Below are 144,179 nucleotides of genomic sequence, written 5' to 3'. Positions count from 1 at the left end.
AAAAAGATGAATAGCTTTTTATTTACTTTTGCTTCTAAGAAATCAGGAAAAGAAGTGTCTACGGTGTCACTTTCTGGATGGGTATAATACTGCATTTCATTTATTTGTACAATTAACACCAAAACTCTGGCAAACCAAGAGCTCAAATCTGCTAGAACTATTGCAATCTCTACATCTTCGTCATGGCCTCTTCAGGCGATATTTTTGAGGTGATATCTGGTCTTCCATGCACACTTTTATTAAATGTTATTGGACTGCACCTCCAGGGCAAGGGCATCCCTTGGTGCTTCTGTCCCGAAGGGTCTCCTGCCATAAGGCCACCCGGGATGCATCTTAGATGGGGATTCTAACCATATGTCAGATCAGACTGAATAAATAGGATATAAGTTATGCACTTATCATACTGATGGGTCCTTTCATTCCTGTCATCTGATGTGACAGTCCTTGCTTCACCCCCCTTGCCTGTTTTGTAAGACTTGAAGGATCATTTGGTTATAAGTCATTTTGTTCTTATTCAGGAAATGTCTCTCCACTTAGGTCATAAGATGCCAAACAAGATTTGTGGAAAATAAGGGAAGTGGCACATTATGGAAGAGAAATCTCTTAGAGGATCAAAGCGGGAGCACGGATATTGCACTGTCTAATCCAACAAACGCTCAAGGATCCACGTCGTATCAGAATGAAAGGATCTAACATTGTGTTAAGTACGTAACATTACTTTTCATTTATGATCCAAGAAAGCATTGCTAGCAAACGCGTTCTCATCCTCTTGGTAAATGGAACTACTTATGCTTTTTTCAAATTCCAAAGGTACTAAAGGGCCGACTAGACAAAAGCATTGACCTATTGACCTTGTACTAGTTCCTTTGTGCCCAACACAGTCATAGGTCAACTAGCTTGTCTGACTGTATGAAGAAAAACCTAGACCACAGAGCTTCACCTTCTTGATCCAGAAAGAAGGGCATTGATATATCCAAACCAACAGATGCTCATATTAAATGATCTGTGGCCAAGTCCAGTATCTGAAATACATTTTTAGAGCTGAGCTCCCATCTCCTGTTTCTGGGATGGTTTCACTTTGCTTCTGCCATATGCACATACCTGTGAAATAGGTGATGTCCTTCCACAGCCTCTCCAGTTCTTCTTGCCATGTTATATGGTTGCAGCAAGAGTATGTATCACAATGTGGCATCAGTCCAGGCCTGTGATTAGACAGGTGATTCATGGAGGAATATTTTATACCCTTTGATTCTTAAATTGTTTAGCTTGTATTTGTTTTTGAGAGAGATATCTGGTAAGCTAACCACCATACATGGAGGTATAAAAAGCAAACTGGTAAATCTGCAGATGTCACATAACCACATAAGCATTGCCAGAGCTATTGCCTGAATTGTTCAGCACCAGAACATGACATGGATGTCTACCAAGCTTGTCATTTGAAGAAATTAAAGAAAAGACAGGAAGCCCTTCAGGCCTCCCAACCTAAATGGGGAGTTGCAGCCTTGTTAGATTAGCCTGCTGATGCACAGCAAAGTAGTCTGGATGCCCCCCCCTAAAAAATAACAGCCATCAGGAAAAAGTCTCTGAAAAGATTCGATATTTAAAGTCAAACAATAATTTGGACTCTGTGCCTCACTGGATAATTGTTTTCAACAAGGTTTTGATGCAATAGTTTGAGATCTTAATGGCCTCCTCATGTTATGATGTAAAATGTTTTTGGGTTATAAAGGCATTGATTCCATTATTAAAACAATCAAGGAGCCAGTCAATTCACAAATAGTTGACAAACTGACTAGGAAGAAGAAAATATTGGATGAGGACTGGATTAAGGATAAGAATGCAGTTACACTTAACCAACCCATCTGTGTGCATGTGTGTGTTGGGAGACCAATTAGCCCCTGATAAAGGACACCTTTTTATTTATTTTACATTTCTTTATTGGGTATGTCCGACTGAGCCAGTGACCCTTTTTCAGTGGAGGCCTGTGGAGAAAAGCTCCTTTCCAAAAATGCATCACAAGCAATATAAATACAATGCCAAAAAACACATTACAGAATAATACAAGAAATATGGGTAATAAACTAAAATAAACAAATAAGTGACCCAAAAAAAAATCTAACAAAAATACATAATTAAAGAGTATTTACCTAAAAATGTCTGTCTAAAAAATCAGTAACTAGCAAACTGACAACCAGGCATGAAATAGTTTGTGCCATCATAGAGAAATGGTTGATCTGTAGGTAAATATGGCATAGGTAGTAAATATTTATGAGACGCATGTATGGTATAAAAACAAAAAGAAATGAGTTGGTCCTTATATTGGAGTTACTTATTGTAAACAGTCATAGCTAAGGCAATATAGATGTGAAGTACATGAAGGAAGAGTAATATGATCCATTGTAAGAGACTTGAGATAGGTGCTTAGGGATAAAAGGCATAGTGAACTAGAGGTACGCAGAGGGCATTTGGGATTCAGTCATAGCTGGGATAAACAGCATGTTTACAATATAGTAAGAGAAAAGATATGGTTGTAAGAGCTAGGAAGGACAGAATGGATCAGCCTGGGTTAGTGCAGAAGCAAAGCCATTTGTTGCTTAGGTGTTCCTTAAGCAGTAGTTTAAATTTGGATGTATTATTAGTGCTTAGTATAGGGCAGTCATGGTGGTGCAACGGTTAGCATTGCTGCCTCACAGCAAGAGGTTCTCCGGTTCGATCCTCTGCTGGGGTGCCTTCTGTGCGGAGTCTGCATGTCCTCCCTGTGGTTGCGTGGGTTTCCTCCGGGTGCTCCGGTTTCCTCCCACATCCCAAAGACATGCTGTAGGTGGATTGGACACTAAAGGACTAACGTTCATTCCCTCACAGGGAAGTTATTTAAATGATACTCTCATAGAACTGAGAATGTTTACAAGATCCGTAGCTTTGAAACTACATTTTGCTAACAAACCTGAAGTTGAATGTAATGCTAGTGATTTTGTTAACTTTAAAAAGAAAAGTGTTTATACACCCACTTTACCATCACATATAGAGTGTTTCTTAAAAGTCTGTGAACAGAATATTTATGAATACTTTTTTAAGGGTGATAAGAAATGCAGTTATTTCAATTTGAGCCGCAGAGAATATCACTCTTTAAGAACATTATGCAATGATACCACCCTCAATTTTAAACCAGCTGATAAAGGGGGTGGAATTGTAATATTTAATGTGGAGGAATACAATCAACTTATGCTTAATATGTTGAGTAACACACAGACTTATTTAGAAATAACACAGGACACCCTTCACAAGATTTGTAGAGATATAGCTGACAATCTCTATGATATGTTAATGTGCCAACAGATTGGAAAAAATCTATATGATTATTTCTCTAGTGAATATCCCAGAATACCAATAATTAAAGGTCTACCCAAAATCCACAAAGGAGTAGAACCCCCACCTATGAGGCCCATAGTGGCAGGAGAGTTCTGGGCTACAGAGAATATTTCCATCTTTTTGGAAAAAACATTAAGACCTTTGGTTAACGATATTCCCACGATTCTAAAAGATACATACACATTGTTAAAATATATAGAACTACTGAAAGAACCTATATTTGCAGATACACATTTATTGATTACATTGGACGTATGCAATCTGTTCACTTGCATTCCAAATGACCATGGAATCCAGGCAATCAGGGAGTTGATTTCATCTAGAGGGAATTTTAGTAGGAATCAACAGATACTCATCTGCCAACTACTGGATATTGTCCTGTCCAACAATGTCTTTCTATATGGTGAAATCTTATACCATCAGAAATGGGGGGTTGCAATGGGAACTCCATGCGCCAACACGTATGCAAATCTTGTGGTCTTTCAGTGGGAACAAACATTTCTATTTAACCACCCACTATTTAGTAAAATTATACTATACGAAAGATTTGTTGATGACATACTTATTGTATGGAAAGGTACTCTAACAGAGTTTAAAATGTTCTTAGACTACCTCAACACTACCACCTCTTTCCTACATTTTACTATGGAAGCATCTAATGACACCATCAGCTTCCTAGATATAAATTTAAGTATTAAAGATGGACGCTTAGTTTCCAGTCTCTACAGAAAGACTTGCTGGAAAAACACTATCCTTGACTTTAACAGCATGCATCCACGGCATGTGTTTCCAGCAATTATAAAGAGTCAATTTGTAAGAATCAATAGACTGTGTAGTGAACAAGAAATAAAATACAATGAAATAGAAAAAATGGAAAAACTGTTTATTGAAAGAGGCTACAATAGAGAGTTGGTACAACTAGTTAAAGGACAAGTTTTCCCTTCAACCCCCATAGAAGAATCAACCAAAAGGCAAAATAAGAATTATATTAAGACCTATAATATAGAGATTGGACAACATATAACTAGCATTAAGGATAAACAAATAACTAAGAATGGATTAACAGTAGTAAGCTATATAATGACTTATACCAACGATAGTCAAGCTATCAAACGCATTATCCAAAACAACTGGAAAATTTTGATTACAGATGAGATGACTATGAAGATAGTAGGCGCCTACCCGAGATTCACATATAAAAATAGCAGAAATTTAAAACAGTTATTATGTGGAGATTTCAAGGCAGATATAAATTTAGAAAAGGAAGGAATAATGAGATTTGGGACGTACCCATGTGGAAGTTGTAACGTGTTGTTATATAACTAGTGAACGAGATTTTTTACATCCAGTATTTAACTTTAAATTTGTTCCTAAATTTGAGGCAACGTGCATAATGGAAAATATTATCTATTTAGCAAATTGTGAAAAGTGCTCAGCTTTTTATGTGGGAATGACAAAGAGAAAATTAAAGAATAGAGTCTATGACCATACCTATGATATAAGGCGTTCAAATGAACAAAACGCCTTAGCAAAACACATTTTAGAACATAGAGAACATCTTTTTAAATTTAGAGTTTTAGAAATAGTCAAATTTAATAAGAGAGAGAAGGAAAACCCCAATTCATTCGAATCCAGAGAGTTATACTGGATTTTTAAGCTGAGAGCACACCAACATCCAGGAATCAATCAATATGTATCTATAAAGCCAGCACTCAGAAAAAGAAGATAGCCTTATACTTTCTAAGGCTAAGAGTACATACATACATATACACAATAGCTAATTTACTTTTTAACTATTTCTAGGCATTAGGTCTTACAAACTATACTTTATTTATATTCCCACATGAAATTTGATACTCATGCACTATGGTGAAGCATTAGATGCCTTATATTATACAGGGTATGATATTTAATAAAGAGATTCAAGATTTTATACTGATGCATATATACATTTTATTTTGATATATGTTACCAGTGTATATTTAAGAATTGTTTTATATATTATAAATTATCTTGTATATTTATTATTACATAGAATCAATTTTATATAAATATTAATCAAATTATGCGTTGAACATGGATCATTCCCCTTTTCTCTACATCAGCAGCATTGATATATTTCATATTATTACATTTGTTCTTAACAAATGCCTATTTTACCATTACTAATTTATTATGTTAATTTATGTTCATATTTGTATTTTTAATTTTGAAATGACTTAATATATAGTATTACCTATATATTTTTTATATATTTGAAGCGCTATAAAAGCTAAATAGTTTCAGTATCATAGTTCTCTATTGTTATAACTTAACTATATGCCTTGCAGTGAAAAGCTATGCAGTTCCTGCAACTATCAGTTTAAAAGGCTAAGTGATCAGTTAATTAGTTTATTGAATAACTGATTCTAATTAACTGATGGGTATAGAGTATTTAAATGTGTGGTAAACTCATAAGAATCAGGATCTGAAGAAGCATACATAGTGTATGTGAAAGCGCTTATCCAGTTCGTTTGTTCTATGTGAATAAAAGCTACGTTTTGAAGAAATTTTGTCTGCTGCTGCTTTAGTTTGGAATCTTTGGAACCATTGGAATAGACTGTTTCCGTGTTTGCTTACCAGTTTATATACTTCTTCATTTTTACAGACTGTAACTGGTAAGCTAATTTGAGTAGCAAGTGATTTATATACCACGATAGTAAGAGAAAAGATATGGTTGTAAGAGCAAGGAAGGACAGAATGGATCAGCCTGGGTTAGTGCAGAAGCAAAGCCATTTGTTGCTTAGGTGTTCCTTAAGCAGTAGTTTAAATTTGGATGTATTATTAGTGCTTAGTATAGGGCAGCCATGGTGGTGCAGCGGTTAGCGTTGCTGCCTCACAGCAAGAGGTTCTCCGGTTCAATCCTCTGCTGGGGTGCCTTCTGTGCGGAGTCTGCATGTCCTCCCTGTGGTTGTGTGGGTTTCCTCCGGGTGCTCCGGTTTCCTCCCACATCCCAAAGACATGCTGTAGGTGGATTGGACACTAAATTGGCCCTAGGTGTGTGTGTGTGTGTGTGTGTGTGTGTGTGTGTGTGTGTTCCTTCTGTGGAAGGTTGGGCGCCAGGCTGGCAACTCGACACTGTAAAACTCCACTGCCAATCTTGAGCGGACAGGTGATCCGCTGTGGCGACCCCTAACCAGGAAAAGCCGAAAGAAGAAGATTAGTGCTTAGTATAGTTTGTGGTGTGGAATTCCAGGACTTGGATATTTGGTGGGAGAATAGAGAGTTACCAAAGTAATTACTGGGTTTAGTTACTTTGTGTAGTAGTTGGAGGATCTTGGTGGTCTGTTGTTTGAGTAGGGCTGCACTAAGCTCTTGAGTGATGGACAGTTGTCTGGATGGTGGAAGATAGAATGAATGAAAGTTAGTTGGTTGAGGGACAGGAGATGAGGTAGTTTGATCCAATTTAGTTTACGAAATGCTGTGATCTGTAAGGGAGGTTAGTAGCAAATCTTGTGGTTTTGTTATAACAGGACTCCAGTTTGTTAAAATCAGATTTTCTGAGGTTTGTGAGTATTGGTGAGGCATAAAGAAGGGTAGAGAGAAGATGGGTCCTAGCTACGGAATGTCTAGTGGTATTGATTAGGTATGGCTTGACTCTGTATAATGAGCCTAACTTAATGTGGATCTTTTTGATAGAATGAGGTGTTTGTAAAATTTTAAGTTGTCAATTGTGATTCAAAGGAGTTTGGTGTGTTGCACAGGTTCACTTTTAGTATTATTGGTGGAGTAGTTGGTGAATGATACTTTGTTACTGAAAAACATAAGCTTTGTTTTATTAGAGTTGAGAGTCAGAGTATTTTTCAGTGTGTTGGAAAGATTGCTGGATTGTTTGTAGGAGTTCTGGTAAGGAGGAAGCTGAACATATGAGGGAGAAATCATCTGTGTATTGAATGATGGTTGCCTGCTGGGTAGCTCCGTTGAGCTTGTTCGTGAATATGGTGAAGAGCAATGGACCAAGAATTGAGCCTTGGGGTACTCTTCCTGAGACCGATAATAGGGTGGAGAGTTCATTTTGCCACTTAACTGACTGTTGGTGGTTAGTTAAATAGCTGAGAAGCCAGAGGAGGTCCAGCTGGGTTAGGTTTTAGGCAGCAAGCTCATTTAGTAGCCTTTGGTGTGTTACTATATCAAGGGTCTTACACATATCAAGAAAGATAGAAGAGATGAGCCGGTTGGCATTTCTAAGATGGTTGTCTGTAAAATAAGGGCAGTGGTTGTACTGTGTTTAGTTCTGAAGCCATGTTGGGATGCAGATAGGAGATTATTACTTAGTAGGTAGTTGAGCTATCTGTGTAAGCATTTTTTCAATAATTTTGGCTATGGGAGGAGGATGACAACTGGCCTGTAGTTTGAGAACTCAGGAGAGGTGCCGCCTTTGTGGAGAGGGATGATGCAGGAAACTTTCCATTGTTTGGAGATGTACTACTTAGCAATGGACCGATTTATTAGGAGAGATATAGGGTAGGGGATGGCATGTGCTGCTAGTTTTAAAAATTCATTGGGGAATTGGTTGGCTGCAAGGAGGAATGCTTTTTTGACGGTCTCAAAACTTAAATTCTATCAGGTAGATCACATAATTTCTGGGAGTTTGTCAGCTGGGACTTGTATGAAGTTATAAAATGTCTGTTTCAGGCTGCTGGGATTTATTTTACAAGTGTATTAAGAGATACATATGTCCTTTGGGGAAGGCTTGAGAGGCACTGTAATTGAAAAAAAAAACATGGTGAACCTCAAAGTTGGAAAGACTTGAAAGAAAAAAATGGCTGTATAAGAGTGTAAACCACCAACGACCAGCAAAGAATGATAGTGAACACGCAGTAATGAAGAAATAATGATTATTTATTTATAATTCCTTCAAATCCAGACTGGTTTCGGCTATTCAGCCTTTATCAATGAATACAATAAAGTTTTTTTGAATGAAATGAAACAGCCTGCATTTATACTAGTCTCTGATTACCTGGAAGCAATATTACAGCACCACCCAGTGGCTGGAGTAACAAAGTGCATGTTCCATTCTTGATTAAAGCATATGACCAGTGACATAAAAATGCCAGAGGTGTAGATATTAAGTCATATTTTTAAAGATAAAAATCAAAGCTCTGGAAGTAAGCCATTATATGACATCCATATTACAAGGTAATAGACCAATACCATAGTCACTATTTGTTAATGCATATCATAGTGTAAAAAAGCAGAAAATATATACCACTAGTATATATATATTTTGAAGGGTGATAACCACAAGTTCAAAAGAGCTGAATAATAATGAACCAAGTACTGATCCTATAATATATTACAAAATAAGGCAAAAAGAGTATAGTGGCCTCATTCTCAGCTATATTATAGATTATAATAAACTGAAATAATATGCTTGTAGATAATACAAGTTCAACATTGTAATTGTACAATACTCAATGTTTAACGCCAACATACCAGATACGAATACCAAACCATACACATACATATTCGTATCCTGATCAATTTTTTATCATGTTATATAGAGTATAATATGAGCATTGGTAGGCCTAACCACCACTGAATGATTCGTACTAATTCTTGATCTATATGAATGTTTGTTGTTGTAACCATGATTATGAAATCCTCCAGTGTTCAGTGAAACTCACAGATGGTCATTCAGACCTGGGGGGAATAAACATCCAAGGTTGGTTATCCAATATTGTTCCTTGTGGTTTAAAATGGTGTGCCAACCCTGTTGGTTGTTCCTATCTCCCTGAATTTTGTCAATGATCATGAACATAAACTGGGCATTGGGATGTTGTATCATGTGTCTATATAAAGCATTTGTTTCTTTTTTGTTCCTTATATGTCACTACGATGTTCTGTCATCCTTATTCTAAGAGACCTAGAGGTTTGACCAACATAAAAAGCTTTACATTGGCAGGTAGCTAAGTAAATAACCCATGTACTGCTGCAATTACCAAACACCCTGGTTTTAAATACCCGATTGGTGTTGGCACTGGTGAATTCTTTTAGTGTACTAACTTGTAAACAGGAGCAGCAGTGACCACATGGAAAAGTACCAATTAGTTTATCACCACTGATAGTGGTCTGATGATATATTGCACCTCCCCCTTCTCTGTTTTTGTAATGTGAAAATAGCCCTCCCAAATTCTTGCCTCTTCTGTATGACATTTGACATTGAGGGCCTAGTATTGACCTTAAAGTGACATTAGCCAAAATAATTTTCCAGTTGCAATTAAGTATATCCCTGACAATAGGTTGGTTCCTGCCATATGTGGTGACAAATCTCAAGATAGAATCCTGATGAGCATGCTCTGATTTTTGTATTGTAACAATGTTCTCCTGTCTATGGTTTTGCTCCATGAACTAGCTTGATATATATCTATGTCTCTATATCCTCTGTCCTGAAATCTATGGTATAAATCAAGTCTGGCATGTTCAAATTCATCATGAGATGAACAAATGCGTCTGATACGCATAAATTGAGACTTAGGGATGTTGCGGATGGTGTGGTTCGGGTGCATACTGGAGGCGTGTCACAAGGTATTGTATTGAGGGTATTTTCTAAATGTTTTGGTACTTTGAGTATCATCTGCGTTACGGTAAACAGTAACATCCAAAAAATCTATGGTACTCCTGTTACATGTAACCGTAAACTCAATACCCCAAATGTTACCATTCAGGTGCTCCATAAATTCCTTTAGATATGCTTCATCCATCTTCCACACCATCCAGCAATCATCCAAATATCGTCACCAGATATCGATTTCCACCATGTAAATAATGTGTGATTTGTCATATATCATACATTCTTCAAAATAGGCCATGAATAAGTCAGCATAAATGGGTGCAAAGGAAGCTCCCATTGCTGTCCCTTGTAGCTGCCAAAAGCATTCTCCATGGAAATAAAAGACATTTTTGTTTAATACATGTTCCATCATGCAGACAAGTAAGGTGTTGAAGCCCGGAGGATATAAGTTTGTTCTCTCAAGCCAGTATTGCAGGGATTGTAATCCCGCCCAGTGTGGAATACTTGTGCATAAAGATTTAACATCCAACGTGCACATTAACCAGTCTGGTTCTAGCTGTGTATCCTCCAAAATTTGTAAAAAGTGCGTGGTGTCCTGTAGTCGGGCCCTAACTGATGTTAAAAGGGGTTTGAGATACTGTGTTAGAAATGCTGATAGTGGTTCCGTCAAGGGTCTACCTGGGGATTTTGAAATGGACTTATGTATTTTTGGGAGAAGATACAAGATTTGTTTCTGTGGGTCTTTTACAGCAAGATGTTTAACAGTATTTTTTGTTATGATACCCTCATCCTCAGCTAGTTTCAGAAAAGAGCCTGTTTCTTTTTTAAAACCCCCAGTCGGGTCAATGTACATTTGCATATAACATCTAGTATCAGCTAACTGTCTTTTCCCCTCATCAAGGTATTCCCCAATGTTCATAACCACCACGGCACCACCCTTGTCTGCAGGTAGAATGGCGATGTCGCGATTATGCTTTAATTCCTCCAAGGCTGCCTTTTCCATGGGTGACATATTCTGGCCCAGAATGTATGATTCATTATGATGAAAATGTAAATCCCTGAGAACAGATTGTTGGAAAATAGAAACATGTTTGTTCATGAGCGGTTGAAAGTCTGATTTCAAAAATTTGAAATCAAGTGATCTTTGGGAGGTGTTGTCTGAAAAGAATAATTTCAAATTCAGGTTGCGACAGAAAGACAAAACATCCTTAACAATGCTATGTTCATTAATAAAAAAACTAGGAATAAAACCAAGTCCTTTATTAAGTAGTTTTGTTTGTACATCTGTCAGTTGAACATTAGAAAGGTTCAAAACATTATGAAACTCAAATTCCATCAACTCAACATTGTTTGTAACAGCCCTTCCATGGAATTGGATCTTATTCCTATATTTGTGCTTGCGACCCCTCGCCGCTTGTTTGTATGTCTAAAGGGTACTGAACATTAGTTTTTGCTTCTGGGTGAGTCTGGATAGTTATGAGAGTCATTGTCTGTGCAAGATGAGTCATCGCCTGAGGTACTAGCTAAAGTCTTGTCAGAGGATTTTAGAATAGACCTAGGCCTTTTCTTGGGTTTGTTTCCTGGTGTTTTTTGACCAAAATCATAGAATCTCACAGTTTTTAATGTATCAAAAGGACGGCCTCTTTGGTAATCAGTACAGTCCCTATTGAACTTACGTATTTTCCTATCTTTAGTTAGTTGGTCAAAATTAGCCAGATCTTTGGATAATTTACTAACCAAAGTGGCATATATTGGTTGTGATTCATATTTCTTACATTCTTCACATGAAGCTTTAACTTCCATTAAACAAATGTCCACCATTCTCTCATAATAAGATGCAAGGATCTTGACAAAAGTCATTGATGATTGTTGGAGAGCTTGGTTCTATTCGTTGGTCAGCCTGTCCTCCGACCTACTGACCAAAGGCTGTAACTTAACTCTGTCCTCTTGGTGTGATATCCTTATTAATATATGCCTTAAAAAGTCTGAGGTGCCATATATTGGCAAGTAAGTTTTTAAGATCCTTGTTGAATTGGTTGAAGGCCATTTCACAGCCATTGTTAATGTTAATATTTGAGCCACTCTGATTACTGCTTGACATGTTATTCATACCAAACACCCCAATATCATGTCGATCAGCACATAATCCCATTAGTAGTTGCTCCAAATCCATTTTTCCAATGTATTTATGAATTTTGACCAACTAGAGACCAAATCTGTTTCAATCAATATGTCCACATTAGTAATAGTTCAACAGGGACTGCACTGAGAACCTAGGTGTCAATAAAAAATATATAAATATTTTTCAACAGTTAAACTATAATATATTTGGTCAAAGAACATCACTTAGAAAAAACCTTGCTCATGAACCCTGACATCAACACTTGTCTATATATGTGTCTATCAGTATATCTGTATTATGCTTGGCACATATATATTTATGAACACAATGTATACTTTATATTCAAAATGCAATGCTGAAAAGGCTTGTAATTCTTGTTAAAGAGTATGCAAAGATGTATTATTATTTGTCACCTGATATCTGGCAATAAAACTTTTGAAACCCCTTAGCACATATTGCCTTTGCCAAAGATTTCAACACTGGGTTGCCCTCGTAGTACATGTAGCAACCTAGTCCAACTGTGAACTGACAATACAATTTTCAAGCGATGGTTTTGCACACATAAAATGATTACAACACATATAGTTGTTAATACACAAGATAAAAATAAAAATAAAGGTGTTATTCCCTCCTACACTTACATTAAGCTGTTATAAATATGATTCACTTATCATTCACCCAAGTCAACTGTACTGTTATGGATCAATTCCTGTTGTTATATATCCTAGACCAACTATGGCATAAATAGTTTGTCAATATACATGCATACTAAGTAACTGTGGTGAATGAGACACTTCAATATGATATCAAATTCTGTAACAAAGAATGTATCCCACTTGGTTGACAAACCTATCCCAACATATAGCTGATGTTATTGTATGTATATCAGATATTTAAAGAATATAGCATTTGGAGTCAACCATTCACTAATACATTTTGAGATCAAATAAATCTCAAAAGTTAAAGTCAATATGATGTTTTCACCAGTTCTAATCCATCAACGATAGTCCAAATACCTTCCATTAATTTCCGATTTATCAGCCTGTAATCCATCAGTATTAACGACCTCTAACAGCACAAATGCAAAAAAGATCGCAAAATGTACAAAAATGGTTAATATATAATGAAGCTGAAAATTTAGATTTATGTCCTGCCACTAGTCACAGTACCTGAGTTATTCGTGTTGTTCGTGGGTTTATAGGCTTCTGATCCATAAAATGTTGAATGCCATGGATGAATCTATGAACACCAATTTGCACAGAAAGGAGTTGTTAAACAGATGCCACAAAGTAGTAGAATAAACCACCATACATGATTTTAGGCCCCCAAGCTTATCCGCATGTAAACCAAAGCAATTCCAAGGTAATTCTTCCCTGGTCAAAATGTTAATTCCCCATCCACTTTGAACTAAACAATTCACCAATGTGGTAAGTGCTGGACAAGAAATATGACATCCACTGCTTCATGACCAGAAAGCGACTAAAAAATATACCAAAATGTTGCAAAAAAACAGCTGCCAACACAGAAATGCTGTGTCACTATCAAGAACCACCAGCGAAGCCAAAAACGTCAGCAAACAACCATACGCTCCGCAAGGATGGCATGCAGGGTCAAGCCAACAATGTAAACCACCAACGACCAGCAAAGAATGATAGTGAACATGCAGTAATGAAGAAATAATGATTATTTATTTATAATTCCTTCAAATCCAGACCGGTTTCGGCTATTCAGCCTTTATCAATGAATACAATAAAGTTGTTTTGAATGAAATGAAGCAGCCTGCATTTATACTAGTCTCTGATTACCTGGAAGCAATATTACAGCACCACCCAGTGGCTGGAGTAACAAAGTGCATGTTCCATTCTTGATTAAAGCATATGACCAGTGACATAAAAATGCCAGAGGTGTAGATATTAAGTCATATTTTTAAAGATAAAAATCAAAGCTCTGGAAGTAAGCCATTATATGACATCCATATTACAAGGTAATAGACCAATACCATAGTCACTATTTGTGAATGCATATCATAGTGTAAAAAAGCAGAATTTATTTTCAGTTATTCCACCTAAAGTAGGGTTAGACTGGTTTGAAAAAAATGATAGTCGAGATGCAACTTTTAACACCAGATGATTTTAAATTAGTTTTAGAAAACCTGGAACGTGTATTGAAATACAATTATATTTATTTCCAAGGGGACTTATACCATCAAATAGGTGGTGTGGCCATGGGATCAGCATGTGCACCCATTTATGCAAACATCATTATGTTATTTTGGGAAAAACAATTTATTTTTAATTCTACATTCCATCAATTTATTACTGGCTATTACAGATTTTTGGATGATATTTTTATTTTATGGGACGGACCAGAAGAGGAAATTATTAAATTTATAGATTATATCAACAATAGTACAGAATTCCTTAAATTTACATTTGAAATGGGTGTAGAGGAAACCCACTACCTTGATGTGAAACTTACAAAAGACCGTGTCAACAACAAATATAAATCCAGAATTTATAGGAAGGATTGTTACTCTAATTCTTATTTACACTTTATGACTGACCATCCTTACCATCCCAAAAAGAATATAATAAAAGGCCAAATGATTAGAGTAGCCAGGATGACCTCGGACAGAACAGACTTAATTTATGAGATGGAGATACTCCAAAAAATGTTTAAGGAGAGAGGATACCCCGATGACATGATTGAGTCCAACACAAAACTAGTACTGGATAAATGGGACACAGTTTACAAACCTCTACTTACCAATACAGGCATTATTGGTGTAGAAAAAAGGAAAAGTTGTAATAAAGGTAATGAAGACAGGTCGCTCTATTTGATTTTGACGCACTTTAACAGTGTTGGATGGATAAAAAAATGCATTAATAACACTTGGGAAATGTTCAACAAAATGCCTACAAAAGTAGATGTGTTCCAACAACCACTTTGGTACGTTTTTAGAAAGAATAAGAATCTGAAAAATATCTTTGAGAGAAAGAAAAATGCTACAAGGGCGATAGGTGGAACATGCACTAAATATGGTACATTTAAATGTGGTAGATGTGCACAATGCCCATTTATAGCAGGAACAAAAGATTTAGATATTCCCAGTATAAATATGAGATTGACAGGAAACAAATATTATAGTTGCTACACCGAAGGTGTGGTATATTTATGTTACTGTAAGAAGTGTTGGAAATATTATATTGGAAAAATAGAACGTAACCTAAGGACACGTATATATGAACACATAAGAGATATTATTAAAAAGAATGACAACAATGCATTATTCAGACACACCCGAATATGCAGTGATGCAGATTTTAAATTTTGGATACTTGAAGAGGTAGTTCTGCAGGAAAGAGATGGGGACTGGGAAACTAAACTAGAATTTAGAGAGATGATTTGGCAGTTAAGGTTAGACTCGTGGGAATTACGGGTTAAATGACCACATTTCCATTAACCCTGCCCTTAAGATTCTCGCAGAAGACCCCAAAATACATCATTAGGGTCACTATTTTTTTTACTAGGTGGATAAAACATATATATTTCTTAACACAAATGAATGTATATTAACAGGAATATAAAACAAATTAATACATCTTATTAATTTTTTAGAGATTGTATATATACTTTTCTAACATTCAATACATAAATCGATATTTTACATGACATTTTTTTTATATATGAGCATTATTTATTATGTATTTATTTTATATCTTAACATTAATTCACATATAAATAATTTATGATTTTAGAATTTGTGGGCCAGTTTCCTTTTTGTTATACATATACATATATTTTTTTAACAAAATGTTTTTAAATTGTCTGCATATCATACCAGCAATGGTTAAAATTTGTATTAATTAATGGCCAGCCAATAAGAATTTAAAAACAATCAATTGAACAACTTGTTTAAATGGATATGGTATTTAAACGGAGGTTGTACTTGTTAAAGTAGATTCTGATGAAGTCTCCGTACTGGAGATGAAAGCGCTCAATCTGGTTGTTTTTAGTATTTTGTTTCATTAGTTCTATTACAATAAACTTTGATTTACCGTCAGTTTGGATTTTTGGCATGCTGTTTATCACAAGGGAATTATTGTGTTCCAGGATAGGAGGAAAGCCTTTATTGCTACTGGATTGCGCCTTGGTTTTTATTTGTGACATCCTAACTGACCGTAACAAACTAGTTACTGTGGTTCAGTATGACATTGTTAACTGACTGTCACTAGTTGCTGTACATGCAGGGAAATGTTCGGCTTTGTCTAAGTGTTCTTTGAATCAATATGTGAATGTACTAATTTATGCCCCACTGTTTCACTTGGTGTGTTGTGGAATCACTAAAAGCAGTTAAACCCATTACAGATGCAGGGCCTCATAACAAATGGATTTTGTCTTTGTTATTTTTGAGCCTTTGGTTCCTTGTAGCCAGCAACTTTTTTCACTTGACTCTGCAGTCATGGTATGTCCTGCAAATATTGAAGACTGCTGCAACTGTTGCCATACAAAGACGGGAGATAACATTTGGCCAATCATTTTCATATTACTAGAAACTCTCTTGAACTGGGGTCCTTTATAAATGAATGAATGTGGAGTTAAGAACAGATTTAACTTTTTTCCAACACTGGTTCATTGAAGGAAGAGTCTTTATAACAAATCTGATTAGCTTTCTTCAGGATATTTGGGAAGCTGTAAGTATGAGTTTCTCAATGAGTATGGCAACCTTCGCTGTCTCTACAAGGCTTTTAACTTTGTTCTCCACAGTGTGATCAATAAAATAATATACAATATAAATGTTAATAGGTACATTATATTAATTAGTAATTGGTTTCCATAACCTTTGAAGTTGAAGATATCATTTCAGAGAATTCATTATTTACTGTGAGAATTCCCCAAAGAGTCTGTTCTTGGGTCTGTTTGATTTTCAATAGAAGACGCATGGGTCAACAGGTTTGCTGATGATTCTAAAATTGGGTCAGTGTGAATTCTGTTAATAATCAAGCAAGAATTCAGGGTTGGTGGAGATCTGCCTTTGCTTAAAGAGCAAATCTGTGGGATTTGTCAATAAATCAAGGTACAGTAAAGAGTCCAGTTATCCAAACATCGATTATCTGATGTCAATTATCTGGACACAGTCTTCCAAAGTTTTTGGGTAGGAAAACTCATAAAGTCTGAATCTGTAAATGTTGTACGTATTCACTTGTGTATGTTTTTTGAGCTTGTAGCCGGCTCATGTGAAAAATATTCTTTATTGTCCACTAGAAACACTGAATGGTTGAAAACTGTATTCACTGTGTGCAGAAAAAACAAGATTTTAGAAGTTTTTAAAAATCCGGTTCAATGTATGTTTGAATATCCGAGCTACCCTAGGTCCCAATAAGTTTGGATAATCAACTCAGTACTGTATCCACTTTGTAACTCATGTTACCCATATCCTGTGAATAACATTATCTTGTGTGGAGAGTGTAAGATCAGAGACTCTTGAGTTGTGGCTTTTCTTATGTGGACATTTTACATATCATTAGAAATGTTACTCTGCAATGAAGGGATATAATGTGTATATTGCCAGTGGAAATGAAGAGTTCTTCCACTTGATAGCAGTTAGACCTTGGTATGGCTTGTGTATATAACAGTTCAGTTACTGGAAAGAATCCAGATTTTTTTTTCTTGGCAGATCAGAAGAGTTAAACATTTGAGTTACTCAGACAGGTTAGCAGAGCTGGCACAGTTTTCATCCGAAATGATCCTGTAACTAATTTATCTTGTTCTAATTATAAATGTTTGACAAATGCTCCTTTGGCAGCCAGTTTAGGTATTGAGTTGAGGTCAAATCATTTTGGAACCGGAAACTTTGGCCTATATGTTAGTACTCCAGCTTATAAAACTGTTATGGGGAGAAGGTTATTCCATGGAAGAGTAGGTAATTTATAGAGTGGGTTAGGACTATGATTTAGAAGGGCTGAAAGTCTGGAGAAGTTAAGGGTGAGTGGATTATCATTTTGGTGGGGTATTTACTTCCCCAGTAGTTGTTAGCAAACCTACGCAAGGTTGTCTAGAAGGCTTTGAGTTTGACATGCCCATACATTGAAAGGAAAACCCTGTAAATGTTTTTTTCTTTTTAAATCCCAATGTCTGATGGGGATCATCTGTGCATAGGCACTTAACCAGCCCTTGGCCATGATGCCTATTACTACTGAAGCCCCTGTAATTTCCACTTTGAAAGCCATCATACTCTCAGCCCCTAGCATATGCCATCAGTTTCAAGACCAAATTCCACTAGCCTGTGTTAGATGTTAGTCCTAGACGCCCAATCTGGAACAGTTTTTATTAAGGAAGAGGGGAGTGGAATCTCCACAGTTATGGTGAAACAGGTTGTCTGAGCCAGGGATGGCCCCACTTAAGTTCACAAATTCCTGTTAGTCTCCCCCCTCTCACAAAAACCCAACACCCAAGATCAAGGTACCTACTGTGGCTAAACAATTGCCTTCTGCTGTCTTTTTTTGTCCATGCCACTAGCCAGTATCACTTCAGAGATTTAGCTTAGTTGGTTCAGGGTTTGTTCAGATCTTGTGTAGCCTTCAACCCTGTGTCTGGAGTCTACTCACCCAAGAAGGAAGGAGGTGGTCTCACAAGTTAGAGATTTTTGACTTTTCTGATGTTGATGAGGAGGAACTGGTCTACAGACCAAAGCTTTGCTATCCACTGGCTTGTGACAGTGAGGACACTTTGGGCTCTTGACTCTTCAACTGAGAACATGTCATTTGTGGATCTCTTCTTAATCATGAGTGAACACTACCAGTGCTTCCCAGAAGCGATATCTGGACCACAGTTGTCTGAGATTCAAAACTAGTGTTTATCCTTCCAGGCCAGGAAAACTCTGTTGTATCTTTGAAATGACATCTTTGAAGTCAGACTTCCAACATCCTGTCTATAGAGAGACTTGACACTTTTTACAGGATGCAGGATTCTCATAGTATAAAAACTCTGTTGTAAATCCAGATAGTGTCTGGAAACTGGTAAGGAATATTGCATGGCACCAGGATGCAATACTTTTCCCAATGTTAAGGAAAACAGATTTTTTATTATCAATATGTGAAAAATGTACACACTTAAGTAGTCCTGGTCTTTGGGGCACTGAGCTGTGAGACTCGCATCCTGAAGTACTTAAAGCGTACTCTTAACTCCAGGATGGTTTGGCAGAGTACAAGCTGAAATTCTTAAGGCAGCTCTGATCAGCTATACCTAGACTTATTTACAGATGAGAAAATTGTGTCATTGAAAGAAGTAATTATTTTATTTATTCCATTTGTTTACAGGAAAGCCGGACTGTGCAGACAGGTTGAACAAGATTAGGCCTAATATTGGCGGACTCCTGCAGATGTGGGTAGGTATTCATTTTGCCATATTTTATTTTAGTAGGTTTCTCCTACTAAATGCCAAAAAAACAAAACTCCTCCTCTTCTCCCCCACCACTCGGTCCCCCCCCCTTTAAACTTTACCATTTCTTCTAATAATGGCACTATCATCTCACCTGATCCAACTACTAAACTCTTAGGAATAACCATTGACAATAATCTTTCCTTCGATCAGCACATTAACAACACCATCAAGATTGTTAACAGAAAAATTGGATCCCTATATCGTATCAAACCTTTTCTAACCCCAGCAACTAGAACCAGAATTGCACAATCTCATCTCCTATATGCTTCCCCCATTTATACTAACCTCAAGAAAAACAGTCTTAACAAACTAACAAACTTGCAACTTGCTATAATAACATAGCTCGCTTCGCCACTAGTAACCCCTTTAGGACCCACCATTGTATAAATCTAAAACAACTTGGCTGGCTCGAATTTCAAAACTACCTTATAATTCCTCAACTCACTATAGCCCACAACATATTACACCTACCTGACAACACCCCAATACTCTCTCAACTTCTAATCCCTTACAACAATCTTAACTCACTTCGCTCCTCTAGTAAACTCATGACAAAATCAATAAAGGTAAACAACACAGCAGGTGGTTCTCTATTCACTAACACTATAGGTAGAAGTTGGAATCTCTTACCTAGTGACATAACTCTGACTACATCCCTGCCACAATTCAAACAGAAAATTAAACTGTACTACCTAAATCATTGGCTTTGTTCCTGCAGTACACCTGACTAACCTTTTTCTCGTACTCTATTTTCTCCTTCACTCTTCTCATCTCTACCTGTCTCATTTCTCCTCCTTTTACTGTTCTAATCTAACTATGTACATTTTATGTACAATTGCTAATATGTAATGAACTGCATATTGTAAACTTGTTTCTCTTTGAAATTATCTTTCATTCTGTGTGTTGTTATGACTTCCAATTTTTGCTATTTCTGAGAATAATGATTTTTTTGTAATGTACTTAGTATTTAGTGGAGCTTTTCTCCTCGGGCCTCTGCTGAAAATGGACATGTATCCAGCCAGACTAGCCCGGTCAACAAATGTAAAATAAAAATAAAATAAATAAAATAAATAAATTTTGTAGCTTGGCGCCCCTCCAGGAGGTAATTCAAACCAGTGTAGAAAGGTACTAGCCAGACCTACAGAGGATAGTTAATGTGATACGTTTTGATGGTTGACTATATTAAACGATTTTAATAAGTCAAGAAAAACTGCAGGTTGGTTGAGTTTCTGAGCCATGCTGTACTGGTGCTGCAGTGGGGTTGAACCCATGTTGAGTAAGGTAGAGTAGGTTATGTGCAAGGAAGACATTTAGCATTTGAGATTGGATACATGTCTCAAGGATTTTTGATAGAAGTCGGAGAATAGCTAAAACTGGAACTGGGATCATCAGAAAAGAGCAGGAGCAAATTACATAGGAAAAATGGGAATTGTGGGAATAATACATGCATAGGAGGAACAAGCATTAAAAGAAGGCAGAATTTAAATGAGCTATCTAATGTCTGACTGACAACAATTGGGTAGATTATAAGTGATTATGTTTGCAACTAAAACTATGTCAATATGGTTTGTGATGTATAGTGCTTGCAGCTAAGATTGTCAATATGGTTTGTTTTCATTTGCATAAATGTATTATTGCCCTATGTCATAAGTGAGAATTTAATAAAGATGTTTCTTGTTTATAAAAAAAAAAAGAGAGAGAACAGCCATTGGATTATAGTTAGAGATTTCTCCTGAAGGGACTCCTTTATGTAGTATAACAAAGAGGAGTTACGACTGAATGATTTATTAAGATTGGCACAGGGTATGCTAGTATGTCAGCAACTGTTTTGGTGGGATTCTGAAGGCAGGTTAACATGGGCCTAAGGTAGTAGGTTTTAACCCTCAGATGTATTTTTAAATGGTAGGTGTGGGGGACTGGTGTGAATGAAAAGTGGCTTCCTGATGGTGATAGAAATGAGTTGTCACATTAAGAATGTGCTTTGGTTTCGGTAAGGTTAGACTGGAGGAAGTGATGACTAAATTCTGTGCTATGTTATCTTGGTAGGAGGAGGGTTGGTGGAGGTTAAATGCCTTTAATTAATTTCAAATGGTTTCTTATTGAAGTCCTGGTTGTTTAGACTGTAGTTTGGTGCATTTTTTTAATCAGTTTTAAATTATTTGACCTGTTTTTTGTCTAAGCTGTTGCAGATTAGCAGGATCTGTATTGTGTATCCATGTTTTCCAGGACTTCTTCCTTGCTGTTTAGCTGTTTGGCATTTTTGGGCAACCATCGGACTAGGTAAGATTTGGCTCTTGGCTCTGATTGAGGCATATTTGTTGAGTTTATATGGAAACATTTTATTAAATTCTTTGGCAGCATTGTCTTATGATATGTACTGAAGATACAGCATCTAAGCTTGTTACTATACAGTCAGTTGCAAAACATTCTTGGCTGAGGACTCTGTTCTTTGAGGATGTAAAGATGGATATATCCCTAATGGCCTCTTAGATAAGGAGTTGCTGTTCAGATCTCCTTCTTGTAATGTGCTCAAAAAGTTGGAGAGTAAATGGGAAAATTATGGAGTTTTTCAAACATGTTCTTATTTGCAGGTTAAAGGCAAGCAGTCAAAAAGTAAAAAGCTACATAGTAGAGAAAGTGATAGCAGGATATAAGAAGGTCTGGAGTCCCCAGGACTTTAGCCCCAAGTAGGGAGCGGTTGTGATGGTATCAGCCTTCCTCCTTGAAAAAATATCCAGCCCTTTTAACCCATGCCTTCCCCCATTGACCCAAGATAGAAAGGAGATAATGGCTGTCATACAAGACGTCAACTCATTAAAAGTAGACTGGAAACCTAGACTCAGAATATCATAACAGACTTATAAAAAGGGGAACCTCCATAAGCAAGCCATGAAGGCTTGAATAGATCCTGACATTTAGATTGGTCATCTGTGCAACCTATATACCAACACAGAATTCCATGGCCGACCAGCTCCGCAGGATCTTGTCAGAGCTACAAGACTGAAAGTGATATGTTCTTTGACATTAGAGACCTACCTCTGTGCTTCCCCAAGCAACAGATGGCTGAGGTAATTCTGACCTCTAAACAGACATACTTTGTAGCTGATGATTTTTTTTCCTAATATTGGATGAGTCTGTTTTGTGCTTTCCTTACTATCCCCTTGCTCCCCAGATTAGTGTAGAAGTTAAAATGCACAGAGATAAAACATTTATTCTGATTTCTTCATTGTGGCCCAGGCACACTGGTTCTCCTACCAGCTTCAGGCAAGGAGAAACCTCAACTGCTGTCTCAACGTATGAACTTTTGGGCAGAGTGTAGATGATTCCTAGTACACTGCAAATTGTTAAGATAATAGTTTCAGAGTGGACAGACATGACTGTCAATCCTTCAACCAGATTTTGCTGAGGACATTATAAAAATGATGAAAGCATTCAACACAGTTTCCCAGCCCCTTCTCCTTACTAAACTCTCTAACCTTGGCACCTCTCCCTGCACCCTTCGTTGGTTTTCTAACTATCTCCGAAACAGGCAGCAATCTACAATTTGGCAACACTGCTCCTCACCTTTCACCAACACCAATACAGGGGTACCCCAGGGTTCCATACTGGGTCCCCTTTTTAGTATATTCATCAGTGACTTCCACAAATCTCTTACCCACAGTATTGTAATCCAATACACAGATGATTCTCCTATTATCTGCTCTTCTAAATCTGCCTCTGCACTGCAGCATCTTACCCAAACACTTCAACTTCACTTTCACTTCAAATTAATCCTGGATGTCACAGAACCATCTTGCCCTTAACCTCAACAAAACTAAACTCTTAATATTTACCCCCCAAAAATCCAACCCAGTCGACAAGTCTGACTTCTCTGTTCATTCCCAAACAATACTGTTATTAAAGTCATTCCCAACACCAAATTACTTGGTGTTATCATTGACAACACCTTAACCTTTGACCTTCACATCTTAACAACATCAAAAAAACCATCAAAAACTAGGAACCCTTTATAGGCACAACTGCTTTCTTAGCCTTTCTGCAAAAAAAGGCTCTAGCTTCATCATTCATGCTTTCAGCACTCTAATATGGTGCCCCCATCCTAACCAATATTCAGTCCTTTCTGAAAACTAAACTCAGTTTATGCTACAATAAAATTGCCAGATTTGCTACAAATGCTAAATTCTCCACCCAGCACTGTTCTGCACTACATCAACTAAACTGGCTCGAATTCCCCCATCACCTCAGATACCTACAACTAACTATAACCCATAAACTTATTTGCTACCCAGCAGCCTGCCCATCCCTCTCAGCCATTCTGACCATTTACCATCCTAATCGACACCTAAGGTCAGAAAACAAAATGGTTTTAAACACTGATAAACGTAAGCTCTCAGCTGGTCAAATGCTGTATTCTTTTACTGTCTCCAAGATAAGGAATGGTCTCCCTCCTTCACTCAGAACTATCGGTAGTCCCACTGCTTTTAAAAAATCCCTTAAACTTCATCTTTCCTCACATTGGATATGCACCTGCACTCCAACAACACCTAAAACCTGACCTGTCTCATGATCCTACTCCTCCTGTCTCTATAACTAGTGAATCCAGGCCCCAGCCAAACAATTCCTGAAGGGTATCATCATCCTGGGGCCTTTTTTACAACTTTGGATCTAAGTTTTGTATCGAGAAACAAGAACTTATGAGCTAGCTGACCTCAAACTGTCTTCCTTATTGCTGTCATCTCTACTAAGAGAGTCTCATAACTCCAGGACTTCGTATGCAAACAGCCATTTTTAGTTTCATAAAAACAGGATGACCATGTGCAGTAATTCTGTAGCAAATGACTACTGGAGTATCCCTTAACCAAGCTATTCCACTCCCAGTTTCCTTTTGTTGTCATGAAATTTAGGGGAAGTATCCTGCACTTCCTAGATGTGCATAGTCAGTTGAGGTACAGCCTGGATAGAATTGGTCTTTTAAGAGATCAGGCCATCACTTTGTTGTTGTTATGAAAACAAACAAGAATTAGAAGTGATAAAACTATTTCAAAATGGTTCATCACACTGCATCAATTTTTGCTTGCAGGACTCCTGACAGGGTCCTGCAAAAAAAAAAAAAAAAAGTTTAGCTGCATTCCATAAGGGGTATGCAGTTCATAGGTAGGTACTAGGCTATCGGCCCAAGGGCCTACGTAAGCCTAGCCAGGAAGGTTTCATAGCTTACGCCACCCAAGAAAGTTATTTTCCTGTGCCACTGTCCAGCAGAGACAGAAGTGATCCCTGGGGTGTATTTCCTATTTCCCATCCACTCATCAAGATTTTCCTTGAAGAGTGCTAATGAAGAACTTTGACATAGATGGGTAGCTTGTTCCAGAGTATAGGAAGTCTCTGGGACAGGAATCTATCCCTCCAGCATGTCCTGTTTATTGTGGTGACAAGGTTTAGGTCTCTAGTGCATGTAGCTCGGAGGGATTGGGATTTCTTTAGGTGTAGCATGTCCAACAGCTCTGGGTTTGACATAGCTTTATATGTTAGGCAGAGATCACCTCGGAGTAGGTGATATACTATGGAGTAAAGCTGGAGTTTTTTGAGGCGGTCAGTGTAGGGCATTTGTTTGAGGTTACCACAGTTGTATTCAATGAAGTTAATGCCTGGGGTATTCTTAGATGCAGACACTCTGTTTCTGGATTGCAGACTAGATATTACATCCACAGCAAGGACTGGATTTGCTCCTGCTATCTTAAATTATATTCTCTAGTCGTCAGCCAAACAGCAAGCTATAACCACCCTCACTGGAAATAAGTTTTTGTGAAGCTTACCTATAGTGGTGACTGTAGCAGTGGTTGACAGGATGAACATAGTATAGTTGAATAGACATAACTATAAATGGTCACTGTTACAGTCCTGGTTCCCGCCATCCTCTCTACTCCAGTAGCTCTGAAGGCCGGGATGCGTACCCATTTACCTTTACGTCCCTTCAAACTTGTACACTTACTTCCTTCTCTGTGTTCAGGTTTCCTACAGAATGCTTGATTTCTCCATGTCAAAGACTGCATCACTGGTGGTCTTTTTCATAACCCCCGAGGGTGGGCATCATTCCAACACTGACCTCCACTTGTAAAAACCTTCTGTCTCTAACAATACTTTAAACAAATAATACTTCTGATCCAGTCCTTATGTATATAAAATGTGTATATTCTCCTCTGTCTTATTCTTTGTGATGTCACTCTTATTATAATGTAAATGTTCTCAGTACTATCAACATTAGACTGCTTCTACTTGGGCCACATTTGAAAATGGACTCTTGTTCAAATGGGCTGTCCAGGTTTAAAAAAAAAAAGGGGGGGATAAAGAACCATAAGTGGATATGGCCTGATGTCACCTATATACCAGGAACAGGTAAGGCAGGCTATGTCCAGCCATGGCAGAAGGGTACTTGGTTGTAAAAGCTGGGCACAAAATCTCTGCCAACTGCAGGGAGCCTCATAGTGATGTCTTCCACACTTGAACACAGACAATTATAACTTACCTGTACAAATGTACATTATTGGGAAGCAATGAGCATTATGTAGGAAGCTAAAAAACCTAGCAGTAGAAAGTTGTGCCTGAGTGGAATTGGTTCTTTATTGGGGATATCTTTAGCAGGACAGTGTCACTCGCCTTATGTGCATTAATAAAACGATAAGGCTTGGCTGTTCTTTTAAGTAGTTTATTGTATACAAACATGTCAGGATGGATGGCAGGAACATTGAACTTAAATGAACTACCTAATTAACTAACTGACCGACTACATACTTGCATGCTGTCATTCTGGCTGCTCACTCAAAATGGCGCTCTTGCTTGCACATGCTCAGTACTTATATGCATGTGCTAGCTCATTGGAAAACTTCTTAAAGGTATATCATACACACTGATCTACATCCTCCCTCTTTACTGAGTGTCTCATATAAATAATGACATTTCACTAGGCATGCAATTATACAGACACTAATAAAAAAAAAAAAAAACAGTCACGTCCAGGTTGCCGTGTATCTGGAACTAGGTTTTGAGATGTGACCTGATCTCATGACATAATAGCTAGCACTGGGTTTAGCAACGAACAGTCACTGGGGAGTGTTCTGCTTGAGGAGTCTCAGGGATTTTCTCAGGAATGGAGATTGCTGATGGAATGTCCTCTGGAGTAGTTACATTGGACAAGTCACTCTAAGAAGAAGAGTCTTTGTCACAGGCAAGATGCTGTAATACTGGTTCAGACACTGATAAATGCTTCCAATTTTGTCTAAATTCCATTCCTTGTGATTCTACAATATACGATCTTGGCTCTTGACACACACACTTCACAAATCCAATGCGATCAAAACCTTTTAACATCTGCATCCTCACTATCTCCCCTTTTTCTAATGAACTGAGCGGTTTGCTGGTTTTATCATAGTAGGATTTCTGGGACAAATGCTTTTTCAACAATTGGGCTTTTACTGCTTTGTTGTTAGCACATAGAACCAATAAATTACTGCTGATTTGTAGTGTGGTTCTGGTTTGTCTCAACATAAGTCTCTGCACAGGTGAACCAAGATGTTTGTCACGAGGAATGTTTCTGAGATTTAACAAGTTTAGAAAAACATCAGTATTGTAACATCTGGATTCTCCAACACCTGTTTTGCACTTTGAACTGCACGATCAGCCAAGCTGTTTGACTAAGGGTATTCAGGACTACTGATAATATGAACAAAGTCCCACTCTTCTGCAAATCTCTTGAACTGCTGACTTGTAAACTGTGCGTCATTGTCAGAAATAATTGTGTGGACTACCATGGACAGAAAAATGTCACTTCAACTTAGTAATGACAGTACTAGAAGTTAGGTTGGGAAGCAAGTCAATCTCAAACCAATTTGAATAAGAGTCTACTAACACCAAGTAGTGTTTACCATTCCACTCGAAGATATCTGTGGCTACTCTCGACCAAGGTATTTCAGGAATCTGGTTTAACTGAAGTGGTTCTTTCTGTTGATGCAGCTTTGTACTATTACAAAGTGAACAAGATGAAAGTACTTTCTTGATATCTTTTGTCATAGAAGGCCGTAATCTCCCTTCTTTTAGTAGAATCAGTTTCTGGGTGGCCACAATACAAGATCTTAATGTATTCTTGTTGGAAGTACTTTGGAACAATCACTTTAGGACTATTCATGATGATACCATTGTCTGACTAAATCTCATCTCTATAAGGAAAATACTGTTGCACTTCTGGTAAACAAGATGCTTTGAAGGCCATCCTTGACTGATGGCGGTTTAGTTTCTGGAGAACTGGATCTGAAGCTATGCAAGTTCTGAGTGCATCAAGATATGTGGAAGAAAAATTTTTCACTTTCATGACCTCAAAATCAGGTTGCTCATTGTGATGATGTTCTGTGTTTTTTTCTGGATGATCTGGATAAGGTATCAGCAAGATAAAGAAGTTTGTCATTGTGATGATGTTCTGTGTTTTTTTCTGGATGATCTGGATAAGGTATCAGCAAGATAAAGAAGTTTGTCATTGTGATGATGTTCTGTGTTTTTTCTGGATGATCTGGATAAGGTATCAGCAAGATAAAGAAGTTTGTCATTGTGATGATGTTCTGTGTTTTTTTCTGGATGATCTGGATAAGGTATCAGCAAGATAAAGAAGTTTGTCATTGTGATGATGTTCTGTGTTTTTTTCTGGATGATCTGGATAAGGTATCAGCAAGATAAAGAAGTTTGTCATTGTGATGATGTTCTGTGTTTTTTTCTGGATGATCTGGATAAGGTATCAGCAAGATAAAGAAGTTTGTCATTGTGATGATGTTCTGTGTTTTTTTCTGGATGATCTGGATAAGGTATCAGCAAGATAAAGAAGTTTGTCATTGTGATGATGTTCTGTGTTTTTCTGGATGATCTGGATAAGGTATCAGCAAGATAAAGAAGTTTGTCATTGTGATGATGTTCTGTGTTTTTCTGGATGATCTGGATAAGGTATCAGCAAGATAAAGAAGTTTGTCATTGTGATGATGTTCTGTGTTTTTTTCTGGATGATCTGGATAAGGTATCAGCAAGATAAAGAAGTTTGTCATTGTGATGATGTTCTGTGTTTTTTTCTGGATGATCTGGATAAGGTATCAGCAAGATAAAGAAGTTTGTGATGATGTTCTGTGTTTTTTTCTGGATGATCTGGATAAGGTATCAGCAAGATAAAGAAGTTTGTCATTGTGATGATGTTCTGTGTTTTTCTGGATGATCTGGATAAGGTATCAGCAAGATAAATAAGTTTGTCATTGTGATGCTGTTCTGTGTTTTTTTCTGGATGATCTGGATAAGGTATCAGCAAGATAAAGAAGTTTGTCTTTTGTGCAAACAAGGTTGAAATTGTAGTTCTGCAATTTGAGCATCATGTGTTGTAATCTAGCTGGAACTGTATGCACAGGCTTCCTCAAAATAATAACTAAAGGTCGGTGGTCACTTTCGATCTCAATAGGTCAACCATAAAGATAACTGTGAAACTTCAAACATGCAAATACAATTGCCAAAAGCTCTTTCTCAATCTGTGCATAGTGTATCTCGGTTTGGGTATGCATTCTCAATGCATAGACTATGGGTCTACCCTCTTGAAGAATGACTGCACCTAGACCAAACTTAGAAGCATCACAGAGTAACTGGTTTGTGAACATCATAACAGAGATGGTGAATTAGCAACTTTCTGTTTCAGGGCATCAAACACTCTTTGGTGCTGTTCTGACCATGACCATATTACATCTTTGCACATCAGCTCTCTCAGGGGTGCTGAAAGGTGCCTTAAATCTGGAATGAACTTGCCTAGATAATTAACCATGCCAAGAAAACGTTGAAGGGCTTAAACATTGTCTGGAGCTGGCATCTCAAGAATCGCAGTTTGCTTTGAAGGATCTGGTCGTAAACCTGAATTGGTAAGCAAGTGACCAACATAAGTAACTTCTCGTAACCTGAACTTGCACTTCTGAGGATTCAGCTTAAGATTCACTTCATGTGCTCTTTCCAGAACTTTCTTGAGGTTTCTGTCATGTTCGACTTCACCATTGCCTCCTAGGAGAATATCATCGACTATAATATTACCTAGATAGCCAGAAAAAATGTGCTCCATTGCATGCTAAAAGACTTCACTGGCAGAATTTATTCCAAATGGCATACCACATGTGGTTAACAATGAAGATTTGTGGTCAAGAAATTTGCCAAAATTAACTCTCTGCATGAAAGACAGAAAAAACAGTGCTCTTTGGCATGAGGGCAGCAATTTCTTTGATTGTGCGCGCATTGAATGATGAGGCCTTTTAATGCTTTGCTTAGATCTCTAGGATCAATACATATTCTGATATCATCTGAGCTTTTCTTATGAGCTACTACCATGGAGGATACCCATTCAGTTGGTGTTTCTACTTGACAAAGTACCCCTAGCTACACTATTTTGTCTAGCTTGCCTTTGACTCTGCAATTCATAGCTACTGGAACTTTCTGTGCTGGTCTGATAATTGGGCTGACCTTTCGGTCTAACTTCAACTGGTAGTTTGTCTAATTTGTCTGCAAAAATATCAGTATACTCAGAAGAAATAGTTTTAGTGAAATTTGAGCTGTTGTCATGCAGGCTTACATGGTGGACTTGTCTATTAAGTGAACGCAAGTCCCATTTTCAAACTGTCTCTGAGGTCTAATAATGACTGCAAGTGTCTTTTGACTACGAAAACTTGCAAGTCGTAACTGTTCCCAGCAGAGTAACATGAAAGCACTGCTGAGCCTTTGGTTTGGATCTTTTCACCACCATAAGCAACAAGCTTCGCACACTTTGTCAAATCAAGATGTTCTGTACTCTAGCAAACGTTTCTGCTGATGTAACATTGCACTTTGATCCAGTATCTACTTTGAGCTCTACAGAACTCCCGTTAATCCAAACAGTACAAAATATTTTGTTCTTTGCCTACAAATCTACTGCATTGACTATTTCACCAAGGACAGACACACCATCAACATAAAAAATAGGGTCGCAGCTTTCTAATTGATCAACTTGCCTCTTGGAATGCCCTCTTTTAATAAAAGAATGTGCCTTATTTAATTTACAAAACCTTTTGAAATGTTTCCACTTATTGCAAGAATGACACTATTGACCAAAAGCTAAGCCCTTTTCTCTTTTGGGTTCATGATCACCACCACAATTACGACAGTTGACTATGAAGCTGAGTGGGGGCAAATGTTTTGACTTTACTGGCCCACCCTTGTAGTTCACTGAGTATACCTGGAATTTGCTATAAAGACTCTGGCTTTCCCAGGGACTGTTACAGGACCTGCAGTACCTGCCATGTGCTTGGGCCTGTTTCTTTTAACCACATGCTGTATACTATCAACATTAGCTTTGTCGCTGTGCCTTCCACAGCTATGCACATATATCTGACAAATCTCAGTAGTTTTATTCAATCACTGTGTCATTATTAATACCACACACAACTCATCTCTCAAATCACATCTGCATGTTGTAGCCTTATTTCTCAAGTCAGTTATATATGCAGCAAAGGTTTCATCAGGCTTTTGATCCCTTGTATAAAATAAGTGCCTGTCCATTGTAATATTAATTTGGGGGTTACATATTTCTCTAAATTTACATTTTAAGCACTCAGGGTCTTCCTGCATGTCAGCCGGTACCACTGTATGATGGTCTTCCCCCTCCCCTGCAAACACAGCAAATGCATACTCAAATGAATGCTGTCTTTCAATGGCCTCTGAACCAACTAAATTAAGCAGAATAAATGCTTTTGTATGTGCATTTTTGTCAGAAAACGCAGCCTGTATGAAAATATCATATTCCTGCTCAAACACACTTCAATTTTCTACAATATGATCATCAAACACAAGAGGCGGAGGTCTGGAAATCCTTCTGCCATACCCACAGATTATAGTAAAACAATGTAAAATGGCCTTTGTAATTATGTACAAACATTCACACACACTAGGTACTTGTAATAATATGCAAATGCACAATCAACTCTTCAAAATACTGTACTCTGCGAAATATGCTTTAAAACAACTGTACTTTTTGAAATATTCTTTGAAATGACTGTACTTTGCGAAATAATTGCACTGTAATATTGCACACACTTGCAAACACTTTGCACACCTTGGATACTATCAATAGCTTTAGTTAATATGAAAAAGTAGCACGTTGTGAAAAAATATGGTCTGTTTCCCTTTTTTTTGTATTCATTTTATGCAATTTGGATATTGCTTCAAACGTTTTCATAATTATTTCAAATACTTTTATCAACGTGTCGCAGTTTCAGAAATTTAATTTAATAAGAAATTAATTTTGAGCGTTCTGAGTGCTTTGCTTTATATTTGTAGTGAAATAAATAATTTAAGCAAGTTTTAGTACCTGGAATTCGTTTCTGATCTGTTTTTCAAGTCATTTGAGCAGAATAGATGATCCACTCCTGCACATTCCTCTAACTTTGCCCGGTTGCCTCATGGCTGTAACTGGATCCCATTCTGACAACATGTCACTTGACTTATGTGTATTAAGAAGATGATGAGGCTTTGGTGTTCATTTAAGTAGTTTATTATATACAAACATCAGGATGGATGGCAGGAACATTGAACTTAAATGAACTATCTGACTACATACTTGCATGCTCTCACTCCGGCTGCTCACTCAAAACGGCACTCTTGCTTGCACGTGCTAGCTCATGGAAAGGTTCTTAAAGGTGTATCACACACTGATCTACAGACAGGTACCATGGAGAAAGAAACATTTGGAAGTTCTACGGTACATTGTCAGGCTCTTCCAAGTTATCTTCTGTATCATCTTTTAGCCGTTGCTCCTTGCCTCCCCAGAGATCCTACCAAGTCACTCCTGTTACTGTGTCAACTGTTTTGTAATTGTGTTCTGCATCCAAAGCATGAAGCCCCTTAAAAAAACTGTGCATCTCATGAGCTCTTAATCCTGTGCTGGAAAAAACTCTGGCCCTGCGTAAAAAAAGCTTCACTCTTATTCAAGTTCTTCTCCTGGAAGACAGTTGTTTTAGCTGGCTATCACTTCAGTTAGTATTTTTGTAGGAGACGTTACACTGTGTTCTGTAAGGACAAAGTAAGATTATGGAACAACTGTTAATGCCCAAAGCTACTAGTATCTTAATTGGGACTAATTCAGATCATGCAACTGTTTTCCTGTTTTTTTTTATTCCATCCAACAAAATAAAAGAAAGATACTGCACTTTGGAGACATATGTATGGAACTGTGGTACAACAAGAACAAAAGAACTCTGGCAGTAAGTACAACTCCTTGTTGCTTTCATTTCAATTAGTTTCCAAGCAAATGTTACCTAAATGGGTAGACAACTGCATCACTTTTGAGAAAAATGGAGGTCCTTTGAGGTTCCATGAGTACCCACTGTTTCAAGGGAGACAACCACCTCAGTGGCCTTTAAAAACAATACTAGCACACCTTCTTTTCAATCCCTGAGATGGATCGGCATTCCAGGATGCATTTCAAGGCAAGCAGTAGCAGATACCACCCCATGGGGGTATAGCTGCTTTACTACTTTTTCATGAGTAAACTTATCTTACTGGTGCAGAAATTCTTATGAGCGTAGTACAGGTCTGTCCTATAGCAAGGGGTAATTGAGGTAATAAGATCACTGCTGCAGTGTAGCTACCCCCCATGTCCCCAGCCCTTTTTATGTTTCACCTACCCTTGCCTAGGTGGTGGATGAAGACAAGGCATCATTTTTTCAATATACATTTTAAAAAAGACGATAATGCAAGTGGCTAAGTGCTGTGATGTTTTTGGATTTGTCTATGTGGTTAGCAAATATTGCACCTGCACTGTGGCTGTTATCCATTAAACCTTTAGTTAGAGTAAACAGTCTGTCAGAGTGTACCATAACATGTTGCATTATTTAAGAAACTCCATATTTAAAGCAGTATATCCCTTAGCTAAGTATCCTGTGCAAATAGTATACATTATGATAAACTAATTAAAATTAACCTTACTGTATACTAATTATAAGAACAACAAAACAACACATTCATCGAATGATATAATAAATGCAGTTTTCGGTTTCTGTTGTAATTAACCCTGAAACTGTCAGTGTCTGGTTTCTTCATTGGTCTTTCAGATCTGAAGCGTTAACAGTAATATATACTCTCACATATGCAGCATTAATACATTTGGTACGGGAGCCATCCATGGGTGTCTGGTGGGAGGAGGAAAGGTCTGCCATTTCTCCTGCACAGTTTTCCATCTTGCCATCAGACAGCACAGGAGTTTGGATCTCTTGCTTGCTTGTTAGTCTGCCTCCAGCTTGTAGGTCAGGTAGTTTCAGTTTTTATCATAATAGTAATTCTGTTACAACTTTTGCCTGTCAGTCGAGGTGGTCAGAAACTGCACCCTTGCAGTGAAGTGTGTATGAGCTCCAGCACTGCAAGATGATGATGATGATCTTGCCTTAGGATGGGGCTCTTTCTCATGAGATTCTGCACTCTTTAGATATGTTTTCACTTGCCTGTTTAAGTCTGGATAGTGTGGACTGCCAGTTATGTTTGAATTCAGACTCAAACATGTATCTTTTGAACTCCTGACCTTTGTGATGCAGACAGCATTAAATATCCATTGTCTTGAGTTAAGGACTGATGCAGTAATCATGCCTGCATGCCTGTCATCTTATTAAAGTGAGCTTGGAATAGTAATCTCTGTATATGAGATGCATGTTTTGTTTGTACTAGATGTTGTGCCCTCTTGACTGTGGATGGAGATGTTGTGTGCTGCTTGGAATGTATTGTAAATTATATCAGTATCTTTTCAGGATTATTTTTAATATGCTTGGATACAGCACAGCTCTGCATTAACATTCCTGTCCCATGCATATTTTTTCATCTTTTTTGACTGGGTAGTCCCACTAGGCTGGTGGCCTTTCCTCAGGTGAAACCTAAGGTGGTATTTACACTACTTAGGAAAATTTGGCCAGGACATTGGGAGCTTCCTTCTACTCTCTTTGATAGGTGTTGTGGGATCCTTTACTTCCATCTGAACTACTGCCAACTCAAGTAGATGTAGCCTTGCCATCACATCTCATTCAAAGGATGGCATAACCAGGACAGCACCCTCCCCCCACATTGTTGCACTGCAGTGTCAGCAATCAATCTACCTGGTATGGGAGTAGAACCCACAGCCTTCTACACCAAAGGCAAGTGTGTTTCCTTTTGCATCACTGACACTCCTGCTTATTCCCAGACACAATTCAGGTATCCTGGCAAGCATTTTTCTTCTGAACTGATTGTGGAATGTGTTATCATCTTTAAACCAACACTTCTCTCTCTCTTTTTCTTTTTTTTTTCGGACTACCTTTCAAAGGAGCATCTTTTAAGTGCATTACTACAAAGTTGCTGGTACATCTTTGAAGTCTTTCTCCCCTTCCTATCATTGTTAAACACCCCTCCCCCCCAAAATAGAAAGCTATAACTTTTCACTTCTCTGGTAAATGTGTTAATGTGTTTTACTCTATATTTGCTATATATATATATATATATATATATATATATATATATATATATATATATATATATATATATATATTATTTAGATTGTACTTCATTTTGAGAGCCTTCTTTTTTAGGCTAACATCCTGTGTAATTCCTGAGTTACATTATATGAAGACTTTTCCAGCATGATTTGTAAGGGCTTGTGATATTTTACCACCTAAACTACTACCATAGATATAAAAATGGTGTTGTTTCTTCTTGAAATACATATACAAATGGTGTTTCTTCTTCTTGAATCTGGCAATGCTCTTGACTCCCAGGCAAAACTGGTTGGTTTGTTTTCTATTAAGATCACATCTCCTGTAGTTTGTAACACAGTTGTCTTTGTATCAAGTGTTTTAATATTGATGCATTTTAACTAGTTGTTTGAGCCTTTCTGAACTCACATTCAGAGATCTTTTCCCACATTGCCTGATTCAGTAGCAATCTTAGAGGCATGCTGTGCCAGATATGCTGGGTAACACTTCGTAAAATACTATATTATGCCTTGAAATCACTTTTGAATTTGCGTTATTGTGACTTTGTCGTACTTCAGGCCCTCTAATTTTAGAGTATGACCCAAGTAATTCATACTTTTAATGGTTTGCATTTGTTGTACTGTTACTCTCAACTAACTAGTTTTATAGCATGCACTTGTGTTACTCCACACTTAAAGGTCATTAATTTTCACAGCACCTTTCAAGCCTTCGGTTATCTGTGCAAAATAAGTATAGAATAGAGGTGTAAGGAGTCTGTCCTTTCTCATTGTATGTGTTGAACTAAATGTATGTAATGGAACTTTCTTCTTCTAGTGTTATGTGCCAGAAATTCTTATTTGCAAAGAATTCAGCACTTGGAATTACTTAGGTTCATAGGTACTGGGCTATTGGCCCTAGGGCCTGTAGAAGCCTAGCCATAACAATTAGCCGGATAATTCTTCCCACAATATTTACTTCCCTGGACCCCTGTTTAGCAGGGCGACTGACGTGATCCTCAGGGTGAATTTCCTATCTCCCATCCAATCGTCAAGGTTCCTTTTGAAGAGGGCCAAGGAGGTGCTCTGCTTGACATGTATGGCAATCTATTCCAGAGTATGGGGAGTCTCTGGGTCAGGAACCTATCCCTCCAGCGTGTTTTGTTCATTGTGGGGACAAGGTTTACATCCCTGGACTGTGTGGCTCTGAGGGATTGGTATTTCTTTAAGTGGAGCATGTCCAACAGCTCAGGGTTTGACATGGCCTTGTATGTTAAGCAGAGATCGCCTCTGAGTAGACGATATGCCACAGAGTATAGCTGGAGTTTGTTTAGACGGTCAGCATAGGGCATCTGTTTTAGGCCTGTGATTCTTTTAGTGAGGTATTTCTGTGGCCTTTCCAGCTGTTGCGGATGTCTTGTGAGGTACATACCAAATGGGGCGTTGTACTCTATAATGGGTCTAATGAGGGATGAGTACAGTGGGACAATGACCTCCTTTTTTCTGGATGAAAAGCCCTTAGTGATGAGGTGTGGCACATAGAAGGATTTCCTGACTGTTGTGGCAATATGGTTATGGAAGGTGAGACCACTGTCCACCTGTGTCCCTAAGTCTCTCATCACACTTTTGGTGTTTAGTGTTCTGCCACCTATGTAATTACCATGTAATTCATGGGTACATGGTTTTTCCCAAAGGGGATAATTATACATGTCTTGGCATTAAGCTTCAGCCCATGGCTCTGGCACCAAGCATCTGTTTCTGTAAGGCACTTTTGTAGAATATCCACATCATTTGAGGATTCAATAATGGCTCCCAGTTTGCAGTCATCTGCGAACTTTGTTAGCCAGAGTCCCTTAGTGTTGGCCTGTACTTCAGAGAAGTAAATGCCAAACAAGAGCAGTCCCAGGGCTGAACCCTGAGGTACTCCACTTGTCACTTGTCTGGAGCTGGATTTGGAGTTGGCTACTTTTACAGTCTGGGTTCTGTCAGTAAGCCAGTTGGCAACCCATCGAGTGATGTAGGGATTTATGCCCAGCTTAGTAAGTTTATCTATGATTCCAGAGTGGAGGATGTTGTCGAAGGCCTTGGCGAGGTCCAGATAGGCTGTGTGGGGACCGTCTTACCCTCGTCCACAGCTCTGTAGAATGATTCGAAGAAGTCAGTCAGGTTCAGGAAACATAATTGGCCCTTCATGAACCCAAACTGGGTGGGTCCAGTGTTTGAAGTTTGCCAATGTCTTTGTTTATAAGTTCCGTGATAATGCGTTCCATGCACTTGCAGATCAGGCTCGTCAGACTGATTCGACAGTAGTTCCCGGGATCCAAGGTGGATCCCCCCCTTGTGGAGTGGGATAACTGTAGCACAAAGCCTGAGGTGAGGCTGTGATTAAACATGACACTTAGGTGAGGTGCCAGTTCATTTTGTAGTTCATGTAGTACACAGCCGGGGATGTCATCTGGTCCCATGAATGCTGTATTCCTAGCTTTGGAGAGTGTGGTTTCTACCTGTGTGGCCATGATTACCAGAGTTTGGCAATCTTTTTGTATTGAGATGGGCCCTTTAGGGGGTGAGAGGGGGGGTGAAGTTGGCACTAAATCAATCTGCCAGTATATTGGCAATATCCTTGGGATCAGTATATTTAATGCCATTCTGTTGTAGCTCAGAGCAGATCTGAGCATTGCCATTTAGATTCTTGACATAACTATAGAATGCCTTGTTGTTGTCTTTGGAATCTTTGGCAATTTTATTTTCGTAACTAGCTTTGGAGGATTTTATGAGGGATCTCAGCTTCTTACTGAGGCTGGTAAGGGAATTTTTTGCATCCTGGGATTTTCCTCTTTTCTGCAACAGTTTCTTCCTTCTGTTGTAAAGTTTGTTTATTGCAGGGGACCACCAGATTGGCTTCCTTTTTTTGGAGGAGAGCGTCTTGGTTCTATTTGGGATGTGCTCGTACAGTCCCTTAGTGTGGGATTCAGCAGTCAAACTTTCATCTCCTGTCTGCATGGGTGTCATGAAGTTTGTAACTTCTGACTTGAGTAGCATGAAGTTGGCTTTGGAGAAGTTTTTACGGAAGTTTCCTTACTGGGGGGGGGGGTGGGATGTGGATGTCAAGGGTGATTTGCTTATGGTCAGACCTGACCAATGAGGGGGTGACCGCTGGTATGGAGCATCTATCTCCCATGTTGGTAATGACCAGGTCTAGGATATTGGAGCCACTGGTGGGACAATGGATTATTTGATCCAAGGCGTTGGAATTTATGAATTCCAAGAACCGTTGGGAAAAGTGTTGGTACCAGAGTAGTTTTCCCAGTTAATGGCAGAGTAGTTGAAATCACCCCGTATTAGGGTGTCTGGTTGTATCTTAATATTTTCCAGTATGTTTAGAAAGGTGTAGTGAGAATCTTGGGGCATGGTAGGGGATCCGTAGCAAGCTACAATTTGGATTGCAGTCTTTCCTAGTGTTAGTTGCACCTGGAGAATTTCTGAAACCTCTTCTTCTGTAAGCAGTTGGTAATTATATTTTAATATCTCTTCAGAACTTGTAGATCAGTGCTAATGAGAACTTTGCCTTGGTTTACAGCAGTAGCCTTACTGTTCACCCATACTTTGTTTCTTAATGATACTAGCTTTCCATTTATTCAGTTCATGCTCTGTTCTACTTCTGAGAAACAGAGTCCTGGTTTATCTGTGTGATACTCTTCTGGCAGAGTTCCTAATCCTGTAATTAAGTCAATATGTGCATGCAGGATGTCACTGCTACACTTTGCATAGTATTTAAGATGTCCCTAAATTTCTGACTTGTGGTGATGGTGCAAAGGTGACTATGACATAATCATTACAAATGTAAATAAAGTCCCTTTGATTAAGGTGCTTCAAGAATATTTTAAAGTAACAAAGCTTCAGCTCATAATGGGTTAGCAGTAAACACTGAAGACAACTGTCTGCAATGGTACTTGGGACTCCACAAAAGACAAAAAAAACCCAAAAAAAACAAAAAAACTATTCACTGAGCCACTGTCACTGACCTACTAGGAACATGCCTGCCCTAGGCTGCACAGGAAAACAAATGTAGTCACTGTCTTGGATCTAAATTTGAACTGTCCACCAATGTAAGAACCTCAGGTCAACCTTCGCTTAAAATCACCTAAAATATATAATCTGCTCAGTTTAGGAGCATGGTAGCTAGGAATATACTATCGTCTACATTAGAAAGTGGCCTTGCTATAATAGCTTTAAAATATGGGAGACTGAAAACAAAGTACTTAAAGTACACACAGACACGCACACACACATAAAAGAAAGAGTATTAAAAACAAAATACCTAGAACAGACACAAAAAAGAGAGAACTGCAAACAAAACACAAAGAAAGTGCACACACAATCTCATTCAGTCCAGTGGAACTTGGGAAATTTGAACTGTAAATGCCAGTGGGCGGAGCTTAAGCCTTTTGATAGAATCAAATTATGTCCTCATATTTCAAACAAATGTTCATATTTCTGGAACCATAAGGGTTATGAAAGAAGTATAAATTGCAAACTTCAGCACAAACTATTTTTATAGTGGTAGTATTCTTTAGGTTCTAGGTCTTAAAATGAATTTTATTAGTCACAGTAAAAACACAGTAACTATTTTATTTGTAATAGTTTGAAATCAACTTTTAATATCTCACCAACTATTCAAGTTACACACACACACTGTCAGCAGCATTTTATTCATCTAGCCGAAAGCTTCATATGAGGCTAAGGGTTCTGTCTGTGTCACTTGGTTGTTGAGATATTTAGAAAAATGTGAAAATTATATCTATATAAATTAATATAAAAAAAACAGTTAATATCTATTTACTTCCACTAGACAGAGGTCAAATATTATTGCAGCTGAGTTTGCCATTGCGAAAGCTTTAAGATGAGATATTTTAAAACTTTGTACTTAGCATGCTTTTGCAATTATTAATGCAAATAAAAAACAAGCAATATTTGACATCTAGAGGTGTCAGTAGGAGCCGATGCACCTGGAGGCATTACTTGGATGTAATGAATACACTAAATCAAAATGGTCAGGGTGAAAAAAGAATACATTTTCATGAGATGAAATTGAGGAATTGCACCCATGTTTAAGTATAATTTCCATCTTTGCTATGATTTCAGTATGTGTCTAGTGCATCTGTATCTTTTATGTATATGCATGTATAAATAAAAATGCAAAACTAAAGATTGTGCACAGAATGCTCCAGTTACACAGTATCAAAAGTAGTAATTCTTCTTACTTGCCATCCAGTAAACTCAGATTGCATTCAATCACCCAAACAAGCGTATAAATACAAAAAACTTCTTTTGTGTCCCAAAAGCAAATACACTTCCACAGATATACAAACATGGCATAGGCTCATAATCTGATGGCTTCCACAGACATGTGAACACTGCATAGGCTCATAATCTGATGGTTTATACAGGCAGTCATTCAAAACTGTTCCATCAATATTCTGCATTTTATTGTACTTGCTAGTACTTACCAAAGAAATTGCAAAACACTGAGCATTATTAAACTGGAATCGATAGCAAAATCATTCTATGCTCTGTGTGCATTATATATATATATATATATATACATATATGTGTGTGTGTGTGTGCATGGCGCGCACACACACAGGTTGTGTTTGCAGATCTATTGCATTGTGCAGGGGTTTATCCTCATACTATCCATGCTAATGTATTGAGTAATTAGGCAAGTACTTGGAGGATAGTGAACAGTATTTAAGCATGTACAAGAATGTATGAATCTATTGATCTGTTCTGTTTGTAAGCTGTGTTTAACAATGTATTGTTTGTCATTTACTATATGTAATAGAATCTTTAGTATAAGGCAAATAAGTTAAAAGACTACATGCACCATGCCAGATGCCACCCTCAAGATGGTAGCCCCTACTTCTAGGAGTAAAAAAGCAAGAGGAATGAATTTACAGATACCCATCCAGTCAGGTGTAGTCTTGATGAAGACTAGGGTATCACTCAGTTTTACATGCAGGTGGACTTTGTCCCAGGTAATTTCTATCAATTTTGACATCATATTTGCCATTCTTTTAGCCATTGCTGACATAAACACTTTATAATCTTGGTTTAAGATTGAAATGGGCCTGTATGAAGCTGGATTTGATGGGTTTTTACTGTCTAGATATTACAGCCACCACCTCTTTCTTCCATGAAAGTGCTTCCCCTCCTTTTAAAATACTGTTAAACAAAACCTTCCAAATCTTTAACGGTTATTTCCTTCCTAGCTTCCCAAACTTTCACAGGAATACCATCTATTCCCGGGGACTTTCCTGTTTGGTTATATATTACCATTTTATCTCATCTCCTACCCTATTCATAATTGAGCCTCATCTGCTTCTAACCTTGGCACATTTAATTCTTCTATAAACATTTCCATTTGTACCTTTTCTCGATCTCCATATTTCTTTGCTTTATACAGACTTTCATAAAATTTCTGAAATATTTCTTGTACACGTACAGGATCTCTTGTTATCTTCCTTGTTGTAGGCTCCCTATGTTTGCCAACAACCCTTTCTACTTTCTGTTGGCTGAGTCATTGCGCTAAAAGCATTTGTACTCTGGCATTATTACCAAAAAAAAAAAAAAAACAGTTGTTAACGGCAATCTTTATAAACTCATGCATATTATTGAGGTAATCCTTTATTTTCTGTGTAACATTCTGCAGTTGCTCCTCCTCTTGTTCTATAAAATTCCCCCATTCTGCAGTACTTTAATATTTGTCAGTCCCTCTAAATTCTTGTCGCTTCTTAACCACATTTCTCTTTCTTTTATTTCCACCCTATTTTTAAACTCCACTTTAATTTTTATCCCACTTGCTAGCTTTATTTTCAGAAAAAAATTGTCTTCTCTAATAGCTCCCGAATAATTTCCACTTCCCATTCCTCTCTTTTCAACAGATAGGTGGGAATGCAGCAGTGTCTCATTTTTATTTTAGTTATTATTGGCACATGGTCTGAAAGTTATTGGTTGTGTATCAAAACATTCAGTTAAATGCACATGTTTAAGTTCTGTCTAGCCTAGCCCAGTTTTTGTATCTTGGGGAATATTTTGCAAATTCACTTCAAACTCCTAGTATTAAATTCACATCTTTTATGCCAAATATTTTCATAAATTTCTTTCATATTCTACCCTCATTTGTTATATTTTCCTTCTGGGCCCCCCAGATACATTTTCCCTGCTACAAATCAAATTCCTGTCCCCACCTATAAGTAATATTCCCTGCTGAAAATGGATTATTTCTCCCAGAATTTTCTTACACTGCAATTTTAGGTGGAATATAAATATATGACAGTGTAATCCTCCTCCCTTGTCAGTAGCCCCTTAGTACTACAAATATACCATTATTGTCCTTTTTCTCCTCTTCTATCACTATTAGAGCTCCTCTTCCAATTAATATAAGTACTCCTGTTTTCCTTTGTCCCCAGCATTCCACTGACTAACTATCCTGAAAACCTTCTTTATCAGTTTCCCATGTTCAGTTCTTTCCAAATGTGTCTTCTGTAGCATGACTATTTGCACTCTGCATTTTTAATATAGCTCTCTACTCTAGCTCTAATTTTGAACATCCTGATTATGGTACATCATATACTTTTAAAATAAATGCTACATGTGATACTTCACACATAGTATATTTGGCTCACTGTATGAAATGCAGAATGTTCTACATTGGTAAAACTGATCGTCCTTTTAGAGAATGCATCAGGGAGCATGTTTGCCATATTAACAAGGGCAGTAGTATTAATGCACTTGCCAAACATGTATTGAACACTGACTCCACTCACAGTTTTCAGTAGTTGCTAGAGTCTATGCGAATGTGAGACAAGGGGATATACGTAATAGAACTGAAGATCAGGAATCCACTTGGATTGTAAGGCTGAGGGGGGATGCAGGGCATGGGCTAAATGAGTCTGTTCCTTTAAAAGCTAAATTAAAGCTGAGACCCCCTAAAGAGATAGTTTTAACAATATAATATTATAAGTAAGATATACAGCTTGTTTCATTGTTTTTATAAATATATATATTTTGTGTTTTAAAATGTTCATTATGTGTTTTTAAATGTACGTCTCTTTTAGTTTAAATATATGTCATGTGATTTTCAGTTTGTATAAAGGGTGTGTACTTGTTAGTCCTTTTTGATACACCTGATGATGCCTATTTGGTGAAAGCACTTGTGTTACTGTTTGTGCACTGAAGTAAAAGTTTTTAAAATGGCTATAGCAGCTGTTTCTGTGTCTTCCTCTACTCATTGTTCATTGGATTTTGTACTTCAGACACAGGGTGTGAGCCAGTTCTTTGTGGCAGTGCTTTTATCATTTTATAAAGTTGTTTCTTGTCATATCCATTTAAATGTGTCGCATCTTACAAAACTTTGCTTTATTGAAAGCCCTCAGAAAACTATTAAACTTAACAGTAACACACAAAACATTGTACATCTTAAAATACTGAAGTTTTATCTTCCTAATAGGAACAAATGTCCCAAACTGACAGTCACACTCACAGGCTTGGGTTAACCTAAAAGGAAGGTTATCCACGCTAAGAATCATAGTACAGCCTGTGCTTCTACTAAGTGCTGTCACATTTTGTCTTATCCTTATTGCTTTTCCTAGAATGAGAAAACACTTGAATGTTTTCAGAAAACATAATTTCCTAGCCATTGAAAAAAGGCCATTAAAAGAAAGATGTATTCTGTTCATAGGCTCATAGGTAGGTACTAGGCTATCAGCTCTGGGGCCTATATAAGCCTAGCCAAAAAGGTTCCCTGGCTTTCGCCACACAAGAAAATTATTTTTCTGTGCCCCTGTCAAGCAGTGCCATAGAAGTGATCCCCAGAGTGAATTTTCTATTGCCCATCCATTCGTCAATGTTTTTCTTAAAGAGGGCCAATTAGGAGCTTTGGTTGACATGAATGTGTAGTTTGTTCCAGAGTGTGGGAAGTCTCTGGGACAGGAATCTATCGCTCCAGCATGTTCTGTTTATTGTGGTGACAAGGTTTAGGTCCCTGGAACATGTGGTTCAGAGAGATTGGAATTTGTTTAAGTGTAGCATGTCCAACAGCTCTGGGTTTAACATAGCTTTGTATGTTAGGCAGAGATTGGCTCTGAGTAGGTGATATGCGATGGAGTAGAGATGGAGTTTTTTGAGACGGTCTGCATATGGCATCTGTTTGAGGCTGGTAATCCTCTTAGTGAGGTATTTCTGCTGCCTTTCCAATTGTTGTAGGAGTCTTGTGAGATGCATGCCAAATGGGGCATTGTACTCTATAATGGATCTGATGAGAGATGAGTAGAGAGGAACAATGACGTCCCTTTTTCTAGAGGAGAACCCTTTCATGATGAGGTGTACCACATAGAAAGGTTTCCTGACTGCTGTGGTGATGTGGTTATCAAAGGAGAGACTACTGTCCACCTGTGTCCCAAGGTCTCTTATCACTCTTTCAGTGTTTAGTGAGCTACCGCCTATGTGGTAGTTCATGGGTACTGAGTTTTCCCCAGAGGGGATGACAATGCACTTCATGGCATTGAGCTTGAGGCCATGACTTTGACACCAAGCATCTGTCTCTCTGAGGCCCTTTTGTAGAATGCCTATATCATTAGGTGATTCTATTATGGCTCCCAGTTTGCAGTCATCTGCAAACTTTGTTAGCCAAAGACCTTTTGTGTTGGCCTGTGCTTCAGAGAATTAGATGCCAAACAGGAGAGTACCCAGGACCAAACCCTGTGGTACTCCACTCGTCACTGGTCTGAAGTCGGACTTGGAGTCTGCTACTTTTACTGTGTGGGTTCTGTCAGTGAGCCAGTTGGCCACCCATCTTGTGACATAGGGATTTATGCCCAGTTTAGTGAGTTTATAATTCCAAAGTGGGGGATGGTATCGAAAGCCTTGACAAGGTCAAGATAGGCTGTGTGCACTACCTTGTCCCCGTCTACGGCTCTAGTGTCTGCTTCAAAGAAGTCAATCAGGTTTAGTAGACATGATCTACCTTTTACAAACCCAAATTGAGTGGAGTCCAGGGTTTGGAGGTTGCCTATGTCTTTGTTTATAAGCCTCAAGATGATACATTCCCTGGCCTTGCAGACCATGCTAATGGGGCAGTAGTTTCCAGGGTCAGTGATGGCACCCCCTTTGTAGAGTGGGATAACTGTCGCTGTGCGCCATTCAGTAGGCACATAGCCTGAGGTGAGGCTATGCTTGAACATAGTACTTAGGTGGGGTGCCAGTCCGTTCTGTAGCTCGTGCAGTACGCAGCCTGGGTTGTTGTCTGGTCCCATGGATGCTGTATTCTTGGCTTTGGAGAGTGGGGTCTTTACTTGTTCATCCATGATTACAGGGGCTTTGCATTCTTCCGATATTAAGATGGGCTGTTTGAAGGGTGAGAGGGGGGTAAAGTTAGCACTGAACCTATCTGCCTGGATGTTGGCAGTATTGGTTGGTTCTGTATATTTAGTGCCATTGTGCTGTAGCTCAGGGCAGATCTGAGTGCTGCTATTGAAATTCTTGACATAGCTGTAGAATGCTTTGTGGTTGTCTTTGGAATCAGTGGTGATTTTATTTTCATAACTGGCTTTGGAGGATTTTATGAGGGATCTCAGTCTCTTGCTGAGGCTGACCAGGGAGTTCTTCCAATCTTGGGATTTTACTCTTTTTTGCAACAGTTTCTTCCTTCTGTTGTAGAGTTTGTTTATGGCAGGGGACTACCAGATTGGCTTCCTTTTTTTGGAGGATAGCGTCCTGTTCTGTTGGGGATGGCATGATCCATGCACTTGTGTATGTGCTTATACAGTGCATTTGTGTAAGATTCAGCAGTCGTACCTCTATTTTCCATCTGCATGGGTGTCGTGAAGTTTTCCACTTCTGTCTTAAGAAACATGAAGTTGGCTTTGGAGTAGTTTTTGACAGTGGTTTCCTTAATGGGGGGTGGGGGTGGGATATGGATGTCTAGGGTGATTATCGGATCTGATCAATGAGGAGTTGACCTCTGGCATGGAACACCAGTTACCCATATTTGTAATGACCAGGTCCAGGATATTGCTGCCCCTGGTGGGAGTGTGGACAAGCTGATCCAAGGCATTGGAATTTATGAATTCCAGAAAATGTTGAGTGAATGAGTTGGTACATGAGTAGTTTTCCCAGTTGATGGTGGGGTAGTTGAAATCACCCATAATTAAAGTATTGGGTTGTACCTTAATATTTTCCAGTATCTTAAGAAATAGAGAGGGAATCCTGGGGGATCTGTAACAAGCTACAACCTGGGTTGCAGTCTTGCCCAGTGTTAGTTGCACCTGGATAATTTCGGATGCATTATGTTGAACAACTAGCCTGGAGGTGTGGATATCGTTAATGAATATGGACATGCCTCTGCCTTTAGTGCTTCAGTCCAGGTTAGGTGGCTGAAAGGTGTGGTATGAATTATAGCATGGTAATGCAGGGGTGCTCTCTGGAGCCTTGAACCAGGTCTCTGTCACTGCACAGATGTCGATGTTCTCCATTTTAAGGAGTGCCTTGAGTGAGTGCATTTGAGGTTTAGACTTCTAGCATTGAGTAGCATTACCCACAGAGTTTTCTTGCTTGTACCTGTTATGGTGGTGAATTTAGTATTTGAACCTTGCCTAAAAAAGGCATTATAGGGGTGGGAAGAGCCTTAGCTAGTATCTGGAATCCCAAGAGTGACAGGTTCAGGCCACCACCGGCAAAGCATTGTGGTCTGTCGACCATGTTCTCATAGGCAGACAGATACTGCATCCCCATAGAATGACACCAGAAGCTTAGCCAATTGTTGAAGTCAATCATTTTGTCCTTGTACTGTGGTGTTATTCTGGGCGATGGCAGGATGCTACTCAGGGCTAGGGTCATACCTGCCTGGGCTACAAGATCCAAGAGCTCCTCCATATCTATTTTCATGTAGTCTAGGGAGGTACATCTCAGGTCATTCACACCAACATGGACAATGACAGAGTTGTATTTGTACTTGTGGAGTGACCTGAGTGCATGCATTATGTGGCGGATCCTGGCACCCGACAGACAGCTGACAGTAGCTTTCTCCTTGTTTAGCCTGGTAAGTGGGACATTAGTGTGCCTGACTATAGAGTCACTATGACAACTGTGTTGGGTATGTTTATTTATTTTTTTATTTAACATTTGTTGACCGGGGAAGTCTGACTAGGTTCCACAGATCCTGTTTTCAGCGGAGGCCCAGGGAGAAATGCTCCAGAAGCCTGTCTTTAGAATGTGGGAGGAAACTGGAGTACCCGGAGGAAACCCACACGAATGCAGGGAGAACATGCAAACTCTGCACAGAAGGCACCCCAGCCGAGAATCGAACCAGAGAACCTCTTGCTGTGAGGCGACAGCATTAACCGCTGCACCACTGTGCCACCCATGTTGTTTTGCCTTATGGGCTGAGGTTGAGTGGCACACTGATTTTTGTGGGCTATGTATCATTTGGGGTAGTTGCAAGGTGTGGTGGTTGTCTGCGTTTCAGCTTGGGAGGTCTCTGTTGCTTGGGCAGATTTTTATTGACAGCCTCCGTGAATGTGGCTGTGTGCTTTGTGTATCCATGTGTGGGTTTTGAAGGACTATGTGTTGAGTGTGGTGTGCTGCAGATGTTAACCTTCTCATCTTGACTTTCTAGTCCAGTCTTGGCTGGACAGAGCTTGGCTTTCAGTTTAGCTATATAAGTGTATCTCTCACAGGTTGTAGTGCTGGGTGGTAGGAGGAGGGAGGGTTGTCAGTGTACATGAGGCAATTACTACATTGCCCTAAGATGCCCAGATTCATCAGGTGGACAGGAGAAAACAGTGGGAGCTGACCCATGGACATGCCTGGATAGGTGCTTATTAATTTAAGTACTAAGAACTGTTTTCCTCTTGACAAGTGAGGAAAGTCGAGTGCTTTGGTAATTTGTTTATTTAGTGCTTACAATGAGTTATTGTTCTTTATCAGGTTGTCTCCATGGAGACATGAGAACCAGATACAAGGTTGCATTTGCTGGAGGACAACTTTATTATATCCAATTTCTTTTTTATTTTGCTTTTTCTTAAAACTTGTACTAGGTAAAGGGAAGAGAATTAATTGAGTTATTCCCCTATGCAAGACTGAGAAAAAGCACATCACTTTTTCTTGTATCATAGTCTAGTGAACAGACTTTTCTTCTTTTTTTTGTTTACATTGCAGTGCTTACAATTTTTAAAAGTGGACAAGGAGAAAGAGAAAAGAAAGGAAAAATGGGGCACCTGTTTATGTTGTATCCCTATTACACATGAAAATAATGGGGAAAATGTACCTTTACAGCATAGAGATATCATGCACTATATAAATATTACTAAGAACAAAAGTTAGTTTTATTTACAGTTATCGCTTTCCATCCTCTTCCCCTCTCTTAAGTGTTCCTCAAAACATTACTGACATGAACTAGGACATATTTTTTAGAGTCCCCTACAAGTTTAACAAAGTCAAAAAAGTCCAATGTTTCCAGGTTTTCTTGTGTCATGTTTCACAAATATAATTAATGCTTTATAATCCCACATTTATTTGTCAATTTCTGAGTTGCTGGTTTTATTCCTGTTAATCTCCATCTCCCAAACCCAACCTCTGCTTCCTTTCCAACATACTCAGTTCTGCTAATCAAGTGTTCTGCTTTTTTTTCTGTCTCTCAAGCATTTTCTGTTGAAACACTGAAAAAGGTTTCACTGGCACAGTTTCTCTCTGGTCCTTATTACCAGAAGAACAAAAAGCAGTATCTCCTGTTTCACAGCTCACTTTTTGTTGGATAACCTTTTGTATTTCCTCCTTGGCATGTTCTGCATCAGAAAAAAATATTTTATCCCTCCAGGAAAGAATATTCTGAAGATAGCTGGATATAGCAGTGTGAATCTCATGCCTCCTTCTCAACATTCCCTGATTAGTGGAATCATTTTTCTCCTCTTCTGCCTGGTGTACAGTGAGTAATCGCTTTCCACAAACACTCTAGTTTATCCCTCTTTTAGTACTTTGTCCTTCTGCCACAGTTTTGTAGAATTATCTCCTTCTGCTGGTATAAATGCATCTTTACTATTAATGGTCTAGGTTGCTTTCTCATGGCCAGGTTTGGAGCATGCACATGATACACCCTTTCTATTAACTCCCACTGTGGAATACCAGTCCAGTTGCTTATTTGGGATTTCATAAAATGAATACAGTCTGTTCCTTCCAGCTTCTCTGGTGCAGCAGAAAATCTCAGGTTTTTCCTTGTGATCTGTCCGCCAATTCTCTTTTTATGTTTTTAAACATCTCTTCTTGAGCAGTCTAATATTCAGCCAGCCTTTTCTTCATTTTGACGTCAGAGTTTTACAGTTTTATTAACTCATCTGAATATCTGTTTAACATTTCTTCCATTTTATCTGGCTTTTTGCTATCTGAGTTGATATACTCCATCAGTACTTCATTTATTTTAATCAGCTTCAAGTATATTTGACTTATTTTTTTCCTGTAGGTTACTAGATGTCATGTTTTACACCAAAGCTAGAGCTTGCACTGCTTTTTGATGAACAGCTGCAGAATTCTTCCCAGTCAGTGTTTTTTTTTTCCTTCGCTTTTGTGGTTGATTTTCTTTCAGGTTCTCTGAATTTCTTTTTTGCTGGCATCCAGGCAGTGCACTTACTGGCCAGTTACTGAAATGTACCCTAAAAATTGGTTCACTGACTCTCTGTTCTGAGTTTGTTTTCACACTGGGAGAGCTGAAATTGAGCTGATACTCAATGCACAGCCATCTTGAAATTCCTCCATGATTCAGGCTGTTGTTATTAAAACATACATACAACTGATTTCACTTTTTTAAGGCACTTAATCCAAACAATGCTGCCATTTAATTAGTAAGGCTACACCAATGCATGAAACTGCAGTTTCATAGCTCACTTTTGCAACGATGTATTATAATGGACTGACTGCCTGTTGCAGTCAGTATTCTGTCATGCATGCAAAACATGTTCATATACAAACACACCTACCAATTTTTCTGTTTAACGGGCTTTATCATTTTAATTTTATGATTGCTAATGTGCTTATTTAGCAATCATAAAAATGATAGCTATTTGGTTTTAAACTGTCTGAACTTCACAGAAGCTTAAATATGCTGCCATGAAGCAGCAGACTCACTTTTCAGTGGGCATTACCTGTACATTAACACCCTGCTGAAAAACATTTGTTCTGCAGTCAGGGTGGCAATTTACAGACCACCCATTCTCTGATTCTATATAAATATTTATCTTATATCCATTTCATTGTGCCTGCCCACGAGTCCCTTCTTCTTCTCTATTTGTCATAAAACCATTTCTGAAAGGTGTTTTACACCTGAGACGACCTTGTAAACAAGTTGCACTTGCTCCTCCTTCATGAGATCTCAACTTTGTGCTGGAGAAGTTGACTGTCACCTTTTGAACTTGCTCATTAAGCATGTTAAATTTTGAATTTTTTTTGATCATTGTGTACATTACATTACATTTTTGATGGAAAATATTTCCTATGTTAAATGTTTCAGATTTGATATAGTCTAATTGTTGTTGGGAGTATTTTACATTCAAAATGTAAGTTATGTAACTATTTTATGTCTACACATACATTCAGAACACACAGACAAATACATAGAAACACACACACACACCCTGGTGACCATAGGTGGCAAAGAAATGTTAAGGAAAATTATACAATGACCCCCCCCATTAATATTCCAAAACATGCACGCCGATTGACCAGCGTGCCAGTTGTAAATCGCACAATATACCAACGGAAAAAGGTCCGGTCGCACAGACATTTTTCCATTGGTATAAAGTGCTCAAAACTTTTTTTTTTTTAACAAATAAAAAAAGAAAAAAACGGAGCAATGGAGACTTTCTTTTCTCCATTGCTTCCATTTCAAAGCCTTGATGTACTGGATATGCATGGGAACGCAAGTCCCATTCGCATGCACAGTACATCAAAACAAGGAAGCAGTGTGTCACAACCAGCGGAAGAACTGTAATGTGCCATTATACAAAGACATTATTTAAGAAAAGTAAGTATTTTTTTCTTAAATAATGTCATTGTATAATAGCAATAACCAACTCCATGGTTGTGGTATATTGAAATTTACCCAGGGTTGGCTTTATTTAATCACACCAACCATGGGTAAATCTTCAATATACTGTACCATGTCATTGGTTATTGCTTAAATAATCATCATTGCTCTGACATCTGCAAGAAGAGTGTCTGAGTTATGAGCTCTGATAATATGTGAATCCTGCCTCATTTTCCATGGAGGGTATGGTTAAGAACCAACCCCTCTTTTATGCCTAAAGTGATTTCAGAGTTTATTTTGAATCAAGCAGTCTCTCAATTTTCTACCCACAACTAATAAACAGGGAGAAAGGATTCTGCATACTCTTTATGTGCATAGGCAGCTCAGGCTACTATATTGACAGAACTAAGCCTTTAAAAAAGTTGATCAGCTGTTTATTTATTTTCAAGGGACATCTTGTATCTAAACATACAGTTTCCAATTGGTTGTCTAAACATATAGTTTCTAGTTGGTTGCCGTCAGCTATTGCTTTTTGCTCCCACCATGGTAAATTAATTTCAGGCAGTATCAAGGCACATTCTACTAGAGCCTTCAGTGGCATACTAGAAAGGGGTGGACACTCAAAGCATTCTAGAAGCAGCAGACATGGTCCTCCATACATACATCTGCAAATCATTGCAAACTGGATTCCTTTTCTAACTTATCCAAATCAAATCTCAACAAACTCACAAAATGTTACAACAATATAGCAAGATTTGCCTCAGGCTCAGAGTACAGAACTCACCACTGCCATAATCTTCAAAAATTAGGTTGGCTAGAGCTACCCAACCAAATCTATTATAACCAACTCATAAAATCCTCCACCAACCTACCCCCAGTCTAGCCAATATCATTACCCCATACTTCAACCTAGCATCCCTTCGCTCTTCCAGCAGAAGGCTAGTACAACCTACCAAAGCCAACAACTCAGCCGGTGATTCCTTATTCTCTAACACTGCTGGTAAAAAATGGGACTCCCTTCCTGCTGAACTCACCACCAATTGCTCCTTGCCTCACTTCAAAATATCACTAAAGACACACATGCACAATAACTAGCTATGTCCTTGTTTAAACCCTGACTAAAACCCAATTTACTCAGTCTGAGTTACTACACTGACTTGAGTTTCCACCAAAGCTTGTCTCAGTCTTAGTTAGGCTTAGTCAAATCCAACGTCACTGATATAATCCATTTCCATCTTAGCTATCTAAGATAATTCCCTATTTTTCTCCATACCCTCCCTCAATTTATTTTTCTTCCACCCCTTTATTATCTCTAGCTTCCATTATCTGAACTGCTACCTTCCTTTCTCAGCCTCTGTGCCTTCTACCCAACCTACCTTTCTCTTACCTCATTCTTCCTTTCTTTCTTTATAAACAACCTTCCTTTTCCTGTCTCCTCTTCCTACACCCTCATTTCTCTAATATGTTCTTTTTCCCCCTTTATTGCTTCCTTCCTCTCCCACTTTTTTTACTTCTCTTATCAATTTAAACCTTACTTCAAAACTTTCTTCATTATGGAACCTATTTGTAGTTGACTGCTGATATCTGTTAAATTGATTAATATCCCTGTAAATATTACTTTACTTGGAACATTCTCTTAAATTTGTAACCCTTTTGCATTTTTCTTTTGATTTTTGTTAAATTTCTAATATTACTGCATACATCATGTTAAATGTTTTATTTTGGAGCTTTTCTACCCAGAAAGTACTAAAGAGTACTTGATAAATCTGGAGCATTTCTCCCCGGGCCTCCGCTGAAAACAGGCTCTGTGGAACCTAGTCGGACTTTCCAGGTCAACAAATGATAAATAAAATAAAAAAATAAATAAAGGTACTTTTCAAAACGGTTTCTAAGGGACCTGATAACATACCTATCTTCCAGCTGAACAGCATTAACCATGCACAGATAGATCTACTCCAAAAACTGTTCAACCTCTGCTTAGCCAGTAGCTTTGTCCTTGAGGTATGGCACACAGCAGTTCTGATGCCATTTTATAAGGGTGACCCCTGGAAATTACATATCTATCAGTCTAATGAGCCTAAAGGCCATGGAATGGGATATAAGTGACCTGATAAACTATGATATAAAAAAATCTTACAAGACTTATCCTCCTGAAGCTTGACTTTGCAAAGGGTAGATCTTGTCTAATGAACAATTTATATAATGAATAAAAAATATGAAGAAAAAAGAACTGTAATTCTTGGACTGAATATGTAGTGAAGGCATTGCATAGAGAGACAAAAACGAGTTACTATACAATTTAGAACGGAAGTTGAAAAAGATGAACTGAAAGAACATTTAAAGACAATATGTAAAGATGTGATGGACACAACAACAATTCATGATGAAAGAGGTTTATGGACTGCAGGTTTAGAATGTGGGATTATTTTGAAAATGAAATGTGAGAATGTTGTGCATATCTGTAGTGTGATTAATGTGAATGGTAATAGAAGATTTGTTAAGTAGAGACAGAAACCTAAAACATGTTTTTTTGAGGGGAAAAAAATAAATACTTGATTAGCGAATGTGATAAATGACAATTTTTTGTGGCAAAGCAGGGCATGCAGCAAAAAAATGTGATATGAAAAGTAAAAAAAGTGGAAAAACAGGACATACATGGGTTGATTGTGAAGAAAGTGTAGAAACTGTAGAAAAAGAAGGTACACAGGATTCAGTATATGATAAAAATATAGAAATGGAACAAGAAAAAAAAAAACAAAGATATAATAATAGAGGCAAAACCCAGGGAAAGAGAAAGGAAGAAGAAGTACTCGATAGGAGTGAAGAATACATAAGTTGGCAAGTAGTGAGAGGACAAAAAAATCCATAGGGAAGAGGGTAAAAGAGAGAAAAAGAAAATTTAAAAACATAACTGTAAAAGAGAACAAAAAATGTAAAAGATGAGATAAAAATAACAATATCAGTTAAAAGCTAAAAAATTAGCTTTAAATGTGAATAGTATGAAGAATATTAAAAGAAGAATAGGTATTTTAGAATGATGTGCTTCAATGGACATGCTTATTATCATATTAGAAGATACCAGGATTCTGACAGAAGAAGAAAGATTACTAAAGTTCTGTGGAGTGGAACAGTGATTTGGAATATGGGAGAAGACACATGTTCAGGAATAGTTTTATTATGTAAAGAAAATATCAAAATCTTAGATTTTACAATAGTTGAATTAGGAAGAATAATGGTATGAGATTTAAGATGGAAATTAATGTTTATAGAATTATTGCTTTCTATGCATATGTTACAAAGACAAATAGAAATGTTAAAAAAAATTCTAAATTATGTAGGTATTAACATGGATATAACATTAGTGGGAAACTTTAATTGCAATTTATGAATAGGAAAGAAATTAGCAATGTTAAAATGACACGTGATAATGAACAGTGGAAAGTTATACATATGGGACAGCAATCATTGGACTTGCAGAAGAGTGGAAATTAAAATGGAAATTGACTATTTCTTAGTATCAAAGTTTAAAAATATTACAAAAAGGGATAAAAAGACAGCTTTATCAGATCATATAGCTATATGGATAAAGGTATATGAGAAAGGAGATATATAAAATAGGCAAAGGTGTTAAAAGGCTTAATGAAAAAGACTTTTTTTTTCAAATTGGACAAGTTGGTAGATAAGCTTTAAGGAAAAATACAAAAAATGTTTTTTGGAATGCCAAAATGAAAAGAGAAGAATTGAGAAATTAAAATATAAACAACAGAGTCAAGAAGTGGTCAAGGAAATACAAGAATCCTTTTTGAGAAAGAAAAAGAAATATATGATATAAACCAAGAAAAAATTAAAAGACTTGTATAAAGAAATATACTGTTTACAAGAAAGAAAAGTAGTAGTGGCATCCTACTTGAATAAATTAGTAAAAGTGAACAAGAAAATAAGATAATGAAGTAGAAAAAAATAACACAAGATGGAATATGCAAGGTTATTAAAAAGCATATAGAACAGAATTTTGTAAAAAAAAAAAAAAAAGGGAGACAAAAGAAAAACAGAAATGGATAGTTAAAAATTAAGTGAAGAATGTAATCAGAATCTGGGAAACTATACGTGCAAAAGAACTAAATAAAACATTAATAAGGATACAGCCACAAGACTGGATGGTATTGGATATCCTATGTACAGTGATATGGAAAAATGACAAAAAATCCTTTTTGTTAAAGATACTAAATGAATGGTTAAGGAAAGGTAAATAGATATGCATGGGAATTATGAAATTCATATGGAAAAAAAAAAGGAGACAAAGATGATTTAAAAACTGGAGACCAATAGTATTGAATAATACAGATTATAAAATATGAGAATAATTAAAAGATTAACAAAGTAGATAAGTTGCTTGAACAAATAGTCTTTGGTAGAAAAGATAAAGGAAGTCAAGAATTTTTATTGATAGCAAAAGAAGCAATAGACAATATTGTAAATAAGATAGAGGCTAAAATTATGGTAGGAGATCTAAGTAAGGCATTTGATAAAATACAGTATGAAGCTCTATGGAACATATTAAGGGCTTATCATGTAAGTGATAGAATAGTTAACGTAATTAAGTATATATATATATATATATATATATATATATATATATATATATACACTTAATTACTTTAACTATTGCATATATATATATAAAATAAATAACATTAGAATAATTTTAATTGAATGGCTAAATGAAGAAATCAAAATAGGGTGTGTATTAAAACAAGGATGCCCCATGAGCAATATCATGTTTGCTTTAGTTATGAATATAATTGTCAGTAAAATATGGTAGGATTTAAGATAATGGAAGAACTACAGTTACCAATAACCTGTAAATGTCCAAACACCCCAAGAAAATGTCCAAGTTCCACAGAATAAAAGTAATAACCGATCCAGGCAGCAAAGAGCATATATCAAAAATTTCTACTTATTAAACAAACACATTAAGCACTTTTGGCTCACCACTGTAGCCTTCATCAGAATACATCTACTATGTGAACATTTTATTTTTAAAGACACCATTAGCCAATCATTGCATTTTCCTAATTAAAACCTATTGTTACATTGCTTAAACCTTAAACATACAGTATTCCTTCTCAAGATTTAAAAAAAATCTATAAACTGCAACACACTATCCTATATAAAACATAATCATTCATTAAGAATCTACTTTCATGAGATTTAAAATATTTCTCAAAAACTTACTGAAAACATTAAAAAATATTATAAAAATGTTTTAAAGTTTATTCGCCTTTTCCTGTAACTTTGGGGCTACAGATGTCATTTCATTTAACACAGGAAAGAACATTGCTGCTGTTTTGAACTGCCATTGAGTTTCTTTCTTTTTTAATGAGTTTTTCTACTCCACCTCCCCTTGGGTGCATCTTCACTTGTTCAAGTATACCAAATAAAAACTTGTTAAAATGTGTGCAAGTTTGGGAGTCTTTAAATAAAGCACTTGTTATTGTCTTATTCTTAATGTCATTTCCATATTCATACATTCTCCCCCGGATTCAGCAACCCTCTGTGTAAGACTAAATAAGTCTTACACGGAAGCTGCAGTTGAATGGTATGACATCAGCATGCCATGCATATTCATGAGGGCATGCTGACTCATACTCTAGTCTAACATGGTCCGTATAGGAAAGTAGGGGGCATGTCCGATTGCCGAGTACTGCAAAGGGACACGCCCCCAGAAGAGTTAGAGTCCTAATAGTAAACACCCACGAGCGAGTCTGCCAAAATGTCAAGAAACACAGCACCACACATCCCCACAGACTAAACCCTAGTGAAAGTGTTTAAAAAGTAAAAATAACCGTTCCAATTTTTTTTTATAATTTCCAATATGTTTGCCCGCATTTGCACGGGTATGACCTTCGTTCAACCACAGTTAGCAGATATGACATTGAAAAGCATATAAGATCTACATATGCAAATTAAGCAAAGTAGCAATAGCATAGCGGTAGAGACGTCGCCCAAAGAATAGGTAGCCACGGTTCGAGCCCCACAACATCCCCCTCCATTTTTCTTTAAATAAGTATGAAACAATTCCCCGATATATATAAATTTAATTTAAGTAAATTGTAATGAAATGGCCCATGTATTTCTGAACAAAACCAATATTATGTATATATAAAAAGGATCATAATTGCCCGTAGCTTAGCAGCTCTTTAACAAGCTAAATATGAGTGCCCGTAGCTAAGCAGCACTGTACCTAGCTTAATATGAGTGCCACAGGCATTCCGAGGACTGATGAACAGGTCCGTTACCACCATGCAGACCTGAAGCGACGAAAGCAGGACCAACTGAACCGATGGATCCAGGAGGCCCGTCAAATGCCCAATGCCCAATGCCCCACTACTGAGTAAGTATACATGTAATTAAGTATGTAAGAAATGCTATCCTAGCCTATAGTATGGATAGGTATGTTCCAATATCCCTTCATTTATATTACAGCTGCAGGTGTTCGTTCCGCTAATCGGCAAGCCTATGCTGATAGGCTGGTAAGGCTGCGCCACCAGGCAGGTTAGTAATTATTCAGCTGGTATTATTATAGAATATAAGTGAGACAGCCTGTAAATGAGTTCAGTGTTGTAACCCAGTAATAAAGGTCAAATAAGCCTAGAATAAAGCTTCTGCTAGTATTCTAAGATCAGATAAGTGATGCAGCCTGAAAAGGAGTGTTGTAATCCATTAATAAAGAGTAAACAAGTCTCAAATAGAGTTCCCACCTGTATTGTAATATCAGATAACTGCTTCAGCCTGAAAATGAGTGTTCTAATCTATCAAAAAGGACAGACAAGTATTGAATACATCCTTGTATGTACTGTCATATGAAATAAGTGAGTCAGCTGGAAAGGATTGTTGTAACCCAGTAATAAATGTTAACAAAGCCTAGAGTTAATTACCATCCTGAAATGTAAATATAAAATAAGTGAGAGAGTGTGAGAAAGACCTTGAAGTCTGTAATAAAGGTATACTGCATGCACAACATAATGAAATGAATGAGACAGCCACAACCAAAGAGTGAAATGTTTTAATAAAGTACAATACCTGGACTGTGTCCGTCCCACATTTCGGATATGTTGTTGTACCCTTGCATTATGGAGATAGTATGGTTGTATGAAATACTGAATATCCACAGTTGTCTAGGCCCATATACACTGGCTGATGGGAATGCCAGTATGTCAGAAGAATATTTATAGTCCTCAACTGTGTCATGTATAGTATTTACCTGTTAATCTGGTACATGAGCAGCTTGTGATCCCACAAATGTCAGTGTGCTGCTAGAACTGTACATAACTGTTCAAATGTAGCAGGATGAATACAAATGGAATGTATATTAATGTAGCAGTAACATCTCCATCACCAACATTTGTATGGTTACATACAGGAAACTGTACTAATACATGTAGGGGATATATATCTGCATCTAGTAGGAATGTATAGTATAAGTATAGGTATTTTAAGTTGTTAATGTAATATTTTATCACCCTACCTTATGTTCACAAATGATGCTATTCCACACCAAACTGGGTATGTGTATTCACAATTAATTCCTATGGACATTTGTCCTGTTGGTTTATACATATCTGCATGTACGTTGATGCATGTGCCCTGTTCACATATCCAAACCTGATGGCCTGTTGCCACCAATCAACCCTGCATGTTGTTGGAATGTCCACTGTTGTCCTAAATATGCATGTGTTATGCTTGCTGTTCAACTTTTGGAATCCATGTGTGTTTGGTGAATGGGAATACTAATGCATGCTGTTACAACTAATTTGGAATGGTGTTGTTTGTTACTAACCCAAAATGCCATTAAATACTGCTAAACATAGGACAACTGGGAAGGCGGGTGCCAGCGGACCTCCCTCTCCCACCTCAGCTGGCGAGTGCACCTGGCACCAGTGCCCAGGCTGGGACCTCCTCCTCCGGTGGCCCTGTGCCACCTTCGGGTGGAAGCGCTGCAGGGGATGGGGCTCACCCCCCCCCCCTCTGCAAACGTGGCCGGAGGAGAGCCTCCACTCACCCTCCAAAGGGTCCGGTCTGTGATGCATAGTGAGATCAGGTGTTCCATGACTGATCCCCTATGCCAGCTCGAGGTGAGATTGGCACAACTCATGGGTGTGCCTGCCCGTCCTATCCAGCCCCCAGCACAGCCCCGGCTTGGGCTGTGAAGGTGCAGTGGTAACTGCCCATGGGTGGGGATCTCAGTTCCACTGTTGCCATCTGTGGGCTCATGGGGTTGCAATATCCAAACATCTGTCCCCATCAGTTGTGTTTACCCCCCACATGTGTCATACTCCGCCTCTGTATGCGTCTTGTTTGTCTTGTCTGTTAACCTCCCCAACCTACCTCCCCAAATATACTTACTTCCTGTACCTCACATTCCACTCTCACCTGAAAAAAAAAAAAGGGCACTCTGTTCCCACAAAAAAATTACGTCCCATACATAGTTGCCCATTTTGCGCACATGTCTGCTGGACATGTAAACTGATAATTACAATTGGCTCTACAACATACTTTATTGTCCTCCCTCCTCTCTCAGGGGTGGAAGGTTTCAAATCTCACTCTAAATTTCTAACATATGCACAGCTGTTGCTGGTAAAGAATTGGGCAGCTATGGGCCTTCCCTACATCCTTCTTGCACATCCCGAGCTTGTTTTCCTACTGTCCTACCCTCTTTGTGCCCCATTTTTCACGACTTTCGTATTTCCCCATTTTCTTTTCTTTAAAAGAAAATAGCATGGGTGTTAGCGGGAGTAAGCACTTTTAAGCAGTTGTAAGCGTGTGTGCGCTTGTGTGCGCTTAGCTAAGCGTCGCTCAAACCCGCTTACAACTGCTTAAAAGTGCCTTAGTCACTCTGTATGACAAGGCCTGTAGTCTGCTCATCAGCAAAATAAAATATCCTTCTCAGTCTCAAACCCCACACCTTGGACTCACCAGTCTGCATGACATACCACTAAGCCACAGCAGATATACAATAACTTGGTGCTGCAAGAAATATAACATGCATTAAAAGGAGTGAATGTAAAGGGAAACTACAAAAGCCAGAGCAATACATTTGAAGTCAGACAGAAATATAACATGCATTAAAAGGAGTGAATGTAAAGGGGAAATATGAAAGCCAGAGCAATACATTTCAAGAAAGAAATGTAACATGCATTACAAGGAGTGAATATAAAGGGGAAATATGAAAGCCAGAGCAATATATTTCAAGAAAGAAATATAACATGCATTACAAGGAGTGAATGTGAAGGGAATATAGGAAAGCCAGAGCAATACATTGGAATAACCACTGTTGTATGCTAGTTAATTTCCTAATTCCAAAACAAAGTACATACTCCCATGTATCCAGTGTTAGCATTAGGAGGTGTGAGTAAACTGACACACTGAGAAGAGTGTACTGGAAGAAGCAACAGTCAGGTTTCAGTACAACATGCATTTCACTGTCTACAACCCAGCTTCAGATATGAGACATATACCAACCTTCTGACTCACGCAACAGTGTCCACAGCAAACAAGCATGGTCCCCACCTTGCAAAACTGAAAGTCCTACACCTACCTAACCTATCATTTTATAGCAGTGTCCTGAAATCACAGTGAGAACTGCAATTAGCACACAGCAGGCTGCATGCAATTACTAAATGGTGGGCACCAAATGGTGCAGAGGCCATCACATGCACATGTGCAGATACCTACAAAAGCAGCCTGTACTTGCTGTCCACACATGCAATTATATCATTGCAGCATATGGAGAGAGAGAGAGAGAGAGCAAGCAAGCGAGAGAGACAGACAAACAAACAAACAAACAGAGGTGTTTGTAGACACTAAAAAAAATATTTAAAAAGAAAAATAAGTGTCAACAGGTACAACAGACAGAGGTAAGAAATACAAAGGTAAGGTATGTAACAGATATGTATTTGGTGGGATGCGAATGATGTGTATGAAGGGTACTGTACATGCTGTGAACCCTCCATATGTGTGCACAGTCCATATCTATATGTAAATGCAGATGTGCATAGGGCAAGGTACATACTGCAACTGTTAGTGAAGGCTAGACATATATATGTAGTTGAAGGTTGCTATGTCCACATATCTATGTAGGTTGTAGTGTGTGGCACTGAAAACAGCAAGCAGTGCAGGTATATGTCATGTGGTGGTTAAATGCTGTGGGACTGAGACAGTGAGGCCTGCTACAGCTATATGGCCTGAGGACAGCAAAATGCATTCTACACAACACTGTGCAATATTTTTACAAAATTGTATCGTCTCACAACTGTTTAATGATTCATATTCCCAACATGAAATGTGGCCAGTATATGTGCCTATATGTGCATGTATATGCATGTATATGTACAGCAATGGATGTTTACAAGTATGTGTATATATACCTGTATATATGTATATATGTATATATACACATATATCTATATATCTATATCTATATATATATATATATAGATATATATATATATATATATATATATATATATAGAGAGAGAGAGAGATACATATATATATATGTATATATGTATATATATATATGTATGTATGTATATATATATATATGTATATATGTGTGTATATATAATATATATATAGAGAGAGAGAGTGCAAGAGGGAGACACGGGGTCAGACGTACTGCAACACGTGCCTGGTGACCAACGCGTTGACTGAACACCAGTGTTGATACTGCAGTACCATAACCCATTCCAAAATGCTTTACACACTAACTACCAGATAGGTGGTTGCCTGCCCAACACTGAAGGTGTCAGAAGGAAACATGGGACATGGTGTACAGTAGCCTCCCCTCTGATGATCACAGTTTCACACTAGTCTTGTAATCCCTCTACGTGGTACGTGTCATCACAAAAGGTGTGCCATCTAGGGAAATATAGGTCAGAGTACCCCCTACTCCTCACAATGCCCCATGTGGTATGTACCTCACATGACAACCACAGCAAGTGGAAAGGCCACAGACATACCTAACAAAGAGTGACACTGCCCCAAACACATGCCCTATGCAGACTTTCTCACAAAACCACAGCTAGAGTGGATTGCATACATCATACACAGAGGTTACCACTGCCAGACATACAGAGGTATGTCACACCCATAGCAGTCGGCCAACCACCATGACAACACCTCACAATCCCTCTGGGCTACATGACCTAGGGCCCTAATCCATGTCAACGCACTGAACAGCACATGCTGGAGGTACAGGTTCCTATACACAAATATGCCGTACTCTGGACTAAACTACCCAGCATTAATAAACATGGCTCATCATTAGTAGATGTCATACATACCCCTGATGAATGTTATGGAGATAGGTAATATGCCCTGTGAGTCACCTCTGTGTATCCGTTTGACAGGAGCAAGTGTAATCACATTACATGTGTGTCAAATGGCAGGGTAGCATATGGCTAGGCTACTGTAGGCCCCAGCCCAATAGTGTAGTACCTAACTATGACACAATGCGCACACACATGTACTCAGTGCAATACCACCTATGTGAGGTGGAATGAGTGTGATACTGACTGTGTGCAAGGTATGTAAAGATGTGATAGTTTAGTGTGAGGTTGTATCTGTCATGGTAGTTTGTGTCCTAGGTGTGAGGGCAGAGAAAGATGTGTCAGTTATTGGGATGCAGACATTGTAGGATGGCATATGTTGTGACGTAGTACCTTGTGTACAACTGTGGTGTCCCATTGTAGGCTGTAGCAGTACATGTATCCTCAGTAAGTGGTACTGTTGGTGAATCCAGGTCATATTTGAACTGTTGTACTACCTGAAGCTGTAGGCCTAAACACCACAGTATGGTGTATGTTCACATTCCCTTGTATCACTGTCTTGTGTGTTTCCTGTAGTCTGCACAGATTACATTCTTCAGGCATAGGTATCTGTAAGTAGGGGCACACAGGTAATGCTCATCTGTGCTGGCATACATTTGTGTGTTGTATGTTTGACTAATGTGTGTGTAATGATGCCTGTACCATGGCCGCAATCATGTGTGTTACAGGGTATGTGTGTGTACCTAGCAACATGTATACTCTGTTACAGCAGTATGCCAGCTATATTAACCGTGCACATATGTTAGGTAGGGGTATGACATCAAAGACTAGGGTAGTTTACTGTTAATACTGTAACTGTACATTCCATTCATTGCATTGGATGACGATATTCGTCATGCATTAGCTTGATATATACCCCTAGTGTGAGGTTGTGGATTGTATCCAATACAGTGTGTCAGGTACTGGTGTATACTGGTTTGTTGTATGAAGTGTGGCAGCCACTGTCAGGCAGTTGTGGGCTGAGCACTGATAAGTGGTATTGAAGGTGTGTATCCTCTGATAGACAGACAGATGCTATATCTGGCAGTTAAGTGATATCTGTACTTCATAATGTTAAGTGTGCCACATGACTTGCTCACACATATTGTTCATAGGTTCATAGGTTCATACTAGGCTATCTGCCCGAGGGCATTTATAAGCCTAGCCCATTGTTTTGTGGCTTACGCCACCCCTTTAGTATGGGGAACTATACCCATTATTTTGCTGTGCCTCTGTCGAGCAGTGACACTGAGGTAATTCCTGGGGTATATCTGCGATCTCCCATCCATTGGTCAAGATTTCTCTTGAACAAGGCCAGCGAGGTACTCTGCCTCACATGTACCGGGATTTTGTTCCACAGCATAGGGAGTCTTTGGGTGATGAATCTATCCCTCCAGCACGTCCTATTAATAGCCGTGTCGAGGTTTAAGGCTCCCGCCCTTGTGGCTCTGATGGATCTAGATTTTTTGAGGTGAAGCATATTCATTAAATCTGGGTTTGTCATGGCCTTGTATGTTAGGCAAAGGTCACCTCTGAGCAAGCGGTAAGCGACTGAATAGAGCTGGAGTTCTTTCAGTCGGGCAGCATAGGACAGATTTTTGAGACCCTTTATCCTTTTGGTGAGGAACTTTTGTGGCCTCTCCAGCTGCTGCAAGTGTCGGGTCAGATACATTCGAATGGGGCATTGTACTCAATCATTGGTCTGATGAGTGATGAGTAAAGGAGACTATGACCTCCCTTGATCTAGATGAGAATCCTTCATGATAAGGTGGGCAATGTAGAAGGACTTCCTAACTACTTTAGCTACATGGGTGTCGAATGACAGACTACTATCAACCTGGGTCCCCAGGTCCCTGATAACTTCTTCTGTGCTCAGTGGATTGCCACCTATTTGGTAGCTAGGGTAACCTTGTTTTTCCGAAGGGTATGACTATGCATTTTTTGGCATTTAACTTTAGGCCGTGGCTCTGGCACCAGTTATCTGTTTCTGTGAGACCCTTCTGAAGGATATCTGTGTCAGATGTGTTTTCTACTATGGCCCAGTTTGCAGTCATCTGCAAACTTTGTCAGCCATAACCCTCCTGTGTTTGCTTGTACTTCGGAAAAGTAGATGCCAAACAAGAGTGGGCCCAGGACTGAGCCCTGTGGGACACCACTTGTGACAGGCTTTGAGTCTGACATGGCGCCAGCAACTCTGACCCTGTGGGTTCTGTCACTCAGCCAGTTTGCAACCCATCTTGTGATGTATGGGTTAACATTTAAGCTGATGAGTTTTTCAATGATACCAGTGGGGTATTGTATCAAGGCCTTAGCCAGATCGAGGTAGGCTGTATGGACTGCCTTTCCCTCATCAATGGCTTTGGTGACTGTTTCAAAAAGTCAACCAAGTTTAAAAGGCATGATCTGCCTTTGACAAAGCCAAACTGGGTTGGATCCAAAGTCTGCAAATTCCTATGTCTTTATTTATGAGGTCCATTATGATCCTCTCCATGGCTTTGCAGATAAGGCTTGTCAAGCTAATGGGCGGTAATTTCCAGGGTCTGTGGAGGCACCGCCTTTGTGAAGTGGGACCACAGTTGCAGTGCGCCACTCCTGGAGTGTATCCAGAGGTAAGACTTTGATTAAACAGCTGTCCTAGCTGTGGGTTTAATTCTCATTGAGTTCGTGAAGCACACAGCCGGGGACACCATCGGGTCCCATGGATGCTGTGTTTTTGCTTTGGAGAGCAGTTCTCACTTGGGCGCTGGAGATGTTTGGGGCTGCACTCATTTGGTATAGATATCTCTCCTTTGGGGAGGGGAGAAGTTTGCACTGAACCTGTCAGCCAGTATGTTGGCAATGTCTGTAGGATCAGTAATCTTCACATCATTTTGAACTAGTTCTGAGCATATCTGGGAGTTTCCTCCTAGGTTTCTAACATAGCTAAAGAAGGCCTTATGATTGTCTTTTGAGTCTTTAGCTATTTTTCTCTCGAAATTTGCTTTGGATGATTTTATGAGAGCTCTTAGTTTTTACTTATAGTGATCAAGGGTGTCTTACCTTTTAAGGATTTTGCTCTATCTTGTAGTAGCTTCCTCCTTTTGTTGTAGAGTTTGTTTATGGCTGGGGTCCACCAGACTGGACGCTTGCCTTTGGTACAAAGAGTCTTTGTTTTGCTTGGGATTGCCTTATCCATGCAGTCCTGCAGGTGCTGGTAGAAGGCGTTTGTAAGTGATTCAGCGGCTTGAGTATTGTTTTCCGCGGCTCGGGGCCTGAAAGGAGACCACACTAGTCTTTAGAAGTGTGAAGTCGGCTTTTGAGAAGTTCTTTACTGTGGTCTTTTTTATTTCAGGTGGGGGTGGGATGAGGACCTCCAGCGAGATTAGTTTGTGATCTGATCTCACCAGTGAGGGGTATACTTCCGGTGTTGAACATTGTGCTCCCATGTTCGTGATGATGAGATCAAGTATGTTATCTCCTCTTGTGGGGATGGTGACTAGTTGTTCCATGGCATTTGAGTTTATGAATTCCAGGAACTTTTGGGCTAGGGTGTTTGGGCTTTTAGTGTTCCCAGTCTATATTAGGGTAATTGAAGTCACCTAGTATGATGGTGTTTGGTGATACATTTATCCCCTCTAGTGTTTTCAGGAAGGCCATGTGAGTTTCCTGAGTTTGTGAGGGTGGCCTGTAACATGCTACAATTTGCAGAGCAGTCTTGCCTATGGTTAATTGCACCTGGATGGTCTCCGATGCATCGTGCGTTGCCACCAGTCTTGAGGTGTGGGTGTCCTTGATGAATATGGATACCCCCCCTTTCTTGGTATTGTCCGGATTTTGGGGCGAACGCATGATATGAGGTAAAACCTGATAGTTCTGGGGTGCTCTCAGGAGCCTTGAACCAGGTTTCTGTCACAGCACAGACATCGATGTTCTCCATACTGAGAAGGGCCTCGAGTGCGTGCATTTTGAGATTTAGACTTCTGGCATTGAGCAGCATTACCCTTAGTTTTTTCCTTTTTGTGTTCTAGGGTGGTAGGTTTAGAATTTGAGCCTTGCCTAAAAAGGCACTATGGGGGTGGCAAGAGCCTTTGCCAATATCCGAATCCCAGGGTGACAGGTGCAAGCCGTCCTCATGGCAGCGTGGCTTGTCCAGCATGTCATCCCAGGCAGACAGATACTGGATCCCCTTTGAATGACACCAGTGTTTAAGCCAATTGTTAAAGCTGATCATCTTATCTCTGTATTGTGGCGTCATTCTTGGTGAAGGTAGGATACTGCTCAAGGTCAGGTCATACCTGCCTGGGCTACATAATCAGAGAGCTCCTCAATGTCTCTTTTCATGTAGTCCAAGGAGTGCGTCTCAGGTCGTTTACACCAGCGTGGACAATGACTGAGTCATATTTGTACCTGCTGTTGAGAGACCTGAGTGCTTGCGTTATGTGGCGGATTCTAGCGCCCGACAGGCAGCTTACTGTGACCTTCTCCTTACTCAGTCTGGTGGCGGGACATCAGTGTGTCTGACTATGGAGTCACCAATGACTAGTGTGTCTGGCATTGTGTTTGGCCTTAAGGGCTGTGACTGTTTGACACTCTGACTGTGAGGTCTATGTGTTGCGGGTGTTGTGTTCTGAGGTGGTGGTTGTTTGGGTGTCTGCTTTGGTGGCCTCTGCTGTTTTGGTAGATTTTGATCAGAGCCTCCGAGTATGTCTTTGTGTGTTTATGTGTATGATTTGAGGTTGTAATGGTACTATGTGAGACTGGGTCTATAGTGTGTGTGGTAACCTTCTCCTCCTGACTGGTCTTGCCAGTCCTATGTTGAGAGAGCTCAGCCTCCAGTTTGGCCGTATAGTTACATCTCGCATGTATTTGTGTTTTGTGGGAGGAGGAAAGGGTTGTCTGCGTACATGAGGCAATTGAAACATTGCCTCAATATTCCCAGGTTCACCAGCTGAGCAGGAGAGGACACTAGCAACTGATCCCTCGACATGCTAGAAGGGTAGACGAAAAACTTTAAAAAGATTCGGGACGTGGGTGACCGAGAAATGGGGGTTGCCTTTTGGGGTACTATCTATGACAAGAGTGCCGTATCAAGGTAATAAGTACTGTAGGAGCAAGTGTTAGGTTTAATAGATAGAGAATAGTCTACTTGGAGTCAAGTAGAGTTGATCTTTTTAGTTATAGGGTTCGCTGATTTGATCAGTAGTATAGTTCGAGGAAGGTAGTTTTAAGGGAAAATTTGAAGAGTGGACTTTAGGTAGCGAATAGTTTAAACCTGCTTAACCGGCACTGCCCTAGTGTGCAAAAGTGGCAGCTCCGGCTAAATCGCTCTAAATCGGCTTAACGCGTTAAGCGTGTTTATACCAGGGGCTGGAAAAGCTAGAAACTGCCCCATAACGACCAATAAACTACTAGTTACTGGCTCAAACCTCACAAACCTGGACAAAAGGCAGCTCAATGCTTCCCACTCCCACTGGTAAGCAAGGTAGCTTCCTTCCCCAAATAAGGCAAGGAAACAGTACACAGGAACTACAACCAAAGCCCAGGAAGCAGCAACTCTGAAACTGGACTAAACTAGTAAAGCAGGAAAGCAGGGTAGCTTCCCTTCCCCAAATAAGGCAAGGAAACAGTACACAGGAACTACAACCAAAGCCCAGGAATCAGCAACTCTGAAACTGGAATAAACTAGTAAAGCAGGAAAACAAGAGATATTTTTTCTTTTTTTCTTTTTTTCACAAAACAGGCAGAAACAGGTACAGCAAACACTTATAAATGCTATGAATCAGCTACTACAGCTTACACAGAAGAATTTGCTACAAATACAGTCAAATAGTAACAAACAAGGATTCCAAGTGCAATATTAAGTTAAATGCAGTAAAACAGCTTCAATGTAACAGAAAGGCAGGCGAAATACAGTTGCTAGGTATTCAGATGTGGAAAGCAACAAAAATATACTTAGTATCAAGAAAAGTCGCTTATTCAGCTCTCTGCAGCCTGGATTACTCTGCTGGCCCACGTGGAGTCTGTGCTGAGTAGGTACAAGCTGAAAGTTTTATACCAGGGGCTGGAAAAAGCTAGAAACTGGCCCAAAACGACCAATAAACTACTAGTTACTGGCTGAAACCTCACAAAACTGGACAAAAGGCAGCTCAATGCTTCCCACTCCCACTGGTAAGCAAGGTAGCTTCCCTTCCCCCAAATAAGGCAAGGAAACAGTACACAGGAACTACAACCAAAGCCCAGGAATCAGCAACTCTGAAACTGGACTAAACTAGTAAAGCAGGAAAAACAAGAGATATTTTTTTCTTTTTTTTCTTTTTTTTCACAAAACAGGCAGAAACAGGTACAGCAAACACTTATAAATGCTATGAATCAGCTCATCGCCACAATCCTGTGTATACAGCTGCAGAGGAGGAGGTCATACAGGCCAGCCTGTATCAAAACTATGCATGGCTTTTTTCCAGGGCCAGCCAGCACCAGCATGAGCACACTGCACTGTGGCAAGATCTTGTTTGCTGGGTAAATGACATAGGCATGCATAACTGGACATATGAGCAGGTACGCCATCACTGCAGTGATTTAATCAGACATGTCCGGCAGCGTGCATCTGATATCCATAGGCAACAGCTTGCCACAGGTGGTGGTGCGCCCATACATCCCCCCCCCTCACCAGAGTGGAGGAGCTGCTCCTAAGCATGGTGGCTCCTGGCCTACAGCAGCAGCAACATCATGCATGTGTCATCATTGAGGCCGGAGCTACACAGAAGGATGACATGGAGCGTGCAGGTAATATACCCTAGCTGTAGACTATTGTTACCTGTATTGTTAGAATATGCTTATGTGAGATATGTACTGTGTGTTTAGCAGTTGTGCTGCCTCTCATGTGCAATACCGATATTTGGAATAGTATCTCCACACCTGTGACTGTTGACTGTTGTTCCACTGTAGATTAGCGCACTCACTCTTGGCAGCAATGCCACAGTTGTGGCCACTGATAAACTGTGTCATATTCTTGTAGGTCCCTCTGGTGTGACAGCAGGGCAGATGGTACATGCTGGTGAGTGTGTTAACACTTTCATAATGGTAATGAAATGTGCATGTCATAGGTAAGGTGTAGGCCATGTGAGGAGTGTATTACTGTGCATGTGTGCATGTGTTCATGTGTAGACCGTAAAGTGTGTTTCCTGTCTTCTTCTCACAGGTGCTGAGTTAGGGCTGGCCGAATGCAGCAGGGAACCTGAAGCCACTGCCACGAATAGTGCTGATGATGAGACATGTATATTGACACAGGGAGGTTTGACAGGGTCTGTCGTTGGTCCACCAATCGACAGTACACAGCGTTCAACCCCATCTATGTGCACACTCATACTGCCAATACATCCCTCACCACCAATGGCCATAGGCAAGGGGCAGCATACAGTTGGCACTGACCAGGAGAGTGTGGTACCCATGGCACTTGCATCCCCTCACAGCAGCCATAGCCATATTCCTGGAATGGTACCACATAGGCAGAGGTCCAGGGGTTCTCGGGGGAGCACCGCTGATCGTATTGCCCCTGGCAGGCATGCCCTTACTGGTCTCATGACATCCAGTATGTTCCGGGCTGTAATGCAGGCTCAGGCACATATGGAACGGTACACCAGGCAGCTACTTAGGGTGCAGAGGGCACATTAAACCATTATCGATGACAGCATCCGTGAACGGTGCCATTTGGACTTACATCGAGGTCATTGGTAGATGTTGGGGGGAGACAATAGATGCCCTCCACAATATGTCATCCATGAGCAAGGACCATGTGGGATGGTTGTGACATCGATGCGGACACATGCCAACAACAGCTGACAGTGGTCGCGGATGGCCCCCAGGTCACAGCCGCTCCTGTAGTGGCAGTACCAGCCCCAGCAATGCTGGGGCTGGCCTGTCCATTAACCACTAACCATTAACCGTCCCAGTAGACCACGTGCACGTGGCTCTGGCCATTCCCAGCAGGGACATGGGTCCAATCGTCCCACCTCTGCCTCTGAGGACAGTACCCAGTCAAGCTTGGTACCCGATACTGTCCATAGCACCCCTGCCAGGCACAGGTACTGTGTCCATGGCTGGCGACAGTAATCTGTACGGCCTAGCAGGTACAGTCTGTGGCTGTCCCACAAACTACTGTATATGGCAGCCACATGGTGGAGCTGTATGCATGCAGACACACACACATTAACCAAACAACTAGGGCTCACACATACACACACACATTACATCAACATTGGCCCATGCAGTACTGTTGTCCCTCACACACACACACACACACACACACAGATATGTCGATTGGATGGGTCAATGTCAGGCTCTGGCAAACAACAAAATGCCCTGTGCATATGAGGATACCTGTGTCACCTCCTATCATCTATAACATTGATGGAGGAACAGGCTAACATGGTGCTGATGCACAGGGTGACACTATAGCAGTGTAGCAATATTAGCAAGTTGTCAACAGGAAAGTGTAATGACATCCTTGTAGGTATATCTCAGCAGACATTAGTCATCAAAGCTCTGATTGTCAATGTAGCATTGTTTACACCACTGTTAGGTCTGACTATGTATTGTCCACCCATGTGCCACTTGGCTGACGTGTAATGTGTTGCCAGCATGTGTTAGTGAGTGGACAGTATGTGTGGGATGTGTGCAGTACAGATTAGCAAGTGTACATCTGTGAACATGGTGGGTGTGCACTGTCTGTATGTATGTGCATAGTAGACACATGGGACATGTGGCATACCCTGTTGTACACATAGTGAACATGTCACAGTATCTTTTAATGGCCAGTATGCATTCTACTACAGTTATGTACTAACATGGGTAGACATGTGTGTATGACATGGGTAGACACCATACTGCGGGTGATACTGCTAGTATCTGTCAATGATTTATGGTCTGGTAGTATACATAACCTCAACAGCATGACTATAAGCAATCATTGGATGTTGTCCTGACAAATGACACACAGTCATAGGGAACTCAGTAACAGTTGTATCCTTCCGGTGCTACACTATAACACTAACCAGTGGTAATTATTGCCACCCATTCCTGTGTCCACACCTGTTTGGCATATAGCCCCCTTCGGTACATGCAAACACACTAGTGATGTGTCCATCCACATCTGGTAATGCATGCAGTGGCCTACAATCCATTCCCTGGATGGGACACATATCCTACACAAGTGTATCATACAGACAGATGCTTGTCATGTGATACATGCTGTATAACAGTAAGCCGACTATGGCATAGTCATCCACATGTACTATACTTCCTATCCCGTCAGTACCACATTGGTGGTAGCCCTCAACATGTATGTTGGGTACCAATGTGTACATACAGCCTCATGTTATGTCATGTGTCCCTTGGTATCCACATATCCATAGGTATTGTGGAGTCCCAAGGTGTGTCACATGATACATTGGAGGCCTGGATGCATATACACAAGGCGGTTGTACACCTATAAAGACTGTCCCTTATTGGCAGTCATGGTTGTGTATGAACATGTCTGACATATACCCCAGGCATATACCCTCACTCACACTACTGTAAAGTAACTGTCATAGGTGTGTGTGGCACAGATGACCTTGGCCACGGATCACGACAGTGGATGGGCCTGTCACATACATACATATGTCACCTACGATCTGAGAAGCTGTGGCACAACCTATCAATGGCAACAAATGTAGTCATGTAGTATGCAGGCTTCACACCTATGTACTGATTAAGGGAACATGTACACATATATATTTGCAACGCATATACCTGATGTGTGCAATGCACTTACTGTTGTAATCATAATATGCCATAACATAGTAAAAGCAAGACCCACACTGCATTGACCAAGAGTGACACACACACAGTCAACACTTGCAGGATTCAATCCCCTACCTAACTAGGTTATGATATTACAGAGAGATGCATTAGCACGGTGCGCTATTTGCTTTACTGGGTGGTTTCCCTTCTCCGTCTGTATTTCTAGGGTGCTGACATCATCAGACTTTCCAAAGAGGAATGTACATCTGTAGTGTGTTTTCCCAGTCTTCAAAAAGGCCACTTCTTTCATAGAGAATTGCACACACATACACACACACACAGTCAGCATTTGCAGGATTCAAACCCCTACCTAACTAGGTTATGATACTACAGAGAGACACATTAGCACGGCGCGCTATTTGCTTTACTGGGTGGTTTCCCTTCTCCGTCTGTATTTCTAGGGTGCTGACATCATCAGACTGGACATGGTAATGTGTGTACACTTTGTTTTATGCCATTCCAGGAATGGTCCATGTGGGTCATCAGGTGTCAACAGCTGGAACAGGAACTCATAATCCTTGCCTTGTGTGATCTATCTGTGGACACATCAACATTCCTTCATATGTCAACACATTTATGCACAGCTTGTTGGTTTTGTGGCTACTACGTGTGTCTGGGATGTTGATAAAGGGCTATTCAAAGTGTATGTGAGACATGTGTAGCTGTGTTCAGTGATGTATGTCCTGTGTGGCTGCCTTGCAAACAGTCTAGCATGTTTGGGAACCATGATCCGCACATGAACATACCACGGTTAGTAGGGTTGTGTGTATGTCAGCTTCCAATAGCTTGGTTTATGACTTCAACCATGATGGACTCCATGGCTTGCAGATCATACTTCATAGGCATACTGGACTGTACATCCCATGGTGTGTTGTGCACCAACACTTGTGTGGAGTGCCATATGTTGCTGTAACACATTCAACGGTTCCACATCCTGTGTAGGGGGAGAGGTTCAGCTGACTGTTCAGGTGCAGGATCTGTTTGTTCTGTAGTTTATGCATGACACATATTGGTAATCAATGTAGTCCACTTGATGCCATGCTTTTAGCATTGGGGTAGCTGTTCATCCATTCTACATGTGATATCTCCTGGTATGATGATATGGACTATCGTCGGTGGGAGGTGGGTATGTATATATGGGCCTGTCTGTCAGGATGTCGGCATTGTCAGTCAGGTACAGTTGGTCCTGACTCATGACATATATGTGTGTACATTGCTATATATGACATAGCTGTCGGAGGTGTCATGATTCAGTCTGGACTCCTTCTCAGCTACTCTTTACAGAACACCAACAAACCTGAGCACTAATCCCTGATATACTCCTTTACACACTTAACACCCTACTGATCCTTTGTCATCTGGCTACAGAGTATGTTATGATGATATCCCGGCATGTCCAGGGGTCAGCTTTGTGTGCACTCTACAGTCCAGCTGGTGAATATTGTGATGTAGACACAATGTCACGTCTGCCTCATGTACACAGACAAGACTCTCCTCCTCACAACACACCCAGATATATGTGTGAGATGCACCTATAGAGACATACAGGGTGCTGAACTCTCTCAACCCATGACTAGCATAGTCTATCAGGTGGTGAAAATAACCACACACACCACATATTAGTCTCACATATCCTCTGGTGACAGCACTCAAACCACATTATCACACATACACATACTCGGATGCTGTAAATGAACTCTGCGTAAGCAGCAGAGACCTCCACATCAGGTACACACACAACTGCTACCCCGCTACAATTCCCACAGCTCACATAGTTCACAATGTCAGGGTGCCACACAGTCACTTGCCTTCGGGCTACACAACACACATAATACAGTTGTGATAGGTGACACTTATTGTCAGACACACTGACATACCACTCACCAGCCCATACAAGGGAATAGTCCCTTTGTGCTGTCTGTGTGTCAGGATCTGCCACATAACACATACAGTCAGGTCACTACAAAGCAAGTACAGGACTGGCACCATCATTATCCATGCTGGTGCGTAAAACCTCAGATGTTACTCCCTGGACCACATGACATGGTACATGGAGGAACAGTGTCATGATGTAGCCCAGGCCAGTATAACCCTGACCTTGTCTAGCATCTTACACCCACCAAGTATGATGTCACAGTATACAGACAAACATATCAAGTTTAACACTTGGCTAACAGATTGGTGTCATTCATAGGGGATACAGTGTCTGTCAGCCTGTGGTGACATGCTCAACATGCCACATAGCTTCACTATGGACAGCTTGCACCTGTCACCCTTGGACCTTTGAATGCTGGCTAAGGCTCTTGCTACCACCATAGTGCATTTGTTGAGCAGGGCTCAAAAGACAAACCCCCCCTACATAGACATTACAGGTTAAGTAACACTAAGGGTAATGTCGCTCATCACCAGATGTGTTACCCTCATAATGCAGCCACTCAGGACTCCCCTCAGTATGGGGGATAGCAATATATGTGCACTAACAGATGCCTATTTTAGGGTCACATATGCACACCAGCACTACCAGGTTATGTTTCATACCATGCTTTCTGACCACAGGGCTTGGAACAGACTACACAACTAGGGGGTGTATCCATATACATCACAGATACACACACCTCCGGGTTAGTGGCACTGCACTAAGCATCACAGACCATACATATACAACTACCATTGTTGGAAACTGCCTTTCAGTTTGTTGCTTACTACAGACCACCATCCCATACTCAGGAACCACACACGGCTTTCCTGGGAACAGTGGGGGATATGATGGTCTCCACGAACACCATTATATTGGGTGACATCAGATACATGAATATTGACTGGGGGATACTACTCAAGCCGCAACAACCTCGCCCTACAGTTGCTACAATTTGTACATTTATATGCTATGGCATAACCAGTCACCACAGCCACAAGGGGGAATACATATTGCACATGATCATCACCGACATGGGGACTCTATGTTACACACCAGCAATATACCCCTCATTGGTAAGGTCGGAACATACAGCTATCTCAGTGGACATACATATACACTCCACACACCCATCCTGGGTAATCTTGGTGAACTTCTGATGAGCCAACGTCTCACTTCACCACAGCAAGGTGGTATCCTTCAGAGACCTTGAGACAGTGTGAAATACAGCTCTGACTGCTGAAGCCTTTACATACACATTCTATGGACTCCTAGTGGACTGCATGGATTGTGCTACCCAAATAACAAGACTCACTCCTCCAATGGCAGGGGACCTGTCTGATAGACACCAGCCATTAATGAGCTGTACAATGTCAGGAGGAAGCTACAACATGATAAAGCACAATCCCAGATGGGGAAAGCATCTGTGATCTGTACTAGCAGACAGCTATGATCACTCATGTACTTATCTAAGGTCTTCTTCTCACGGACAATTGCACCAGACAAGTAGGACTATCACAAGGCCTTCATCTGTTATGTCAGGAACCTGGGTGGACACTCACTGATATGCTGTGAGTTACTGCATACTGACTACACTTACCCTGAACCCACTGGCATAGCCAACATCCTGGCAAACAGGTTCAGTGCAGATGTCTCCCCCCATCCCCCCTAGGGAGCAACTACCCATCCCAACAGAGTATAACCTCCCTGACACCACACAGTAACAGGTGAGTGCTGCCCTCCCCAAAGCATACATTACAGCATCAATGTGACCAGTTGGTGTCCCGGCCTGCATCTTACACGAGCTTCATGACAGATGTAACCCTCACATTACATCACTGTGCAATATTGGAGTTACTACAGGATATGTACCCATGGATTGGCATACAGCAACAGTGTTCCCACTCCACAAAGTTGGTGCCAGAATGGAACACAGACAATATTGCCCTATAAGCCTAACTATCCTGTTATGCAAAGCTATGGAGTGTATTGTCATGGGACTCTTACACATAGACATCAGGAAACTACAGACACTGTGTCCTACACATTTCAGCGTTGTTGTGGGCAGATCTTGCCTCTTGAACATGTTTGTATTCTTTTGACAGTTAACAGGTCCATCAACATAGGGACAGTTGCACACGCAGCCTACCTGAAGCTTGCTAAATCCTTCCACACAATAACCCACTGGGCCATTATGCATTGGCTCACCAGCATCGATATGGACACATATCTCACACGATGGATTGCTACCTGGATCAGGGATAGCACCCACATGGTCAGAATTGCAGGTGCCATGTCTAACTATACACCAGTTACACGTGGCATCCCACACGGCTCAGTCCTGGGACCTCTCTTATTCAGTATACGTCTGTACACAGGGGGAATATGGCTGACCTTGTTCACACTTGACTACAAACTCGGTGCCATGATCACCTCTCCAGTTGCCACATGCATACTCCAACAGGGTCTCTCAGATATGGATGACTGGTGCCTGAGCCATGGCCTACAGTTAAATGCCATTAGTTGCATAGTCATCCCCTTTGGGAATAACAACATGCCCACACATTAACACATAGGTAGTACTCCATTACATATGGTAGGTGTTGTTAGGTGATTGGGGACATGACTTGTTCGTACTGTCACCTTTGACATTTACGTTGCCACAGTGGTTGGACAGACCTTCTATATAAGCAACCTTATTCCATATGGTTTCACATCTAGATCGAGTGATGTCATTGTGCCCCTATACTAATAACAACCGTGCTTGGTTACAATGCCACCTTTGGGTTGTACCTTACCCAACACCTGCAGCAACTGTACTGGCCACAGATACCCAAGCAACAGCCACCCCTCAACAATACCCATGAATCACATATCTCACAAAATCAGTGTGCCTCACAGTCACAGCCCTTGAGGCCAAACAACACATCAAATACAGTTGTTATAGGGGACTCTATTGTCCGGCACACTGACGTCCCGCTCAACTGACTGAACAAGGAGAAGGTCACTGTAAGCTGCCTGTCAGGTGGCAGGATCCACCACATAACGCAAGCACTCAGGTCACTCCAAAGCAGGTACAAGTATGACTCTGTCATTGTCCATGCAGGTGTGAATGACATGAGAAGTACCTCCCTGGACTACAAGACATGAGACATAGAGCAGCTCTCTGATCATGTAGCCCAGGCTGGTATGACCCTGCCCTTGGGTAGCATCTTGCCCTCATCAAGAATGATGCCAGAGTATACAGACAAAATGATCAGTTTAAACAGTTGTCTAAAGTATTGGTGTCATTCAATGGGGATCCAGTGTCTGTCAGCCTGGGATGACATGCCTGACAAGCCATGTTGCTTTGCTAGGGATGGCTTGTACCTGTCACCCTTAGGCTTTCGTATACTGGCCATGCCTCTTGCCACCCCCATAGTGCATTTTTTAGGCGAGGCTCAAAGGACATACACACCTCCATTGACAACCCAAGGATACAAAATCTAGAGGTAATGCTACTCAATGCCAGACGTCTACACCTCAAGATGCATGTACTTGAGGCTCTCCTCAGTATGGAGAATATCGATGTCTGTGCAGTAACAGAAACCTGGTTCAAGGCTCCTGAGAGTACCCCAGCACTACCAGGTTATAACTCATACCATGCGTTTCACACACAAAACTCGGACCGAAGCACAAAGGAGGGTAGTATCTATATTCATCAAAGATACCTACACCTCCAGGTTAGTGGCACTGCACGAAGCATCAGAAACCATCCATGTGCAACTAACAGCGGGCCAAACTGCATTTCAGTTTGTAGCCTGCTACAGAACACCCTCCATATTGCAGGAACCCCACTTGGCATTCCTGAGAACACTGGAGAATATCAAGGTCTCTCCTACAACTATGTTATTGGGTGACTTCAACTACCCAAACATTGATTGCAACAACTACTCATGCCCAAACACACTCACCCAATGGTTCCTTGAAGTTATACACTGTAATGCGATGGAACAACTGGTCACCACTCCCACAAGAGGGAACAACATATTGGACCTGGTCATCACCAACATGGGGACTCTATGTTCCACACCAGAGGTAAACCCCTCATTGGTATGATCAGACCATTAACAAATTTCCATCGACATCCATATGCTGTCCCCACCACCAGCCAAGGAAATCACTGTATAGAATTTCTCAAACGCCAACTTTGCACTTCTCAAGACACAGGCCAGAGGATAACAGGCCAATCTGCAGAATCCTTTACAAATGCATTGTATGAGCACCTGCAGGAATGCATGGATCGTGCTATCCCAAATAAAACGAGGCCTCACTCCTCCAAAAACAGGAGACCTGTTTGGTGGACCCCGGCCAAAAATAAGCTATACAACAGAAGGAGGAAGCTACTGCATGACAGAGCAAAATCCCAAAAATGGAAGCCATCTCTGATCAGTATTAGCAAGAAACTTCAATACCTCATAAAATCATCAAAGGCCAGTTTCCAAAGGGAAATTGCCCTAGACACTAAAGATAATCACAAGTCCTTCTTTAGTTATGTCCATAATATGGGTGGAAACTCCCAGATATGCTCTGAATTGTTGCATAACGGTACAAAATATACCGAAACTACAGACAGCCAACATCCTGGCAGACAGATTCAGCACAAACCTCCCCCCCCCTTCACCCACAAAGGAACAAATGCCTATCCCAACTGAATGTAACCTCCCTGACATCACAGACGCACAGGTGAAAGCTGCCCTCACCAAAGCAGAAAACACAGCAGCTATGGGACCAGACGGTATCCCAGGCTGTGTCTTACACAAGTTCCAAGAAGAACTGAACCCTCACATTAAGTCACTGTTCAAGACTTAGCCTTACTACAGGATATGTACCCGAATAATGGCATACAGCTACAGTGGTTCCACTCCACAAAGTTGGTGCCACAACAGACCCTGGGAACTATCGCCCCATAAGCCTGACTAGTCTGGTCTGTACAGCTATGGAGCGTATTATCATGGAACTCATAAACAAAGACATTGGGAGCCTCCAGACACTGGACCCTACCCAATTTGGCTTTGTTAAGGGCAGATCTTGCCTCTTAAACCTAGTTGATTTCTTTGAAACAGTTACCAAAGCTATGGATGAGGACAAGGTAGTCCACACAGCCTACATGGACCTCACAAAAACGTTCAACACAATACCCCACTCGGATATCATACATAAGCTTAACAGCTTAAATATCAACCCCTATATCACAAGATGGGTTGCAAACTGGCTCAGGGATAGAACCCACATTGTCAGAATCGCAGGTGCCATGTCCAAATACAAACCAGTTGCAAGTGGCATCCCACAGGGCTCAGTTCTGGGACCTCTCTGGATCGGTATATACTTCTCTGAGGTTCAGGCTAACACGGGGGCATTATGGCTGACAAGGTTCGCAGATTACTGCAAACTGGGGGCCATAATCGATTCTCCAGCTAACACAAGCATCCTCCAGAAGGGTCTCACAGAGATGGATGTTTGCTGCCAGAGCCACAAGCTCGAGCTACATACTATAAAGTGCATGGTCATCCCCTTTGTGAAAACCAAGGTGCACACAAATTACCACATAAGTGGTAATCCATTAAGTACAGAAGTAGTAACTTGAGATTTGTGGACCAATGTAGATAGTAATCTCTCCTTTGATAATCACATTGCCAAAGTGGTTACAAACACCTTCTATATATGCCACCTTATCACGAACGGGTTCGCATCTACATCAAGTGAGGTCATTGTGCCCCTCTACTCATCAGTCATCAGCACCATACTTGAATACAATGGCCCTTTTGGGATGTACCTTACCCGACACCTGCAGCACTTGGAGAGACCCAAAAGTACCTCTCAAAGTGGGTCATGGGCTACAAACAGATGTCATATGCAATTGATAAAAACAGAGCCAAAAGAACAATTGTTATAAAAGCATAAGCAAGCAGCCCCCTGAAGTCAAGAGGCAATAAATCCAGGCTGAGAATATATCCAAAGATATAAATAAAGTCCACAGAAGATAAATCAGGTACCAGTTTAATAGAAGACACAAGCGCTTTCACATAACTTCATCATCATGAAGCGCTTGTGTCTTCTATTATTCTCAGCCTGGATTTATTGCCTCTTGACTTCAGGGGGCTGCTTGCTTATGCTTTTATAACAGATGTCATATGCAGCTCACCTAAGGAAACTCCAGCTCTACTCAGTTGCTTACCACCTACTCAGAGGCAATCTATGCCTGACATACAAAGCCATGTCAAAGCCCGAATTAATGAACATACTCCACCTCAAAAATCCAAGTCCCTTAGGGATACACGCTCCAGGGACTTAAACCTCAGCACAGGAATAAAAAGAACATGCTGGAGGGACAGATTAATTTCCCAGAGGCTCCCTTCACTCTGGAATAGAATCCCAACTCATATTAGACATAGTCCCTCGCTGACCCTCTTCATGCCAAATCTGGACACATGGATGGGAAATCGCAAATTCACCCCTGGGATCTCTTCTGTGTCCCTGCTTGACAGAGGTACAGTAGCCTAAACGTACATGGGCTATCTTGTGTGACCTACTATTCACTGGCACAGTGTAGTACTCTGATAGGGCTGCAAAAGCCAAACACACTCTGGCTAGGCTTGTACATACCCTAGGACAGATAGCCTACTATCGACCTCTAAACCTATGCTTCTGCTCGGGATGCACAATATGTACTGCTGATACTGTTTGCAGGTCTTTATCATCTTTGCTTTCCCAGTTTCTATGAACAACTTAGGTATCTGTGGAACATGTTTGATCATGATAGGGTTCCACTATATTATATGTGTCTGTTGTCATGTAACTCTGTCACGTTGCCAAAGTGGTGAGAAAAACATTCTACCTTGCACACCTCATCATGAAGGGATTCACATCCAGATCCAAGGATGTCATTGTACCCCTATATTCCTCCCTCATCAGACCCATGATTGAGTACAATGCCCCATTTGGTATGTACCTCACCCGGCATTTGCAACAGCTGGAGAGACCACAAAAGTACCTCACCAAGAGGATCAAGGGTCTCCAACATATGTCTTATTCTGCTAGACAGACTAAAGAAACTTCAGCTCTATTCAGTAGCATACCGCCTGCTCAGAGGTGATCTCTGCCTGACGTACAAGGCCATGTCCAATCAGGATCTGATGGACATGTTCCACCTCAAAAAATCCAAATCCATCAGGACCACGAGAGCTAAAGACTTAAACCTCGGCACAAGTATGAATAGGACATGCTGGAGGGATAGATTCATAACCCAGAGGCTTCCCATGCTTTGGAACAAGATCCCAGTTCGTATTAGGCAGAGCCCCTCACTGACTCTCTTCAAGAGAAATCTTGATTAGTGGATGGGAGATCGTAAGTTTACCCCAGGGGTCACATCTGTGTCACTGCTAGACAGGGGCACAGTAAACTAATTCTATTATATAAGGGGACCTTCATTGTGTCACTACTAGACAGAGGCACAGTATTCTAAATTTATTCTGTACATTTTTGTACCATTTCATGGGGTGGCAAAAGCCACATCACTATGGCTAGGCTTACAAATGCCCCAGGGCAGATAGCCTAGTACTATACTATGAAACTATGAAACTATAAGCCTGACTAGCTTGGTCTGCAAAGCTATGGAGCACATCATCATGGATCTCATTAAGAGAGACATTGGGAACCTCCAAACACTGGACCCTACCAAGTTCGGCTTTATTAAGAGCAGATCATGCCTCCTAAACCTGCTGGACTTCTTTGAGACAGTTACCAAGGCTATAGACAAGGGAAAGGTGGTCCACACAGCCTACCTAGACCTCGCAAAGGCCTTCAACATCATTCCCCACTCAGGTATTATAGATAAGCTCACCAGCCTGAACATAACCCCTACATCATGAGATGGGTTGTCAACTGGCTTACAGACAGAACCCACATGGTAAGAGTTGCGGGAGCTAGGTCTGACTCTAAACCAGTTACAAGTGACATTCCCCAGGTCTCAGTCCTAGGACCCCTCCTGTTTGGCATATACTTCTCAGAGGTACAGGCAAGCACAGGAGGACTATGACTGAAGACGACTGCAAACTAGGGGCTATAATTGACTCTCCGGCTGACACAAACATCCACCAAAAGGATCTCACTGAGACAGATACCATGGCCTCAAGCTAAATGCCAAAAGGTGCATAGTTATCCCCTTTGGAAAAAACAAAGTACCCACAAACTATAACATAGGTGGTAGCCCCCTAAATATGGAAGACATAATAAGGGATCTAGGGACCCAAGTAGATAGTAACCTCTCCTTTGATAATCACATTGCCAAAGTGGTTAGAGAATCCTTCTATGTGTCCCACCTCATCACAAAAGGGTTTGTATCCAGATTGAAAGAGGTCATTGGGCCCCTTTACACATCACTTATCAGACCCATCATAGAGTACAATGGCCCATTTGGGATGTACCTTAAAAGACACGTGCAACAACTGGAAAGACTACAGAAGTACCTCACCAAGAGGATCACTGGCCTCAAGCAGATGCCCTATGCAGCTGAACTGAAGAAACTCCAGTTCTACTTGGTTGCATACCGCCTACTTAGAGGTGATCTCTGCCTGACATACAAGGCCATATCCAACCCAGAATTGATGGACATGCTCCACCTAAAGAAAACCATATCCCCTCGAGCCACACGCTCCAGGGATCTAAACTTCACCACAACAATAAATAGGATGTGCTGGAGGGATAGATTCCTGTCCCAGAGACTTCCCATGCTCTGGAACAAGATTCCAATCTACATTAGGCAGATCTCCTCGCTAACCCTCTTCAAGAGAAACATTGACGAGTGGATTGGAAACAGAAAGTTTACCCCAGGGATCACTTCAATGACTCTGCCGGACAGAGGCACAGGGAACTAATCTAAAGGGGCGGTGAAAGCCAACACATTCTGGCTAGGCTTATAAATGCCTTCGGGCAGATAGCCTAGTACCTACCTATGAACCTATGAACTGTGTGCACAGGGCAGATTGCTGGATAGTGAGAGGTTCCTGGGTTAACACATGCAACTGCCAGATGTGTGGCCCACTGCTGTAGTCAGACATGGCCTAAGTGTGTGAGCATGCCCAGTTCAGGCTTTCCATGTTTTGTTGCCTGACATATGTCTCATTTATCCAAGTGTGTGTGAGCATGCCCAGTGTGACCTTTCAGCATGTTGCAATCTGAAGTCCCCTACATTTGTGGATGTGTGAACATGACCGATATTAACATTTATACTGTGTGTGTTGGAAGTCAAGCTCTGTTCTTACTGCAGGACTCACCTTTGTCTCATAACTCAACAGGGATTATTCTGTGCCTGCAGGGTTTCCATGAGATACTTTGCATAGACTTATCAACATTCCTTCATACTGGCTGAACAGTGCAATGCTGTCATGGTTTAGTGGTTCAGTACTTTAACTATGGTGCACAGTATCCTGGGTTTGAGGCCCATCACTGGTTTATATTTCCATACTGAGCAGACCAGACTGCTTAAGGGCCAGTTAAGCAAATATGAGCATGTTGGCTTTTATTCTGCTATGCTCTTCTTAGACCAGGCTTGTCTGACATTGCTGTATATTCACCAACTTTGCTGGATATTGCCCAATATTACTCGACACTGACCACAGTTGTACTAGTTGGTGTGTGTATTCTGTTTGCATATACTACATGGTGGTAAATGCTGTTTAGCACTACCTTTAATTGCTTGACACATGGCAATCATGCCTCAGGTGGTGCTGCAGGGCTGCCTATGTTGGATGCACATACTACACTCCCTGTACATGTTTGAAGCAGGTAGTGTCAACTTAGGCATCCCTTTTGCTATATGTGTGGGTCAGAGAGAGGTATCATTTCCAGGGTTCCTACTGAGCCAGTGTATGTGCTATGCATTGCCTCTTTGCCAAGGCCAAAGCATACTGGGCACGCCTCCTTCTGCCTACTGGGGCAGGCTCAGGTTGTTCCTCCTCCGAGTCATGCTCTGCCTGTGATGACCTTGGCAATGGTCTGGGGCTGTTTGGGCCAGGCCTATGCTGGTCCTGCTGCAGCTATTTTCACAGGATCATATTATGTAGCATAGCACATACCATGACAATTTGGGTACATGTAGTTGGAGTGTACTGCAAGGCTCCACCAGATGTGTCCAGGCACCGGAACCATTACTTGAGCAGCCCAAACACACGCTCAATTACATTTCGTGTTTGTGCGTGTGCCTCATTATGGCGTTCCTGTTCAGGTGTGTGCACATTTCTGATGGGCGTCATCAGCCATGGCTCCAGTGCATAGCCAGCATCCCCCACTAGGTGACCATGTGGGATGTCCCCATTGGCAAATGTCTGGTACAGCTGCGTCAGATGCCAGATATGGGAATCATAGTAGCTTCCAGGGCAGCCAGCACCCACATTCAGTATTATGCCCTGGGCATCACACACAACCTGGCAGTTGATGGAGGGGAAGCCCTTGCGGTTGAAGTAGACCCTACCCCGCTCACCGACTGGTGCTTTGATGCGTATGTGCATGCAGTCTATTGCACCCACTACCTCAGGGTATTCCGCTATTTGCTGGAAAAGATGCATATTGCTGGCCAATACCTCACGGGAATTGGGGAAATAAACATGATCACTGACATGTGCTGACATGGCATCCAGAAACTGGTGCAGTACCCTGGATGCTGATGCCTGTGATATCCCCATCATATCACCAGTTGGTCTCTGGAAGGTACCTGTTGCTACTATTCATAGGCCAACACATACCTTGGTTTCCACTGGAATGGGTTCCCCTCTGTTGGTTCTGTGTGTGAGGCGTGGCCTGCACAGCTCAACAATTTGCTGCATGAGGTCTCTGTCCAGTCTATAGCGCTCCACTATCTCCAGCTCATTTAGCCCCTGGTAGGTTACCCTGGGCCTGTACACTCTTCTCCGTCTCCTCACTGGGGGTTGGTTGGCAGCATTCCCATTGTCACCACCCTCAGCATGTTGCATATGTCGGTTTATGACAGCAATGGCAGCCCCTAACATTTCTTTGTCTCAGTTAAGCCTTTTCAGTATTCACTTCTCTTAGCTTACTGCAGTGCTGCAGTGTCTCTGAGCAATACATGGTGAAAAGTTGTTTGCAGAGTTTTAAGTGCTGGGCTGGGCTGGTTTACTGCCTGTGTAATTGCCTGATTCTGATTATTTCCACCTGCTAGCTCTACTCTCCCTGATTAACTTCCTACTGTTTGTTGTGCTTCCTTTTCCATTTCCTCAGGGGGCAGCACTGCGCACACTAGCGCAGACGCGCGTACATGTGTTAACATGCGAGCACACAGGCTTAGACGGACTTACAAGACTTTAAACTACCTTATACATGTTTACTCCAGCTTAAACGCGCGCACTGACGCTCCACGAGCGCACACTGTCTTACTCGGGTTTACAGGCGCGCACACGCGCGCATACACATTGCAAGCATTTTTCAACAAACTTTGGTGATACCCACAGTGTGCACCTTCTATTTCTTGACTTTAGCTAGCATACCTGATGACACACCTCTTCCAGTGATGAGCAACTGACAGCTAACACATGACACTCTGCTCCAATGAGATTATCTTCTTTCATACATACCCCCTCCTGATGTCACCTATATCCTACTCTGTTACTCCCCTTATCCTAGTCTTACACTCCACTGACTGTGCTCATTTGCTATGTAGACTTGGGATTCACTATCCTTACCCTCATTTGCATAGGATTGCCTACTAATGCTTGGTTACATCTCTTAGACTGGGTTCCCCCCTTAGCAACCCCTACTCGGTAGCCATGATGTCTTCAGCCTGCCATTGCCTTGCATTGTACAATACAAATCCCCATAAAATCCACATTTGTGGGTTTTAATTTTTATTTTTCTGGTTTTTAGAGCGCAACCCATTTGCGTGACGCTGTGCTACGCTTAAACATGGAATATCGGAAAAAAAAATTTAATTACTTTTTTTCATCGGGTAACATTGCCAATGGCCATATATTTGGCCATTGGCATGCTTCCTCTACTGGATGCAATCTTCATTTGGAGCTGTCATGGCTCCGTTTTGCTATTTGCAGAACGGTACTCAGTTGTCAACTGAGTACATTTCTGCAGATAACACTACTCTTACTCGGACAGGTTAGGGTTTCCTGGATCACAAATCTACCTCATTTGCATGCCTTTCAGCTGCAATTGAGGTAATTTGCATGTCCCGGCCCTGTCCGTGTAAGAGCCATTTTAGGAGCTCTCTTACACGCCCCTACAGGCTGTTCCTGGATCGCTCGTCGGACATGATGGCTGCATGGAGTCTTACTCTACTCTTAGACTCTGTGCAAGCCATCGTGAATCTGGCCCTCTGTCTTTAAAGGCTCATTCTGTCTTTCCTATATAGAATGCAGAACATGTGTCACAGACCGCTAAGTATACTACCCCCTTACTCAAACAATTCCCTTTAATGAACTGTACCTTGCTCCTAAACTTATTATTTAAAATAATAAAACTTTCTTTGTTAATATTGGAACATTGTTTGCAATTTCCACAGGGTCTAGTTCCTGTATTGAAATCCTTTCTAGGCTTTATTTTCTTTTCCAACAATCCTTTAATATTCATTCTTGTTTTATTTACAAACTTGGGACCACCCCCTATCTTGTGAAATACCTCTTTATTTGTTTTGAAAATACTCCAATATTTATACAAAGACTTCCTAATTTAATTGGAAAGGTAATTATGTTCCAAGAAACAGGCTTTATTATATTTACTTTTTTCTAGACAATTTACATTATTGTTTTTCTGTAAGCCCACCCCGAGCAGAGGTGGATACACTGTACCCCACTAGTTGTATACTTCCATCAATACTTCTGTTAATAATTCCTTGGGGTATCCCCTTTCCTCAAACATTTTTTGTATTTTATTAAACTCTTCTGATACATCCTCATGATGCGATGTCATCCTTGCTACTCTCACTGCTTGCCCTTTTACTATACTTCTCTTTTGTGCATTAGGATGATTACTGTCAAAATGTAAATATGTATTACAAAAAGTGTCTTTTCTATATACCCGAGACCTAAATCCATCTCTATCTTGTATAATTTGATATCTAAATAGTTAATACATTGTTTGTTATAGCTATAGGTAAATTCTAAGAATCCAGTGGTTCCATCCAAATATGCCACAAAATCTTTAATTTCTTCTACAGTACCTTTCCATATTACAAAAATATCATCCATAAATCTGGAATATAATATTATTTTGTTCCAGAAAGGACTGTTAAATACAAAGGCAGACTCCCAACCTAATAGGACTATATCTGTGTAGACGGAGGCACAAGCTGCCCACATTGCTATACCACAAACTTGTTGATAATATTCCTCTTCAAAACAGATGAATTCTTTTCCAATATTAGGCCCATGATTTCACACACCAAAGTAACCTTACTGTGGCCAATTTTAGAATATTGGGAAAAAAAGCCTCTCAAAAAATTGCAAACCCTCATTTTTAGGTATAACTGTGAATAAATCCTTGATGTCTATAGTCAAAAATATCAAGTCTTCTTCCCACAACTCTTTTTTCAAAAGTCCTAAGAATTCCTAAGAGTCCTTCACTAAATGTTTCCTTTCGTGTACCACATATTGTACCCAAGGGTCTACTAAAATGGCTAAAGTATACCTGTTGGAGCCTCCTGCCGCTACTATCAGCCTAAAAGGTGGCTTAACAATGTTCTTATGTATCTTTGGAATTCAAAAAAATATAGGAATTTTAGGATCTCGAGTATTCAAAAAGACTCAATTCTATTCTTCCATTTAACAGATATTCCTCTAAGTATGCATTAATCCAGGCATAATAAATATTTATTTGATTTCTTGAAACCATAACATATGTATCCTCATTAAATAATAAGTTCTGCATCTCATCAGAATAGTCAGTGGATTTATACAACACTATACCTCCCCCTTTGTCCGGAGTCATAATTCTTATAGTCTCATCTTTCCTTAATTCCATCAATAATTGGTACTCTTCCTTGTTTAAATTCCAAGTTATTTTTTGTCACACCTTTGATGTATCTCATATATCTCCTCAAGAACTACCTTTATAAAAGGATGTAATGGGGGGTTGTATGTACTACTTCTACGAGATGCAACCAAACCCATAGCATTCACATTATTCTGATTTTCCCCTGGGAACATTGCATCAAAATTAAGTTTTCTTGTGTACAACTTCAATTTGGTGATGTTATCTACCAAGTTCACCTTTGTTTTGGGTACAAATTTAATATCCTTGGAAAAAAGAGAAAAATGGGTCTTTGTGATAACTTTATCTGTAAAATTGTAGATGTTGAAGCCATCCCATGTATGCACTATTCCACCTCTACCATCTAATTGTAATAAACCATCTTCTTGTTTATATTCCTCTTCTGTGGGGTAGGATCATATCTCATGTTGTGTTCCCCCATATTCATGTTCCTCTGCGCTAACCTCTCTGAGCGATGTAATACCGCAAAATCCTGATCCTGTATACCACTGTTGCTGGTTTCACCCTCCTGTGTATGATACTCCTCATCTCTCAGAGCTTCACTGTACCTATCTATAACACCATCCTGTAACCTATTAGGTTGAAAATGCAAAATATTTCTTGTAGGGTACACTTTTTTATTTTTATATTGTTTACTATCCCTTTCTAACTTTCTTTATTTCTTAAAAAATAAAGTATTTATTCTTTTATCCACCCTACCAAATATTCTTAAATACAAGTCTTTCTACTGTGGAAATAACAAGTCTTTTTTATATCTCTATCCAATATATCCACTTCTTTCACAACATCCCCTTTCTGCTGTTCATAATAGAAAATATTTTTTCACAATATTAATACCTGTTTCATCAAACAGTGTAATAAAATCTTCCAAAACTTTTTCATTGTAAACAATACCAAAAGGGAACTTAAAAATTCTCAAACCCTGTGAAACAATTTTAAAATGTAAACATTCATTCAAATATGCAGTGTCCAGTTCTAAGGATTTGAGCTTAAACAATCTTTTTTCAAAAGCATATATCATGTCCTTCAATGATGTAAATGTTGTATATCCATTACCCTCCCTGTTGTCGCCCTCAGTGTTCACATTATTAGATTGTCTAAACTCAGAGAAAACACATTTTCGATTTAGAATAATATCAAAATGTTCTTTCCACAACTCTAGTTGTGTACTTCCCTTTGAACCACCATTAGAAATGTGTTCATTGTCAGTTACTCTCCCTGCTCTCCGTTTGACTGTTAACAAAATTATAACTGTTAGAGACCCCCTGTGCAATGTTTACTCATTCCTGGTCTCTCGTTATCTTGTTGAAAATGAAAATGAAAAGTACCTACACAAGAAGCCTGCACACTTCCTTTATTTGTCGAGTTGTAACTATCCTTAGATTTATTTTTACTTTTATTGGTTTCCTCGCCATTGGAAAGCTGCCATGAGTTGTCTGCCACACCATTCTGTTCCTGCTCCCTCCCCTGGTATTAGGAATGTCACTGATGCTGCACAGTTGATCTACTTTTTTTTTGGTTGGTAGGTTCCGTGGTAACAAAACCATTGGTGCAAGCAGCTACCTCTGAGGCCGACCGCCTATAAGTAGAAAGTAAGAAAGTGTCTTGTAGGTTGGAGAATGTGGAAATTAACTGCTCCAGCTCCCCTTTTAATTGAGAAACCTCCTGTCTCAACAAACTCAATTCCATTTTTTCCTTAGAATCAAGCCCTTTGTTGACCTGACTGGAAAGTTGAATATTGTCCCCAGTCTCCATAGGTACTGCCCAGTTAATTGAAGGGTGTAAAAAAATCTGTAAATGTCCAAACACCCCACAAAAATATCCAACTTCCACAGAATAAAAGTAATAACCGATCCAGGCAGCAATAGAGCATATATCAAAATGTTCTATTTATTAAACAAACACATTAAGCGCTTTGGGCTCACCACTGTAGCCTTCATCAGAATACATCTACTATGTGAACATTTTATTTTTAAAGACACCATTAGCCAGTCATTGCATTTTCCTAATTAAATCATATTGTTACATTATTTAAACCTTAAACATACAGTATTCATTCAAAAGATTTAAAAAATAAACTGCAACACACTATCCTATATAAAACATAATCATTCATTAAGAATCTACTTTCATGAGATTTAAAATATTTCTCAAAAAACTTACTGAAAACATATTAAAAAATATTATAAAATGTTTTAAAGTTTATCCACCTTTTCCTGTAACATTGAGGCTATAGATGTAGTTTCATTTAACCCAGGAAAGAACATTGCTGCTGTTTGAACTGTCATTGAGTTTCTTTCTTTTTTAACCAGTTTTTCCAGTCCCCTCTCCTTTGGGTCCATCTTCACTTGTTCAAGTATACCAAATAAAAACTTGTTAAAATGTGTGCAAGCTTGGGAGTGTTTAAATAAAGCACTTGTTATTGTCTTATTCTTAATGTCATTTCCATGTTCATACATTCTGTCTTTAAAGGCTTGTTCTGTCTTTCCTATATAGAATGCAGAACATGTGTTACAGACTGATAAGTATACTACCCGCTTACTCAAACAATTCCCTTTGCTCCTAAACTTATTATTCAAAATAATAAAACTTTCTTTGTTAATACTGGAACATTGTTTGCAATTTCCACAGGGTCTAGTTCCTGTATTGAAATCCTTTCTAGGCTTTATTTTCTTTTCCAACAATCCTTTAATATTAATTCCTGTTTTATTTACAAACTTGAGACCACCCCCTATCTTGTGAAATACCTCTTTATTTGTTTTGAAAATACTCCAGTTTTTATACAAAGACTTTCTAATTTCATTGGAAAGGTAATTATGTTACAAAACACAGGCTTGGGAATAGTATTTGGGAAAACTGAATATTAAAAAAACAATGGGAGAAAATTATTTAAGAAATAAGAAATATATGCATATTTTGGAAATCATATAAGCTAGCATACAAGAAAAAAGTGTATCTGATACATTCTGTTTTACTAGGTAAGTTAGCATATGTAGCAAGTATGTACATGATGCTGACTAATTATGAAAAAGAAATAATGTCTGTAATATTTTCATTGATATAGGGATCCAGACTGAATCTAGTCAGAAGGGGAATTTTGTATGTAAAGGGAGGAGGAGGATTGGGGTTAATAAACTCAATTGTTCATATAGCTTCATTGAACCTGTATAAAGCAGAAACAGGTTATAAAATAGAGAATAAGAATCTGACATAATACATTTTGTATGACAAATATAAGTCTTTTTGTGAAACAATGGAGATAGGGAAAATATTGAACAATTATATGAAAAAAGAAATAGAGGAATATCAAAATAAAGTATTCTTTTGGAAGTTAAAAGTGAATACAGTATAAAAAATAGGAAATAATTGTTTTTAAGCATTATGAAAGAAGACTGTTTTTGCTTGGAAACATTTAGAAATTAAAAAGAAGAAAGCTATTAGAATGAGATTCATGTGATGCAACAAATATATATGAATGCAAAGATTTTCTGTGGAGATTAGCAATAGGTAAACTACCTGTTAAAGCTAACATGCCCTACAGCATTTTTTAAATGTATTAGAGTAAAGCTGTTATGGGAAAAAAATATGTAAAAATAAAATGTTGAAAGGTATGGAAAAGATAGAACATGTAAACATGGATATGTTGGAATGTGGATATTACAAGAAGATAAAACAAAAAAGTTAAGAAAATTAATAGAATAATTTATAATCTAGGGATTGTATAGATGGAGAGACTTGAAGTCAAATTTAATGGAAATGGACATTAGTAGAAATTCTAAAGAAGATACGTTATTTAGAAAAAAGGTGGGGGAGTGCTTAATATAAAATTGCTTTATATTGCATAAAGGGGTAAATAACTGTAAATCTATATAATATCAGTTATGTAATTAATGTGTATAAGCAATGATTATCAATAAATAATCCCTACTCATCATTGTTATGAGTGGGACCCATTTTGCAGGAGCACTTCCTGTTTCCATTCCATGTGCAGAGGCAGATGGAGAGAGAAGGAGCTAATGGAGTGGTGAGAGAAATGGAGGAGGAAGTAAATAAGGAGACTGGAGAATGTATACAGGATTTTGAGGCGATATCTCAAAGAAATGTATTTAATGGAGATGTGTCTGTAAATGAGGACTGTATAATTACAACCTTTCAGTCAGGAGGGTTATGAAATGATTTGCTTAAATAACTTGTGATGCAGAGTGAGCCAGAAAAAGGAGGATGCATTTATTGGGGAGAGAGGACATTATGGAGGAAATACGAAAGGAAGATGCTGAGACAGTCCTGAAGAATAATGGCAAGATGGAAAAGAAACCATGCAGAGAAAGTAAAAGACAAAAAGGGGTAGCAGTAAAGAAAGCAGAAGAAAATGAAAACCTTTTCAAAGTAATCAAATGGACATAAATTAAATGTGGGACAATAATAGAGCCTTTGGGTGTAAAAGCACATGAAGTAAAAGCACTTATTCTTATTAATGAAGAAATATTTTGTGACATATTTGAGTGTGTTTTTCAATGGAAAACTTTCTTGGAGAATATGAAAAAAAGGAAAGACTGTAACCCTTGGAATCTTTGAGATAAAAGCATTTAACAGAGAAACAAAAAAGGGAATTCATGTACAATTTCAAACAGAGGTAGAAAGATAGACTTTGAAAGAACATTTGAAAACTTTATGTTAAGAAGTACTGGATATTCATAGGCTCATAGATGTTACTAGGCTACCGACAACAAAGGCCTTTTTAAGCCCAGCCATGAATCCCTAATCTCTGACAAGTTCTGATATCATCAATACGTGTAAGCATGGGCCTGGGAGGTGAACCATTTAAGGGTTACTTGGGTCCATTAGAGAGACAGGTGCCAAACCAGGGATGAATTTCTGGTTTTGGTTTCTCATCCAATTGTCCAAGTTGTACACTTGAACTGGGTTAGTGAGGATCTTGGATGCGGAACCTGTTCCATAGGAGGGGTAGTCTCTGGGATACATACCAATCTCTTTACCAGGTCCAATTTATATTGCAGAAGTTTATGATAAAAGGGGTTTATGGGCTGGTGGATAGGATTGCAATATTGTGCTAAAAATAGAGAAAAAATATACATATACCAAACATGATAAATGTGGAGGGAATAGGGGTGTCATAAAATATTGGGGGGAACCCAAAACATGTGTGTGTGTGTGTGTGTGTGTGTGTGTGTGTGTGTGTGTGTGTGTGTAAAAGAAGGACATTTGATAAGTAGCTGTGCTAAAAGAAAATATTATATTTGTGGGAAAATGGGACATGATACTAAAATGTGAACTAAAATGTTATAAGTGTAACAAAAGTGGATGTTTATGGATGGATCACAAAAATTTAAATAAGAGCAAAGAAAAAGAAAGAAGAAATTTTAGAAGTAGAAAAAGAAGAAAAAATCAGAAAAAATAGAGGACATAGAAGAAGGTTCTGAAATAAGTGATGAGGACAAATTGGGGGGTAGTAAAAGAAATATATATATATTTGTAAAAGACAAAAAAAGAAAATTTAAAGGGATATGTACACAAAAAGAAAATGGATGAAAAAGATTTTATATATATATATATATATATATATATATATATATATATATATATATATATATATATATATAGCTAATGATTGGAGCTTGGTAAAATGGTTCAGATGTTTTACTCATAGACACAAGGTACAGTGTTTGAGTCTCACTTTTGAGGGCGATTGGCTAAGCTTATAATGGCCTATTAAGAAAGCTGGCCTAGTAATTAGCTATGAATTTATGAAACCATGAATTTAAGGAAAAGGGAAAATTAAATATTTACAGTGCTTTCTGTAAATGTGAATAGTATTAAGATTATAGTAAGAAGACTAGGGATTTTGCAGTGGTGTAATACATGTGATGTAGATGTAATTATATTAGAAGACACAAGACTTTTAACAAATGAAAGATTACAAACACTACGGGGAGGCAAGATAATCTGAAATGTAGAAAATAAGATGTTCTAGAATAGCTATATTCTGTAGAATACAGTAAAGATATTAGATGAAACTTTAGCAAAAATGGGAAAATTAACAATTGCAGATTTAAAATGGAAAGGACAAGTATACAGAATTATAACATTATATGCTTATACTAATTGTAAATAAAGGGAAAGGTTATTTCATCAGATTTTAGACTATGTAATAAATATGAATATTATAATGGTACACTTTAATTGAGATTTGAGAGACAAGTGTAAAAAGCAGAAAGTGATAAAAGAATGTTAGACGTTATAAGAAGTGGTAAGTTAAAACCTTGGGACAAAATTTGTGGACGTGCAAAAAAGGATATGTTTAGAACTGAAATAAATTATTTTATAATGTCAGAAGGTTTAGTTATAGGATAAGGTGAGGTAGTTGAAACAGGATTTTTTGATTATCTTGCAATATGGCTAGAGATGAAAACAAGAAATATATAAAAATTGGCAAAGGAATAAAAAGGATAAAGTATTGAATGAAGAAAGAAAGAGATTAGTAATACAGCTATTGAAAGATCATATTACTATGAGAACATTTTATAAAAATTTATTAAAATAGTGGATGATATTTAAGGAAACATATTTTAAAAAGTACTTTATATCTTTATACACTGGCAATATGATGTGAAAAAAGGGGAGAAATACTATAAATATGCATTGGAAAATTTAAAACAATGATAAAAAATACTTTTGCAAACAAAAAAATTATTTGTAAGAAATCAAGAAAAAAATGCAACAATTGTTATATAAGCAAAAATACTTTTTTACAAAGAAAAAGAGAAGCATTGAGTTACTTAAGCAAATTGTGAAAGCAAGATGGCAGTGTAATGAGAGAAATGTAAAAGGAGAAATAGAAAGGAATCGGGAAATGATTATGAATAATGTAGTACAATATTTACAAGAAATGTTTAAAGAAAAAAGAAGGCAGTGAAAAAAACATGAAAAGTAAAAAAGTTAACAGAAAAAGAGAATAAAGAGTTCTTTAAATAAGCTAGATAAAGTATTAGGAGAACTAAATATATATTCAGCTGCAGGACCAGATGAAATAGGGTATGAAATGTATAAAAATTTAAGGAAAAATATTTGAATGAATGTATAAAGAAATATGTAGTGGAATACTTAAATTCATATGGAAGAAGAAAGATAGAAGACAAATAAAAATTGGAGTCCAATAGTATTTAATATTAATGATTCTAAGATTTTTATGAAAATAATACAAAAGAGATTTGAAACTAAAATTGAAAATATTATAGTAGTATATATGGTATAAAGGGGAAGGGTTTTCAAGAATTATTCATGATAAAGTGTGATGATATAAATAAAAAAGAAGTGGCAGAAATCACGATAGGAGACCTTACTAAGGCATTTGATACAAGTGGACGTGAAATCTTTTGGGTAATAATGAAAGAGTATAATATAAGTGAGAAAGTTAGGAAATTAATAATGTTAACTTATAGTAATAATAAAGGAAAAATACTCATAAATGGCTGAGCCAAGAGGTACATATATAGAGTGGTGCAACTCCAATGAGATGTGTACTCTTTACATTTGTTATGAATGTGATATTATGTAAAATAGAAGAAATTAAAAAAACCTACCTATGGAGAACATATAAATTATCATTCAGAAAAAAGGCTTATTTTATAAATTCAGGACTGATGGATGGGAAAATGACATATTTAGCAAGTGCATTTGGGTTGCAACAGTATTTGAAAAGGAATTATTGCAGATAGTGTTTTTATTTATATGGGGTTCTAGATTAAATCCTGTACAAAGAGGAGTTTTGTATGTAAACAGAGGAAAGAGGTTTCAAAGTGTTAATATGGATAAATGAAAAAGATGAGAGATTACAAGTAAAATTGTATAAATACAGCTCTGATAAATTATGAGTATGGTAAAAATTAGTAATAGATAAAATGTTACCAAGAAAAAAATATATATTTTTGTGGACAATAAAATTGATGATATAGAAAAATATGATACAAAAATGTAATGATAAAACATTACTGTGTAAAACCATGGGAAAATCTAAGAGATGAAAAAATTAAAGCTATAAAAATAAGTAAATGATGAAATCAGAAAGTAGAATGGCAAGATTTTTTGTGGAGGATGGTAATGTCTTAATTACCAGTTAAAGGAAATATGCCATATCAAAAAAGTGATAGAGTATGTTAACATTTGAAACAAGTGGGTTTGGAATGTAAGAGAGTAAAAATGTTATGGGGAAAACTATGTAAAGAAGATTTTTTTTGAATATATAAAAGGTGGATAAAATTAACCTGGATACAATTAAATATGGATATTATAAGAACAGAAGTAAAGAATAGGTTGAAAGAAATGATAAGTTATCTTATAACATATGGGTTATATTGAATGAAAGAAAAAAATGAAATTATGTTTAATGGTAAATGGATTTTAGCAACAGTATTAAGTAAAATCAAGGGCCTACTTCACATCGAAACTCCAAATCATCAAAGAATAGTTCATCAAGATGAAATTGCCGAATCCTCTAAACATCAAACACCCAGAACAGTGAAACCTAACCCCAGGAACTGATCCCACTTGGCCACCAGGACAAAATGAAAAACAAAGCAGCAAGTACAACTCACCAAAGAGGGGGGGGCTGAACCCCCCCAACCCCCCTAACCAAATATTCCTACTCCGAGATCGCACTACAGTGTGGAAAGGGCAAGGTTCACCATGGTGGCCAAGTGGTTCACTTCCCGGGGTTAGGTTTTGCGGTTCCAGGTGTTTGATGTTTAGAGGATTCTGTGATGTCATCTTGATGAACCGGTCTTTGATGATGTTGCATTTCGATACTTTGAGGTAGACCCAAAATCAGATGGTGGTTATGTAAAAAGGAGTGGGAGGTCTAATACAGATGAAAATTTAGTATGAGTCTAAAGGAAATTTTGAATACGTGTAAATATATTTGTAATTTTTTTTTATTTTTGTAAATAACATTTCTTTTTGTATATAAGTGATGTACCCCTATTCTTTGTGATAGGTATCATGGGAACTTTTATATCTACCTGAGCTACCACCAACTCAAGCAGATGAGGACTCTGTTTAATGCTTCATTTGAAAGACCGCACACTCAGCAGTGCGGCACTCCCCTTATGTTGCATTGCCCTTGTCAGCAGTCGATCTACCTGATGTTGGAATAGAACCTGCTGCCTTCTGCACCAAAGGTCAATTGAAGTCTGATGAAATGTTTTTTTAAAACATGAAAGCGCTTACCATTGGATCCTGTTCCTATATTTTTTATATTAAACTACATTGGATTAAGCTGTGGCGAGCCTCTTCTGTCGTTTTTATACCCGATAAGTTTGTCTACTTTATCAAGCATATTCTTGTAGGATAAAATAGAATGCTCAAAAAGCAAGTCATCATGTAGTGCTTTATCAAGTTCAGTTAGTTCAGAGTGCAAGGTATCAGTAGTCTTTTGATTATGTTTAATAAGAACGTATAACAGTTCTAAATCTTGCCTATCGAATAAGGCAGTAAGCTCGCAATGCAAGGGTGAGTCCACAATCAACCTGCTGGGGAACTTCCAATGCCTAAGCCCCTTGGGTATGAGCTTGTTCATAGGTAGGTACTGGGCTATCAGTCCAAGGGCCTAAGTAAGCATAGCCAACAAGGTTCCCTGGCTTATGCCACCCAAGAAAGTTAATTTCCTGTGCCCCTATCGAGCAGAGCCACAGAGGTGATCCCTGGGGTGTATTTCCTATTTCCCATCCACTCATCAATATTTTTCTTGAAGAGTGCTAATGAGGAAATTTGCTTGACATAGATGGGGAGCTTGTTCCAGAGTATGGGAAGTCTCTGGGAGAGGAATCTATCCCTCCAGCATATCCTGTTTATTGTGGTGACAAGGTTTAGGTCCCTAGAGCATGTAGCTTGGAGGGAATTGAGATTTCTTTAGGTGTAGCATCTCCAACAGCTCTGGGTTTAGCATAGCTTTATATGTTAGGCAGAGATCACCTCGGAGAAGGCGATATGCTACAGAGTAAAGCTGGAGTTTTTTGAGACGGTCAGTGTAGGGCATCTGTTTGAGGCCAGTAATCCTCTTTGTGAGGTACTTCTGTGGCCTTTCCAGCTGCTGCAGATGTCTTGTGAGGTACATTCCAAAAGGGCCGTTGTACTCTATAATGATCTAATGAGTGACGAGTAGAGGGAAACAATGACCTCTTTTTTCCTGGATGAGAACCCTTTTGTGATGAGGTGTGCCACATAGAAGGATTTCCTGACTACTTTGGCAATGTGATTATCAAAGAGAGTACTGTCCACCTGGGTCCCAAGGTCTCTTATCACACATTCAGCATTAAGTAGACTGCCATTTATGTGGTAGTTCATGGGTACAGAGTTTTTACCAAAGGGGATGACAATGCACTTTTTGGCATTGAACTTCAGGCCATGCCTCTGACACCAGGCATGTGTCTCAGTGAGGCCCTTCTGTAGGATGTCCACATCATATGGGGACTCAAATATGGCTCCTAGTTTGCAGTCATCTGCGAACTTCATTAGCCAGAGGCCTTCTGTGTTAGCCTGTACTTCAGAGAAGTAGATACCAAACAGGAGAGGTCCCAGGTCTGAACTCTGTGGTACTCCACTTGTCACTAGTTTGAAGCCAGATTTGGAGTCTGCAACTTTTACAGTGTGGGTTCTGTTAGTGAGCCAGTTGGTAACCCATCTTGTGACGTAGGGATTTATACCTAGTTTAGTGAGTTTAGCTATAATTCCAAGAATGGGGGATGATGTCGAAAGCCTTGGCGAGCTCAAGATAGGCTGTGTGAACCACCTTACCCTTGTCTACGACTTCGGTGACTGACTCAAAGAAGTCAATCAGGTTCAGAAGGCATGATCTGCCTTTCACAAACCCGAACTGGGTGGGGTCCAGAGTTTGGAGGCTACCAATGTCTTTGAGTTCCATGATGATACGTTCCATGGCCTTGCAGACCAGACGCGTCAGGCTAATAGGGCAATAGTTCCCAGGATCAGTGGTGGCTCCCTCTTTGTGGAGTGGGATAACTGTTGCTGTGCACCATTCAGTGGGCACAAAGCCTGATGTGAGGCTATGATTGAACTTGGTGCTTAGGTGGGGAGCCAGTTCATTCTGAAGTTCATGTAAAACGCAGCCTGGGATGTTGTCCAGTCCCATGGATACTGTGTTTTTGGTTTTAGAGAGTGCAGCTTTTACCTGCATAAATGTGATTACAGGGACTCTGCATTCTTCCTGTGTAGATATGAGCCCTTTAGGGGGTGAGAGGGGGGTAAAGTTAGCACTGAGCCAGGATGTTGGCAATATCAGTTGGTTCTGTAATTTTCATGCCGTTGTGCTGTAACTCAGAGTAGATCTGGGTGTTGCCATTGAGATTCTTGATATGCCTATAGAATGCTTTGTGGTTGTCTTAGAATCAGTGGTGGTTTTCGTAGCTAGCTTTGGAGGATCTTATAAGGGATCTCAGCTTCTTACTGAGGCTGACCAGGGAGCTCCTCCACTCATGGGATTTTACTCTCTTTTGCAACAGTTTCTTCCTTCTGTTGTAGAGTTGTTTTATGACAGGGGACACCAGATTGGCTTCCTTTTTTGGAGGATAGCATCTTGGTTCTGTTTGGAATAGCACGATCCATGCACTCATGTAAGTGCTTATAGAGTGCATTTGTGTAGGATTCAGCAGTTGTAACTGTATTGTCCATCTGCATGGGTGTCATGAAGTTCACCACTTCTGTCTTAAGAAGCATGAAGTTGACTTTGGAGAAATTTTTTACCATGGTTTCCTTAATGGTGGGTGGGGGCAGGATGCAGATATCTAGGGTGATTAGCTTATGGTCAGATCTGACAAACGAGGAGTTGATTTCAGGTCTGGAACACCAGTCACTCATGTTGGTAATGACCAGGTCTAGGATATTGTTGCCCCTGGCGGGGGTGTGGATAAGTTGATCCAGGGCATTGCAATTTATAAATTCCAGAAAGCGTTGAGCAAAGGAGATGGTACATGAGTAGTTTTCCCAGTTAATGGTGGGGTAGTTGAAATCACTCATTATTAGGGTGTTTGGTTGAATCCTAATATTTTCCAGTATATCAGGAAAAGAGGAGTGAGAATCCTAGGGCATGGTGGGGGATCTGTAGCAAACTACAGTTTGAATTGTGGTCTTGCCCAGAGTTAGTTGCACTTGGATAACCTCGGATGCATTATGCTGCACAAATAGCCTGGAGGTGTGGATATCCTTAATGAATATGGACACACCTCCACCTTTGGTGTTCTGGTCCAGGTTAGATGGCCGAAAAGTGTGGTATGTGTTATAGCCTGGTAATACAGGGGTGCTCTCTGGAGCTTTGAACCAGGTCTCTGTCACTGCACAGATGTCGATGTTCTCCATTTTAAGGAGTGCCTTGAGTGAGTGCATTTTGAGATTTAGACTTCTAGCATTAAGTAGCATTACCCTCAGATTTTGCTTGCTTGTACCTGTTACAGCGGTGAATTTGTCATTTGAACCTTGCCTAAAAAAGGCACTATAGGGGCGGCAAGAGCCTTAGCCAATATCTGGAAACCCAGGGGTGACAGGTGCAGGCCATCTCTGGCAAAGCATGGTGGTCAGTCGACCATGTCGTCCCAGGCAGACAGATACTGAATCCCCTTAGAATGACACCAGAAGCTTAGCCAATTGTTGACGTCAATCATTTTGTCCTTGTACTGCGGTATTATTCTGGGCGATGGCAGGATGCTACTCAGGGCTAGAGGCATACCTGCCTGGGCTACAAAATCAGAGAGCTCTTCCATGTCTCTTTTCATGTAGTCCAGGGAGGTATGTCTCAGGTCATTCACACCAACATGGACAATGACAGAGTCATATTTGTACTTGTTGTGGAGTGACCTGAGTGCATGGGTTATGTGGCAGATCCTGGCACCCACAGGCAGCTGACAGTAACCTTCTCCTTGTTTAGCTTGGTGAGTGGGACATCAGTGAGCCTGACTATAGAGTCACCTATGACCAGTGTGTTGGATACGATGGTTTGCCTTATGGACTGTGGTTTATTGGCACACTGAGTCTGTGGGCTGTATGTCATTTGGGTTGTGTTTGGGGGTAGAGGTTGCTTGTGTTTCTGCTGTCGAGGTCTCTGTTGCTTGAGCAGATTATTATTAAGAACCTATGATAATGTTTTTGTGTTTCTGTGTGTGGATTTTGGTGGAGTAGGTTTAGTGGGACTATGTGATGAGTGTGGTGTGGTGCAAGTGTTTACCTTCTCCTCTTGACTGTTAAGTTCAGTCTTGGTTGGAGAGAGCTTTACTTCCAGTTTGGCTAGATAAGTGCATCTCTCACTGGTTGTGGTGATAAGTGGTAGGAGGAGAGGGTTGTCTGTGTACACGAGGCAATTGCTACATTGCCACAAGATGCCCAGATTCATCAGCTAGACAGGAGAGAACACAGGGAGCTGACCCGTGGACATGCCTTGAAATGCCTGAATAAAAAATGCTTTCCTCTAGACAAGTGAGGAAAGTGAGTAAAAAACTATTTTCCTCTAGGTAAAGAGGAAGATTGAGTGCTGTAGTAATTTGTAGCTTATTTAGTGCTAACAACAAGTTCTGAACAAGTGCTGAGCATGAATAAGCAAACTCAAGTGCTAAAACTAAGAATCTGTACCTGGATCTTGTGGTTGGTAGGCCACCTAGTGCTTACCACTCCCACTGACAAGCTAGAATGCTTCCCTCCAACACAGAAAGGCTTGGGGGGCTCAGGAGCTTACAAACAGTCCTGGATACAACAAATCTGTATCTGGACTAGACTAGTTACAGGAAAGGTGGGAAACGAGCGCAAACACGTCCTTTTAAACCAGAAGGTTGAAAGAGATGGAAAAACTGCCCAAACGACCAATAAACTACAATTTCTGGGCTAGAAACCACTCTTGTGGTAGATGGGCTACCTAGTGCCTACCACTCCCACTGATGAGCTGGAAGGCTTCCCTCCAACACAGAAAGGCTTGAGGGGCTCAGAAGCTTACAAACAGTCCTGGTTACAGCAAATCTGTATCTGGACTAAACTAGTTACAGGAAAGGCAGGAACCAAGCTTAGAATTTTTATTTTTGGAAAGTGGAAAGGGTGAAAGGAGAAACAGAAGAAGACCTAAAAGGCTTGCCCTTCACAAATGTTCTCTCTGTATTAGGAAGAATGAGCTAGTGACACTAGACTGGAACAGAGCTGGGATAGAGCTGAACAGATGGGACTGGTAGGAGTGTCTGAAGTCAAAATGTGATCTCACTGTACTCGGTTGAGTGAGCAAATGAGATAGACCCAGGAGGAGTGTTCAAACACAAATTTACAGGAGGGGCAGGCAATTCCAAAGCCACCAAGATTAATACCACAACAAGAACAGGGAGGGAGGGTGGGAAACTAATTGCAGAGACAACGAGAGACCACAGCATTCTATGAAACAAATAGAAAAATAAATAACTACAGAGAGACACAGACCAATTAAACAATTAAATACACCGAAAAATAAAATAAAATGCAGTACAATCATTAATACTGCAAGTTTGTACTTAACTCTGCTAGTAATGCAGTTGATTGTAGGTATGTAGCAGAAGCCAAACAACTCAGATATTGAGCAGTAATAATAATTTTAATACATTCCAGAAAATAGGAGTTTTCAACTTGTAATTTTCTACATTTAGACAGTTTGTTTTCAAATAGGGATAAGGAATGCTGAAAAGTTTCCCCCTGCAAAGCCATGGCACCATTCCGTTCAAAGGTAAAGTCTCTTTTAAACCAATTTGTATAGATTCTTGACATTTTTTGAGTAAACTTAAATATTTGTCATATGAAGAGAATATATATTTTATAACTGCAGATGTAACCAATCTTTTTCATGTTATCCCCCACTCTGTGGGAACTGAATGGTTTGAGGAATTTCTTTATGATAGTCACCTTTTTAGTAATAATCAAGTTTCAGTTTTGGTAACCCTTATGGAAACTGTTCTAAGACACAATTTTGTTTTTTTTTGAAGGACAATTTTTTGTTAAACAAACTGGAGTTGTTATGGGGGCCTCTTGCGCCCTCATTTTTGCAAACATCATTATGCTTATGTGGTTCCTGGTTTCATTGTTGTGTCCTTTTTGGTTTTGTTTGGATTGTATTTGTGCCTGGTTCCTGGTTTCATTGTTGTGTCCTTTTTGGTTTTGTTTGGGTTCCTGGTTTTATTGTTGTGTCCTTTTTGGTTTTGGTTTTGTTTGGATTTATCTGTGCCTGGTTCCTGGTTTCATTGTTGTGTCCTTTTTGGTTTTGGTTTTGTTTGGATTGTATTTGTGCCTGGTTCCTGGTTTCATTGTTGTATCCGTTTTGGTTTGGTTTGGATTGTATTTGTGCCTGGTTCCTGGTTTCATTGTTGTGTCCTTTTTGGTTTTGGTTTTGTTTGGATTGTATTTGTGCCTGGTTCCTGGTTTCATTGTTGTATCCGTTTTGGTTTTGTTTGGATTGTATTTGTGCCTGGTTCCTGGTTTCATTGTTGTGTCCTTTTTGGTTTTGGTTTTGTTTGGATTTATCTGTGCCTGGTTCCTGGTTTCATTGTTGTGTCCTTTTTGGTTTTGGTTTTGTTTGGATTGTATTTGTGCCTGGTTCCTTGTTTCATTGTTGTGTCCTTTTGGTTTTGGTTTTGTTTGGATTGTATTTGTGCCTGGTTCCTGGTTTCATTGTTGTATCCGTTTTGGTTTTGTTTGGATTGTATTTGTGCCTGGTTCCTGGTTTCATTGTTGTGTCCTTTTTGGTTTTGGTTTTGTTTGGATTGTATTTGTGCCTGGTTCCTTGTTTCATTGTTGTGTCCTTTTTGGTTTTGGTTTTGTTTGGATTGTATTTGTGCCTGGTTCCTGGTTTCATTGTTGTATCCGTTTTGGTTTTGTTTGGATTGTATTTGTGCCTGGTTCCTGGTTTCATTGTTGTGTCCTTTTTGGTTTTGATTGGATTGTATTTGTGCCTGGTTCCTTGTTTCATTGTTGTGTCCTTTTTGGTTTTGGTTTTGTTTGGATTGTATTTGTGCCTGGTTTCTGGTGTCATTGTTGTATCTGTTTTGGTTTTGCTTGGATTGTATTTGTGCCTGGTTCCTGGTTTCATTGTTGTGTCCTTTTTGGTTTTGGTTTTGTTTGGATTGTATTTGTGCCTGGTTCCTTGTTTCATTGTTGTGTCCTTTTTGGTTTTGGTTTTGTTTGGATTGTATTTGTGCCTGGTTCCTGGTTTCATTGTTGTATCCGTTTTGGTTTTGTTTGGATTGTATTTGTGCCTGGTTCCTGGTTTCATTGTTGTGTCCTTTTTGGTTTTGATTGGATTGTATTTGTGCCTGGTTCCTTGTTTCATTGTTGTGTCCTTTTTGGTTTTGGTTTTGTTTGGATTGTATTTGTGCCTGGTTTCTGGTGTCATTGTTGTATCTGTTTTGGTTTTGTTTGGATTGTATTTGTGCCTGGTTCCTGGTTTCATTGTTGTGTCCTTTTGCCTTTTTTCCCAATTCTCTATAAAACTTTTTTGGGTCATCAGTAAATTGCTTATTTTGTACTTTTCTTTTGTATTTATCTGCATATCTTCTAAGTTTTTCTGCCTGTGCTGTTATTTTTAGTTTATTATTTACAATGGTGCTTGATTTATCCTGATCTGTTCTAATGCTGAACATTACTTTTATCACGTCTGTCTTTCTGAGTATTTTTATTTGCTCTGTTCTCTCTTCTATACTCTTCTAATAGTGACACCTCTTCTCTTAATTACTTTTTTATCTATTTAATACTTCCATGACTGCATTCGATTTCTCCCCTTCCTACCTTATGTTTTTGTGGTAAGACTTTATCTGTTATTAATTGAACTGCTCAGTAATATATCCTATTTACTTCTGTTATATCACACGAATCTCTCTGGACAATCCCAATTACTGTGTTCATTTGTTTTGTCAAACTTCTAATTTTTTTGGCTTTATTGACTTTCTGTATTCTGTTTCTTTCATTGATCTTAATATTCCTGTCCATTTCTATTAGATCATGCAGCTATTGTCTTAGATGGTTTTCTTCTAAACTGAGGGCACATTCTTTGTTCTCCATTTCTTACAGGCATTCTAAAGAAAGCTCCAGAGTTTCTTCCTGTGCCACAGTCTCTTCAGTTTCATCCTGTCATCAGTTGCTCTTTTATATGGGAACTTACTGGCCTATCACTCCACAACCTTGACTGTGTCAGAGTTGCCACAGTTTCCTGTTCCTTTTCTTGCTGTGTAACTGCAAATGAATGTTTGCACTGGTTTGCTATGAAAGGTTCCAAAGTATCTTCATATGGCAACTGATCAGATGTTTCCCCTTAATGTGGGGTTTCATTGCGCTATCCTGCTGTGACGTTATCAGAGTTACATTTTCTACACTAAATTTTTCACTTCACAGGTAATTTATAACCTCAGTTTCTATTTCTTTAACTTCCCCATGACTAATCCTCTTTTCTAGTTTTCCTCTTTGTCTTCTTATTTTTTTGTATTGTAAAATTTTCGATGTCTGGATGTCTTTTCTTGTATTTCTATACAAATATCTTTGGTGCTGCTCTTTTTGGATTGATCAGTTTTACTTTCTTCTTTGCATAAATATTGCACCATATTAAATCTCTTTCTTTCCCATGTCCATGTTTCTTCAGATGTCTCCTGCTCATCCTGTTTCCCCTTACTTTGGGGACTTGTCGTTTCATTATGCTGTGATGTAACCTGTGTTTCTGCACTAAATTCTTCACTTCGCAAGAATTCCATAACTGCATCTTCTATTTTTTTTAACTTCTACTGTACTAATCTTCTGTTCTACATTCAATCTTTGTGATCTTATTTTTATTGTGAATATTTCCATATCTGGATGCCTTTGTCTGTATTTCTCTTTGAATATCTTTGGGGCTGCCTTTTTTGTGTTGATTAATTTGGCTTTCTCCTTTGCATAAATATTGCACCACATCAAATCTCTCTTTCTTTCCCATGTCCATATTTCTTTTTATACTTTTCAAAAGTCTCTAGATTTTGTTGTTTATGTTTTTGCACTTCCTCAGTCACTTCTTTTTCCAAACTGCCCAAGGTTTCCTGGTCTATATAATGTTTTTCATAAATCTGTTGTATTAATGAACACAGTTTTTTTATTTGAAGCTTCTGACAGTTTTTCTTGTGGAAGTACTTTTTTTTCCTCTAATTTCTCTCTTAATCTTTTTGTGTATCTTCTGTCTTAAAATTCTGGGCTTCTTGCATAATAGTAACAGCATATAATTTCCTCAGCAGTCCACTCTCTCATCTTTATGGCTCTTTTTTGGCCTATCAGTTTTTTTCATCTTTGTGGCCTGCTACTTCCTTCTACAACAGGGAGTCCATCCTTCCCGAGCCTGGCTTAGTCCTATTGTAGGAATGTTTCCTTGTCTTGAGCGTTCTACACTGTCGTTTTTCCAGTCCTGGCATCAGTGCACCTACCAGGACTGGGCACTTTTTTATCTTGGGTCTTGTGCACCCAGTTGTCATTTTTATTTTTTAACCTACTTCTGTCTATGATATATGCTATATAAATATATAAATATAAAGAGACTACATACAGTAAGTCCTCCTGTAAATTATTAACTATGTGCTTGCAAACACTGCATAAACCTCAGGGGTAAATACTCATATTGATTACTGCACCACTATTGATATTCTCACTTGGGCGGTTGCAATGACAGGTATGTCACCTATACTGTAACCTCTTTTAAAAGAAATCTGTGGATTTCAATATACCTTTTTTTAAAAAAACTCCAATAATTTTAATGCCGTCAATTTAACAGAAAAATAATATACAGCTACAAATACATATTGTTTATTTCCAGTGGGAACTTCTATTTTATTATCCCTTATGGAAATAAATAAAAGCTTTGTTTTTGGTCTAGCAACCTTAAAATTGTCCATGATCTGTGTCTCATTATAGCTGCTTCTCATAAACATTTTTGACTGTAAATTTTCTTTGAAAAAGTCCACGTGTTCACTTAACAGCTGATGTGGCAACACAAATTCAAAACAAGGTAAAGGGAATAACAAATGAGGGAGTGGCAACTCACACTTTGTAAATAATGTCCATTAGCTGTTTCTTTCCATGGAACCACTCAAAAAATAAAAGTCTAGTCCACAATAATTTAAGAAGAAACAAAAATATAAGCTTTCACATATAAAAATCATTTCTCAAGTATTAAATCAAGCCTAATTCAAACATTATATGAAATTGTTCTGTGACTAATCACATGTGTAATGTCATAACCCCTCCCCTCGCCTTCAAAAGTGATTTAATAGTACACATTCCATTGATTCCTGGATACACAGTTAAATTTAATCCAGCAATCCACTGATATTCTTTACATTCTGTTCTTCTAATAATGGCAGAAACTTAATTTGAAGATAAGCACTGAATACATTACTGAAATGTTTACTAAAATATCTCTCTGTCCTTTCCCAGTAATATTGTAGATGTAACTCTGTCAACTTTTTTATAACTATCTGTATCATTTGAATCAGTACAACACATATGTAAATACTGAATAAATTGAAGAGTAACAGTATTATTACCCTTACTGTATGATTTAAAATGACTGGTTTAGAATAGTCCATTCATTCTTAGTCATATTATAACAGAGGTTTAATTTGTTTCTAGAATAATTCAGAAAAAAATATCTACTACAAAATTAAGTATGCCAGAGAAGTGTTTAATGCATTCATTACAAAAAAAGGGGGGGGGGTTAAAATTACTGCCTATAATTGTTTGAAACTTTCATCAAACAATAAATGTTAATATTCTCCCTGTTGGAAGTACAAGAGTAAAAACTCTCCATGAAATCACTGAACCTGTCTTCCTTTTCATTCACATCAACATTTGATTCTCCATGAACTCCCTTGTTAAAATTAACAATAGAAAAACTATGTAATAAATGTATTTATGAATAAATCTTAAAAGTTCCCCTTTAGTATAATACAAATGTGGAAGCACTGTAGGAATGAACTTGCAACCGTATTTCAAAATAGAAAGCTGATACTTTGTCAAGTCACATCTTGATCTGTTAACAATGGAAAAGCCACTGCTATTGTGACAAGTCTCATTGTTCACATGAAGTGAAGGTAGAATTGTTGAGATACTGCTTACAGCACCAAACTGGACTTTACTAACATCTCTTTTATTTTGGTGATTTTGTTGCCTGTTTGAATAAGCGTTCATTTGCACATACACTGTTTCCGCATGGCAGTTGAAATTAATTGTTTTTGCCATTTTTATGAGTTTTTCAGGTTCAGGTAAAGGTGAACATTTATTTTCTTCACTCTCCCAATCTGTAATATAACCAGCTCAAACTGAAAAACTATGTGCCAATTTCGGTGAGGTTTTATTTCCATTTCCTACTGGTTATTGATTTTTTTCTTCTACATGAAGGCTTTACCATTGCCATACCGCTTAACCTTCCATTTTCAAAAGTAGAATAAATGATTGAAATGTAGAATACCTACTAAATACCAACAACTTCAACTAGGAAGCTTACAGCATGGTTAATAACTGTTTCTTCATACTCAAAAATTATTTTAATGAATTAATATGTTTAAGTAGTATTTATCATGGATAGTTGTTAAAAAAATATTAATAAATGTGTGCCATATTCTTAAAGTATGGAACACAGCATGTTTTTACTCAAAATGGGGAATGTTCCTCGTGATGAGATTTACAGTTGAAAGGTATTATCCTTGCTATAGACTCTCAAATGCCAGTGTAACTTTTTCTTTTTGTGACTGGTTACTAAGTCCAATTCTATCATTAATATTATGAAAAATGGTTTCTATATTGTTGGAATTAACTTTTCTTTAACAGTCCAACGTGTATCTGTCTAGTTTCATATTTTACCTTTTTCTGTTCTAATATTTATCCATTCTGTGGTGCAACAGTGAAGCTACCACTAACCAGCATGACTGGAATATTTTGTTTTCCTCATTCATTCCATCAAATGGAGTTCTTATAAGCCCACAAGCCTCTTTGCATAATTTCTAACACCAAAAGTTTCTTTAAACTTAAAATATTAAAATAAATATTAGTCTTTCTTTTATCAACAATTTCTTCACCTTCTTACAAATCCATCTGGTATCTGCAGACAGTCCATCATCACCACAATCCACAAAAGCAAAAATGATTCTTCAATTCTAGAATCTCTTTTTCACCACAAATGTATCTAAAATAATCTCCATTTATCACTTTTCTACTATTTTCTGCGTGAATGTCACCAGAATGGTGTATTATAAAAGTTTACACCATTCTTTGTGTTCCACTTGAAGTATCTTCCCTAAGATACGTATTACACTTACCACAAACTGCAAAAATAAATTACCAAAACAACAACAACACAGGCAAACAGAATCCAAAAAAATACTTTATTAAACCCTCTAGTGCCTCAGGAATGCTTTCAGAGAAATCACAGAAAGATGAACACATTGAGTAGAACCGTAAAAAAGACAAGTTAGTGAGAAACAGGTATAAATTAAAATGATTATTTAATTAAAATATACCTACACTATGGGCCATATTCCAAAAGACTTGCTGTCAGTGTGACTGAATTCCTCTGGTGTAAGCCTGTTCCGACTCTAAAAGATTTGCTCTTTGTGTAAGTGACTTGCTGTGGTGTAAGGCCTGTCTGTATAGTGGGCTTACACTGGGTCCAGATTCCAGAGCTCAGGACCAGCAGCTATTTGGGACTTATGTTGTCTTTCCATAATTCAGTACCATCAGTGCTTCACTCTTATGTGAACTCCTCAAACAGTAAAATCAAAGTGTTTCTATTTGCTCAGTTTGTGGAAATTTTAGACATCTAAACCTTAAGATGATTCCATGGGCAGTGTACTTCCATTAACAGCTGTCTCAGAAAAAGTGTAAAGGCCTCATGTTTTAGGCTGCATCTCTCTGCAAACCTGTACCAGTATTTCTCCTGTCACAGGTATTCTGTTTAGTATCACTACAACTGTATCAGAAAGTCCTTTGAAAAAGAGAGAAATTAAAGAAACATGGCTTATCCAGTAGTAACGCTTTTTTTTATAGAAATAGCCCACTTTCCAAGAAATAAGTACATGAAAAGCCGAAACCTGCCCTAAAGGTTCTTTCAATGACTGCAGGTCACTTTACTGTGGGACTACTTGGTGAGAACCAACTCCTCAAAAATCTCTGAATAGTCCTATTCCTTGAAAGTGCTCCATACGCTGAAATCGTGTAATCAGGATTTCAATCAATAGTATTAAGAACAAGATTTGGATGTTTTTTTATTTATAATTATGCAATGTCAGTATACATTACGAGAAGACAATGGGGTTTTGCAGGAAAGTTAAATGCATTGGAAATAAAAAACACTTGTTAACATTGTTTAAGCAGTTTAACAATGTTTTTCTGCTTTTGTAGTATGGGTTTACTCGCAGGCAGTTTCATTTGTTTTATAGAAGCAGTCCGGCAAATCTTCAGATGATGGTTCTTAGTGAGTTGTCACTTTGTCACCTTTAGTTGGTTGACCTACAGCCCATCAACTAAACAAGTTAGAGTTGTCTCAGTAATTTCTTAATAAGGTAGTTACCTTTAGTTTTCTTTTTCCTTTGTGCTTTAAAACATTGCATAGTTTCAGTTTATTGATGTGTTTGAAAGCAGATGCCATTACAGTAAGGCAAACACAAATCAGATATCCACCAAAATGCCTGGTGTGCTTAACAAATAGATAATAAAATCAATAACATTAACGTGGATCATAGGTCTGTGTGAAGAAGAGAGACTGCAGGAACCATTTAATGCCATCCCCAGTATGTAACTCTAATAAATGGAAAAGTAGTTCAAGAAGGTTGTCATCGAAGGGGGTAAAAACAATGAACAATGAACACCAGGTGCCTTTATTTGCATTGTTAGGATCACAAAGGCTTACAAAAGTATGGCATCTGAAACTCTTTTAGATAAGGAGGACCATGTTCTTGTAGAGAGAAATATACTAAAAGTCGAATTTTACAGATGATATACCAGATTGTAAATCAATGCAGTCTCAGCAAAGCCAGAGTTATGTGAGTGTAACTAGAGCTGTCTGTAAGTAATTGGACTGCAGAGTCCTGTATCATCTGCATTTGGACCATGTCATTGTTAGAAGTCGTAGACAGAGACAGACTAATCAAGATAAGGAAAGACCAGGGCATGCACAACCATGGATTTAGGGGGTGTAATGCATGCAGTGTTCCTTGAGGGTTGAAAATATGATGAATCAACAGCAGAACACTTGGTTGTTAAATATCATTTTTGTCATTCAGTACACACTAAGATTTTTTCACCTCATCCATTAATTGTAGCCTTTTAGAAGCATGAATGATGAGTTTTAAAGACAGATGAAATTCCTGCGGCCACAGTTTTAGAGATGTTGTGGTTCAGGTGATTATTAGTTCTTCAAGTTTGGATGTATTCCAGAAACTTTAGCAAGTAAATCTGCAGTAGACATTTTGTCTTGATGGAGGGGTGAAATGAAGCAGAGTATTACACATGCAGCAGTGATTCTGAATGTGTGTGTGTGTGTGTGTGTGTGTGTGTGTGTGTGTGTACACACATATATTTATTGGTTCACTACTAACTATCGAAATTCCACAATCCCAAGACTCTGAAAATAGATGATCAGAATCTCAAGATTGTGAAATCTCAAACTAAAAAAAAAGTAAAACACAAAATCAACTGTCAGAAACAAGTCCACCACTATTCCAACTAATGTGTCCTTGAAATAAAGACAAGCAAAAAAATGAAAAAACAGACACAACCAAGGCTGAAGTAACTAGTATAAGAAACCTTTACTGTGCACAATCACAAGCACTTTTACTTGTAGCTTCATCAGGTGTAAAAACAGCCCAATAAAACCACACCCTTTAAATGCAAACATAAAATCACCTCATCAACTTCTTGTTAATTACTAACATACATTTAAATGTGCATATTAAAACATAATAATTTACTAAATTAAATAAAACACATAAAAGACATACATAAAAAACATATATAATCTTAAAAATCTTTATCAACGCTTCACAAATCTGGATTTTAATTTTGGTTTGAGGGGAGCACATTCATTAAGCCCACTACCTGCATCCCCTCTCATTCTAACTATCCATTTTGTTTCCAGTTCTTCAGTTCTTAAGAGTATATCCCCTAATCTCATGTCCTCTGCTACTCTACCAATAGCTAAGAACTTAAAGCCATGTGTTGAGTCAGTGTTAGCCACATACTTAGCAAGAGCATTTACTTTATTCAATTTAGAAATATTATAAATGTGCTCTCTGATGCGTTCTTTAAACAGCCTATCAGTTTTGCCAATATAAAAACTTTTACACTCAGTGCAATATGCAACATATACTATATGGTCAGTGATGCAAGTAGCCGATACATTAAAAGTATACTCTTTCTTCTGATCAGGATGGAAAAACTTACAACTAGTATCTAAATACTGACAATAGTTACATTTGCCACAAGGTCTAGTACCAATTATTCCCTTAACAGTATCACCAGATCTTGTATAACATAACTTCCTTCTCAGTGACTTATTATTTCTAAACATAAATCTAGGTGTATTATCTAAATAGGGCAATAATTCAGAATCTGTGGTCAGAATATTCCAGTGTTTGTTAACTATATTCATATAATCTTGAACATCAGCTGTATAACACATAGGGACCCTCAACTTAGAATTCTTACGGCATCTAACAGTCTCCAAATTCCTTTGCTTTGCCGAAAGATATGGTTGTGCATGCGTATTCCTTTTTTTGTGAAACATCTCTAACATTGGAATTAATAAGATTGTCTTCATAACCTCTCTCTTATAAATTATTCATAACTATTCCCAAATGCGATGTAAAATCAAAGTCTCTTAATTCAAGCGTGAGATATATAGACTTGATTACGAACCACATTGTTAAAGACGTGGTGGATTTGCACTCTCTCTATGTAATAAATTATTTACATAGCACTGTTTCCTATGTAATCTAGTGTATATCCCTTCAACATCATCTCTAACAATAGTTACATCAAGAAAATCAATTTCATTATTAGAGCATTTATATGTAAATTCTAAAAAATGTGTAGAATTGTTTAAATGTTCAACTAATTCAATAAACATCTCAGGAGTGCCTCCCCACAGAATAAAGAGATCACCCACAAACCTTTTATAAAATAAAATACAGCTTTTATAAGGCCCTTGTAATGCGTGTTGCATTTCCAAATCAACCAAGACAGCTTTGGCATAGCTATCGGCACATGATGTGCCCATAGCCACACCATTGCACTGCCTATAATATTGTTGTTCAAATACAAATATATTGTGTTGTAACACTATCTCAAGCAACTTAGCTAACAAATCAATTTTCTTTTGATCATAGTCTGAATATTCCTTAAGGAATCTTAGTATACTAATACCATCAAAATTCAGTATGACAGTAAACAGGGATACTACATCCATGGTGATAAACATACCTTTAGCCAACCCATGTTTTTCTACAAAGCTGTATCAATCCATAAGTAAATGTTCCGTATCTTTAAGTATATGACCTAGTTTATTCAAAATTGATCTTAAGTGTTTCTCCACAAAAATGGATATTGTTTCAGTACTCCAATTTCTTCCTGAGATAATTGGTCTCAAAGGAGGATTTAAACAGTCCTTATTTAATCAACTGTACTAATGTTTATGCAGGGGAGCAAGCCCCCCCTACACCCCCCACACTGCCTGCAACTTAAATATACCAACTTTGAGATTGCACTAGAGTAGAGTGAATGGCAAAGTTCCTGTTCCGCACTGTACGGCAATCTCCATTCACTGTTTGCGAGATTCCACAATCTTGAGATTCTGGTCATTGGTATTCAGAGTCTTGGGATTGTAGAATTTTGATATTTAGTAGTGAACCCATATCTATATATAAATAACAGCAGAAGAATATAAATGGAATCCTGTAGGATACCTGACAATAAAGAGTGAGAGACAGAGATGCTAATCACTGATCCTATCTTCTTTGTACATCCTGAAATGTAAGAGGTAGCCAAACCCCACAATACAGAGTCCAGAAGAATATGATGGTCCACCATGTCAGTGCTGCTGAAGAGACATAAGGGAGGACCAATGAAGAATAATAAGCTTCCCCACTATTAGGAGACTGGTCATGACCTACGAAACGGCAGTCTCAGTTATATGTTGTCTGTAGAAACCAGAGTAAGGGGGGGATCATAGATTTGTTTTCTTTTTTAGACTGAATCAAGCCTCAATTAAGCTACCTTAAGTAACCTTACCATAACTGGAAACTTGGAAGTGATCCAGTAATTATCAAGATAATCAGATTGTAACGTAGACTTCTTCAAGGCAAGGGTCACAGGGTCTCCTTTAAAGCAGATTGAAAGAATAAGAAAAGATGATTTGATAATCTTAGAACCAGGCACTTCAGGACAGGCACAAAAGTCAGTATTGTTGGGAATAGATCTAAGATGCATGTAGCAGGCTGTTTGCTTGGAACTAAAAAGTTTAGTCCAATGTGATCAGGAGGCTCAACTGTGCATTAGAAGCCAGTTCTGGAGGCATAAAGACCACACTTTGGCCCAGATGACCTGAATTTGATTAGCATCTTTGATGACTAACAGAGCTGGCAGGTATGATGGGCAGTGCCATCCTATGGGGAGGGATGGAGCTGATCACAGATTGTAGCAGTCCTTTAAAATAAACGGGCAGCTCTGCAATTTTGGAGGGCATATGTGAAGCATAATACACCATCAGTTTGTGGTAGCCTTTGTTAAGCAAGTTCATGGTTGTGGGAACTTGCAAAAGGGAGGACATTGTAGCTCCTGTCATAATCCAGGTCACATGGCCCTCACTGAGAGGAGGGGTTAAGCCAAAATAAAATGCCATTGTAGATCATACAGATTAAGCTGTTGTTATCTTTGTTACCGGTTTAGCTGCAAAGAACTGAGCAAGCAAGTCAAATTCCTCAGAGAAGAAGCTGCATGAGTTGTCAGGCTGGATTTCTTGGCTTGTTGACCACCCTACTGAAAGAGCATGATGAGTCATTTTGACACAACAGAGATCTCCTTAGAGTGGGGAGGTACTTTCATATGAGAGAGTGCTGCATGGCATCCTGTACAGTTCTTATCAAGCCCAAGTTTAGCACCAAAGATGCCTGTACATAGTACTGTATCCATGTTGCATGGTTTTCTTTTCATGCTATTTTTAGATGTAATGGGGACTGTAATCATGTATTGTTTTTATTTTTCTCCCCTCTTCTCTTTTTCTTCTTGTTCATAGGTTCATAGGTTGATACTAGGCTATCTGCCCTAGGGCATTTAGAAGCCTAGCCAGAGTGTGTTTGGCTTTCGCCACCCTTCTTAGATTAGTTGACTATGCCTCTGTATAGTAGGTCACAGAAGATAGCCCATTTAAGGTTAGTTTACCGTGTCTCTGTCTAGCAGTGACACAGAAGAGATCCCAGGGGTAAATTTATGATCTCCCATCCAAACGTCAAGATTCTTCTTGAAGAGGGTCATTGAGGGGCTCTGTCTGACATGGATTGGGATTTTGTTCCAGAGTGTGGGGAGCCTCTGGGATATGAATCTGTCCCTCCAGCATGTTCTATTTATTTCTGTGCTGAGGTTTAAGTCACTGGAGCGTGTAGTTCTGATGGATTTGGATTTCTTGAGGTGGAGCATGTCCATTAATTCTGGGTTGGACATGGCTTTATACGTCAGGCAGAGATCGCCTCTGAGTAGGCGGTAAGCGACTGAGTAGAGCTGGAGTTTCTTTAGCCTAACTGCGTAGGGCATCTGTTTGAGTCCCTTGATCCTCTTGGTGAGATACTTTTGGGGTCTTTCTAGTTGTAGCAGGTGTCGGGTAAGGTACATCCCAAATGGGGCATTGTATTCAATTATGGGCTTGATGAGTGATGAGTAGAGGGGCACAATGACCTCTCTTGATCTAGATGTGAACCCCTTTGTGATAAGGTGGGCTATATAGAATGTCTTTCTAACCACTTTGGCAATGTGATTGTCAAAGGAGAGGTTGCAATCTACTTGGGTCCCCAAATCCCTAATTACTTCTTTTATACTTAATGGATTACCACCTATGTGGTAATTTGTGGGCACTTTGTTTTTCCCAAAAGGGATGACTATGCACTTATTGGCATTTAGCTTTAGGCCATGGCTCTGGCACTAGTTATCCATCTCTGTGAGACCTTTTTGGAGGATGCTTGTGTCAGCCGGTGAGTCGATTATGGCCCCCAGTTTGCAGTCATCTGCAAACTTTGTCAGCCATAGTCCTCCTGTGTTAGCCTGTACCTCAGAGATATATATACTGAACAAGAGAGGTCCCAGGACTGAGCCTTGTGGGACGCCACTTGTAACTGGTCTAGAGTCTGACATGGCATCTGCAATTCTGACCATGTGGGTTCTATCACTAAGCTAGTTTGCAACCCATCTTGTGACATAGGGGTTGATATTTAAGCTGGTGAGCTTATTTATGATGCCCAAGTGGGGTATTGTCGAAGGCTTTTGCAGGGTAGGCTGTGTGGACTACCTTCCCTTCGTCTATGGACTTGGTGATTGTTTCAAAGAAATTGACCAGGTTCAAGAGACAAGATCTGCCCTTAACAAAGCTGAATTGGGTAGGATCCAGTGTTTGGAGGTTCCCAATGTCCTTGTTTATGAGTTCCATGATGATACGCTCCATAGCTTTGCAGGCCAGGCTAGTTAGGCTTATAGGGCGATAGTTTCCAGGGTCTGTTGTGGTACCACATTTGTGGAGTGGGACCACTGTTGCTGTACACTATTCCTTGGGTACATATCCTGTAGTAAGTTTGAGACTGAACAGTGACTTTATGTGAGGGTACAGTTCTTCTTGGAGCTCATGTAAAACACAGCCCGGGACACCATCCGGTCCCATTGATGCTGTGTTTTTTGCTTTGGAGAGGGCAGCTCTCACCTGTGCATCTGTGATGTCAGGGAGGCTACACTCTGTTGGGATAGTCATTTGCTCATTTGGGGGGGGGGAGAAGTTTGCACTGAACCTGTCTGCCAGGATGTTGGCAATGTCTGTGGGTTCAGTGTATTTTTTGTCATTTTGCACTAACTCAGAGCATATTTGGGGGTTTCCACCCAGGTTTCTGACATAACTAAAAAAAGCCTTGTGATTATCTTTAGCATCTTGTGCAATTTTTCTTTCGAAGCTAGCCTAAGATGATTTTATGAGGGATCGTAGTTTCTTGCTAGTACTGATCAGAGTTGCCTTCCCTTTCAGGGATTTTGTTCTATCATGTAGTAGCTTCCTCCTTCTGTTGTACAGCTTATTTATGGCTGGGGACCACCAGACTGGTCTCCTGCCTTTGGAGGAGTGTGTCTTGGTTTTATTTGGGATAGCACGATCCATGCATTCCTGTAGATATACATAGAATGCATTTGTAAAGGATTCTGCAGTTTGGGCCGTATTTTCCACTGGCTCTGGGGCTTTGAAGGATTCCGCCTCGGTTTTAAGAAATGGGAAGTTTGCTTTTGAGAAGTTTTTGACCGTGGTTTCCTTTGCTGGGGGTGGGGACGGGATATGGATGTCCATAGTGATTAATTTATGGTCAGATCTTACCAATGAGGGGTATACCTCTGGTATGGAACATAGAGTCTCCATGTTGGTGATGATCAGGTCCAATATGTTTTCCCCTCTTGTGGGAGTTTATAAATTCTAGGAACCATTGGGCTAGGGTGTTGGGGCTTGAGTAGTGCTCCCAGTCTATGTTTGGGTAGTTAAAGTCACCCAATATAATGGTGTTTGGAGAGACCTTCATATTTTCCAGTGTCTTCAGGAAAGCCGAGTGAGGTTCCTGAATTTGGGAGGGTGGTCTGTAGCAGGCTACAAACTGGAAGGCAGTTTTGCCCACTGTTAGTTGCACATGGATGGTCTCAGATGCTTTGTGCAGTGCCACTAGCCTGGAGGTATGGGTATTTGATGAATATGGATACTCCACCTCTTCTTGTGGTTCGGTCCGAGTTTTGGGGCTGAAAAGCATGGTATGAGGTATAGCCTTGTAGTGCTGGGGTGCTCTCGGGAGCCTTGAACCAGGTTTCTGTTACTACACAGATATCGATATTCTCCATACTGAGGAGAGCCTCGAGTGCGTGCATCTTCAGGTTTAGACTTCTGGCATTGAGCAGCATTACCCTTAGTTTCTTTTTCCTTGTGTTGTCTAAGGAGGTGGGTTTGGCTTTTGAGCCTTGCCTAAAAAAGGCACACACAGGAAATGCAGTAAACAGGCTCTAGATGTGTTCTAAATACAGTTCCTAATACAGATATCAAGTTTAGCAAACTGGAAAACGCCAAAAAGTAGGCGGCAATGCAGAAATCTTAACAAATAATCTGAAGAAAAATACTTAAAATCTCAAAAGTGGCTCCTTTCTTCTCTCAGCGTTTTCTCCTCTTGGTGGGTGCTTCACCAACAGCCAGCAAGTCTGAAAAGATACCAAAACCACTAGGCAACGGATTTTAAGAGAGGGGGATCAAGGAGTTTGGAATTGACCCAAAATGGCCAATAAAACTACAGTTTTTAGGCAGTAACCACTCCCACAGGGGCAGGCAGGCTGCTCAGTGTTTACCACTGCCACTGATGAACACAGAGACTTCCCTTTAGCCCAAGCAATCAATGGCCTCCAAGAAATTTACAAACAGTTCAGAACAGCAAATCTGTAACTGAACTTTTTTTAAATTTCAGAAAGTGGGAAAAAAGCAAGACTTTTTTGTTTTGTTTAAAAACAGCAGAGATACACAAGTAGCAACAAGTTAGAACAGTGCAATAAATGACCTCACACTTGAGTGCTAGGCCAGAGACAGGTAAAATGCAAGTTTTAAGAAAAAAACGATTTTAAAATAAGTGCAACATAGGAAATGCAGTAAACAGGCTCTAGATGTGTTCTAAATACAGTTCCTAATACAGATATCAAGTTTAGCAAGCTGAAAAACGCCAAAAAGTAGGCGGCAATGCAGAAATCTTAACAAATAATCTGAAGAAAAATACTTAAAATCTCAAAAGTGGCTCCTTTCTTCTCTCAGAATTTTCTCCTCTTGGTGGGTGCTTCACCAACAGCCAGCAAGTCTGAAAAGACTTGTGTAGCATTCAGAAACAAAGGCAATGTAATGGAAAAAGGAGCCTGGCTAAGGGGGCATGACAGAGTTCAAATTAATGTGCTTTTTTTCATTAATGCATGGGGAAATGACTGATTAAGGACCTTTGTTTTAAGACAATGAGCAAGTAAATGCAAAAGAATATTGAATATTATAAGGCATTTTTCTAGCACTTGCGAATATGTATGCTAAGTAGTGAACCCATATAACTGCAGCTGGTCTTTATGCTGCCATGGAGACAATCTGATAAAGAGGTACTGGAGACATTCTGGTGGAAGGGGATTGGCTGAGGGAAAGGACGAAAAAAAAAACAGAGACACTGACTAGGACATAATGTTCCCAGAAAACATTCAGGGGTGTTCCCAGGTGTGACAGCTTTAAATATAACACAAAACTAATTAGACTTGAAGTAAAGTTCTCTCAGTTTTTTTAAATGCAATGGGGATACTAATATAAACCAGTGCTTTTGTTTTTTCTTGATCACCCTTCTTTTTTTGTTTGTTCAGTTCTGAGAAATCTACGCACTACAATGAAAAAAAAATGAGGAGGGGGAGATGGGGGAAACAGAAGGGCCTGATTGAGAGAGTATGACAAAAGAAAAATCAGTGTGCTTTTTCCCATGCTTGCATAGGAAAATGACTGGGTAAAAACCCTAGGCGTTATCCAGTAACAAGTTTATTATAAAGCATGTAAATGGAAAAGAATATTGAATATTATGAGGCTGTATTTCTGATAAACAGGGTACCCCTAACAGTTTTGTGTCTGGTTTGCATGTCAGTAGAAGTCAATTTGATAAAGAGAAATTGCTTGGATAAAGTGTTTACTGAAAACATTCAAGTGTTTTCTCAACTGGGAGAGTTATAAAGAAATACAAAATCAAATAACACTTTCTAATAGCACAGACTGTACCATGCATCTTAGCATGACTAACCTTTCTTTTTGGTTAACTTTAGCCTGTCTATGTAGCTATCAACTTAGAACTTATGTTTTTATTAGGAAGCAAAAACTTCAATATTTGAAGATGTACATAGTTTTGTGTGTTATCGTTACGTTCATAGGTTTTTAGGATTTTTTTTTTCGGGGGGTTCTGTTTTAGGGCTTTCAAAAAAAGTTATGTAAGATGTGACATAGGCACAAATGGATATGACATGAAACAACTGTATAAAAGACCAACCTGCCGAACACAATATACATGTAACATAAAAATCGGGACTAGACATTTAGCAAAAGAGCAGTTATATAGAAAACTGGCAATAATAACTATATAAGAAGATGATGTTTTCTGTAATGTCTTTCAATCTGAAAGGTCTTACAGATAAATATAAAAAAGAAAGAGTAGTGAACTATATTTAAAAAATATAGAGTTCAAATAGCTATGCTACATGAGATACACCTAGAAAGAACTGAACATGTGATGTGAATTTGATAAAGAAACGTTTTCAGGATGGTTATTTAGAAAAATATCTGGGGCAAAGCAAATGACTACTTATATTAATTGCAAGAGGAGCTCCAATAGTGATAGAAGAGGAAAAAAGATAAAATGGAAGATACATAGTTCCAAGGGGCTACTGGCCAGGGAGGAGGATTACACTGGCATGCATTTATATCCCCCATAAAACTGCTAGAATGGAGCTTAAGAAAATTCTGGGAGACATAATCAGCTTTCAGTAAGGAATATTACTTACAGGTGGGGACTGGAATTTGATTTGCAACAATGAAGATGTAGCTGGGGGGCCTAGAAGGGAAAATAAAATAAAGGAAGGTAGATTTTTAAAGAAATTTACGAAAATGTTTGGCATGGAAGATGTGAATTCAGTACTAGGAGTTCGGAGTGAATTTACATATTACTCACCGAGATACAAAAACTGGACTAGGCTAGATAGATTTTATATCTCACAGGAACATGTGCATTTAATTGAAGTTCTTGAAATGCACCCAATAATGATTTCAGATCATGCACCAATAATAACTAAAATAAAAATGTAAGGTAATGAAATAAAAATGAGATACTGGTGCTTCCCCACCTATCAGTTGAAAAGAGAGGAATTTAAGGAATGGATTGTGGAATTCAGGATCTAGTAGAGAAGATAGAATTATCTTCTGAAAACATAGCTAAGGAGTGGATACAATTAAAGTTTATTATTTATTTATTTATTTTACATTTGTTAACTGGGATGGTCCGACTGGATACATGTCCTTTTTCAGCGGAGGCCCGGGGAGAAAAGCTCCAACAGCGTTACATTGATAATTAGGTACAGTAAATGAGCTGAAAGAACTTAACAAAAACATAGGCTATTTACATACAAGTACAAGACTGCCATTACTATTTCTGAGATTACTACAAATGTAACATTAATAACATATTAGCAAGGACGGTAGGCAGTATAATGACATAGAGTTAGACAGGATACATATTTCTTTATCACAGTATACAAAGTACTTATCATCTTAGCTAGTTGTTTATGTTTTAGTTAATGGCACAGAGCTAGTCTGGGTTTGAGCAAGGACATAGCCAGTGTGACTTGAAGTGGAGTTTTAGACTATTTTTGAATTGACTTAGAGAAGTTGCAAGCGTGATGTTATTTGGGAGAGAGTTCCATATTTTACCAGTGGTGTTGGCAAATAGCGTCACCACCTAGGTTGAGAGATTTAGTTGTTTGGACAAGGAGTCTGTTTGCTGAGCGAAGGCAGCTTAGATTGGAGTAGGGAGTCATTATGTTTTTTAGTGCTGGGGTATTCTCAGGTTGTTTAAGGATTTTGAAGGCCTCTATGAGTTGGGACTGGTGAAGAAGGTGTGGGAATTCTATCCATCCAAGCTTTTTCAGGTTAGTACAGTGGTGTGTTCTGTAGGGTAGGCCTGTAACGAACCTGGCAATGTGATTATAGCAGGATGAGAGCTTGGCCAGATCAGATTTGTTAAGGTGAGTGAGGACAGGAGAGGCATATAGTAGGGTAGAGAGAAGGTGTGAACGGGCTGTGGCTGCCCTGGCATTCGGGGTAAGGAAGGCTTTAATTCTATATAGGGTCCCAAGTTTCTTGTTGACTGACTTAATGGCTTGGTTGATATGTATATCAAATCTGAGTTTATTGTCAATGTTTACTCCTAATAGCTTTGTATAGGTGTCTGGGGAGATGATGGTCCCATTATTGGATTTTATAGCGAAGTTTTCAGTTGGAGATCTATTGGTTGGGTAGAAGAGAAGTAACTTGGTTTTGTTTGGATTTAAGATCAGGAGATGGTTGGCAAGCCAGTTTTCGACTTTGGTGAAGCTATGTTGGGTGGTAGTTAGTAGATTTGCAAGAGAGGCATTGGAACATATTATAGTCGAGTCATCTGCATATTGAATGCAGGTGGCTTCAGGGATGACTGTTTGGATGTCGTTTATGAAGACTGAAAAGAGGAGAGGTCCTAATATGGAACCTTGAGGAACTCCTATGGTATTTGGTAGTAGGCAGGAGAGCTTGTTTTGCCACATTACTGCTTTGTTGTCTCCCAGTGAGGTAAGCTTGAAACCAGTCAAGGGCTGGAGTATCTAGAGACAGGGTTTCTAAAGTATATAGAAGTAACTGATGGTTTACCATATCGAAGGCTTTCGATAGGTCCAGAAAGAGAGCGGAGGATATTTTTTTATTATTCCGGTTAAGATTAATGTTTTCAGTAAAAGAGAGGAGGGCAGTGGTTGTATTATGATGGGGTCTGAATCCATGTTGAGAGTCTGTGAGTAGTTTATTTTGGGTTAGATAGAGCATTAGTTGGTTGTGCATGCACTTTTCCATAATTTTGGCAAGTGGTAATAGTATGGCTATAGGTCTATAGTTGGATAGTTCTGTGGATGAACCTCCTTTGTGGAGTGGAATAACATAGGATATTTTCCAAACTGAGGGGATTGAGGCCTCAGTTATGGTTCTGTTAATTAGGATTGAGATAGGGTAGGCTACGACATCTGCAGCAATTTGCAGGTATTCAGCCGGCAGAAGATCGGCTGAAAGGGTGGTTGGCTTCAGTTTTTTCAAAAGGGATCTGATAAAGGATGTGGACACTGGCTGGAAGTTAAAAGAGAGTGGTGAGTCGGGTATAGTGTTTATAGAAGTGTGGGGAGGAGAAAGTTGGTTAGCTAATGACTGGATGGTTTCTGTGAAGAAAGTATTGAATGAATTGGCTATATCTTCTTGGCTCTTGTCAGATAATGTTCCTGGGGTCGGAGTAGTGGATTTGCCTGGTTGGAGAAGTTTATTTATGCCTGGCCAGTACTTTTGAAGTGGAATTTAAAACTAGGTTGAAAATAAAAGAAAGGGAGATTGATTAAACAGTAACAAGAATTTAGAGGGAATGACAAATGTTAAAGTATTGTAAAATAGGGGGAACTCTCTCAGAACAAGAAAAGGAGAACTGCAGAACACTAAACAGAAAACAAGGGATTACCTGAATAATATGCATGAGTTTAGAAAGATTGTTGTTAAGCAACATTTTTATAAGAATTCTAGAGTGCAAAAACTTTTAGCACAACAACTCAGGCAACAGAAAGTGGAAAGGGCAGTTGCCAAGCCTAGGGAGCCTATAACAACAAAGATAACAAGAGACCCTGTAGAAGCATTAAAAACATTTCGGAACTTTTATGAAAATTTGTATAAAGCAGAGAAATATGGAAATTAAGAAAAGATGCAAATGGAAATGTTTATGGAAGAATTAAATATGCTAAGGTTAGAGGAAAATGAGGCTTAATTACTAACAGGATAGGAGGAGATGAGATAAAAATTGTGATGTATAACCAATCTACAGGAAAGTCCCCAGAAATAGATGGTATTCCTGTGGAAGTTTGGAAGCTAGGAAGGAAAAAACTGATGAAGATCTGAAAGGTTTTAACAATATTTTAAGAGGAGAAGTACCAGCATCCTGGAAGAAAGCAGTGGTAGCTGTAATACCTAAAGAGGGTAAAGATCCATCGGATCCAGCTTCATACAGGCCCATTTCAATACTAAACCATGACTATAAAGTGTTCATGTCTATAATGGCTAAAAGAATGGCAAAGATAATGCCAAAATCGATAGATATGGATCGATGTGGTTTTGTGGAGGGGAAGTAAACCTTTGACAACATTAATAGAACATTGATGATCCAGAAGGAAGCAGAATGTAAGAAAATGCCATTGTTGTTGGTGGGTCTTGATGCAGCGAAAGCATTTGACAGGGTAAGCTGAGACTTCATGAGTAGGGCAATGGAAGTATTTGCTTTCTCTGATACGATTATAAGGTTGATTAGAAGAATATATGAGGGATCGGAGGTGTGAATTAAAGTGGGTGGGGTCCTCTCTAATAATTTCTGCTTGAGCAGAGGAACCAGACAGTGTTGTTTGCTTTCCCCTTTGCTGTTTGCATTATATTTAGAACCATTGGCAAAGAAAATAAGGGACTCAGAAATTCAAGGATATAATTGGTATGGTAGTTAGGAAAAGCTGGCACTATTTGCAGATGATATTATATTATACATGACAAAACCAGAAAGGGACATCACAGTGTTGCGGAACATTTTAAGACAGTTTCAAATCTTCTCAGGATACAAAATTAATGAAGCTAAAACAAAGGCAATAGTGGTAAATTATGTACCCAAACATGAACTGGTCCAACAATATCCATATTTATGGGGACATGATAAACTGAAGTATTTAGGAGTAATGATTAGAAATGACTCTGTGGTGGCACCTAAGGATATGTGGGAAGAGACTAAACAGAAAATAATACAAAAATTGAGAAACTGGAAGTTTTGTTATATGGATATGGATACTAAGATATAAGCCATTAAAATGTTATTAGACCCTTTAGTCTTATACACAGGTCTAGCATACTTTTATCAACCAGAGGAGAAGTTGTGGATAGAAATTAAAAAAAAGTTGAATGATTTTATCTGGGAAGGGAAGACAGCAAGGGTCAAGTGGGATAAACTGATTCTACCAAGAGATCAAGATGGACTAAGATTACCTAATTTGAGGGGGTATTTTAGAGCAACACATTTAAGGCTGTTATACATAGCACAAGCAGAAAACTATAATTCAAAGTAGAAAGGTATGTGTGATGCTGACAGAGGGAGGAAGCTCAAGAAATGAGAGACTGGGATTTTGGATGCAGACTCTTATGGAGAACAACCAAAATCATGCAGAGTATTATATTCATAAAATAGCAGGGAGTATTCCAAGAACCAAACCAGCATGAGAATGGAGAAAAAAGATTTTGCCAATAGGGATGACTGTGGTCAGGGATGTGGATAATAAGCAAGAGGGGGCTGGAATTTATTGGAGAGAAACGGCAAAGGAACCAAGGTATTGGGAGCAAATTACTAGAAAGGGAAAGGTAATAGAACGAGAAGATGCCAAGAATTTATTTGGACTGCATGTTAGAGATTGCCTTACCTCATAGCTGGCCTTAGGCATAGGCCAACTAGGTGGCCACCTAGGGCACTGTTTTAGCAGAGGGGCTTTTCCAGTAATCTAGATGGTGTAGGTAGATCAGCATGAGGGCACCAAGTGGTGTGAGGGGGTGCTGTGGAGCCCTTTTGCCTAGGGCACCATTTGACGAAAGGCCGGCGCTGCCTTACCTATTAAGGATTGATATCAGAGTATAGGCACAGAGAAAGAAATAGGGGGTTCCTAAATGAAAGACCAGCACTGGTAGAATTTTTAATAGTATCTAGAGCAGAAGCTGCCATTAACAAAGGAATAATTAGTAAAGCATATAAAATATTGCATTATAATTATAAGAATCAATCAGAGTAGCTTAGAAAGGATTGGGAAGTAGAGACTGGATAAGCAATTCACAAAGAGACAATGGGGTATATGTGTATATCTCCCAAATATGCAACAAAATGTAGAAGATATAGGATCTTTGCCTGGAAGTGTTTACATAGGTATTTTTATATCTCAAGTAGACTCCAAAGATTTTTTCCTCAACTGGATAGCAAATGTTAGAGGTATGAGGAGCAAGAAAGAGGTAGCCTTGGACATATTTTTTGGGAGTGTAATGAGCTGGGTGACTTAGGGATTCCCTGCAGACCGCTCTGTCAGAGATGCTGGGTTAGCAGATTGGACTGACTGGGGAGATGATTTTTTTTGAGTTATGCTACAGAATTGGAATTGCCTAGACATGGTAAAGTTTTGCTGAATCTAATTATGGTGACTGCCAAAAAAGCAATTACTAGAAAATGGAAATCAAAGTCTAGACCATGTTTACTAGAAGTAGAGAATATAGTAACAGAAATAAAACAACTGGAATTGGGATCTTTAGAAAAGGGAAGGAGCAAACTACATAGGAAAAATTTGGAATTGTGGGAATAATATATATATATATATATATATATATATATATATATATATATATATATATATATATATATATATATATACACACAGAGCAGGAATGAGGTTTAAGGCAGGATTTGAATGAGCCATATAATATTAACTGACAATGACTGGGTGATTTATAAGTGATGTATAATGTTTACAACTACAGTTTTTCAATAGTGTGTGTGATGTAAACTGTTTGTAACTAAAGTGGTATAATTTTGTATATTTTTCATTTATTTAAATTTAAGATTGCTTTTGTCATATGTGAAAATTTAATAAACATGTTTGGAGAATGTAGGTTCCACCTGCTGTGGACACTGAAGAGAACAGGTGGAAGGTAGGAGCACACAGATAATTACAGCATTCAAGTTTCTGCAGGACACCTGTTCAAAAATCAGTATTCTGTATTTCTGGCATAAAACAACTGCGAACCAGATAAGATTGTGATTTGGCCATGAGACAAGGTGAGGTGAACAAACCAGGTTGAAATGTAAACTCAAGACTGTGCAAAACCATGGGTGACAGATGTAACCAAGCGACAAAGAGGAATTCTTGAAAAAGAGCCATGGACTCGTTGATGAAGATGTTAAATTCGCCCATCACTAACCAACTTGGGAGCCCACACATTGCAATGAGGAGGAAGGCTGTGAACAGCTGAAAGGAACACTATCAGGTGGACAGCAGAGGATGAGCCCACAGTTTGCTGTAGCATACTCAGATGAGTTTACAGCTAGCTGCACTTTTATTTTCAAACATGTAAATTATCACTTGACATGGTCACATACACATTAATAGAAAAGAAAACAAACCATATTAACATTTGTCTTATTCATACATTACATGCTACATATGTTTACTTTCCTTTTAGCAATTATTCACTCCAACATTACATAAATTGCTCAATTCCCACCTTTCACCTTTCCTTAAAGTTCACTCCTCCCCCTGAACATTATTCTGCATGTATTATTTCCACCAGGGGCGGCTCGTGGCATCGGACTGCCGGACTGCAGCCCCCTCTGCTCAGTTGACTTAGTTGCTTAGTTTTTGATTTTTTAATGTAAAAAAAAAATCTTTTTTTGCACTTTAAATTTCGAGTCCGCGACTCGAAAGTACGCGCATGCGCATTGCGCACGTCAATCGCGGTTTTAAACAGCGCTTTTTTTTTTTCTTCTTGCACATTGTTTTCATTGCAGCCCGGAGGATGCAATGAAGCATTATTGTGATGGCCCAGAAGTCTATGCGGTTGAGTACAAACCGCATAGACTTGGAAGGGGCTTGTACTGCGACGTCCGCAGGCACGTCATGACGTGCTTGCTGGAAAAATGCTGCTGATTGGTTGTCGCTCTCTTCCCAGGCTTTATGTACTGGGAAAAGAGCGAGAATCAGTCAGTCAGTTCTCAGTTGTTGGCTAGTTTCTGGATTGACCTTTATTTTCTTTTTACGGTATATTTTACCTTTTAAAAAAATTTTTTTTTTTTTGTTTTGCCATTGGATTGAACTGGACGGGATTTTGGGTGTGCTAGAGAGAGAATGAAGGAAGAACAGAAGAACAGAAGAAAGAAGAAGAAAAAAGAAGAAAAGAACAGAGTGAAGGTTCAAGGTGCAGAATTAAAGTAAGTATACTGTTAACAGGGTCACCGCATTATTTCTGGGTTTCACAGTATTGTGTGTTCTTGCTGCTGCTGGTAAAACTAAACTGCAGTCGTGGCCTATGAAATTTTGGGCAGTCACACACTCATTATAACTTTAGGGGGAGTCCACTATACCACGGAACACTATACTTTAGAAAATTTAGCAGCAAAGATTTTTGCCTTTAAAATTAAGTTTATCTTCAACACTAACTCATTTTACTTAGCTTATGTGCTGAAGTAACATTTGTTAATTGGATAAGTTTTTTTAATCGTACCATGACCATTTGTTTTTATGCTTGGGTGGCTAAATTTTGTATATGCACAGTATGTGCCAGTGACCCTGTTTAAATGTGTGCACTGTGTTTTCTCATGGAATTACTAATGCCCAGAAGTTTCAGGGATTAAAAAAAAAATGCCATCTTGTAAAAAAACTAGAGTAGGTCAAAGGGAAAGGTGCAGGTGTATTATAAATGCATGGTTTAGACAGGTCAGTCAGAGTTACACTCAAGGACAGCATTTGAGTCAGTGAGAGATCCTTTTAGCAGATGAGAGTGACAAGTGTGTCAAACGCTTAATGGCAGGGACATGGATATTATAAAAGACATAGCAGTCAGTTGTAGGCAAGTAAGTAAAATAGTATAAAGCTAAGCAACACCGTTGTGACAAATTCTCTTAGTTAATTTAGGAATAAGTTAAAAGTTAAGTACTTTTGTACAGCACATCAGTAGACTTTAATGTGCTGGGCAAAAGTAAAACTTGAAAGAAGTCTACTAATGTGCTTTAGATGAAATTGTTTAACTTTTGGGCTTACCTCTTTACTTCTGTGCTGAAGTATCAAAAAAGTAATTAGGCACAAAAGCCCAGAATCAGGGGCAATTTTTTAAATATTACTCTATTCTCTTACAAGAACACTGCGGTGGTGTTACTGCGGTAGCGTTGTCGCCTCAAAGTTAGACGTTGCCCATTCGATTCTCAGTTAGAGCGTCTTCTGTGTGGCGATATGCATGAATGGGCGTTCCTTCATTGAAGGTTGTGCGTTAGGCCCGGCAAGCCAGCACGTAAAACTCTACTGCCAATCATTAGCGAACCGGAGTTCCGCTGTGGTGACCCCTAACCGGGAAAAGCCGAAAGACACAAACACTCTATTCTCTTACAAAGTTAGAGCAGAATCTTAAGTAAGTATGCATTTTTTGAAGAACACAAAATGTATGAAACTTGTATGTCTGGCATTTTTGACTGACTGTCATCTTCGGTGATTTACCAGAAAAATTAAATATTATGAGGGACTGGAAGAAAAAATATGAGGCCAAAACAGGAACCTTCTGTAAAATTTGTGACAGATGAGACTAATGCTATTGGGTTTGTCTTTTCCAGTTTCATGACATTTTTTTAACATTCAGAAATGACAAGGTTAAACAGATACACAAGTAAAAGGCATGCTGCATATCTTAGCAACCATATAAAGACAGGCAGTGAGAACATTGGATCCTGCATAACTGTTGGTCCAGATCTAATGCTCTGCATAACCACTGATTCTTGTACTGTACCCTACTGTACTACCATTGGAGTTAATCTGAATCTAGGAGCTCTGTGGTAAAAAAGGGGCTGCATTGGCATTTTTAGGTTCATAGGTACTACTAGGCTATCTGCCCGAGGGCCTACTTAAGCCTAGCCAACAAGGTTCCCTGGCTTACGCCACCCAAGAAAGTTATTTTCCTGTGCCACTGTTGGAGTAGAGACACAGAAGTGATCCCTGGGGTGTATTTCCTATTTCCCATCCACTCATCAAGATTTTTCTTGAAGAGTGCTAATGAACTTTGCTTGACATAAATGGGTAGCCTGTTCCAGAGTATGGGAAGTCTCTGGGACAGGAATCTGTCCCTCCAGCATGTCCTGTTTATTGTGGTGACAAGGTTTAGGTCCCTAGACCGTATAGCTCAGAGGGATTGGGATTTCTTTAGGTGTAGCATGTCCAACAGCTCTAGGTTTGACATAGCTTTATATGTTAGGCAGAGATCACCTCAGAGTAAGCGATATTCTACGAAGTAAAGCTGGAGTTTTTTGAGAGTGTCAGTGTGGGGCATCTGTTTGAGGCCAGTAATCCTCTTTGTGAGGTGGTACTTTGGCCTTTCTAGCTGCTGCAGATGTCTTGTGAGATACATTCCAAAAGGGGCAATTTATTCCTCAAGGGTAACGGGCACTTTATTTGTAGATGAAACAATGAAATACAAAGTTGTTTGCTAGCAGCAGCCTCTTCATTAGTTACAGATCTCTTTAATGTGGAATTATTTAGATGACTTTTACTTCAGAGATTGTGCGTATGTACTGATACTGGCGGACTGTAGAAGTTTGAGTCGACTTTTATGATGGAAATGTTCTGAATTGGGCAATTTTGTCATTACTGGTGTGGTGCATGCATTTTGTTTCATTGTTTACTGGAAACATTTCAAAACAAATTTAAAACACCCTCTAAAACTGTACTGTATTGTACAAGGAATATAATTTAATACAATCAGGAAGGTGCATGAAAGAGCATGTGTATGTTTCGTGTGCAAGGGGCCTGTGATTTGAAAACAGTCCAAACCCAAAGTTAATCTGCCACTGGCAAAATGTATTTTCTTTGAATGTGGGTTTCAATGCTGTTTCAGTGAATGTGAGTTTTCAAGGGCAGAGAAGTTTTAGTGCTAAGTCTATTTTCATTGTGAGACTGCATTGCTTTGTTTAGCAGATATGATCTCTATTAGTGTTTGCGCTGTAAAATGCAAAATAAAACTTTCAAATGAAGTTCAAATAATCGCAGAAGTAAAGCAGTATGCACATTAGTGTTTATGGTTTTTGTTTTTCGGCTTTTCCCAGTTAGTGTTTATGGTAAATGAGGTGAAATAGCCAAGTAATGGTTCATTGGAATGGCTGTGGGGGGGGGGGAGCTCCATTTGACCATGATTTTGTGAGGGGGGGGGGGAGGGCAGCAAACTCAGACAGCCCCGGCTGAAGTATACCTCTCAACTGTCCAGATTTTTGCAGAACGAAGAGATTTTTGCTTCTTATTTTTTGTTTGTTCCTCATACAATTTGTGGTTTTCTGTCAAATCATTTAGGAATGAAGTCACTAAATAATGACGGACACTGAGTTTCAGACTTCATAACCTTCAGAAAAATGCATGCTAAAACAAGACCTGTTATTCTATCAACTGTCTCAGTTTATACAAGAGCAATTTTTAGTACTGTTTATATGTTCCCCCAATATATTTGGTCTTGTCCTGATTTCCTGCATTAACAGGTTGAGAGGTACGTGCAAATAAATTGCTTTATAGAATTAGGCATATCCAAACCTCTCAACTGTACCCAATTTTGGCTCAAAATGTTGCTCTTCCCCTAATAATCTCTCTGCAAAATGGCAATTTTGGAAGAAAACATGGAGGGTTTACAATTAATAAATAACTGTAATAATCAGTTATAGATTGCTTTTATTTCAGAAATGCATGTAGATTCTTTTATTTTGTCAGCTGCTCGAGTTAGCAGTACTAATATTAAAGAGTGTCCCTTCTTTGCAGGTTCCCAGCTGTATTGTGTGGCTATTTTATATTTTTGCATCACATTTTTGGTCCATTTTTCATAAAATTGTGTTTTTGGCAAATTAGTGGCAAATCATTAAAGACTGAAGTTAGAAAATAATGACAGACATTTCAGTTTCAGATTTCATACCCTTCAGAAAATTCATACTAATGCAAGACCTACTATTCTATTATCTTTCTAAGTTTATAAGAGCAATATTTAAAAATTGTCTTTATTTTTGGTCCTTTGTCCCACTTCTGTGTATGGCTTTGCCCAGATTTCTTGCTCTGAGGTTGAGAGGTATGACAAATGTGTCAGGGCCATCACAGTCAGCCAGAGACATTTCAAATTGTGACATACTTGTTGCACCCCACGCCCCTGTGTAGTGACTCTGGATGTGTCCAGGCAAGGCAAGGAACAGTTATGCAGTGTAAATGTACAGACTATCCCCCATCCAAGGTAGACACAAGTACTACAATGGCTTTTCATCTGTCCTTGATTTTGCAGAATGTTCTGGTTTCTGTCATATTTTTATACTGTTGATTTATGTTTATTATTCAGAAAGTGCCTGTTGCTCTGTGTTTAAGTAGCAATGCTTTAATGACCATCTGGTAAGCTTGTCTGAGATTGTAAGATGCAAGTAAGTTTTAATAAGCATACTGTTAACGAATTGCCAGCATTGAAAGCCTTTCTGTTGTTGTCATGCAGAGAATACTTACATAACTAGATAACATATAAGCCTTGGGTATTGAAATACATATGACAGTATTTGTAATAAAGGACAGGATTACATTATTTTAAGAGCTCATTACAGGCTTTACCTACAAACTAAACAGAATGCCAATCTATCATGTGTGGTCCATTACCTGTACAATAATCCTTTAAGCAATGTATGTTGAGCTTATTTCTTGTTTGCTTTTCATTTTTTACTTTGATCATGTTTTCCCCATGAAACAAGTAGATAGTTGTTGTCAGGCAGCAGGTCTTTTTTGGATAGGAAACATTTTTATAAGTGGGGGTATCACAGAGATTGCTACTTTCAGCATGTTACTTGGTACTTTAATAAAGCTGAATATAAATTATAATTAGAACCGCAGTGCAAGGAGAAGTGGTTTGAGTTGAGTGCTGCTTGTTTTTTTATACTTGATTTTAACTGGCATCCCAGTAATGTATTTAAAAAGTAATTTATTTGTTCATGCCTCACAACCTTTTTGTTTCCAGCTAGATATTAAGTAAGCTGCCATGCAGCCAATGGATTGAAATATTTTTTTTCTTCTACACTTTCCTTTTTTCTTGATTGGACTCTCATAATGATGGTTGGGCATCCAGGGCAGCGTATTTAATTAAAGTAACAGTTTTTGTGGTTTTGATCATAGCTCCTCCCCTTTCTAATTGGCCACACCCATTCCCATTGACCCCACCCATTCAGCTGTCTCCTGCAGCCCCCCTTTGGTTTGAAGTCACCAGCCACCACTGATTCCATTTATTTCTATCTAGTTTGCTTTTTCCCGCTTCTGAAGAGCCCACCTCTAATTCTATTATATCCTTTAAAATATTCAACACTTCAGTTACAGTTGGTTTAAATTTTGAGTTCCATTTGCTAATAAATGCTTTTTTGGCTGCCAATGCATTAAACTTAGTAAGGTCTTACTATATCTCTGCAAAGCATATCCTGTATCCCAGCTCAAAATAATTATTTCCTTAGATAGCCATTTGCCCCCCCAACATTTTAACAGAGTTCTCTGCAGGTCATTTTTAAAATATGCCAGCTTGTTATACTTCCAAAAAGCATGTTTCCAGTTGCCTCTTCTCATTTCCATTATACCTTCAGCATTTGCAATCGACCTGAGGAAAAATTCCATGAAATCTGATGGGGGTATAAAAACACCTATGCAAACATTTCCAAGCAACTGTACTTAACCTTCTGAACCTTGTTGGCTGCTTTACAGCCTTACACATCCTCATAGTATTCCTTTGTAAACTGCCTTCCCAGTGTTTTCTAACCTCCTCTTATTGGTGTGTATAGTTATCACGCAATATTTTATTCTAACCTCCTCTTATTGGTGTGTATAGTTATCATGCAATATTTTATACAACCTACTAATGACTCCATTTTAACAGCAGTTTCTGACCCGGACCTGACTAAAAACTGTACCGGAGCTGGTCTTTCACTTAGCACTCTTTTTATTTAACCTATATACTCATATCAATCCTGCGTAGGGAAGGCAGTCCAGACTTCTGCTTGGTCTCAAGCCACTCTGTTACCTTTAATCTCTGGCTATTTGTTCCCAGTAGTTTGGTTCCATTGCTCATTTTCTCAAGTAAATCCCAGATACCTCTTGTCTAATTTCTACGTCCCTACTTGCAGTCATCCCTATTGGCAAAATCTCCTTTCATTATTTCATTGTCTTAGTTCTTAGAATACTTTTGAGTATAATATTCTGTTTGGCTATTGTTCTCCGTAAGGATCTGTATCCAAAATCCTACTGTCTCATCACTTCTTGAACTTCCCCCTGTTTCATCATCATTCCATTCCACTTTGATTTACAAACTTCTAATTGCATTACATATTGGTTGTTAACCTTAACTGCATAGCTGTAAATGTATCCATTCAAATCAGGCAATCCTAAACCACCTTGTTCTATGAAGTGGGTCAATTTATCCCACTTGGCTTTTGCCCTCCCACATAAATCCCTACAACTCTTTTTATTAATGACTGTAGACAACAACTCCTCTGGTGGTTGATAAGAATATGCCTGACATACATATAAAATCACAGTGACTAAAAACATTTTCAGTGCTTATATCTTGCTATCTATATCCATAATCAAGAGTTTCCAGTTTCTGTATTGTCTTTTGTTTCCCACATAGCTTTAGCTGCCATAACAGAATCCTTTTTTAAAACCATACACCGAAATACTCCATCTTATCATGTCCCCATAAATAAGGGTATTGCCAAACCACTTCATGTGTGGGTACATAGTTTATTACTATAGCCTTTATTTTATCTTCATTACTTTTCTATCTCAAAAAAGATGTGAAACTGTCTGAGTATATTCCACAACACTGAAATGTCCTTCTCTGGATTTATCAAGTACAAAATATCATCTGCAAATAAAGCTAATTATTTTTCTTGACCACTGTATCAGTTATATTCTTGAATTTGTGAGTATCTTATTTTGCAAATGGCTCTAAATATTAAGCAAATAAAGGAAAAAGAAGACAGCCCTGCCAGATTCCTCTGTTCAAGTCCAGCTTGTCGAAGAGGTATCCTATCTTAATTTTTGACTCCTGCTTATCGTATATCCTCCTCACTAACTCTATTATTCTATTAGAGAATACAAATTCTCCCATTGCCCTACTCACAAAATCCAAGCTTACTCTGTTGAATACTTTTTCTGCATCAGGAACCACTAACAGCAGCAGTATTTTCTTACATTCTGCTTTCGCCGGATCATCATTGTTTAATTAATGTTGTCAAATGTTTGACAATCATCCATATGACCACACTCATCCATATCTTTTGATTTTGGCAACACCTTTGCCATTCTCTTGGCTGGTATAGATATAAACACTCCATAATCTTGTTTTAAAATTAAAATGACTCCATATGAAGATTTTAGGAGTTTACAATATTTAAAAATTGTCCTTATTTTGGGGTCTTTGTTCCCTCCATTATTTTTGGCTTTTTCCAGATTTCTTGTGCTAAGAGGTTAAGAGGTATGCACCACAGCATTTATTTAAAGGTGCTGGTACAGTCCCTCCCCCAAACCTTTTAAAATGCTGTTAAACCAAGCTTACTGATATTTAACACTTTTTTTCACTTCCTAATTTACAAACTTCCGCTTCCTGTTGATTGATTATACATCACCATTTGTACCTTATATTTGTCTATTTTAGCTATTCATTGTTTTAACACGTTTATTAACTTATCCATAAAACCACGAAACAAGCAAATAACACTGGAAAAAATGAAAAAAGGGTACCAACTGCAGACCAAGTGGAGAGTTAAATTAGATGCTTTACTGGTTAGCGCTTTCATGCGAACAATACTCACACTTCCTCAGACAGTTTTACAAGCTAAGAACACTGAGTTTATATACTTTACAACAATAATTAAGCAATTAATCAATTAGTATAAACAAGCATTAAAAATCAATTAAACCTTATTATAAGACAATTATAGAAAGACATTTCTTTAAAAAAATACTTCATATAAAATTATATAAAGAACAAAACCAACACCTAAAATCTTTATATAATATATATAATAATGTATAATAATTATCCTGTATATTGTTATTAAATGATGGAACGCTACACAATTTATATATGTACTGAGTAAATTATATTAATGTCTGGAACAACATTAATTATCTTGAAAGAGCCTTGAGTTTCAAGAGACATTTAATAGAACAGGTCTCGGTGAGACCTGGGGGAACATATGCATTAGTTTTGAGCTGCCACAGCAGCTCTTGTTCCTCAAGTAACAAATTCCAAGGTCCTCCTCTAGGATCTTTGTTAATCTTTTGTACTACCATGAATGAAAATTTATGATTATTATTGTCTGTTATATGTTTGGCAAGAGCATTGGTAATGTTTTTCTTAGAAATGGCATACAGATGTTCGTAGATGCGCTGTTTAAGTTGGCGTTCCGTCTTACCAAAATAGAAAGCGTGACATAGTTGACACACCGCTAAGTAAACTACCCCTTCAGTTTGACAATTATATTTATTATTAATAAAATATTTAACCCCTCTAATGTAGAATGTGGAACCTGTTTGAATGTGTTTACAATAATTACAGTGTCCACATTTAAACATACCTCTATTGGGTTTGTATTGTTGGAGAGGGCGTTCTAATAATGTCTTTAGTGAAGGTGTTCTCTTAAAGACCACTAAAGGTCTCGTACCTAGAATGTCACTACATTGGGAGTCTTGTAAAATTAATTCCCAATTAATATTTAGGATGTTCCTAAACTCTAACATAAGATTGTTGTATTGTGTTGATAAACTCGATCTATAATTAATAGAGCTAAAGGATTCAGCCCTATAGTTAATGTAGTAACGAAGTATCCATTAATTTTTTGGATATTTTGATTAGTAAAGATGTACTTAGGAAATGTTTTGCCACCAGCATTTTTAGAAAGACTTTGTACAGTAATTCCTTTTTACACTTTTTTTACACTTTTCTAGTTATCACCCTTATTTTCAAAAATGTGGCATTGTTAAAGGACAATTGGTCCGTGCTTCACGAATGTGTTCAGAAGATTACTTATTTGAAAATGAGTGTTGGTTTCTTGAACAAATGTTTTTAAATAGAGACTATCCTTGTAAAATGTTTAACAATTTAATGAAAGAAGTTGAACACAAGAGAAGAAACGGTACATTGGCTCCTTTATTAACGAACAATCACATGAACACACAGGTTCCTGATATAGAGAATGTGCTGCCTAACATTAACTATAGGGCTGAATCCTTTAGCTCTATTAATTATAGATCGAGTTTATCAACACAATACAACGATCTTATGTTAGAGTTTAGGAACATCCTAAATATTAATTGGGAATTAATTTTACAAGACTCCCAATGTAGTGACGTTCTAGGTACGAGACCTTTAGTGGTCTTTAAGAGAACACCTTCACTAAAGACATTATTAGAACGCCCTCTCCAACAATACAAACCCAATAGAGGTATGTTTAAATGTGGACACTGTAATTATTGTAAACACATTCAAACAGGTTCCACATTCTACATTAGAGGGGTTAAATATTTTATTAATAATAAATATAATTGTCAAACTGAAGGGGTAGTTTACTTAGCGGTGTGTCAACTATGTCACGCTTTCTATTTTGGTAAGATGGAACGCCAACTTGAACAGCGCATCTACGAACATCTGTATGCCATTTCTAAGAAAAACATTACCAATGCTCTTGCCAAACATATAATAGACAATAATAATCATAAATTTTCATTCATGGTAGTACAAAAGATTAACAAAGATCCTAGAGGAGGACCTTGGAATTTGTTACTTGAGGAACAAGAGCTGCTGTGGCAGCTCAAAACTAATGCATATGTTCCCCCAGGTCTCAACGAGACCTGTTCTATTAAATGTCTCTTGAAACTCAAGGCTCTTTCAAGATAATTAATGTTGTTCCAGACATTAATATAATTTACTCAGTACATATATAAATTGTGTAGCGTTCCATCATTTAATAACAATATACAGGATAATTATTATACATTATTATATATATTATATAAAGATTTTAGGTGTTGGTTTTGTTCTTTATATAATTTTATATAATTTTATATGAAGTATTTTTTTAAAGAAATGTCTTTCTATAATTGTCTTATAATAAGGTTTAATTGATTTTTAATGCTTGTTTATACTAATTGATTAATTGCTTAATTATTGTTGTAAAGTATATAAACTCAGTGTTCTTAGCTTGTAAAACTGTCTGAGGAAGTGCGAGTATTGTTCGCATGAAAGCGCTAACCAGTAAAAGCATCTAATTTAACTCTCCACTTGGTCTGCAGTTGGTACCTTTTTTTCGTTTTTTCCACGTTTATTAACTTATCACATATATAATATATAATATAATTATATTAAGACATAGACACATACATTAATAGAAAAACACAATAGCATGTTTTCATTTATATATAATGTACATTGTGTATGCATGTGTGTGTGTGTGTGTGTGTGTGTGTGTGTATATTTCTTTATAACAACTGATATTTTCTGCAACATTACATAAATGGACTACATGAAAAGAGACATAGAGAAGCTCTCTGATCATGTAGCCCAGGCCAGTATGACCCTGACCTTGAGTAGCAGCTTACCCTCACCAAGAATGATGCCACAGTATAAAGACAAAATGATAAATTTTAACAATTGGCTAAAGTATTGGTGTCATTCAAAGGGGATCCAGTGTCTGTCAGCCTGGGATGACATGCTCGACAAGCCATGTTGCTTCGCTAGGGACGGCTTGCACCTGTCACCCCTAGGCTTTCAAATACTGGATAAGGCTCTTGCCACCCCCATAGTGCCTTTTTTAGGCAAGGCTCAAAAGACAAACTCACCTCCATAGACAACACAAGGAAAAAGAAACTAAGGATAATGATTCTCAATGCCAGAAGTCTAAACCTCAAGATGCACGCACTCGAGGCTCTCCTCAGTATGGAGAATATCGATATCTGTGCAGTAACAGAAACCTGGTTCAAGGCTCCTGAGAGCACCCCAGCACTACCAGGTTATACCTCATACCACGCTTTTTGACCGCAAAACTCGGACCGAACCACAAGAGGAGGGGGAGTATCCATATTCATCAAAGATACCCACATCTCCAGGTTAGTGGCACTGCACAAAGCATCGGAGACCATCCATGTGCAACTAACAGTGGGCAAAACTGCCTTTCAGTTTGTAGCCTGCTACAGACCACCCTCCCAAACTCAGGAACCCCACTCGGCTTTCCTGAGAACACTGGAGAATATGAAGATCTCTCCAAACACCATTATATTGGGTGACTTCAACTACCCAAACATAGACTGGGAGCACTACTCAAGCCCCAACACCCTTGCCCAATGGTTCCTAGAATTTATAAACTCAAATGCTATGAAACAACTGGTCACCACTCCCACAAGAGGGGAAAACATATTGGACCTGATCATCACCAACATGGGGACTCTATGTTCCATACCAGAGGTATACCCCTCATTGGTAAGATCTGACCATAAATTAATCTCACTGGACATCCATATCCCGTCCCCACCCCCAGCCAAGGAAACCACGGTGAAGAACTTCTCAAAAGCAAACTTCACACTTCTCAAAACCAAGGTGGAACCTTTCAAAGCCTCTGGGCCAGTGGAAAATACGGCCAAAACCGCAGAATCCTTTACAAATGCATTCTATGGACACCTACAGGAATGCATGGATTGTGCTATCCCAAATAAAACCAAGACTCACTCCTCCAAAGGCAGGAGACCTGTCTGGTGGACCACAGCCATAAATAAGCTATACAACAGAAGAAGGAAGCTACTACATGATAGAGCAAAATCCCTCATAAAATCATCTAAGGCCAGCTTCGAAAGAAAAATTGCACAAAACACTAAAGATAATCACAAGGTCTTCTTTAGTTATGTCAGGAACCTGGGTGGCAACTCCCAGATATGCTCTGAGTTAGTGCAAAATGACAAAAAATACAATGAACCCACAGACATTGCCAGCATCCTGGCAGACAGGTTCAGTGCAAACTTCTCCCCCCTCCCCCCCCAAAACAGCAAATGTCTATCCCAACAGAGTGTAGCCTCCCTGACATCACAGATGTACAGGTGAGAGCTGCCCTCTCCAAAGCAAAAAACACAGCATCAATGGGACCGGACGGTGTCCCAGGCTGCGTCTTACACGAGCTCCAAGAAGAACTGAACTCTCACATAAAGTCACTGTTCAATCTCAGCCTTACTACAGGATATGTACCCAAGGAATGGTGTACAGCAACAGTGGTCCCACTCCACAAAGGTGGTGCCACAACGGACCCTGGAAACTATCGCCCTATAAGCCTGGTCTGCAAAGCTATGGAGCATATCATCATGGAACTCATAAACAAAGACATTGGGAACCTCCAAACACTGGATCCTACTCAATTTGGCTTTGTTAAGGGCAGATCTTGCCTCTTGAACCTGGTCGACTTCTTTGAAACAGTCACCAAGGCCATAGATGAAGGGAAGGTAGTCCACACAGCCTACCTGGACCTCGCAAAAGCCTTTGACACAATACCCCACTCGGGCTTCATAAATAAGCTCACCAGCTTAAATATCAACCCCTATGTCACAAACTGGCTCAGGGATATAACCCACATGGTCAGAATTGCAGGTGCCAAGTCAGACTCTAAACCAGTTACAAGTGGCGTCCCATAAGGCTCAGTCCTGGGACCTCTCTTGTTCGGTATATATTTCTCTGAGGTACAGGCTAACATGGGAGGACTATGGCTGACCAAGTTCGCAGATGACTGCAAACCGGGTGCCATAATTGACTTGCCGACTGCCACAAGCATCCTCCTAAAGGGTCTCACAGAGACGGATAACTGGTGCCAGAGCCATGGCCTAAAGCTAAATGCCAAAAAGTGCATAGTCATCCCCTTTGGGAAAAGCAAAGTGCCCACAAATTACCACATAGGTGGTAATCCATTAAGTATGGAAGAATAATTAGGGATTTGGGGACTCAAGTAGATAGCAATCTCTCCTTTGACAATCACGTTGCCAAAGTGGTTAGAAAGACCTTCTATATAGCCCACCTTATCATGAAAGGGTTCACATCTAGATCAAGAGAGGTCATTGTGCCCCTCTACTCATCACTCATCAGGCCCATAATTGAATACAATGCCCCATTTGGGATGTACCTTACCTGACACCTGCAGCAACTGGAAAGACCCCAAAAGTACCTCACTAAGAGGATCAAGGGACTCAAACAGATGCCCTATGCAGTTAGGCTAAAGAAACCCCAGCTCTACTCAGTTGCTTACCGCCTACTCAGAGGCGATCTGTGCCTGACGTATAAAGCCATGTCCAAACCAGAATTAATGGACATGCTCCACCTCAGGAAATCCAAATCCCTTAGAGCTACATGCTCCAGGGACTTAAACCTCAGCACAGAAATAAATAGGACTTGCTGGAGGAACAGATTCATATCCCAGAGGCTCCCCTCACTCTGGAACAAAATTCCAATCCATGTTAGGCAGAGCCCCTCAATGACCCTCTTCAAGAGAAATCTTGACGAGTGGATGGGAGATCGTAGGTTTACCCCTGGGATCTCTTCTGTGTCCCTACTAGACAGGCACAGTAAACTAACCTTAAAAGGGCTATTTTCTGTGACCTACTATACAGAGGCACAGTCAACTAATCTAAAAGGGTGGTGAAAGCCAAACACACTCTGGCTAGGCTTATAAATGCCCTAGGGCAGATAGCCTAGTATCAACCTATGAACCTATGAAATTGATCAATTCCTGCCTTCCCTTAAACCTCACTCTTCCTCTTGAACATTATTCTCTGTGTATTGTTCTTGCAAATTCTATTTCTATGTAAAATGTCCCTTCCTTTTTCTAAAGCTCCCACTTGCAGCTCTTTTATTTTATTTTTTTTATAATTTTCAATACTTCAAATGCAGTTGGTTTAGATTTCAATTCTGATTTTCTAGTAATTGCTTTTTTGGCAGCCAAAAGAATTAAACTTAATAAGGCCTTACTATGTCTATGCCTTTCAGATCACATGTCCCACCTCGAGTCATTTCCCTTTTTACGACCATTTACTCCCCCAATATTTCTGACATAGTATAGTGTAAGGAATTTTTAAAATCTTCCAACTCATTTGTTTGTGTCTTTCGGCTTTTCCCGGTTAGGGGTCGCCACAGCGGAACTCCGGTCCGCTAATGATTGGCAGTAGAGTTTTACTTGCTGGCTTGCCAGGCCTAAAGCACAACCTTCAACGAAGGAACGCCTGTTCACGCATGTCACCACACAGAAGATGGTCTAGCTGAGAATCAAACGGGCAACGTCTAACTGTGACGGCGACAACGCTACCGCAGCACCACCACCGCAGTACACTGTTCCCATTACTTCTTTCTTCCATATTGCACCCCCAGTATGAGCTGCTGGCAAATCTAGCGATTTTATTATAGCATCTCTAGTTTTGCTAGGTCAGATTTTCTTAGGCTGGTAAATATGGGTGATGTGTAGATTAGTGTTGAGATCAAATGGGTTTGATCTATAGTAGCTTTTGTGTTTTTTTTTTTGTGTGGTAAAGTTTGCTCCTATAGAGTATACCTAGTTTTTTGTGCCCTTTTTTATGGTTTGAGATATGTGGATGTCAAATCTCATGTTATCTATTTCAACCCCCAGTAGCTTAGCGTGAACAGTGGGTGTGATGATGGTGCTGTTTGTTGATATAATGTTAAAAGAGGGGAGGGGTGCAGTAGTTTCAGTGGGGTAGAACAGCATAAGCTTGGTTTTATTGGGGTTCAGGATATGGTTAGAGTTTGTTAGTCATGTTTTAACTGCTAGAAAGGACTCTTGTGTAAGAGACTGTAGTTCTTGTATGGTCAGGGTGGCACACATTACCCTGGAGTCATTTGTATACTGAATAACAGAGGCATGTGGGGCTGAGGTTTGGAGGCTCTTTGTGAATGACGACAAAAATAGGGGACCAAGTATGAATCCTTGGGGAACACCTAGGGTCACAGGAAGAAGAGGTGACAGGTTTCCTTGCCAATGTACTGCTCGCTGGCATCCAGTCAGGTAGTCTTGGAACCAAGTGAGTAGATTGACAAAATTTTAGCTCTGAAAGGGTGGTTAGGAGTTTGTTGCGTTAAACCATATCAAAGGCTTTATATAGGTCTAAGAAAATATAAGATACATATTTGTGATTGTTTCTATGATGGTTTATTGTGTTGGTAAAAGATGATAAGGCAGTAGTAGTTCTGTGGTGTGGGCAGACGTCATGCTGTGTATGAGATAGTAGATTGTTTGCAGGTACTCCATGATTTGTGTGTGAACAATTCTCTCGGGTATTTTAGACAGATGGGATAAGATAGCAATCGGATGGTAGTTAGCAACATCTGTAGGGCTGCCTCCTTTGTGAAGTGGAATTATGTGGGAAGTCTAACAAATGCTTGGTATTTGGTGGTCTAATATGGATCTGTTTACAAGTATTGAAACTGGGTAGACTAGCTTCTGCTGTTAGTTTTAGAAAATCTGCTGGTAGATTGTTTACAGCTAGGGTAGTGGGCTTTAGTTTCTTAAGCAATTTTTTTTTATTGTTACAGTTGAGATGGGTTGAATGGGGAAGGAGTTAAACTAGGACTAATTGATGTTGGGGTGGGTGATTGCTCTAGAGGGCTAATGTGGTTTTGGTAAAGTATTTATTGAATTGGGTTGCAATATTTTCTTCTTTATTGGCAGTGGTAGGTTGGCAAGTGCTATTTTTCCTGGTTGGAGTAAGTTATTTATTGCTGCCAGAATTTCTCTGGATTATTCTGGTGTTTGGTTTGAATATCAGTGTAGCAGTTTATTTTGCCTTGCTTAATTTGCTTGTTATTTTATTTGCTTTGTTTCTAAGTTCACGGTAGTTTTGTTTAGCAACATTGGATTTTACTTATGCATTATAATATTACATTTCCATTTAGCACTCTGGCTCTCTCTTTGTTCTGTCAGCTTCCCCTTATTCTGCAGTTCTTAAGGGAGGTGGGTGGGTTTGGTATAATGATTAGGTGCAA

The sequence above is a fragment of the Protopterus annectens genome, chromosome 13.part0, assembly GCF_019279795.1.
Source record: "Protopterus annectens isolate FY-2018-M chromosome 13.part0, PAN1.0, whole genome shotgun sequence".
Taxonomy (NCBI): domain Eukaryota; kingdom Metazoa; phylum Chordata; order Ceratodontiformes; family Protopteridae; genus Protopterus; species Protopterus annectens.
Note: the sequence above shows the minus strand (reverse complement) of the source record.